The following is a 144,179-nucleotide window of genomic DNA, read 5'->3' as shown; positions in this document are numbered from 1 at the left end:
TATGGCATCAGATCAAAAGCTATTTTCATTGGTTCACAAGTTCATAGGTTACAACTCAGTAATAAACTATTTAAGGCCTTTTGAAGCATAGTCAATGCAATCCCACTTGTGGTACACAACTATTTTATCCCCTCCCCATAAATTTACAATTTCCCCGCCATTCCTCTCAGTTACATTTGAAGGTAATGAAGGACATGCTTTGTTTTACAGAAATCTTGAGTTTGTTTCAGAGGTGGCAAACTGCTTGAGAGATCCAACAAGTTGTCTTTATTTTGCAGTATAGATGTAGGTCCCTTGACCCTACATTTCTGTTACTACCAGTTTTGTGGATATGCAATAGATCAAGCACAACTGGGTTTTTAAAACCTTGTAAGTCAGACACAGGTGATCCTAGGAAAAGTCTATAGGAGTCAGAGAAAAGATCATCCTCCTTAATCTCTCATTGTCATTTGATATTGTGGACTATAGTATCTCAACCAAGTGCCTGAGATTACAGTGTGGTCTGTCTCACCAGCATGTTCCTGGAATGTTTTGCTTCTTGTCTTTCTCTCCCTTCAGACTGGGTGGTCTTCAAGAAAATTCCTCCAGAAGTCATCTTCCTGAGTGCAGAGTGACACAAGGCTTGATATTAGCATCATTGTTGTCCATGTTGTACATGTTGCCAGTGAGAGTTGTACTGCAAAGGATGAGCATTTGTTATCAGTGGTATGTGCATGATATTTACTGTAATGTAAGGGCCTTTGTTATTAGACATATGCCCATGATATTCACTGCAATCAAGGTTATTCACATGATATTTACTGTAAGGGGGTGTATTTGTTATCAGACATATGCCAATGACATTTACTGCAAAGGAGGAGTACTTGTTATGAGCAATAGACTCATGATAGTCATCATCATTAGTTTTCTTTCACTTTGGACCTACACTTGACTTAACTATTGCCTCCAGACAGTCTTCAAGATAGGCAAACTGTATATCTGAAAGATGACTGAAGCTCTGTCTGGCAAAAACTGAGGTGATGCTGGTGATTTTGTTGTGACTGTTGATGACAGTCTCATAGTTACAAACCAGATGGCTTTTTTCATCAAGATATCTTATTTCATTTGAAGAACATTGCCAAGATTTTTAACCGCATTCCTTCTTTGGACCTTGTGATGCTGATATATGCAAACCCACTGCATCGCCTTTCACTTCAGGTGACCTCCTGCACCTGTAAAGAGTGCAGAATTTCATGGCATCATTATTAATCAACACACTACTAACCTATCACATTATAACTGTGTTAAGAAATCTCAACTAGCTACCAGTCATTGCCAGGTCTGTCATTATGATTTTGATATTTGTGTCTCATGACCTACACAGTCTGGTCCTACTTATTTAACAGAGCTTATTTAAAAGAGAAGGTGGTGCCCTACTCCCTGGCTAGGGCCTCTCAGGTAATCATATTTTGTTCTTCTGTTTGTTCTTCTAAGCATTTAGGTGGAAACATCTGGTAAGTTGCATTTTTGCTTTCCTGGGACACTCCTCTTCTTGTGCCTTATTCAAAGTTGTACTTTAGTGTTTAAGTTTGCATATTTATTTTAATATACGTTTTGATCTGTTTTATCACATTCAGTTTGATATTTTTATATCTTTAATGGTGTTAACCATTTAATAAATAAAATACAGTTGCTAATTTGCTAGTAGAAAGACAACAAGATACGAGAATGATGGGAGACTACATATATGCTGCAATCAGTCAAGGAGGAGAAACGGGAAGAAATCGTAATTTATTAATCAGAACAAAATCGAAATATGTTTGAATTAAAATAACTGTATGCATGTATTGTGTATATTCTGTGTTTTTAAACCCAGCTGATGCCCATAAATATTAAGGTTCCTTTTATATATATCCTATGGCCCTTCACTGCAGGAGGTTCAAGGTATCATCACTGAAAACTCTAGCTTGGCTGGGTTTTTCTTGCAGTTTGTACTGAATGATTTGCCTTTCTGACCATTTTACCCTTTACTTACGATATTAGTTGGGATATTTTGCAGGCATCTTAATATTTATGTGCATCAGATGGTTTTAAAGACCCTATATTTCTGAAGTATAGCCAAACAATTTGCTTTTGTTATGCTGATGAGGTCAATAAAAAGGTCAAAACATGCATATCCACATCTAATGGAGTTTGGCATTATTGACCTGAATTTATCCATAAAGATTTAAAAAGTAAGAAGTCATGAACATTCAGTAGCTGTGTAGCTGAAACACTTTATGCCTTTAGGGGATCATTTGCATATATCCTATGGGCCTCCATTACAGGACGTTTAAGGTATCACACAGTAAAAACTCAAGCTTGGCTGGATTTTTCTTGTAGTTTGCACTGAATGGTTTGTCTGTGTGTAATCTTTTAACCCTTTTGTTTGGATGTTATTTGGAATATTTTGTAGACACCTTAATGTTTACAAAGATCAGCTGGTTTTAAAGACCCTGGGGGAATTTAATAAAGCTTGCACTTTTTTTACCATGTAGGTATCACGTCATTGTCAACACAAGCGCAAACAATTTTAGATTCATTAAGTGCTGCTGAGCAGTGTGCATGAGCGTGCCAACACAGAAACTACAGTGGCATGCAAATTACCTCATAAGCAGGTAAATCTCATGCAAATGAGACAGGTAGAGTGATCCAGCAAGCAGATAGGCAGCTCTGCAGAACCCATGTCAGTGCTTGTAGTTTACATGGAAAAATTCTGTATACAGGACTGTAGACAGACAAAAGGAGCTGAAAAAATGTAGGTGGATACACAAAAATGGCATAGCACACACACATATGAGCAAAACTATCCACTTCATGTTCCAAAAGTTAAGGTAAATATATTAAAATAAATATATATTTTAATAAGCATGTTTGCTTGGTGTGCTGCAGTATGCAAACATGCCTTATAAAAAAACTGAAAAAATCAAATATTAATAACATGAGACAGAAATGTGTTACAGAACCCTGAGTGTAGTATCTATAATGGTGTGCTGGTGCTGTTGCTAATGTGGAAGGGCTTGGAAGTGTGCAGTATCCAGGTTGTGAGCATGGATCCCTATGCAAATGAGGTAGAGATACTGAATAGCATAATGTGGTAACCATGTCCACATATCCCCTCTGTGTAGGCAGAGAAATTTGTTGGTGTCCAAAGAGGAGATAGCTGACATCAAGAGAGGATGTGTCTAATGACTTCTAAGCTTAGCTGCACCTGTTTGCTCGGCACACCACCATGCTGAGGGTGGAAGTCTGGAGTGTGTGTGCACTGATGTCTAAACTTTGTTTACCTATGGGGCATGTGTTTTCATGTGTTTGCACAGTGAGCCACTCTGCTGACCATGGAAGTTTAAGGGTGTGTGCACTGAATGCTAAGCAAAGTTTACCTACAGGGCTCACGTTTGCTCAGTGCACTGACGTGCTCAGAGTATTTAAAAGGCTAATGATGTATCCTTGTTTAACTTCAACTAGGGCCAGTAAATGATGTCAATGATAGGTGCACCGCATCATAGATAGCCAATCACGCAGGCAGCACCTACAATAGAGCACTATAAAGTATGCATACACCCTACAATCTGATTTTTCCCCCATACTCTGCACCATTGGAGTACAGACTTGGGAATTTTAACTGAAAGAATGCTAGGGGCTGCTGCAGGGCTGCTACTTTTGTATGTGTTAGATACTGAAGTCAATGCTGCTGCTGCTGCTGACAATAGGCCTAGGTAGAGAAAGAGGAGAGTGTTCAAGCCCAGGGTAACCTTCCAGGATCTATTTGAGCTGGAGATTGTAGAGCACTACAGCGTAGACAGGGACATACTACAAGAACTCAATGAGCTCTGCCGCCCTCAACTCAGGCCCATAGCCAACAGAGAGGAACCATCCCAGTGGAAACAAAGGTAGTTGTAGCCCTTAGGATAACAGCAACAGGTACCTTCCAAAGACCAACTGGGGACATGATGGGGGTCTCACAGGCATCAGCATCCAGGGTACTCCACCAGTTCCTGGATGGCATGCTACCACATGCCAGTGAGGACATTTATTTTCCCCTCACCGCTGAGGTGAGGGCCAGATATATGCAATTCTTCTATTGTGTAGCACACTACCCTGAGGTACTAGGAGCCATAAACTGCATTCATGTACACATCAAGGCACCACCCAGTGAGGAGAGTAAAATCTACGTCAACTGCAAGGGGTGCCACTCCATCAACTGTCAGGTCATGTGCAATGCCCAGGGCATTATCATGCATGTGTGTGCTGGCAGCCCTGGCAGCTATCATGACTCCCATATTTGGCATGCATCACAGCTGTACCAGATGTTTGCTGGGGGGACATCCCACATGGCCATTTAGTGGGAAATACTGGCTATGCACTGGAGCTGTGGATGATGACACCCATCAGAAATGCACACACACCCATGGGATAATGCCATAATGAGGCATACGCACAAACTAGGAACATCATAGAGTGTGTGTTTGGGTTGTTGAAGTCACAATTCCGATGCCTCGATATATCTGGTAAAGCCCTGCAGTACTCTTCAGACACGTGTACATATGTTCACAGTGTGTGGCATGCTACACAGTATGATCTTGTAAAAGCAGAGTCAGCCCTGAACTACAGGTTTGTCAACTGCTGCATTCACAAGGTAACTCTCTAACTTACACACTAATTGCAAGGATTACTATAATAAGGTGTCGTATGTGTGGATCTGCTGCTGCTAAGAAAGAAAATATAGTGGGCTATTTGGTCAGAGTTAACATCCACATGGGACAACTGATACCCAGTCCAATAGTATGTGTTGCTTAATATTCACTAGGCCTCAGGGTTGGAAAATTCATGACATCAGGCAAGGGAGATGTTAAACACTGGGCACACATGATATTTGGACTACTGTCTACCCAAGCTGATTATGTGCTGTTGCTCCCCCAACCCAAGTACAGGGGTGTACCCATATAACCGCTTTAACAGAAAATCAGCTATGGTATAGCATTGGACTAGGCAATCTCAGGGCTGTAACATATATAGTGCTTGCACATTGTATATCTCTCTTCATGCAGGATAACAATGTGCATATGTATGCTGTTGATTGTGTGATGGATGACTCGTCTCTGTCTAGCAAACTGTGTGGCTCAGTGGACTAGGAAAGTAAGCATGGTTGATGGTATTGATGGTTCTAATCTGGAATTACTCATTTTTGCATGTGAGGTAGTAGTATGTTAGTGTTTTCACAGAATGTCATACCTCCCACCCTCTCAGTGCAAGAAATCTGGAGAAAGAAGCAAGAAGGATTGAGGGAAGAAAGGCCCAAACATAGGGACAGAGTTTAAATATTGGCCACGTAACTCTTGCTGGAATTAAAGGTGTTGCAGTAGTACATATATTCCGATGGATATTAAGTCTGACACACAATTGTTTGTCTGTTGTGAGTATAATGTATTGATAAAATATAAAATTGTAGACACTGAAGACAAACCAGAAGAACAAAACACCTGTTCACAAATGGAACAGTCCTCAGGTCGAAGCAAGCAGTAGCACAAGCCAAAATAACGCAAGTAATGTTAATCTTCGGCAAAAATATTCAAGATAAAAAAAAATGGTGTCAAGAATGGCAGCCTCATTTCAGTGCTCTCTAGTATTCTGTTTGTTTTTGTTTATTTAGCCTGTTGTTTGGTGTTCAACTATAATTAAGTATACTCGTGAAGAATTGTTAAATATTCAGCAATTCATTTCATGCAATTTGACACTGGATTTTTCACAATTAAGAAATTTTCTGGAGATCCTAGCTGGAGGAGCAGCAGTGGTAGACACAGGCATCACAAAAGGGGGAAGCTAGCTGGTGCACTGGTTAGGCTGAGACAAAGAGGCTTTCAAACTGTACTCCCAAATTTTCAAGTTTACATCTGGCAAACCTCCACTCCCTATGGAAGAAGATGGATGAACGGTTACTTTTCAATGAAATTCACAAGGATTTTTCACTTTCTTCTGTACTATGCTTCCCAGAAACCTGGCTAAATGAATCCATTCTGGACTCTGCATTACATCTGCCTGGCTTTCAACTTTACAGAGTGGACAGAGTATTGGAGACATTAGGGAAGAGTAAAGGAGGTGGAATCTGCTTTTATATCAATGAAGGTTGGTGTTGTGACGATTGGAGAGAGATGGGCGAAGGTTGCCAGCCTAGTCAAATAGAATTTGATATCTAATTCTGGCATTTGTAAATAAATGTAAAATACGGGCATGTTTTCTTGACAATAAATGTAAAATACAGGCATGTTTCTTGAGTGTAAAGAAAACACTGTAAAATGTGAACTTCAAGATTGTTAGAACATTGCCCCCTTGCTGTAAAGAAAATCTAAGTCAAGCCTTTCCAATTTGTCTTTTGAAATTGAAATGATTTTTATGACATTCTTTGATCTTTAAAGTTGGTTCCAGTCAGGCTGAAGGACTAATTGCTAGAGTGTATATGTGAAATGCCTTTTAGTGTTATATTCTCCTGTGCAGTTGTTAGCTTGCTAAATAATGTAAATGGAGTTTCTATTAGCCTGGGAACTCAGAACAGGTGTCAAGATGATGCAGTATGAATACTGGGAAAACCTAAGTGTCAAAAATGATGTAATCTGGGGAGGACTCAGAGACATGTTTGTTAGTGATGTTTTATAAACTGTGTCTCAGAGAGAGATATAGAAGCATTTTGATCTTGGGTATCTAACCCAGCACTGCTTATGCTCGTTATGTATGTAAGTAGGATTGCAGCACTGTGTTTTCTCTAAGATTAGCTAAAGATTAGAAAGTTAGATTAAGTATTTTTCTGTGTAATCAGATCTTTCCTACGATATTATTTTAAGTTTCTGTGTGATCACTGAACTCTTAGATATCTCTGTGGTGTAGTAGTTTTGTCTTGTGTTTTAATTATTTATTATTAAATATTTTTAAAACCTTCTACCTGTGGCTGCTTTGCATAGAGATAAGCTCTAGAATACATTGCATATTTATAGAGGTTATTGTAATAGGCCACTCTAAAGTAAGCCTTGACTGTTAGTCATACTGCCATTGGATAATAATATTGCACAGTAATAATTGGACACCCTTTTAAGGGCCTTTTAGTAGCTGATAATATTAACTGGTTGGTGGCAGTAATTACTACCATATAGCATGGGTAAAGGGGCACAGCTGGAGAATCGGTGTCAGCCTTTCCCAGGAGAGTCTGTGAAGTTGTATAAATACTTATATCAAAGTGTGTGTGTGTTGTGTCAGCTACTTGGCGGGGGCATGAAGCACTAGTTGGACAGAGAGGGTACTGGAGGTTTTAGCTTGCCCAGTTAGGATGGGACCTGGACCCTATAGCTGTGCCAGTGGGGAGTCTTATTGGGGGACCTGGTGAGCAAGGGAGCAACCAGCCCCAGACTGACTGTGATCTCTGTGTGCACTTAAGGGAAATTGTACTTTACTCTGTGTATTAGTTATCCTTTCCTCTTCTATCAGACGACCTCCCTGGTGTTAGTCGTGAGGACTGAGGCTCCTTGATTGCCGGGTCAGGGCATGGTCGTCACAGGTGTAATGATGTCACAGTGTTAAGTAAAATGTGCTGCCCTGACTCAGAAATGTTTTGTGTTAATTGTAGACCTTTTTATTCACCTCAGGAGTTCTCTTCATTTAATCTGGTTAGTGTTTACATTCCACCTCAAGCTTGTGTGAGGGTGGCACTACAAAAACTGTCTGATCAAATAATGTGCTTGGAGCAGAATTATCCAAACTCCTTTCTGATTATTCTAGGGGATTTTAATAAGACAGAGTTCAGCCATGAACTTCCTAAATGTACACAGCATATAAAGTGTCCTACAAGTGACAGGAACACACTGGATCATTTCTAGACAGTGTTAAAACATGCTTATTGTGCTGTCAGCCGTGCAGCTTTGGGCTTTTCTGACCACTGTCTGATTCATTTGCTTCCTATCTATAAGATCAAATTAAAATCTGTTAAACCTGTGGTCAAGACAGTGAGAAGGTGGACTATTGAGGCAAAACTGAAGCTGCAAGCTTGCTTTGATTGTACAGATTGGAGTGTCTTTGAAGATTCTGCTGCGAACTTGCATGAACTGGCAAACAGAGTATTATCTTATGTCAACTTCTATGAAGACATGGGTGTCTCCACTAATGCCTGGTTTAAAATTTAACAACAGCAAACCCTGGTTTATTGCTAAACTTAAGCAGCTTTGTCAAGCCAAGGTAGATGCTTGTAGAAGTGGAGATAGAACACTTTTTAGACAGGCAAGGAACACACTGACAAAAGAAATCAAAGTGGCTAAAAAGAACTATTCTGAAAAGCTGAAAAAACAGTTTTTAACCAATGATCCTGCATCAGTGTGGAAAAGTCTACAAAACAATTCAAACTACAGGAAACCATTCCTCTACACTGCAGCTAATTATCAGGTGGCTGATGACTTGAATGCTTTTTACTACAGGTTTGATAAGCCTGAGGCTACAAATGTTAGCTCACTTGAAGGATATTACAGCTCCCTCATTGGACCCCCTTCAGTTTGCTTATCGAGAGAACTGGTCAGTGGACGATGCAGTTAATATAGACCTGCACTATATCTTGCAATATCTTGACAATCCAGGGACATATGTGAGGATTCTGTTTGTGGACCTCAGCTCTTCATTTAATACAATAATTCCAGAATTTCTTCACTTGAAACTCCCAGCTTTCCATTCCTGCATCCACCTGTCAGTGGACCTCCAATTTTCTAACCAATAGGGAACAGAAGGTAAAGCCGAGGAAATTTACATCTAGCTATCACATGATCAATGCAGGGGACCCCAATGATGTGTGCTCTCCCCACTGCTATTCTCCCTGTACACTAATGACTGCACCTCTAAGGACCCCTCTGTGAAACGTATTAAATACGCAGATGATACAACTATCATCAGGCTCATCAGGAATGGTGATGAGTCTGCATACAGATGGGAGGTTAAGCAGCTGACCCTTTGGTGGAGTCAAAATAATCTGGAAATGAACACTTTTAAAACTGTAGATATGACAGTGGACTTTAGGAGTGGTACTACAATATTATCCCCCCTCTTTATATTTAATACTGCTGTGTCAGTTGTGGAATCCTTCAAGTTTTTGGGATATATAATCTCCCGGGACTTGAAGTGGGAGACCAATGTAGGGTCCATCTTAAAAAAGGCACAACAGTGAATGTACTTTCTGCGACAGCTGCGGAAGTTCAACCTCCCACAGGAACTGTTAATTCAGTTCTATACAGCAGTCATTGCGTCTGTTCTCCGCTCATCCGTAACAGTGTGGTTTGGATCTCTGTCCAATCATGACAAAAATAGGTTACATCAAATAGTCAGGTCTGCCGAAAATATCATTGGTACTAGTTTGCCCTCCTTACATGACCTGTACTATTTCAGAGTAATGAAAAGGGCAGGGAAAATCATCACCAACCCTTCACATCCAGGCCACCATATTTTTGAACTATTACCATCAGCCAGATGTTATAGATTAATACGCAGCAAAACAAGCAAATATAAGAACATGTTTTTTGCACAGGCCATCAAGTTCATAAACAGTTAACTCAGTTTAATAGGTTGGGGTACTCTTTTTCCCAAGCCTCCAATGATTCTTCAGTATTGTTTACATATTATTAATACTTGTTTATTTCAGAGTTTATTACAGTATTTCTTGCACTGAGTTGCATTTTGTACCTTGTATGTATATGTATATGTATATTTACTTTTTTGTTTTGTTCTTAACAGTTGCATGTATGTTGTTTGCCTTGTTCTTAATAGTTGTATGTGTGTTGTTTATGTAATTCATATTTGGAGAGTCACTGAAACTGGAGTCAAATTCTTTGTATGTGTGCATACTTGGCCAATAAATGTGATTCTGATTCTGATTCTGAGACAAAAAAGAATAGGACAATTCAAAGTTTATTTTCACACAGACAAGAGCTTTCATTCCCCAGTGGAAACTTCATCAGATAAAAATTCACCAAATCAATGTTTCTTTTATACTAAAACACCACCTCATTGACATCATTCCAAAACCACACTCCAATTTCATTCTTAAAGAAATATTAACAAATATTTCACTCTACAACATACAAACATATATAAAAAATCTTAAATATGCATATACATAAATAAATATATAAATATATATAAACATATACACACACACACACACACACACACACACATATATATATATATATATATATATTTATATATATATATATATATATATATATATATATATATATATATATATACATATATATATACATTTTTCTATAAAAATATGTATATAATTCAGTGTGTAGAATTCAATAAAATCCAGTTTATGTAAAAACTGGGAATTAAACCCAGGACCTTCTACATATTAAGTGGATGTAATTACCAGGACCCTGGACCTTATTGTTAGAAAAAAAGAGTTTATATGGCAATTACGTTTGGATGCTATGTGTTGGCCAGGGCTAAATGAACAGGTGTTGATTAGTAGCATTTTAAAGGTGAAAGCAATGTAAAGGTAGAAGGAATTGCATACATTGTAGGTTCTGTAGTTTAGTGGTAATTACACCTGCCTAATAATTTATTTATTTTGGATTGTGCTACAGCTTGCTTCAACCTGAGGACTGTTTCATTTGTGAATGTGTGTCTTGTTATTCTAGAATGTATTGATGTCAACATTCAATAAAGCAGCAGAAGCCCACAAATGTGTGAGGAACAGGCCAAACATATGGAGCAAAACTCTGGACATTCTGTGAAAATCATGACAGTTGAGAGATATGCAGAATGTCAGTCAGTTGGTGGTGTAACATTACCAACCCCAGACACATATTTAATACACATATTTAATACAGCAGACAGCTGGGGAATGCTGTGGACATTTTGAGTGAAGTGCCCTACATTGACATGACCTATTATGTATAAATGTCTATACATACAGCCATATATGTATACATATCCATCTGTCAGTATCTCTCTCTCTCACATGCATAGTATATATATATATATATAGCATATCTATTGCTATGTAGTGTCAAATAGATATATATAGCTATATATATGAAAATGATACATAGACTTCCCCATATATACTGTACATATATACACACACACAGCTACATTTATATATACATCCCTGTTATATACAGAAATATGTGTGTGGATGTCTGCATTGTCTGACATACCCTAATAATGGCGTAAACTGCACTATCACACAGCTGCAATGTTGCTCAAAGGATCCAAACTAAGGGTGCAACAGTACATAATCCACTTACCTACAGACCCCTATGCCTACTGGATGTCACACTGTAGACATACACAGGTGAGCAGGTGGTGTAATGTATAATGGTGTTAATGCACGTATAGACAGAGCACAATGTTCATGCCTGCAGTGTTGCCTATCTAACTGCAACCAGCCACATATGGCCATACTGGTAACTGTACACAAGTAGCTAGGATAACATCAGTTATCTCACTGCTAGGATACTAGATGCAGATAACAGTGCAAACCAATATCAATCTGCAGGCCACAGATGCTCTTCAGCACAAGCCTAGTTTGTATAGTGCACAAGTACTCTGCCTGCAATCACATATACAACAGACTTAACCTGTGGTGCATGCGAGAAGTGCTGTGGTCTATAGTTTATAAGCATAGATGGCTGGGGGGGGGTCTATATTAAATCAATGAAAATCTATTACATCGAATACCAAAACAGCGACACATATTACTCGAACCGCAAAAATACCGAATGCACTAAACCGCGAAATTTAAAATATCGAACGTTCATAGTCGGCCAACCCCACCACTTGCTACATACTACCTACCCAAACAAAATAAATAAACCACATACATACACTAACCAAACCCTACTCCTAACCCTAAAGTAAAGCACCAAAACTCAATTTCTAACTCTACACTAAACCCCACATACACAACTATGTATGCACTATCCTTAACCTCTCCCTAACCCTAAGGTCCGTAACTATCGCACACTTCCCCTATGGAGATATACACAAACAAAATAAATAATACACATAAATACATTTAACAAAACCCTACTTTTAACACTACACTAAATCTTACACGCATTACCTATCTATACACTTACCTTAACCCACACCCTAACCCTAAGGTCCGTAACTATCTTGCATTTACCTTACGGAGCTATACTGCAGATGGGCCAACCAAAACACTTTGACATTTCGAATTTCGTGATTTTGCACATTCAACAATTACGTATTTTGCGCAATACGTGTCGATGATTTCGTATTTATGTAAACAGAGTTTTGACAATCTAATAGGAACCCAGCTAGGGGTTCTAATCTCAGTGCAGCCCACTTGGTGTATGTATGTGTGTGTGTGTGTGTGTGTGTGTGTGTATGTGTGTGTGTATATACTCCTGCAAAACAACCGACATGCCCTCATGGGCTATCCACCTGCAATTGTTATGCACGTTTTGGGCCTGTAACATGCTGCTGGCTTCCACACTGCCCTATTCTACAAGGCCTGCTGATGTCAGCCACCTTAAGACTACCAGCTGATAGTGTAGTAGCAAGACTTAAGCCATTGCGTGTGCAATAAATACTATGATCTATATTGTGTAATACTAGATAGGGAGGAGTTCTAATCTCACTACAGGCTACTTGGTGCACATGTACATAACCCTGCAAAACAATTGACATACACTCACAGGCTATCCATCTGCAATGGTTATGCAATTTCTGGGCCAATACCTTGCTGCTGGCTTCCACACTGCCCTATTCTACAAGGCCTGCTGATGTCAGCAACCTTAAGACTACCAGCTGACAGTGTAGTAGCAAGACTTAAGCTGTAGTATGTGTGATAATTACTATGATCAATAGTGTGTATTACTAGATAGGTAGGAGATCTAACTTCACTCCAGGCTACTTGGTGCACGTGTGTGTGTGTGTGTGTGTGTGTATACCCCTGCAAAACAATGGATATGCCCTCATGGGCTATCCACCTGCAATGGTTATGCATGTTTTGGGCCTGTAACTTGCTGCTGACTTCCACACTGCCCTATTCTACAAGGCCTGCTGATGTTGGCCACCTTAAGACTACCAGCTGACAATGTAGTAGCAAGACTTAAGCCGTGGAGCGTGTGATAAATACTATGATCTATGGTGTGTAATACTAGATAGGGAGGAGTTCTAATCTCACTCCAGGCTACTTGGTGCACATGTGTGTGCATGTATACCCCTGCAAAACAATGTACATGCCCTCATGGGCTATCCACCTGCAATGGTTATGCACTTTTGGGCCTGTAACTTGCTGCTGGCTTCCACACTGCCCTATTCTATAAGGCCTACTGATGTCAGCCACCTTAAGACTACCAGCTGACAGTGTAGTAGCAAGACTTAAACCATGGCATGTGTGATAAATACTGTGATCTATAGAATGTAATACTACATAGGTAGGGTTCTAATCCCACTCTGCCCAACATGGTGTGTGTGTATATATCCATATGGCATGCATATGGTAACCTATGTAAAGTAGACATAAGTAGGGTTTGCATAATTTTATTTGTAGTGGGTGATGTTGCCCCCCAAATGACTGACCACAACAAGGTTTGCCTATATCAACAAACATATGTTCTAAACTGATAGTACTAGCAGACATGAGTTGTGCTGTGTGCATCAGGTACTGTGATCTGTAGTGAGTACCAGTACATATGTAAGTGTTGTAATCTATATACAGCCAACTTGCAGTATGTGTGTGCCTTGGTTTGTCCTATATGCAGTGAGTGGAAGTGGTGCTAGTCTGAATGTGGCCATGTTTGTGTGTAAGGCTGTTACAGCAGTATACATCATATTACGGGGCCATAGCACATGTGAACTTAACTAGCATAATGACCATACAGCTTTCACAATCAGAGACATCTGTATACCCCTCGGTACAGGACCAGCGCATACTGCCCCAGTCCAAGAGGGACTCAGGTATATGCTGTGTGTTGAGATGACAGCTGCCCAGTCAAACAGCATGTGCTGTGGTGCACTGAGGTGCTCTGTGTATCATTAGGCAGGGTCTGTTTCAAGGGTGTGTTTATGTCTGCTAGACAAATGTCTCACACAAATATGTAGTACTAATGTCACACAGTAGATTAATGTCCTTACAGTGAGTCATCCATCTACTATGCTCCTTACAGATAGGCAGCATATGCACACCAGCAAGGTCACACCTTGCCCTGTAGCAGACTTTATCACAAATTATGAGTGCATGAGTATGCTGACCACCACAATTGCCCTTCATAGACTGTCATACAGATGTGAACCTATGGACCCATGCACATATACTGCTGTACCTGTACCTTGCTGAAGTCATATTTCTGCTGTGCTGCCATGCCATGCTGTGCTGCTTCACTGCTGCCATGTGTCCATAGGTTCTTCCCTCAGACTCCTGCAACACAAACTTACATAGGTCTGTGACATACCTATCATTGTGTAACAATACTGCCAGTACAACATCATACAACATAAGGTCCACAAAAGTATGTTACTTACACATGACATCTCAGCATATAGTATATGTTGGTGACCACTACAAGTGGCATGCAAAACAAAACCACATTACACAAGTACATGTCATGTAATATAGTCACTCTGTGCATCAGACACATAGCTTCATTCCCCTGCATCAATGGGAAGGATGACAGGGATGTGGCACAGGTATCATCACTTGCACAGGGTGTTGTGTGGGGGTGCTGGAGGCCTAGTCTGGCCCAAACAGTTGGCAGCATGTGTGTGAGTCAGGAAGGGGAGCAGGTTAGATGGGGCCTGAAGAGGTGCTGTGTGCATCTATAGGTGACCTGCATGTGACAGGGGTATGTGAGTGTGTTCATGTACACAGTCAAGCCAGTGCTAGTCCTACACATGTGTATGTCGGACAGCTGTGGACTGTACATGGTACAGTTGACAGTTCACTACTTCCAGCCCTGAACACAGGAACTGGATCCATCAGGAGTTGCACTGGCACCACCATGCCCAAAGTCAGACACAGTGCTAGTACCTAACAGTGACTGCTGTCTGCTGGGACCGTGTCCCCCATGGGACTACCCAGGACCATGTGCCCATGGCTTGCAACATCATGGTGTGGACAGCACACCCCCCTCTGTAGCACTGGATGTACTGCCACTATGGGAGTGTAACTGTGCATGGCTGCATGGACTCTCAGCAGATGCTGTTGCTGACCTACGTCCATGGGTCCAATGCCCAACTCCAACCACATGTTCCAGCACAGCCAATGTGTGGCCCAAGACAGACAATGTCTCAGCCCACTGTTTGTCCACTGCATCAGTGAACTTCTCCAGGGTGTCCCCAATGTGGTGGAGGCAGTCACGGATGTCAGACTGTGCTGCATCAGTAACCCTAAGCATACATCTAGGGTTCCATTCAGAATGTGCCTGTGCCTCCATGACAGATGGACATCAGTCCTCCTATGAGCACCCCTATCAATCTGCCTGTGTGGGACCTCTCCAGCTCTCTGGCTATGGCCAGTGTCTACACTCACTGATGACATGGTTGCCACACTGGCTTGTTCAATGTCTTGACCCTCTGACTGTCCCATATATGAGGCCTGTGGAGACTGGGTATATATGGGCATACTGATTGTGTGCGGTGACAATGGGGGCAAAAGATGGATGTCAACCTCTTGGTCAGATTCAGCCCCCGACAACCTCACCTGTGCCTCACTGTGGCCACCATCATCATCAGAGTCCAAAGAGACACTGACATCAGGTAGTGTGGTGGAGGGACCCCAACTTCCCCGGTCACCTGTGGAAACCAAGACAAAAGCAATACATTACTACCTGCACTATTACGTATAAAGTCCACAAGGAGTCATAATGATGAGAATCCATAACTGCATTACCACTCTCACATCCTCTCATCTCTGCTTTCATGGACAACAGACTTCTTCACAACATACACATTCGACTCAAGGCCTTTATAACAAGCACGTCAGGTAAATCATGTGACACTTGGCCAGTTCAATACACCTTTTAGGTATGCAATATGACACTATATCTGATAACACAGCACATAAAACCCAGTACACTTATCTTAACAAATATATATACAGGTTTCAATGCCTACAATATGTACCATCAACCATTCAGTATGTACAAGGCATGTCAGATTAATTGTGTCATGTACACCAGAAGGCTTATTTACTCTGAACTATTACTGCAAAAGTGTTTCTGCTTGTTCAACTATACTCCTGTGATTACCCACTCTAGGAAAGTTAGGAAACTGTTCCAGCATGGAACATACAAACAGTCTACTCTGGTTATACACAACATTATCTGTACATAGGGTATTATCCTGGCCCTCACCCTTAATAGCATATGTATGTTCCATAACAAAACAGTATTAAGCTTACCAGAAGCAGGTCCATGGCCTTGGACAACTCCTGACAGACCTGTAAAAAGGTGAGGGTGAGGTAATTTCAGTACCACTGCATTTTGCAGCACAACAAGGTAATACCTGCATATATCTCACATGTACAGTAGATACTGTGTTACTTTATGTATTGCTGACATTCTGAGTATGAGTGTAAAACTGAGCTACCCCCCCACAACACATAGACCTGACACCCACGTAAAGGTATGTACAGCCTGACAGAATGACTGCTACAGTATTACAATGGTGATCACTGTAAGCTTACCTGCATGCTCCTCTGCTGAAGACACTGTGGCACCCACCTCCATGATGTATGGTGTGATGGATGCCTGGGAGCTGTTGTGTGTCCCTAGGTTCACAAGAAACTCCTCAGTGGTCATGAGGGGTAGTTCCATTGCAAGCCCTCCACTGGTGATGGCATGGTCCCTGGCTACATCAGCTGCCATTCATCGTGCAGCATTCACCATGTCCATAGCGAGGTGTCAAAACTGCTCATATGCCCTGTACTGGTGGCCAGTTTCATTCACATCCCGAACAAGGTCTTCTCACAGTGCAGCCCACTGTTCCCTGTTATGCATCCCCCCTGGATAGGAGGATGTGATGATGCTGCTGTAGTCCTTGAAGTATAAGTTCATTCTCTGCATCTGAAAAGGGGGCATGGCATCTATGATACATTAGTCCTGAAACACACCAAAAGGGAAACACATTACATGATCAAATACATGGATGTCCACTATGTACAGATACAGCAAGAACAAAATGGCCAGCACTATCCACTGCCTGCTCACACATGTCATACCCCACAGTGTGGCAACACACTACATGTGTGGGTACAACCATGGTAGTAGCATTGCTGAGGCAGTTCCCTGGATGCTATGAGAAATTCTGCTGTGTGATCATACACACAACACTCCGATTCACTGTGGTGTATCTCCTAAGGCCAGTCACCCACTAATATGTCATAAGACCAGTGCCAGACAAATAGCAGTGTGCTATTATGACCACTACATTGGGAAATCCAACAACATCAGTCTGCCACAATGACAATAGACAATGCAACCCTGATATACTGTATGTTCTCTGTATGTGTAAGACAGCAGGGTATCAATTACATCATTACCACAGGTCTACGACAGACTTACTGCTGTACTCCCTATTTGCCATACCTCTATCATCCCATCTGCATCTGGTTATGCACATAGGTTCATAGGTAGGTACCAGGCTATCGGCCCTGGGGCCTATACAAGCCCAGCCAAAAATGTACCCTGGTTTTTGCCACCCAAGAAAATTATTTTCCTTTGCCACTGTTGAGCAGAGCCACAGAGGTGATCCCCGGGGTGAATTTCCTATTTCCCATCCAATCATCAAGATTTTTCTTGAAGAGTGCTAATGAGGAGCTTTGTTTCATATAGATAGGTAGTTTATTCCAGAGTATGGGAAGTCTCTGGGACAAGAATCTATCCCTCCGTCATGTTCTGTTTATTGTGGTGACAAGGTTTAGGTCCCTAGAGCATGTAGCTCGGAGGGATTGGGATTTCTTTAAGTGGAGCATGTCCAACAGCTCTGGATTTGACATAGCTTTGTATGTTAGGCAGAGATCACCTCTGAGTAGGCGATATGTGATGGAGTAAAGGCGGAGGTTTTTGAGACAGTCTGTGTAGGGCATCTGTTTGAGGCTGGTAATCCTCTTTGTGAGGTATTTCTGCTGCCTTTCCAGTTGTTGTAGATGTCTTGTGAGGTACATACCAAAAGAGGCATTGTACTCTATAATGGGTCTAATGAGTGATGAGTAGAGGGGAACAATGACCTCTTTTTTTCTGGATGAGAAACCTTTTGTGATGAGGTGTGCCATGTAGAAGGATTTCCTGACTACTGTGGCGATGTGATTATCAAAGGAGAGACTACTGTCCACCTGTGTCCCAAGGTCTCTTATCACACTTTCTGTGTTAAGTATACTACAGCCTATGTTGTAGTTCATGGGTACAGAGTTTTTACCAAAGGGGATGACAATGCACTTTTTGGCATTGAGCTTGAGGCCATGGCTTTGACACCAGGCATCTGTCTCAGTGAGGTCCTTTTGTAGGATGTCCACATCGTTAGAAGTTTCGATTATGGCTCCTAATTTGCAGTCATCTGCGAACTTCATTAGCCAAAGACCTTCTGTGTTAGCCTGTACTTCAGAGAAGTAGATACCAAACAGGAAAGGACCCAGGACTGAACCCTGTGGTACTTCACTTGTCACTGGTCTGAAGTCAGATTTGGAGTCTGCTACTTTCACAGTGTGGGTTCTGTCAGTGAGCCAGTTGGCAACCCATCTTGTGACATAGGGATTTATACCTAGTTTAGTGAGTTTATCTATAATTCCAGAGTGGGGGATGGTGTTGAAAGCCTTGGCAAGATCTAGATAGGCTGTGTGAACCACCTTACCCTTGTCTACGGCTTTGGTGACTGCTTCAAAGAAGTCTATCAGGTTTAAGAGACATGATCTGCCTTTTACAAACCCGAACTGGGTGGGATCCAGAGTTGGAGATTACCAATGTCTTTGTTTATAAGTTCCATGATGATACATTCCATGGTCTTGCAGACCAGGCTCATCAGGCTAATGGGGCGGTAGTTCCCGGGATCCGTGGTGGCTCTGATCCTATCTGCCAGGATGTTGGCAATATCAGTTGGTTCTGTATATTTAGTGCCATTGTGCTGTAGCTCAACAGATCTGAGTGTTGCCATTGAGATTCTTGACATAGCTATAGAATGCTTTGTGGTTGTCTTTAGAATCAGTGGTGATTTTGTTTTCGTAGCTAGCTTTGGAGGATTTTATCAGGGATCGCAGCTTCTTACTGAGTCTGACCAGGGAGCTCCTCCACTCGTGGGATTTTACTCTCTTTTGCAAGAGTTTCTTCCTTCTGTTGTACAGTTTGTTTATGGCAGGGAACCACCAGATTGGCTTCCTTTTTTTGGAGGATAGCTTCTTGGTTCTGTTTGGGATAGCATGATCCATGCACTCATGTAAGTACTTATAAAGTGCAATTGTGTAGGATTCAGTAGTCGTAACTGTACTGTCCATCTTCATGGGTGTCATGAAGTTCACCACTTCTGTCTTAAGAAGCATGAAGTTGGCTTTGGAGAAATTTTTTACCATGGTTTCCTTAATGGGGGGGTGGAGGCAGGATGTGGATATCTACGGTAATTAGCATATGGTCAGATCGGACCAATGAGGCATTGACTTCAGGTGTGGAACACCGGTCACTCATATTGGTAATGACTAGATCTAGGATATTGTTGCCCCTGGTGGGGGTGTGGATAAGTTGATCCAGGGCATTGGAGTTTATGAATTCCAGAAAGCGTTGAGTGAAGGAGTTGCTACATGAGTAGTTTTCCCAGTTAATGGTGGGGTAGTTGAAATCGCCCATTATTAGGGTATTTGGTTGAACCATAATATTTTCCAGTACATCAAGAAAAGAGGAGTGGGAATCCTGGGGCAAGGTGGGTGATCTGTAGCAAGTTACAATTTGGATTGCAGTTTTGCCCAGAGTTAGTTGCACTTGGATAACCTCGGCTGCATTATGCTGAGCAACTAGCCTGGAGGTGTGGATATCCTTAATGAATATGGACACACCTCCGCCTTTGGTGTTCCGGTCCAGGTTACATGGCCGAAAAGTGTGGTATGAGTTATAGCCTGGAAGTGCAGAGGTGATCTCTGGAGCCTTGAACCAAGTCTCAGTCACTGCACAGATATCAATGTTCTCCATTTTAAGGAGTGCCTCGAGTGAGTGCATTTTGAGATTTAGACTTCTAGCATTGAGTAACATCACCCTCAGTTTTTGCTTGCCTGTTCCTGTTACAGTGGTGAATTTGTCATTTGAACCTTGCCTAAAAAAGGCACTATAGGGGTGGCAAGAACCTTAGCCAGTATCCAGAATCCCAGGGGTAACAGGTGCAGACCATCTCTGGCAAAGCATTGTAGTCTGTCAACCATGTCATCCCAGGCAGACAGATACTGAATCCCTTTAGAATGGCACCAGAAGCTTAGCCAATTGTTGAAGTTGATAATTTTGTCCTTGTATTGCGGCATCATTCTGGGTGATGGCAGAATGCTACTCAGGGCTAGGGTCATACCTGCCTGGGCTACAAGATCGGAGAGCTCTTCCATGTCTCTTTTCATGTAGTCCAGGGAGGTATGTCTCAGGTCGTTCACACCAGCATGGACAATGACAGAGTCATATTTGTACTTGTTGTGGAGTGACCTGAGTGCATGGGTTATATGGCAGATCCTGGCATCCGACAGGCAGCTGACAGTAACCTTCTCTTTGTTTAGCCTGGTGAGTGGGACATCAATGTGCTTGACTATAGAGTCGGCTATGACTAGTGTGTTGGGTACGTTGTTTTGCCTTATTGACTGTGGTTGAGTGGCACACTGAGTCTGTGGGCTATGTGTCATTTGGGTTGTGTTGGGGGGTGGAGGTTGCTTACATTTATGCTTTGGAGGTCTCTGTTGCTTGAGCAGATTATTATTGAGAGCCTCCGCAAATGTTTTTGTGTTTCTATGTGTGGATTTTGGTGGTGTAGATTTAGTGAGACTATGTGATGAGTGTGGTGTTGTGCAAGTGTTTACCTTCTTCTCTTGACTGTCAAGTTCAGTCTTGGTTGGAGAGAGCTTTACCTCCAGTTTGGCTAGATAAGTGCATCTCTCACAGGTTGTAGTGTTGGGCGGTAGGAGGAGAGGGTTGTCTGTGTACATGAGGCAATTTCTACATTGCCCCAAGATACCCAGATTCATCAGATAGACAGGAGAGAACATTGGGAGCTGACCCTTGGACATGCCTGAATAAAAAAACTGTTTTCCCCTAGATAAGTGAGGAAAGTGAGTACAAGAGCTGTTTTTCTCTAAGCAAGTGAGGAAAGTAAGTACCAAAACTGTTTTCCTCTAGATAATGAGGAAGGTTGAGTGTTGTAGTAATTAGGTTATTTAGTGCTTACAAGTTCTGAACAAGTGCTGATCACGAAAAAGTAAATTCAAGTGCTAAAAGTAAGAATCTGTTTCTGGACTAAACTAGTTACAGGAAAGGGGGGAAACAAATGCAAATGTGGGCTTTTAAATCAGAAAGTTGAGAGAGATGGAAAAACTGCCCAAACGACCAATAACTACAATTTCTGGGCCAGAACCACTCCTTATGTGGTAGATAGGTTACCTAGTGCTTACCACTCCCACTGATAAGCTAGAAGGTTTTCCTCCAACACAGAAAGCTTGGGGGGGCTCAGAAGCTTACATACAGTCCTGGATACAGCAAATTTGAATCTGGACTACACTAGTTACAGGAAAGGTATTTTATATATATATATATATATATATATATATATATATATATATACAGAAAGTAGCTAAAACAGCAGTCAAAACAATTCAAATGCAGTGCAAGCTAGCACACTTGAGTATGTAGCAATGTTAGACCAAACACAAAAAACATTTACATACCTGGTGGAGCAGTACTCCTCTGCTGAAATAGGCTACTAGTACTGTTTCACAAAGGTGTCCTCTGTGTGAGGAAAGTCTCATATAGAATGTTTCAAGATAGCCAGCTGCTTGCATTTTAACATGCTTCTCATTAGCAGGAAATTGCCTCTAAACCAATCTGTGACTCTGCTATACCAACTGCAGCCAAAACAGCTGAGTTGCACTATAATTAGCCAATGACATGCAACCACTGTGCAATATATAAGGCCTTCATGTAGAACAAGGCCCCTTTCTTAGCTGTTGAGATGGACATTACTGGAGTGAGGAGACTACATCTTGGCAGAGGGTAGGTCTGTAGCAGAAACCTTTACATAGAGCTGTGTGTATCACAGGCTGCAGCTGCAGGTAATAGACATAGGCAGAGAGTGTGAACACTTAGGAGGACAACAAGCTCTAGGTGTATTTATGTTAGCTGTGTCAGCCTTGTTGTAGAGGCAGAACCAGGGTGAGGGCACCCTTTACACTTCAATTACGTCATATGTTTAAGGTACGTATGTTAGGCAGCTGTGTCAATAACAGAGTACTATGCGACATATAGTAATGCTATACAGATATGTGAAGTGTGTCCCTACGTGCAGGCCTGTGACTTCCAGCACTAAAAAGCAGCTATTTAATTTGTAATGCTTTGTGTGGATAATGAGTGCACGAGTCATTCATTAATTGCTGTCTTCACAATAATGTAACTGAAATGCAAAACAACCTTGGATTTGAACCCAGGTCTGTGTGTGGCAGTACTGTATGTGAGGCATTTATAAGACTGAGCTACTGAGTTACTGCTGCAGCAGGTGCATTTATTTGCAAGATATATGTGCACACATACAGGCTGTGACAAACATTTTCTACATCCATCAGTATCTCCATGGCTTTATATGGATGTATTTCTGCACCAGAGTCCCAAATGAATATCTATTTTGACATGAATGCCTTAGCAGGTGACTTTCTACATGTTGCTGATAAAAGGCTGCATTTACCTACTATCACAGGCCTCAGTTACATCCATTATCATGTCTTTGGCTTTCTAGTGGTGCACTATTGCACCAGAATCCAAGGTACACTCCCATTTTTTCTATTGCTTTTTATTCCAGTTTGCACCGCAGTGGTGGTGCTGCGGTAGCGTTGTCGCCTCACAGTAAGATGCTGTCCGGTTTGATTCTCAGCTAGAGCGTCTTCTGTGTGGAGACATGCGTGAATGGGCGTACCTTCATTGAAGGTTGTGCATCAGGGCTGGCAACTCGGCACGTAAAAATCTACCGCCAATCATTAATGGACCGGAGTTCCGCTGTGGCGACCCCTAACCGGGAAAAGCCGAAAGACACAACAACTGTGAGGCATGGTGAGCAGCTCTGCTTAAACATGCTTAATGACTGTAATTGGCAATTAATATGTTTTGTTTAAACCACCTGTTTTAATTAAGAGTTGTGTGGTGGGGTAATGCAGTATATTGCAAGTGTAATGGGCTTGGGTTCGAAACATGGCTGTTAGAAACATATAGTCATTATAGCTCTATTTAGCTAAGTTTAGCGAAGCTTCGCTCCTGTTCGAGTGTACTGTTTTTTATTTTATAGTGAAGAATTTGCAGTCAGCAGGGTATCTTTGGAGCTTGGTTATGGTTTTGTGTGTGTGTGTGTGTGTGTGTGTGTGTGTGTGTGTGTGTGTGTGTGTGTGTGTGTGTGTGTGTGTGTGTGTGCATAGGGATAGATAGATAGATAGATAGATAGATAGATAGATAGATAGATAGATAGATAGATAGATAGATATAAAATGTATTTATTTATTCTTTGTTGACCAGGTTAGTTCTGCTAGGCTAGAGACCTCTTTTCAAGGGAGTCCCAAGGTGGTATTTATAGTATTATGGGGAATTTGACCAGGGCATTGAAGAACTTCCCCTACTCACTGTGAAAAGTGCCATAGGATCTTTTGCATCCATCTGATACAGCAATATTTACAGATTGAGTAAGGAATACTAGTGTTGATTGTTTTATTTACAGTATGTGCACATATTTGTAAAACAAAATTTGTAGGGAGAGAGGGAATGGGTTGGACTGTGGACAGAGATGGAAGGGAAAAGTTAGGATAGGAGGGAAGAGAGAGAGAAAATGAAGAGGAACTGTATTAAGCTGGCAACAGTCATATACTTGGTAAGAGTATGTGGATAGAATACACACACACACACACACACACACACACACACACACACACACACACACACACACACACACACACACACACACACACACAGACACACACACACAGAGACACACACACACAGAGACACACACACACACACACACACACACACACACACACACACACACACACACACACACAGACACACAGACACACAGACACACACACACACACACACACACACACACACACACACACACACACACACACACAGAGACACACACACACACACACACACACACACACACACACACACACACACACACACACACACACACACACACACACACACACACACACACACACACACCTGTAGCAATAAAGTATTTAGACACATATATACATTCTCACCATGAAACTTACAGTCCTGATATCAAAGTACTAATATTACACAGAAGGCTTAGTTCTTAATTAAAAGAAAGAGTTAACAATGATTCAGACATCATTTAGTCCAAAGAGAGAGATTCTACAATCAAAAATGGGCTTAGAGAATTGCTAGCCAGTTGGTGTAGAGGGATAAAGTAGCCCTTCAGTGGAATGGGGATAACCCACAAAGTGGGGTTGTGGCTGCAGTCCACCTGGCTTGTCGATTGGTACTAGCCTTCATTATACAAGTGCACAGGAGTGTGCAGTTGCAATGGAGAAGGCATTTTGGGGCCCACAGTGGTGCAGATTGTGTCTCTCCACCCAGGGGAGAGGTTAGGTTAAAAATGAAAATATCTTCATTGTCTGGATGCTGATGAGGTCACAATCCACCTCCCTGGCTGCCTGTATGATGGCCTTCCCAAACAACTTGCCCTGTTGGACCTGCAGCTGATCACCACCACAAGAGAGTGCTACATTTATAGAAATCCCAATCCCTCCGAGCTACACGCTCTAGGGACCTAAACCTTGTCACCTCAATAAACAGGACACGCTGGAGGGATAGATTCCTGTCCCAGAGACTTCCTATACTCTGGAACAAGCTACCCATCTATGTCAAGCAAAGTTCTTCATCAGCACTCTTCAAGAAAAATCTTGATGAGTGGATGGGAAATAGGAAATACACCCCGGGGATCACTTCTGTGTCTCTGCTGGACAGTGGCACAGGAGAATAAATTTCTTGGGTGGCATAAGCTATGGAACCTTGCTGGCTAGGTTTACGTGGGCCCTTGGGCCGATAGCCTAGTACCTACCTATGAACGTATAAAACAAGTGGACTTAAATAAGGTAGCCAAAGTGCGTTATCTCACTTTATGCACTTCAGCCATACCTGAACAGATCAAAACAAGGTACTCGCAAAAAAACAAGCCACTCTGGTGGACATCTAGTATAAATAATTTATACAGCAAGAGAAAGAAACTGTTATCAAAGAGTAAGAAGGCATGGTCTCAGCAGAAGAACACCCTCCACAGCTTGAACAAGCAAGCTAGAAATCTTGTAAAGTCCTATAAAGCTAATTACAAAATTAAATTAGTATCTCTAGCTAAGGATAATCACAAGGCATTCTTTAGCTATGTCCAAAATCTAAAAGGGAAGGCCCAGCTTTGTGCCAAATTAGTAGTGGACGCAACCACTCATACTGAACCTCAGGACATTACCAACCTGCTAGCAGACAGGTTTGGTGAAAACTTCACCCCCTGTCCCCACCAATCATACCCCAAAGCATACCTGACAATAGTACTCTATCCAGTATCACCAAAGAGCAGGTCATAACCGCACTCTCCAAAGCCCAAAACACAGCCTCATGGGACTGAATAACATCCCAGGCTGCCTACTAAACAGTCTAAAACAGAAGTTAGTGGAACCACTGAGCACTGTCTTCAACCTCAGTCTAAGTAGTGGCTTTGTCCCAGCAGAGTGGAAAACGCAATTGTAACCCCCTTGCAAAAAGGGCATCTCTCAACTGAGACTGGGAACTATAGACCCATAAACCTGATCAGCCTTATTTGCAAGGCCATGGAGAGAATCATCATAGGTCTCATCAATAAGGATATAGGAGACCTTTAAACTCTTGACCTGACTCAGTTTGGCTTTGCAAAGGGCAGGTCATGCCTATTGAACCAGGAGGACTTCTTTGAGAGTGTCACCGAAGCCCTAGATGAAGGCAATACAGTACATGCTGCATATCTCAACCTGGCCAAGGCCTTTGACACAATCTCCCACTCAGGCACATTGAGAAACTCATTTAGCTGGGGATTAACCCATATGTCATTAGATGGTTTGCCAACTGACTCACTGACAAAACACATACAATCAAAGTTTGAGATTCCACATCTACCAGCAGACCTGTTACCAGTGGTGTTCCGCAAGGTTCTGTTTTGAACCCCCTAATGTTTGGAATCTATTTCTCAGAAATCCAGGAAAAAATAGATGATCTGTGGCTTACCAGATTCACTGAGGATTGCAAACTAGGTGCAATCATATAAACCTTAAACTATGTCAACATTCAACGGAATGGGGAAATTAATTGGAGATGTTTGCTTTAGGAAATAATTAGTCTAATTGATTATTTTATTGTTTAATTATTATTAAAATGTGTATTTAAACAGCAGTTGTAATTGAATTTGTATTCCATGAAGGTGTTTTACACTGAGACGCTAGAATAAATCGAATAAATCTGTGCATTTTATGTGTTTTTCGAAGATTCTTGTGAAGTTTATTCCATTAGGATTTTGTTTTTTTATCATTCTACGAAATGGGTTCACACAGATAAATGACTGGCACCAGAGCCATGGCCTTAAACTCAATGCAAAAAATGCATTATCATCCCCTTTGGCAAAGGAGAAGTCCTTGAAAATTACAATATTAATAATACACCCCACCACACACACGTTCAAACCCAATGGTGAGAGATTTGGGAATGCATGTTGATAACAACCTTAACTTTGATCAACATGTGTCTACAGTTGTAAGGAAGGCCTTCTACGTTGCACATCTCATAAGCAAGGATGTAGCATCTAAAGCTAAGGAGGATATACCTCCATTGTACTCAGCCCTCATCAGACCAATAATAGAGTACAATGCTCCCTTCTGCAAGTACCTTACCAGACACCTGCAACAGCTGGAGAGACTTCAGAGGTCCCTCACAAAAAAAAAATTCAGGGTCTAAACAACACATGACCTACATGGAAAGACTGAAGGCCCTGTCACTGTACTCAGTCTCATATAGCCTTCTTAGAGGTGACTTGTGCCTGGCCTACAGAGCAGTCTCGAACCCTGCCTTAGTGGAAATGCTGCACATCTGCAAATCAAATGGGACAAGAGTCACTCACTCCAGGGATCTCAACCTAGCCTGCAACATTAACAGGAAATGCCGGAGAGACAGATATGTCTCCCAAAGTTTGCCACTCCTCTGGAACAAACTCCCAGTTCACATAAAACAGAGCTACTCATTGACCTTATTTACATGTAACTTGGACAACAGGATGGGAAACCATAAATTTACCCCAGGGGTTTCACTTATGTCCCTCTTGGACAGGGGGACCTGGTACTGACCATAGATCTGCAACAGGTGTTGGTCTTAGATTCGCATTGCAAATATAGAGTATATATCTTGGTTTACAAGGGAATAAGGGTATAATATGGCTAAGCTTGCAAAGGCCCTAGGGCCAGTAGCCTAGTAACCTCCTATGATCCTATGATCCTATATAGATATAGATATACACATATATATATATATATATATATATATATATATATATATATATATATATATATATATATATATATATATATATATATATATAAAATAGATATAGATATATAGATACATGTGTGTGTGTGTGTGTGTGTGTGTGTGTGTGTGTGTATATATATATATATATATATATATATATATATATCATAGATCTACTATCCATTGCTGAACCTTGCAAATATTGACTTACATTGACAAGCAAACATTGATGTGCTACAGCCCATGCTCTGAGGCTTACACTTTGAACATGCAAAAGAAAAAAACTGTGTTCTTTTGCAGAGGGGCAAGCCCCCCCCCACACGCAAACTGTCAATGGTTCATATACATTAACTCTCAGATCACACAAGCCCCCATGGAAAATACATATGCCTCTACCCAGGGGACTGTCCAACTTGCACATCTGTCAATCATCTGTGTTATCGACCAACGTATGTCAACAATACAGAGCCTGATTTAATTTCCACTTGACCAGTGTTGGGGAACCTGTGTATAGATACAGATAAATGTATGCATATATACATATATATATATATATATATATATATATATATATATTTATTTATTTTACATTTGTTTATTTTACATTTGTTTACCGGGATAGTTCGACTGGATACATGTCCATTTTCAGCGGAGGCCCGGGGAGAAAAGCTCCACATAGACAAACTTACATAGATTACACAGAAGTTAGCAAACAATTATAAAAACAAAGTGATTATATACAATAGGTTAGTAGTGTTCCCTAGTAGGGACTCACAATTCTCATGAACAGACAATTAAAATTAAGAGACATCAGATTGGAAGCAGAGCATAGTGATGCAGTTACAAGTTATGATAATTGCAGAATATGCTTTTAGTTTATAACTTAATCAGGGCTGGTACATGGGCATAGCCAATTCACTTTGAGATACCGTTTGAGGTTTTTTTTGAAGAGACTTTTGGAGGATTGTACGGTTATATAGTTCGGCAACGAATTCTAGGTTTTGCCAATGAAGGTGGCAAACAGGGATGCACCAGCAGAGTTATTAGCTTTGTGGGTTTGGACCAGTAGTTTATCGGCTGACCATAGGGATCTTAGGTTGCTATATGGCTTAATAATATTTTTAAGTGAGGGGAATCCCCAGGGTGGTGCAAGATTTTGTGCGATAATAAGAGTTGATTGAACTGAATTAAACTGGGCAGTTCTAGCCACTCTAGTTGTTTAAGGTTCTGGCAGTGGTGGGTTCTATAGGTGGAGCCAGTGGCGAATCTGGCAATATGATTGTAGCTATGGGACAGCTTACCTAGTTTGGATTTGTTGAGGATTGAGAGTACAGGCGAGGCATATAAAAGAATAGAGAGTAGGTGTAATTGGGCGATTGCAGTCCTAGCCAGTGGGATTAAAAATGTCTTGTTTCTGTACAGTGATCTAAGATTCTTTTGATGGTCTGTATGGTTTTGTTAACCTGTAGGACAAATTTGAGATTATTGTCTATGATAACCCCTAGCAGTTTGGTGTGATTATCTGGGGAAATAGTGATACCATTGTTAGATGTGACAGAGAATGAAAGTGTGGTGGATCTACTAGTGGGAGAGAAGAGTAGAAGTTTAGTTTTATTGGGGTTCAGAAGTAGGCGTTGGTTGGTGAGCCAGTTCTCAATAGTGTTAAATGTATTTTGGGTTAAGATTTGCAAGTCAGATGGGGAGGTGACTAAGCAGATGAGAGTGGAATCATCTGCGTATTGAATGCAGGTGGCTTTAGGGATAGCAGTGTGGAGGTTGTTGATAAAAATAGAGAAAAGTAGTGGACCTAGTATGGACCCTTGAGGGACACCAGGTGTGAGAGGTAACTGGCTGGAGAGTTTGCCCTGCCATAGTACCGCCTGCTGTCTACCAGTCAGGTAGGACTGGAACCACTGGATAGCAGGCTTGTTGAGGGAAATAGATTTTAGTGAAGGAATGAGAAGTTCATGGTTGACCATGTCAAAGGCTTTTGATAGGTCAAGAAAGAGGGCAGAGGTTAGCCTATTGCCATTCCTGTTTTGGTTTATGGCAGTAGTAAAGGAAAGGAGGGCTGAGGTGGTGCTGTGGTATGGCCTGAAACCATGCTGGGAGTTGGATAGTAAGTTATTCTGTGAAAGGTATTGCATTAGTTGTTTGTGTACACATTTCTCCATTATTTTGGCTAGTGGGGAAAGAATGGCAATGGGTCTGTAGTTGGATATGTCTGATGAGCTACCACCTTTATGGAGTGGGATGACGTGAGATATTTTCCAGAGGGAGGGGATAGCATTTTCGGATAAGGTTCTGTTGATGGGGATAGATATGGGATATGCAATGGCATCTGCGGCTATTTGTAGGTACTCTGCAGGGAGGAGGTCAGCAGCGTGGGTGGTAAGTTTTAGTTTTTTTAGAAGTGTTTTGATAAAACTAGTGGATATTGGTTGGAAGCTAAATTCTGGGTGATTATTAGGAAGATTAGGCATGTGGTTTAAGTGAGAGAGAGTTAGTTGATTTGCTAGGGAATGGATTGTTTCAGTGAAAAAGTTATTAAAGACGCCAGCTATGGTCTCCGGGGAACTATGGGTGTAGTTAACCAGGGTTGGGGTGGTGGAGTGACCTGGACAAAGTAGTTGATTTAAGCCTGCCCAGAACTTTTAAGGGTTGTTGTGGTGTTTTTGTAGGAGATTTTGGTAGAAGCTTTTTTTATCCAATAAAATAGATTTTTTTGTATCATTCCTGAGTTGACAATATTTTAGATGGTCAAGTGGGGCTTTAGTTCTCCAGCTGGCCCAGGCTCTGTTTCTAGTTTTGATTTAAGATTTGGTATCTTTTGTGAGCCATGGTGCTGTATTTGATCTAGTTTTTATTGTACGTGCTGGAGCATGGGAATCAAGGATACTTAGGAATTTAGTGTTAAAGTGATCTATGGCCTCCTCTAATGTTAGATTTTTTAGTTTTGACCAGTCAACTGCTTTTAATTCATTTTGGAATATAGCAGCATCAAAGTTTTTCCTGTTTCTAAATGTTTTATATTTGGGCTGGTGAGGGTTTCCTGCCTTATGTTTTATGATATAAGTTAGACAATGGTCGCTGAGGTCATCAGGGAGAGTACCAGCTGTGTACAGTTGGGGTTGGTTATGAACTAGGATCCAGTCTAGGATACTTTGCTTGTTGATTGGTTTGTTTATCCTAGTGGGAGAGGTTATGGTCTGTTTAAACCCAAATAAGTTTATATGAGTGGGGGGGGGGGTCATAGGAGCAGGGGAGCCAATCGGTGTTAAAATCACCAAGAACTATGGTTTCTTGGGGATAGGTAGTGGATAACCAGTAAAGGGGATATTCCAGGGTATTTAGGTTGTTGCCTGGTGGAATGTATGCACAGATGATGTTCAAGTGTTTGTTTTGGTTAATCTGTAGCTTGGTTATGAGGAGTTCTGCGTTATTGAATTGGGGAGTTTAAATGGTGTCTCTATTAACGGTTAGAATATTTTTGTAAAGGACTGCTATCCCACCTCCTTTCCTTGTAGCATGGTCTAACTGGTGAATATTGTATCCTGGAGGTAGTATCTCATTGTCAGTAGTACTGGGTTTTAGCCAGGTTTCCATAAGACACATAATGTCTGGGGAGTGGGTTGCTAGGAGGGCATGTAGGTTGGGAATCTTATTGTTAATACTTCTAATATTTAGATGAAATGCTAGGAGGGAACTAGTGGGAGTATTCATGGGTAGCTTGACTGTGGGCGTTGTGGTAGGGGAGTGGAAGTTATTGGGTGTGAGTGGGCCAGGGCTGGGATGAATGTCTCCATGTGTTATAAGGTTATAGTGACAGGATATTCTGAGCTTTAGGAGTTTGTTTATAAGCTTTATATAGTCTTTGTCTTTAGGATTATGTTTTGTGGCTGTACAGGGGTGGTATTTTATAGAGGGTGGTATATTCGGTGTGCAGGGGAAGGTAAAGTGTTTGGTGTTATGTGTGAAGTTGTGGGTGTTCGTTTGACTATTTGGGCAGTGAATACCATGGTCAAGTGTTTGTTCGTAGGCAGTGAGATGGTAAACTAGAAACAGTATTGGCATTTGGGTAATTAGTGTTTTTTTGCTTGTTTGCATTTTGATATATATGTGTGTGTGTGTGTGTGTGTGTGTGTGTGTGTGTGTTTGTGTGTATACATACATAAACATGTGTGTATAGCTATGTATGTGTATATATATATATATATATATATATATATATATATATATATATATATATATATATACGTGTGTGTGTGTGTGTGTGTGTGTGTGTGTGTGTGTGTATATATATATATATATATATATATATATATATATATATATATACGTATATATCCACATATTTTTAATATATATATATATATATTTTTATATCAATACATATATACATATATATATATATATATATATATATATATATATATATATATATGCATATATGTGTGTGTGTATATATATATACAAACTGTTCTGTGAAGTGCTGCATTCAAAAGGGAATTAATGTGTCAAAAAATGTACATTGTCTCCTGATCCATCTAAATTAGTAAAACGATTTTTTTTTTTTTGCCAGGACCCCCACATTCTCACTTCAACTAGAAATATACTAATAAGATCACTGAATAATGCAAATATGAGGAAGTCCCCTGTATGACACTATTTCATGATCATGCTCATCTAAAACTACTACAAAAGTAACAAAAAGCACCCTAACACACATTCCAAACCCTGCGTACAATCACCCCGGAACCCCTTGAACTCCATAACAGTAGAACCATACAGTTTGATAATTCAGCACGTGTAAATTGTTGTACTGATGGGAATCCAAATATATCTTTTATAGTTTTGTGCATGTGCATGTGTGCGTGCGTGTGTGTGTGTGTGTGTGTGTGTGTGTGTGTGTGTGTGTGTGTGTGTGTGTGTGTGTGTGTGTGTGTGATTACATCCAGTCTGAATTGGATTGCATATTCCCATGGTTCCTTATTTTTCTTTTCTCTCTCTCTCTTAGCAGATCTCTCCCTGGTGTTTATATATAGGAAAATATGTCTTAAAGATGTTGTAGTGAAAATTTACTGAAGGACCTTTTGGATGTCCCAGTTATGACCAACCTGGCTTTGATGTTATATTCCTCTGATTACTTAAGCTTTGCAAGGACTACATCTCTCAGATTTTCAGACATCTCTTCATACTATCCCCCTGCCAGGATTTCTTTCCTTCTGTAAGGTAGGAAGCACTTAATTTCTTCTTTTCTAAGACTAACTCCTTCAGTCATGTGTCTTAAACTTTTGACCCAGTTGCCAAGTACCTAACCTTACTACACACTTATTAAATACCACTCATCTTCAAGCTTCCAAATACTTAAAGTCCTATCATATTCTTTCTAGACAGCAGCATGGTTTTGTTTCTGGAAAAGGTACCCATATACTATAGTCTTCTTTCTAACTGCATCACCATGTCCAGAAACAGATTAGGGTGTGATCTCTGGTACTCTGTTTACTGACCTCACTAAAACCTTTAACTCGGTATGCTACCACTTTCTGAATTACTCATTGTACTCTGCCAGCCTCCATAGTAAAGCTTCCTCATAGACTTCACTCAAGTAGCCAAGTGCTGTACAGTTTCTCCTATGTACTGGGAGCTCTGATCAATCTGGTAACTCTCATGTGTGAATCAACTGCCTTTGACCTTATTCTTACAAGCGTTTGCACTCTTGGGTATGCACAGTCTTTTATAGCTGAGTTCTATGATCATGGTTCTTGTTTTGCCATTTGTTATATCTTCACAGTGCCCATATGAAGCTACAATGTCATATCAGTAGTTCTGACAGCTGCAATCTAGTCTATTCACCTTGTTGAGGTATACAATACTGGATCAGTAGCTCTAACTGCTGCAGTCTCTTACTATGCATTGTACGCATCCACATATCCAAGTAGGTATTTTGGCATATTTCCCAGTGGTACAAATCAGTTTTTACAAAGTGATTCCTCCCTCGGGGGTGTTCCAGAAATTGCCTAGTACTGTTGTTAATAGCTTAAGAAATGAGTGGTAAAACCCTTGAACACTGCCCGATAACCAGTATAGACAAAGATATTTGCTTACCTGTGCAAGTTACATAACCATTTTCATAGTCACAAGTGCAGCAAAATGTCCGAATACCTATGTGCCCTGAAAAAATAGGAAGTTTCATCTGATCATCAAAAAGCAGTAGCAGCCCAAGTATGTCCACCTTCAACAATAGTTGCAAAGCCATTGTGAATTATGCCTTCTGTTTTTCCCTACGTTATGTTTTCATAGGCAGCATCTACCTGGTAAGGTGATTCTTTCAATGGCACACGTGTCTATTTTTCTAAAGAATCTCCAAAAGTTACCTGTCCCACTGGACCCTATTACATTTTTAAGATGCAATTTAGCTCCTGCTTACATTTACCATTTCCATTTCATTAATTTCATGTTTTGTGCTTATTCATCCTGGGGCCCCAGGAGCCATTCTTTCTTACTCATCCTGGAATGGTTAGCTGGGGTTGGGACACCTGCTGGTTTTTCACCTGTTTGTTTTTCAGTGTCCAAGAAGGCACAGTACATAACCATCAGTTGCTGTTCAACTAATGAGTAATACACTGCCATTCCTATCAATCTTATGGACCAGAAACTAACTGGCCTGTTTTGTTTGTTTGTTTGTTTGTTTGTTTCTCTAAGCCACCTGTTCCAGAAGGTAATTTTATTGCGCACAGAAACATCCATCTTGATTAGTGCTCCAGGTAACTGAAGTCTCAGGCCACGGTGTTGAAGAAGAAATTCCTTAACATGCTTGAAGGTTGGTTTATGCTCCCTGGTGACCTGTTGAGGGTCACGTTTTTACTATATATTGGATGGTTCGAAGTTGGAGAACTGTAGAGGTTCTGAAGGCCTTACAGAAGCCTTTCACTCCAACAAATGATCGGGCTTCATTCATCGATTCCAGTTCCTTCACTCCCATTAATAATTTGATGATTTTCTGAAGTATTATATTCTCACATTTATCAAAATCATTTCAAAATACATCATGCCTTTAGCAGCACCTTGTGTCTTGTCAAGGGTGATTGCCCATCCACTCTACTGTATGTGATTCACTAATTTTGACAAGTCTCCTCTCACAGCCTGTTTAGTACTTCTTGGTATCATATCATCAACATACAGAAAATTTAATCCTTCAGAAGAAAGAATTTGAGCCAAATCCTTGGCTATAAATCCACACTATATGCTAAGGGTGTGCAGATATCCTTGTGGTGACATTTGACACATTCATTGCTTGTCCTTCCATGAAAGAGAAAGTTATATGGGCTGATAGGTATCATTAAGAATACAGCTGTATGATAGATGCATACCATCCCTCTGACCTCTGGTTAATTTTTACAGCCAAAGTAATAATGTTTACTGCTGGTCTCAGACTCAGAACCTGCAAAAGCTCCTCAATAGTCTGTTCCATTTCTTTATGACCAGAGGCAAACTGTGTTGTTTGATATTAACAATCCTTTCTGGTGATGGAATTTCACATGGAGCTCAATTATCATAATCCATTATCAGTGGCTTTGTAGATCTCACAGCAAACACTTGTATTCCAGACAGAATGTTCCTTATTCACTTTGCACTGTTTGCCTTACAGAATGTCAGTTCTGGTGATAGATTTCAGAAAAATGGTTATCAAATCACTTGTCTTAATTGTTGGTTCATATCTAATTGGTACCTTCATGTTCAATGTCTCTGTCTGGGGTTGCTGACTACTATACTCGCTGATATTTACAAGAATGACATGAAAGAAACTGCAGTTCCCTTATTTTAGTGTTACCTAGGGCTGCCACCTTTTAAGTGGGTCCAACTGGGACATGGGATGTGGTCAATATGACACTGACCACACCCTTTACTATGACATCACCAGGACTGGTGAAGGAGATGCAGCTATGGAGCTATGGGTACAACTGTGTGAAGTTATTATAGCATACTGAATTGTCATAAACCATTTAAATTATGCAGTTTTAACAGTAAAAGTGCAAAAACACACATATTACAGCTAGTCTAAAATAATTACAATGTACAGTAGACCCCATGGACCTCATTTAATTCCAAACACAACAATTAACAAGAAAAAAAGAAATAATAAACCTATAGCACTAATTTACCCAGCACAATGATACAATAAAGAACAGGGCCAACAGCAGCACAGCCATAGTCATACTATACTCAAAGCAGTACATTTAAAACTTTAAGACAGCATTAAAAAATATGCACATTTCCACTTATCAAAGCAAACTATCCTGAAACAGCCACAACAACATGTACCTAGTAGAATATCAAATGTACTATGTTTACCTATGGACAGGTCCACTCAAAAATAAAGTTATACACACACAGACACACACACACAAATACACACACACACACACACACACACACACACACACACACACATTTTCACTTTTAAAATTAATTATTGCAAGTCATCACTAAACAATCACTATAAAAATACTCAAAGTAGTACATCTTAACAACTTGAAGATGGCATTAAAATTATAAATTACATACATTTTTACCCAAAAAGTGCAAAGTGCCCTGAAACATTTCCATCTGTAAATGCAAAGTACCCTGAAACAGCTACAATAACCTAAAATACACTACATTTATCTGTGAAGATTGCCTCCACCAGAAATAAAAAAAAAACTTCTATACATACATTTTAATGTTTAAAAACTACTGCTACTTTCAAAACAACCATAATAACTATAGATTAAATTTAATATATATATATATATATATATATATATATATATATATATATATATATATATATATATATATATATAGATATAGATATCTACGGTGGTGGTGCTGCGGTAGCATTGTCGCCTTACAGTATGATGCTGTCCGGTTCGACTCTCAGTTAGAGCGTCTTCTGCATGGAGACATGCGTGAATGGGTGTACCTTCGTTGAAGGTTGTGCATCAGGGCTGGCAACTCAGTACGCAAAAATCAACTGCCAATCATTAGCGGACCGGAGTTCCGCTTGTGGCGACCCCTAACCGAAAATATATATATATATATATATATATATATATATAAATAGAGAGAGAGAGAGTGGGAAATAGAGAGTGGCTGCTGGCTCTGGCTGCTAGGGAAAAAGAAGAGACATATTTTCATTCTTTTAGCATTAGTAGCTGTAAAAGTGCTAATAAAAAATGCTCAACAGCAGAAATCTTTGTAGGGCTCTTCCTGCCCTAATCCCTGCCCCTTCATGAATTGCAGCCAATTGCTATATGATTTACAACACTCTGACCTCAAAGGGAATAGCTCTGTCTGCAGGTCTGGGTTGGTGATGTAACCCAAATTGCCATGGAAAAGCTGGAAGTAATTGTGGATCTTCAACAGTGATTCAACATGACTGAAAAGCAGGATTTTTCAAGTCCCACTACTTTACATAGTGAGCACCAGGATAAGGTAGCTCAAACCATGAGTTTCTTGCTGATAACAGGACGTGTGTCGACCTTACTGTTACCTCTGCTCCATTGTCTACTAGTGCACTCACTAACATGTATATATTATCTTGTCACCTTTATGAGGTGACTAGAATACATGGGTGTCAGTCTCCTATGGACAGTTGTATTACTTCCTCACCCTTGTAAATCTTGACATCCATGCATACATATGTTTGAGTTTCTTCCAATGTGAAATATTAGGATACTAGTTCTGGTTTACAATAGGCTCATCAGCAGAAAGTATTGAGAATTTTGTATTCTCTGTAAATTTATTCTCACTTTTTAAGTACATCAGCATTTGGTTACATTATTAGTATGTTCAAACAGGACTCCTACTCTCAAACAAATTCATAAGCATGTGTTTTGCTATCTTGCTGAATAACTTACTTTTGTAGGAGCACTGTTTCTTGCCTTTTGCACAGGTTTAAAAGGTCGGTGTAACGCCATATACTTTTTATGACCCATATCTTTTAGTTTTCAAAAAATATGACATTATCTTTAACAGAGACTGCAAACAACAATTCAAATGGTTAGGTACATTCTTAATGCAAACAGATTACATGCCTGATGTAAAATTCTCAGCATGCGGTTCCCTGAACATATCACTCTCATATACTGTTACACATGCCCAGTTCGCTTAGCTGTTGAGTAGTTTTAGGAATACTTTACCACATACAGACAAATTTCTGAGGTATGGCCATACATGCCTAATAGCATTTACAGGCTACGTAACCAAAAGTGATATGTAAACAGGAGGAGACATCTTTTAACTATAGACATGATTGCTGCTGTCACAAGTAAAATAAAAAGCACATCTTTCATGGGACTAGACAACAAATCTGGGGGGTTCCTTCACAGAGTCTGACAAAGACAAACTAAATTCCTGTAAATTATGGTAAATGAACAGGGGATACACATCCCTGATAGGCTGAAGTGGTATCATTTCACAAAAGTGGGTGTTGCATCACAGCAGAACAATTTCAGATCCATCATCCTGACAAGTATTCTGTGTGTAATTATGGGGATAGTCATAATGGATCTTATCCAGAATGGCACAGGTGACTTACAGTGTTTGATATTTAACACTCTGAGTTTGTTAAGGGGAGATCTTCCCTTTTTAATTTTGTGTGAGTCTTTGAAAAGGTAAGAACAGAACTTGATGAAGCCTGGCAGTGCATACTGCTAATCTTGAGCTAGCTAAGTCATTATAGCAATAACCCACGCCTGGGTGTGGGTAATGCTGGATTTACCCACAGTTGGCATGGTTTGATCACGAGGGCGAAGCCCGAGTGGCCAAACAAAGCCAACCGTGGGTAAATCCAGCATTACCTACCAGAAGTGGTTATTGTTATAATGACATTATTTAAGAAAAAAAAATTACTTTTCTTAAATAATGGCATTGTATAATATCTCCATGCTGCCCTTCCGCAGCTGTCTGGTATTCTGCGGCAGTTCTGATGTACTGCACATGCGTATGCCTACGCAGTACATCAGAGCTGTGGGCAAAAGCAATGGAGAAAGCAAGATTTCCGTTGCTTTTTACAAACTGTTTCACTATGTTAAATGGGTTTAACATAGCGAGACAGCTTTAAAAAAAGCAACGGAGAATCTCAGTTACTTATTTTAAAGCTGTCTCACTATGTTGAACCCATTTAACATAGCGAGACAGTTTTGAAAAAAGCAACGGAGAAAGCAAGATCTCCGTTGCATTTACAAACTGTCTCGCTATGTTAAATGGGTTTAACATAGCGAGACAGCTTTAAAAAAGCAACGGAGAATGTCCGTTGCTTTTTTTAAAGCTGTCTCGCTATGTTAAACTCGTTTAACATAGCGAGACAGTGTTGCTGTAAGAGTTATAGTAATGGAGAAAGTCTGGGCGACCGGACCTTTTTCCATTACTATAACTCGGATTTACAACGTGCACGCTGACCAATCAGCATGCACGTTTTGGAATATTAATGGGGAGTCATTGTATAATCAACATTACTCCACATAAGGAAATAACTGACATGCTACACGTTGAATTTAAGTCCATATATAATTCAGTAGTAAAACACTGATTAAGCAACAGGGCACAGCAAGTTAAAATGGGGGGTTGATGGTTACCTATCTGTCCTGATAGACTTTGAACTCAGGCTACTTAGTTTTTTTTTTGGACTATTATTCTCATAAATAAAAGTAATAAATGGGCTAAGGAAAACCAGATATGCTGATGATCGTAAATTGGATAAGATAATTAATAAAAGTTATCAACATTCTCCAACACACTCTACATAAAACATGCAACATCTGCAGTAGTAATGTCTCACCTTTAATATTAGCAAATGCAATAGTGTGCGACTTCATAAATGGGATATAATTTATGATTACATAATAGAATGGTCAATTATAAAACATAGTACCATCATTAAAGACTATAAATAATTTAAAGGCTGACCAGTATGTATCTGCAAAAGTTAGAAAACCATATGCAGTAGCTCATCTCATTCTGAAGGGCATAACTAATAACTCTAGGGGAAGTAATTGAAATAGAAAATATCAATGGTAATCAATATTCTTGAAGGCATGCAAATTGTTAGCTTGACAACTGAACCTAAAAACCTATGAATGGGATTCCTGAGCATTCTGTGTCCCTGTCAGAGTCTGTCGTGTCGCCAATGGAACCTAACGGCTTAACTCAACCAACACTTAAGGTTGCTCTAAATCAACTTCATTCTACTGAAATGCACTTTCACCACTCTTTTGTCTATATTGCATACTTACTTCCACCTAGTTCCGTGTGTATAATGCCACACAACTCTGTTGTGCTCTAATGGATGTACTGACTCTTCATTAGCTTTAATCCAAATTACAGTTCTAGCATCAAGCAGTTCATCTATATTGTCGCATCATTTCCCTCATCATTGTCAGCAATTTTTAATAGTTTAATGTGGATTTTTTTCAGAAGCCCGTTCTATTTTGTTTATTACTACAGGAACCTTAAAAGTTGAATCCTCTTTCAGACATTCTCCTCATTACAATCACCATTCGCAGTTATATAAATTATTTCCCATTAATCATCCTCTGTCATATCCAACTCTACCAGGGCTTCTTTTAAGTAGCAACTTGTTCATATAGATCGCCTTTGCACTTTATTTCATGATTGTTTCAAGCATTCTGAGCATGATTAGACTGTAATCAGGAAAAAGCATTACAATGTTCTTGCTGCTTTCAGACTAAGGCAATGATCTTTGAAGTTGTACTTTTCCCCACAGTTGTACAATCACAGAGTTGGTATATATAAGTTGGGCAGAGTGGGGTCTTCCCCCCATGTTGAGGATACAGAAAGACTTGTCATTATGCTAAAAAATACTTCTTTGGTGATCACTGACAGTGGTTTTCAGCTATTTTTTTTAACCTAAGAGGCAGGTTGGAAATTCTTCCTCAGTGCACCTCTTGACAATAATGGTAACTAATACTTCTTTTAAACTGAATAAAAAAATTCCATTTCTCTTTCGAGCACATACAGTCAGCATAATAATCAGATCAAGAGACTCCAAGCAATATCTAACCAGCCACCCTGACCTGGGTACAGCCTGCAGCATGCTGTTTGAACAAATGAAACTACAAGTCCAACATCTTCATAGTTTACAGTTCTGAAATCAGTCACAGAAAAAAATGACAAACATCATCATCTCCACCAAAAGGCTCAGTACGTGTATCAGAGGAGAAACAGCATGTGAATGGGACCATCTTATCAGCAAAGAGCCATGCAAACACCTAGCAGCTAACTGGTTAAAGTTCATAAAGCTGTTGGACAAGCTGGGCTGCACATCCTTTCCACATCTCAAAAGAGTGTTGCTGGATAATCTGATACAGTAGACAATTCACTAAACAAGAATACTGCCTTCTGATGTGAGATCCCTGACTTGTCTGAAGCATACTATTAATCCCGTTTAAGCCTGCCTTTAAGCAGACATATCCTATGCCACATGCATGCCAGCCTTAGACGGAACCTATGCAATCCACTTGTTTAAGTCACTGCTCCTTAGTCAAAGCAGGATTAAGCTATGCACATTCTGTGGGTGACAGAATCCAGATCACATGTGAGTACCACGTTATAGACTGATGATCTATATAATCAGCACTATTTTCACCAAGAAACTGTTCCAGCACAACCATAAAATTATCCCCAATAACAAACCAGAGATCTCTGAACATTTCAATATCAGGAAGAGTGGTAGAAGAAAGATTCAGGCTGAATCAGATTTGAAAATAATCAGACATAAACCTGTTCTTCCATCAGTTACATTATAACCATACAAAGAAAGAATATCAAACCTTATTAAGTGTTCCAGAACTCAAGTAACAAAGGAAAGAATCTAAGCAAAGCCAAGTTTGTCCATAATCCAAAGAAACCTTTTGGCAAATTCACATGATTTACTATTGTTGCAGGCACTGAAATCACCCAAGATTATCCATTTTGAATGGTGATGCACCAATCCTAAGAAAATATCTGTGAGCGCTATCAGGATGCCCAACATCAAAAAAGTTGGTAGCTCCTCTATAAACCTTCTCCAATTCACATCTGGAATGGTAACAAATAGGCAACCCTACACAAATATTACTATATGGAGGACTCGGTTATGAATGTTAGATCCATGTAATGAAAAACAAAATATTCAGATTTGCCCTCTTAGCAGATTCAAAACCCACCACTGTGGCCTAATACAAAATATAAAGTGTCTCCCAATAACTGAAAAGGCCACCCTTCTTAGCAGTTGTTTAATCAACAAAATTTTAATCTCTGTATTGTCCATCATTCAGAATAAAATTGCTTATAAGAGAACAACTATATTCTCTAAGAAGTGGCCAAAAAAAAAAGAATTAACTCTTGTTAGGCTACAGTTCAACACTGCAGCTGGAGAGAAAACATTCTCCTGGTCTGGACCAGTAACGTGGAACCACCTACCACCAGAAATAAAAATCCCTCTCCTCACTAACTGAGTTCAAAAAGCACTACATAATCATCTAAGCAATTAAATAGTTTGCAACTGCTTTAAAGGCAATGGCTAATAAGACTTAAATTATGGTAACTTAAAATATGCTAAATTGTGATAACTTAAACTATGCTTAAATACAACATTTCAACATCATCTGGTATCACAAACTTATTGTACATAATGTAGATACCCATGCTATATGCTTACATCTTTGAGACTTATTGAGCAGTTACTATTTAAATCTATGTTTCTATACTCTTACTTGTATTTTTCTTCTGTTGCAACACAATTTAGCTACTCTGTGTTGTATATGTTTTACATTGGCTAGACATGCTTTCCTTTTAGTGAATACTGTTATAGTTTAAAAGTATGTACTTTCTGAAATAATTATTTGATGTTATGCTCTGTATTATATGCTGTTCTATCTTGTTACTTAAATGCAATTAATTATTTTTTCTGTAATCAGTTTTCAGATCGTGGTTGTAAAGAGTCAGTAGGCCAGCACACTTACCTAGTTATCAAAAAACAGTAAATAAATTAAGAAATAAACCTTTGGATTCAGAAACATTAGCCACATTGCAGTGGTGAAGTAAGTAAATGTGAGTGACAAATAGCCATTCACAGGGTTCATGAGATTCCAAGGCACACAAGGCATGAATGATGATGGTTGAGCAACAGAGATGCTCATGATATATACTAATCAATGTATAAACAAATGCTGATGAGCAACAGTATTAAAATGAGGGGTATCATGTATGCAAATTAAATACAATTAGGTAAAACAAGATGGAACAGCAATTCAAACATTTATAAAGAAAGCAATGCAGTGTTCTAATACTATCTGGTAATAGTGACTACAGCAAAGTCCTCATGTTCATGCAGAGAATTGCAGAAATATGTTAGGTATTGCTGCTGCATTAGTCAATATGTATATGCAACAGACTGTTACTGCAGATACAAGCCATGGTGGTGCACTGCTTTAATCTCAGAGGTGACATATCATCCAATCATGCTTAATATTTCATGAACTTCATAACACTGACATTGTGGATTGGTGCCATGTGGATCATGACACCATATAGGACATAGTGGACATGTTCATGCTTCATCTGCAGTCCCATGGGAGTTGCAAATTATTTATCCCAGTGGATACTAAGGCATCTGTGGCCTTACATATGCTAGTTACAGGGACCATTCAGCGACTAACTGTGGACACAGTATGGGTATCTCAGGCATTTGTCTTGGAAATAATCAGTTTCTCAATTCCATGTTGCAGCAAGTGGTGAAACATATGTGGTTGATACATACTACAGAGGAGGGAGTCAACACCATGTGGGAGGTCAGAAGCATGAAGTCACACTGCAACCAAATAAATGCAATTACTCTCAAGGGTCAAGATATTTTCTAAAAGGTCAGCCACAGTAAAAGGTAAAAATATATTTAAGCAATAACCCACGCCTGGGTGTGGGTAATGCTGGATTTACTCATGGTTGGTGTGGTTTGGTCACGAGGGTGAAGCCCGAGTGGCCAAACAAAGACAACCGTGGGTAAATCCAGCATTACCCACACCCAGAAGTGGGTTATTGCTATTATACAATGACATTATTTATGAAAAAAAAAAACTTACTTTTCTTAAATAATGGCATTGTATAATGCCTCCATGCTGCCCTTCCGCAGATGTCAGATATCCAGGAACAGTTCTGATGTACTGTGAATGCGTATGCTTACGCAGTACATCAGAGCTGTGTGTAGAGGAAGCAACGGAGAAAGGAAGATCTACGTTCCCTTTTTTAAAGCTGTCTCGCTATGTTAAACAAGTTTAACATAGACTTTAAAAAAAACAACGGAGAAAGGAAGATCTCCGCTACTTTAAGATATCTCGCTATGTTAAACTCATTTAACATAGCGAGATTACAGCAACGGTGCTCTTCCGTTCTCTGCTGCTGCCTAACACAAAAAAAAGTAAAGACTTATACTAATAGGTTCATAGGTTCATATGTAGGTACTAGGCTATTGGCCCTAGGGCCTATATAAGCCTAGCCAAATGGTACCCTGGCTTTTGCCACTCAAGAAAATTATTTTCCTGTGCCCCTGTCAAGCAGAGCCACAGAAGTGATCCCCGGGGTGAATTTCCTATCTCCCATCCAATCATCAAGATTTTTCATGAAGAGTGCTAATGAGGAGCTTTGTTTGATATAGATAGGTAGTTTGTTCCAGAGTATGGGAAGTCTCTGGGACAGGAATCTATCCCTCCAGAATGTTCTGTTTATTGTGGTGACAAGGTTTAGGTCCCTAGAGCATGTAGCTCGGAGGCATTGAGATTTCTTTATGTGGAGCATGTCCAAACAGCTCTGGGTTTGCCATAGCTTTGTATGTTAGGTAGAGATCACCTCTGAGTAGGCGATATGCGACAGAGTAAAGCTGGAGTTTTTTGAGATGGCCTGCGTAGGGCATCTGTTTGAGGCTGGTAATCCTCTTTGTGAGGTATTTCTGTGGCCTTTCCAGTTGTTGTAGATGTCTTGTGAGGTACATACCAAAAGGGGCATTGTACTCTATAATGCGTCTAATGAGTGATGAGTAGAGGGGAACAATGGCCTCTTTTTTCCTGGATGAGAAACCTTTTGTGATGAGGTGCGCCACGTAGAAGGATTTCCTGACTACTGTGGCAATGTGATTATCAAAGGAGAGACTACTGTCCACCTGTGTCCCAAGGTCTATTATCACACTTTTGGTGTTAAGTTGACTACCGCCTATGTGGTAGTTCATGGGTACAGAGTTTTTACCAAAAGGGATGACAAGGCACTTTTTGGCATTGAGCTTGAGGCCATGGCTTTGACATCAGGCATCTGTCTCAGTGTGGCCCTTTTGTAGGATGTCCACATCGTTAGGAGATTTGATTATGGCTTCTAGTTTGCAGTCATCTGCGAACTCTGTTAGCCAAAGACCTTCTGTGTTAACCTATACTTCAGAGAAGTAGATACCAAACAGGAGAGTACCTAGGAATGAACTCTGTGGTACTCCACTTGTCACTGGTCTGAAGGTGGATTTAGAGTCTGCTACTTTCACAGTGTGGGTTCGGTCAGTGAGCCAGTTGGCAACCCATCTTGTGACATAGGGATTTATACCTAGTTTAGTGAGTTTATCTATAATTCTAGAGTGGGGGATGGTGTCGAAAGCCTTGGCGAGATCTAGATAGGCTGTGTGTACCACCTTACCCTCATCTACAGCTTTGGTGACCGCTTCAAAGAAGTCTATCAGGTTTAGGAGACATGATCTGCCTTTTACAAACCCAAACTGGGTAGGGTCCAGAGTTTGGAGATTACCAATGTCATTGTTTATAAGTTCCATGATGATACGCTCCATAGCCTTGCAGACCAGGCTTGTCAGGCTAATGGGGTGGTAGTTCTCAGAGTCCATGGTGGCTTCCCCTTTGTTGAGTGGGATAACCGTTGCTGTGCGCCATTCAGTGGGCACAAAGCCTGAGCTGAGGCTATGATTGAAAATAGTACTTAGGTGGGGTGCCAGTTCATTCTGTAGTTCATGTAGAACGCAGCCTGGGATGTTGTCAGGTCCCATGGATGCTGTGTTCTTGGCTTTGGAGAGTGTGTTTTTTTACCTGTGCAGTCGTGATTACAGGTACTTTGCATTCTTCCGGTATATAGATGGGCCCTTTAGGGGATGAGAGAGGGGTAAAGTTAGCACTGAACCTATCTGCCAGGATGTTGGCAATATCAGTTGGTTCTGTATATTTAGTGCCATTGTGCTGTAACTCAGAGCAGATCTGAGTGTTGCCATTTAGAGTCTTGACATAGCTATAGAATGCTTTGTGGTTGCCTTTAGAATCAGTTGCGATTTTGTTTTCGTAACTAGCTTTGGAGGATTTTATGAGGGATCTCAGCTTCTTACTGAGGCTGACCACGGAGTTCCTCCAATCATGGGATTTTACTCTGTTTTGCAACAGTTTCTTTCTTCTGTTGTAGAGTTTGTTTATAGCAGGGGACCACCAGATTAGCTTCCTTTTTTGGAGGATAGCATCTTGGTTCTGTTAGGGATTGCACGATCCATGCACTCGTGTAAGTGCTTATAAAGTGCAATTGTATAGGATTCAGCAGTCGTATCTCTATTGTCTGTCAGCATGGGTGTCATGAAGTTTGCCACTTCTGTCTTAAGAAGCGTGAAGTTAGCTTTGGAGAAATTTTTTACGGTGGTTTCCCTAATGGGGGGTGGCGCTGGGCTGTGGATGTCTAGGGTGATTTGCTTGTGGTCAGATCTGACCAACAAGGAATTGACCTCTGGTGTGGAACACCGGTTGCCCATGTTGGTAATGACCAGGTCTATAATATTGCTGCCCCTGGTGGGGGTGTGGATAAGTTGATCCAAGGCATTGGAATTTATGAATTCCAGAAAACGTTTAGCACAAGAGTTGGTACATGAGTAGTTTTCCCAGTTAATGGTGGGGTAGTTGAAATCGCCCATTATTAGGGTGTTATGTTGTACCCTAATATTTTTCAGTGTATCAAGAGATGAGGAGTGGGAATCCTGGGGCATAGTGGGGGATCTGTAGCAAGCTACAATTTGCATTTTGGTCTTGCCCAGAGTTAGTTGCACTTGGATAATCTCAGATGCATTATGCTGAGCAACTAGCCTGGAGGTGTGGATATCCTTAATGAATATGGACACGCCTCCGCCTTAATGCTTCGGTGGCCGAAAGATGTGGTATGAATTATGGCCTGGTAATGCAGGGGTGCTCTCTGGAGCCTTGAACCAGGTCTCTGTCACTGCACAGATGTCAATGTTCAATATCCACACCACTAAATCCTAATATGTGATTATTCCACCACTGTCACCAATTAATATGTGACACCCCATCACTGGCCCAGTAATCAAGGACCCTCATTTCGCACCACTGGCAACAGTACACACTGAGAGGATCACTTCTAAGGAAGCCATTGTATGGTGAAAGCGCTTAGTTTTTGGAGGTATTGTTGTTATTGTGAATAAAGTGTTTATAAGCGGTCGAACGTTCCTTTTTTCAGATTTTCTCTTGTTCCTACAGCCAGCTACTTTAAGGCTCTTACCAGGGTACCCAATTAAAAGTAATACTTATACAAATGTTAGTGTTAACCAATCAGCAAGACTTACAGAAGCATGAAGCTACAGTGCCACCAAATAAATGCAATTACTCTCAAGAGTTAAATATTTTCTAAAAGACCAGCCACAATGAAAGGTATAAATATATTTAATAACAATAAAATAGAAAACATGAACATACCAAATATCTATTCACAATAAACACCAGAGTTTCAATTCATAGGAAATATAAAAAAATAACACAGATGGAAAGACTTAGACAGTTACAGAAAAACAGTATATTTAGCTAATCTCAGTATATTTTTCTATTGAATGAAGAATTACTGTTCCCTAGTTAAAGTTACTTGCTAAAACAAGGCAAGATGAAGTGGGTAAGTCTTGTCAGTTCCAAAGCAAATTGCTGAGTGTTACATCTCTCACTAGTATTTAAATACAATTTCAGTGCTGGCTACAAAATGACACCACACTGCCCCCTCACTAGAAACCTGAGCCAGGAGCTGGCACAGATGTGTCACAATTCACACATAGAGTTTGCCAAGGTTTATTTCACCATTTGGATATTGTAAAACAATTACAATACTTTCATCCTTCCTGCAGAGACTAACCAGCCATTCTCCTTTCCCCAGGGTAGCAATTAGTTCATCACTAAGGACAATAAGAGTAGGATCCCAGCCCAGACTTTGCGTCTCTGGCTGCATTCAGGCCTGTGAGATAAAATCTTTATGGCCTAAACCAAGTCATTTAATTTCAGGCTATTTTTCTTAAGGTTAGCTGAGCTGAACTTAACCCCTTCCTATCCAGCATCCTCTGTTAACATATACACATTTCATCAGTTATACTACAGTCTGACATATGTGTATATTTCTTTTCTGTCCAGCAGGACCCACTGTTGATGCATTTTTAATACAAGCAACTTTACAAATACATTTTAAACACAAGCGTCTGTACAAATCAGTTTGATATTCAAATGACATAAAATTCTTTACAAGCCTCCAGCAAGTTATACTGGCATATGTTACACATGCTCCTCCCTATTCTCTCTGGCATAGCTGGCAGTATCTCGCATTGTATGGCTTTACTCTCAGAGGTGCCATCATGCTTAACATTTCATGGACTTCGAAACACATTGACATTGTGGATTGATAACATGTGGTTTGGGACACCGTGCAGGACATAGTAGACAGGTTTAGGCCTCATCGGTAGTCCCATGGGAGTTGCAGATTACCTATCCCAGTGGCTACTAAGGTATCTGTAGCCTTACATATACTAGTTACAGGCACCATTCAGTGACTAACTGGGGACACAGTGGGGGTATCTCAGGCATTTCCTTTGGAAATACTTAATCAGTTTCTCAATGCCATGTTGCAGCAAGTGGTGGAAAATATGTGGTTTATACAAACTACTGAGGAAAGAGCCAATGCCATGTGGGAGGTCTATGAGATAGTCCATTTTCCTGAGGTATTGGGATCCATAGACTGCACCCACATTGAAATAAAGGCTCCACCTTGTGACCTGGGAAGAATATATGTGAACCACAAAAGTTATTACTCCTTCCGCTGCCAGGGGGTGTATAATGCACAAATAGTAGTGTCTTGTAAGCCAATCAAGCAGTTACCATGACTCCAACATATAGCACATAGGTTCATAGGTTCATAGGTGTGTACAAGGCTAATGGCCCTGGACCCTTTACAAGCCTTGCCCATAGCATTACCCTGACATCATGCCACTCGACCTTAGTTCCCAGTGCCTCTGTCGAGTAAAGCCACTGCAGTGATCCCTGGGGTGAATTTTCTATTTCCTATCCAATCATCAAGATTTCTCTTGAAGAGGGTCAGTGAGGTGCTCTGCTTGACATGTATGGAAAGTCTATTCCATAGCATGGGCAGTCTCTGGGTTATGAACCTGTCCCTTCAGCATGTTCTGTTGATTGTGGTAATGAGGTTGAGGTCTCTGGAGTGTGTGGTGTTGAGGGATTGGGATTTCTTTAGATGTAGCATTTCTAACAGAGCTGGGTCAGACATGGCTTTGTAAGTCAAGCAGAGATTGTCTCTAAGTAGGCGATATGAGACAGAGAATAGTTGGAGTTTTTTTAGTCTGTCCGTATAAGACAAATGTTTAAGGCCTAGGATTCTCTTTGCAAGGTACTTTTGCGGCCTCTCCAGTTGTTGCAGGTGTTTAGTGAGGTACATGCCAAATGGGGCATTGTACTCTATGACTGGCCTAATGAGGGAAGAGTAGAGGAAGACAATGACTTCTTTCTTCCTGGATGCAAAACCCTTAGTAATGAGATGTGCCGCATAGAAGGACTTTCTGACCATAGTGACAATGTGGTGGTCAAAAGAGAGGTTGCTGTCAACCTGTGTTCCCAGATCTCTTATAACGCCTTCTGTGTTCAGTGGACTACCATCAATGTGGTAATTCATGTCTGACCTTTGTGAGGTAGAAGTTAGAAATCTGGTACTGTGTCACCAGACCAGTTACTAAAGCCAATGCCATTCCAAAAATCAGAGATCAGTGCAGCCATCACTGCAGTGACCTGAGGAGACACCATCCAGACCTTCTTTGTTGATGGGAGGAAGAGGGTGATGAGTACTTCAGAGATTTACTGAAAGTATATATTTTTTTTTCATTACTTTTTCTTTTTTTTTCACCTACATTGCAACCAATTTAGACTACAGTATACTAATGTCTATCTTTTTCTTCTCCCATGCCTCCTGAGACCATACTGGAGAACTGCCCACAATATAAAAGGATAAAATATACCAGTTTTATATTCTACTATATAATATAGATATATATATATATATATATATATATATATATATATATATATCTATATATAGAGAGAGAGAGAAAGAGACAGGCAGATATTTGTCAAGGTCATAGCCTAATTACTTGACACACAGCTATGTTTTTTAAATATTAGGTAGTCTCATTGTAAAGACTGTAATATCACCTGTTGTTGATTAGGTAGTGCATATAAGATACTTGCAGCTGTTCACCATTCTAAGGCATTGGCAGTATATGTCATTCTTAGCTGCTTGATGTTTGGTTATAGGGCTGATGGTGGCATGTCCCAACAGGTAAAGTACTTGCTTTTCAGGATTGCTAGAAGAGAGTTATTGTGTTGTATTCCTTCAGCAGGTGTTTTCCTTCCAGCTGCATTACCTACAACACCTTATACCTTTGGGGTTAGCAGAGAAAATGCAGTCCTATGATAAAGACCTCTGTGGAGCCCAATTCTAGTGAATTGTATGTAGCTACATACTTCAGGCAGGGAAACTTGTATTCTGAAAAGAGATGCACCTAGTGTAAATATAATTCAATGTGCACACATACCTGTGTAAAGAGGACCATTCAACAAACACACACACACACACACACACACACACACACACACACACACACACACACACACACACACACACACACACACACACACAAAGCCTTTCATGTCCCAAAGTATGTAGGTTTTGGGTTTGATTTTCACAGCAGGTGCTTTTCTCCCCATTGCACCATGGGGTGACACAGGTTGACAATATTACACATCTGTTATAGTTAATAAAGTGTTTTCCTAGTGTACTGTAGATACTGCTGATGTCATATATTTTCCAGTTATCTAGTACTGTATGTAATTGTATGTTTGCATAGAATGATATAATAAACAGTGATGTAATGCAGCAAACCATATTTTTGACCATATGCATTTTGACCACCTGAACAGGACAGTTCCAGATACAGCAGCCCTAAATTAGCATCCTGCATATCATACCCACTTTAATAGAAAGGATAGCCACCTAGACAGTTGTTTATAGTTAAATAACTAAGGTTTTGTAAAACATCTGATTAATGTCTTCAGCAAGGTCATCTGTTTCTTTCAGAATATTATCTGATATTATATCACGTTAGTCTGGTATTCCATTTCCCTACTCTTCAGCATAGCAAACTTGTTTTTTTTTTTTTTGGCTAAACATTCAAATCAGTCTTTTATTTTGTACTGATGTTTTGTTAGACCCTTTTTGAATACCTAAGTGATGACTACATGGTCAGTCACAGTTTTATTTTTTTTTAAGAAATAATTTAAAGTGGTCCTGGGCCCTAGCAAATATGTCTGGCTGTTTTTATGTGAACGTTGTTTAGAATTAAGCTGTGAGGGCAAGTTAACATAAATATTCAGAAAAAGAAGTGGATGGAACTGAAGGGTAATTTATTCCTATGATATACTGGATCTCCAACTACTGAAACGTTAGCAATCCACAAAGCATCACTATGATCTTATCTCGCTTGCAACCACATGTTTAAAATGTTCTATATCTATTACCTTTGCACTCTCTCTCTCTCTCTCTTAATGCAGGCTATTGGTGAAAAAAAATGTGAACTTCACAAGGCACAGTGCATGAACTCTTTAACCCACTTATCTCTTGTTGTTAACTATTACTTGATTTATTACTGGCACATGGCATTAGGAAAGGGATTAAACTAAAGGAATGCTAATGGGTTCAAAGTCTTTCAGTGGCATTGTGCTAGGCTGGTTAACAGTGTACAGTATTGCCTAATTAGATTTTTTTTCATCTCACTTGTATTCTGTTTATAGTTATACAGTCGAGACCATTATCAAAACATAAAGAACAAAAATAACATTGAACAAAAATAGTAACAAAGTGTTCTTCTGTAACAATCATTTTGTATGTTTAAAGAAATACAAATGTGACAATAGTCTGTATACAAGAAATGCTCGAAATATACCCCTTCATAACATACGTACAAATATATCTGTGAACATAAAATTAAGTATTGCTAAAGAGCCTGTAACTTTATTCAAAGTCGTGCAAATATATAAACGTGAGGTGATACATTTTGGTAATTGTTCATAATATGAAGCTTTCCTTTCTATACCTTCAGTGTAAATGGACCCTTCTTAGATAGATATTCCCTGATAATAAGCTGAAATTCAACACAGATGGATGGATAGATAACAGACAGACAGACTGATAAATTGATAGATGATAGATGATAGATATATAGATAGATAGATAGATAGATAGATAGATAGATAGATGGATAGATAGATGATAAACAGAAAGATAGATAATAAATAGAAAAAAGCAAACCTTCATCAAAGTGAATATTCCAGTGCTATATATTCAGTGTTCCTTCACTGATATGATACATTGTGTCAGAATACAATATTACATTTTGCTTTACATGATAGAAATGTTAGGAGTTACTAAAGACCTTTGAAGGAATACATGTACTACAAGTACTGCAAGTTTCAGCCATCTTGTATACTGACCATGTTCTCTAAGATTTTTATCCACTCCGGGGTACTTGGGGGGGACTGGAGTCAGTCACAGCAATCAACTGGTGCAAGGCAGAAACTGATCCTAGATAGGATACAAGTTCATTACAGGGCATATAGGATCATATGTCCACGGTAATATGTACACCTAAGGGCAATTGGTCATCAAATATCAACCTGCCAGCAAGACTTTGAAATGTGAAAGGAAATCAAAGAATCTAGCAGAAGCCCACTTGGACATGTGAAGAACGTATAAACTCAGCACAGAAGTCTTCCCAGCCAAGAAAAGAATCAAGGTATTTAGAAATATGGAGTAGCAACAATGACCACCATAGCATCCTGCTACTATGCTGCACATTATGAACTTGTATTCCTCAAGATAAACACTTAGACTGGGATTCATAGACATGCACTGTGCCGCTTTACTGCTCAGTAGAAAATGGCCTATAAATTGGCATGGTTCACAGATGCTTAGATGTGCAGCATGGCTCGTATGATGTTGGCAATCCAAGTAAAAGGAGTGTTTAGTAAAGTTGTTGAGACATCTTACAGAGAAAAGTAGCATTAGGCAGGATCAATGTAGCAGTCTTACTAGCAAAGTAAATATGACTGGATTGTCAGACATCTCAAGAAAGGCATCCACAGAAGATGCAACAAGTTAGTAATAAATGATGCAGGTCTATATTGTACAAGTCACTGCATGTGGGCAAGAGATTTCTGCATATCTGTCCTCCAAGTACTACCAGGTATCACCTGCAATACCATGCATAAGAAAGCATGTATGTGCCCACATGCTATTCACATAGGAGGCATTTACCACTATGGCTGACAGAAGTTTTGGGTAGGCATATGTTACAGTACTGTTACAGGTATTTTGTGTTTATGCTTTCACAGGTTCTATTTGTGGAGGGTCTAGTACAATGAGACAAGAGATATCTGATTTTGTCTGGTCATTTGTAGCTAACAATAATGGCAACATACGTCAAACAACACTAACATGGCTAGGCTCACATACATTCTCAACATACAAGGCTCCTGTGTAGGACAGGTTGAATCCGCATTCTTACCAGTGTTTGGCAGGATTCCGGTAACTGTGACTCCCACCTACTCTACTCAGGAGTCTCTGTCCCACATGGCTTCTATAAGCTGCAGTACCTCTGACATGCAGGTCCACCTCATATGGGAGAGGCTGGTAGTTTATGATGCCACCATGACTACAGGTCTTGTCCCTGACATGAGTATCACACTTGGCATTAATCAGCAGATGTGTAGATCAGTGATTGTGGAGAGGGTGTGTGCTGTGTGGCCAATGTCATGACACATAATACCTGCATGACCTATAGGATGATGTCAGCTCCTGAAAAATATAGAGACAGGGAATATAGGCGCAAAGAGTATAGGAGCAGGGAGGGAGGGAGTATAGAAACAAGGAGTAGAAAGTGTTACTCAGGCCACTGGTGGGTAATACTGCATCCACAACACATATAGTAACCATTCTCAGGTCTGCCTCTGCAGGCCATGCTGTCTGCAGCTGTGGGAGCATCCAGATGTAAGGTAGCTGGTCACAGGCTAAGCATACCCAGATGACACAGACCATTCCTGAGACAGCATCACTGTCAGCTCTGACCACAGAGACCAGCATTCATGGGTATGGCCAGTATTAGTTTCCTGGTCTCTGACACTGCTCAGATTCCATACCTAGGACACCTCACAAGGCTGTATGTTCTTACAGCTGTATTTCTCCACCTTTAATATTTCCAGAAGGTAGACAGAGCTCCACACCTACTTGTAGCTGTCACCTGAACCATGGATTCATGTATCTGTTGTCTTCTTACACAGGACACCCCCTTTAAGGTGTATATGCACCCTCCTATAATTCTGCACCATTCAATTCACTGACTACATCAAGCCTCAAGATGGCAGGGTGCCACAGTGCACATCATGAATGTTTGTGACACAACAGCTTCACCCATCCACTGAAAGATGTGGTCCATGACTCCCCATAACTTCCTACCAGACTATGTGGTGACTACCATATGCAGCTGCCTACACCCTGGTCCTTATGATAATTTTTCTTTCACCTTCCACTGTGTCCCTCCAACTGTGCAAATGATGATCACCGTGCCATACCCACTCCTCAATCTGCATTGTTAAAGTAATGTCTGATGTACAGTGTGGCCACTGTATGCACGGCCACACTGCTCCTACAGCTGTCTGTGCCCTGTTGGAATATTGTTCTTTTGTTAATGTTGTTTCTGCAGTGCCATGTTAAACATATAACAGACATTTGGCTGCAGGTCTCTCAAGCATATTGCACTGGACCATCAGACAAATCAAGGCAGGAAAAGCATCCCTTCAACTAGCCAAAAATATGTTCCTGCACCTTTCATGTTTCTGACTGGGAAGTGTTATATGCCATCTCTGCTACAATCTGATGCTATACATGGGGGTCATCATCTACACCTCCATTGCATATCCAACATCATGTGCAATACAAAATGGTGACACCATTGTACATGGCCTGGCACCTGCTTGAATGGCAGTTGTGTATAATGGCTTGTGCATGTACCTCCTAACTAGATGACCCTGTTGAAAGTCCTGTTGCACAAACCATTGATGTAGATTGGATGCATGCCATATATTTGAAACTTTCTGAGTGGTACACAGAAATATTACAGATGATATCCTAGCCATTACACACCACATGGTAGCTGAAGCACTTCACATCTTACAGAACAGGTGTGGCTTTGATGGCAATGTGTGTACAATTAATGGCTCCCAGGACCTCAGGAAGATGGGCTATGCTATAACCCCCCCCCACACACACACACACACACACACACATACAGTGGTGGGTCTGTCCACTGCAATCCTTGGATACCATACATGCTCCTCCTCATACTGCAACATGATGTCAAGGGACTGCTATAGGATATGTGAAACTGATACCTGTGATATTCCTTAACTGCCCCCTGTAGGTCAATGAAAGGTTCCTGTAGCTAGTCTGGTTAAAACTACATACACCTTGGTGTCTACTGGATTGGGCATATCATGTACCTCCCCCCTCTTGATTCTGCTTGTGCATGACACAGTTCATTAAGCTCTTATATGGCCTTGCTATCCACACTGAAGTGGTCCACAATTGGTCAGTCAGGTGCTGTTAGGTAACGTGCTGATGGTACCATCTGCAATGGTGCTGAGGCTTATAGTACACCACATTGTGAGCACTGACAGCATGAGCAGCCAACTGCTGTTCAGCTACTGCTACTACAAATATTGTAGGTTGTTCTGTGTACCATAAATCCTTGGCACTCAGAATAAGTCTACGCTGCAGCACTGTATACTTATTTCATATGTCTCTTACTTGGTTTGCCATGTTGGATGCCATAATTTGCATAATCTTATACCTCATTTTCATCAAGAAGATTGTTTCCATATTATATGACACAAACACATATTCAATGTGCATGATATCCCCAATACACTCAAGTACACTCACAGATGCATTTACCTATTCACTCATTCACACAAACAAGCGCATGCGCACACCAAAACATAGACACACGTGCATGCCCACACACGCACACACACACACATACAGACACAAACTCACACACACATAATGCACATTCGCAGACATGCACACATATATATATGCATATATATATATATGTATATATAATATATATATATATGTATATATAGTGCGAGAGGGGGTGTGTTTATGCATGTCCATGTATAAGAACAGAAACAGACATGTATCCTGTTGACCTGCTATAGTTATTAACTGTAATGAAAGTCTAGCGGTACTCTTTTGCACAGTTGGTAAGTGTATTGCTTGTGAAAACAATATGTAAATGTAGTTTGAGAAGTACCTCCTCGCCACTTCCATGGCAAAAGAAATTCAGAACAAATTCAGTAATGCCTGAAACTGGTTAAACTCATAATTATTTATTATGTTATGCAAAAGAGGTAATGCATTTCATTTTTATTTATTCACGTGTGCATACTGAAGTGTTTTTAAGTGTTTCTCTAGCACCTTTTTTCACAAAATTATGTGTCAAGCCCCAGTGTGCTGTTCCTATAGAGCCTGTGTTTTACAAAAGCTTACAAAGTTTCCAAAAACAATTAATTTCTGCATTCATTTTACTTTGTATAAGATTTTTTTTATGTATTTTTCCTCATCTGCCCTACTACGATTTGTGTCTGACATGGCAGCAATTGATTACACTCATGGTTCATAGGTTCATAGGTTCATAGGTTCATACTAGGCTATCTGCCCGAGGGCATTTACAAGCCTAGCCCATCGTTTTGTGGCTTACGCCACCCCTTTAGTATGGGGAACTATACCCATTATTTTGCTGTGCCTCTGTCGAGCAGTGACACTGAGGTAATCCCTGGGGTATATCTGCGATCTCCCATCCATTGGTCAAGATTTCTCTTGAACAAGGCCAGCGAGGTGCTCTGCCTCACATATACCGGGATTTTGTTCCACAGCATAGGGAGTCTTTGGGTGATGAATCTATCCCTCCAGCACGTCCTATTAATAGCCGTGTCGAGGTTTAAGTCTCCGCCCTTGTGGCTCTGATGGATCTAGATTTTTGAGGTGAAGCATATTCATCAAATCTGGGTTTGACATGGCCTTGTATGTTAGGCAAAGGTCACCTCTGAGCAAGTGGCGACTGAATAGAGCTGGAGTTCTTTCAGTCGGGCAGCATAGGACAGATTTTGAGACCCTTTATCCTTTTGGTGAGGAACTTTGTGGCCTCTCCAGCTGCTGCAAGTGTCGGGTCAGATACATTCGAATGGGGCATTGTACTCAATCATTGGTCTGATGAGTGATGAGTAAAGGGAGACTATGACCTCCCTTGATCTAGATGAGAATCCTTCATGATAAGGTGGGCAATGTAGAAGGTCTTCCTAACTACTTTAGCTACATGGGTGTCGAATGACAGACTACTATCAACCTGGGTCCCCAGGTCCCTGATAACTTCTTCTGTGCTCAGTGGATTGCCACCTATTTGGTAGCTATGGGTAACCTTGTTTTTCCCAAGGGTATGACTATGCATTTTTGGCATTCAACTTTAGGCCGTGGCTCTGGCACCAGTTATCCGTTTCTGTGAGACCCTTCTGAAGGATATCTGTGTCAGATGTATTTTCTACTATGGCGCCCAGTTTGCAGTCATCTGCAAACTTTGTCAGCCATAACCCTCCTGTGTTTGCTTGTACTTCAGAAAAGTAGATGCCAAACAAGAGTGGGCCCAGGACTGAGCCCTGTGGGACACCACTTGTGACAGGCTTTGAGTCTGGCATGGCGCCAGCAACTCTGACCCTGTGGGTTCTGTCACTCAGCCAGTTTGCAACCCATCTTGTAATGTATGGGTTAACATTTAAGCTGATGAGTTTTTCAATGATACCCGAGTGGGGTATTGTATCAAAGGCCTTAGCCAGATCGAGGTAGGCTGTATGGACTGCCTTTCCTCATCAATGGCTTTGGTGACTGTTTCGAAAAAAGTCAACCAAGTTTAAAAGGCATGATCTGCCTTTGACAAAGCCAAACTGGGTTGGATCCAAAGTCTGCAAATTCCCTATGTCTTTATTTATGAGGTTCATTATGATCCTCTCCATGGCTTTGCAGATAAGGCTTGTCAAGCTAATGGGCCGGTAATTTCCAGGGTCGGTGGAGGCACCGCCTTTGTGAAGTGGGACCACAGTTGCAGTGCGCCACTCCCTGGGTACGTATCCAGAGGTAAGACTTTGATTAAACAGCTGTCCTAGCTGTGGGTTTAATTCCTCATTGAGTTCGTGGAGCACACAGCCGGGGACACCATCAGGTCCCATGGATGCTGTGTTTTTTGCTTTGGAGAGAGCATTTCTCACTTGGGCATTGGAGATGTTTGGGGGGCTGCAATCGTTTGGTATAGATATCTCTCCTTGTGGGGGGGAGAAGTTTGCACTGAACCTGTCAGCCAGTATGTTGGCAATGTCTGTAGGATCAGTAATCTTCACATCATTTTGAACTAGTTCTGAGCATATCTGGGAGTTTCCTCCCAGGTTTCTAACATAGCTAAAGAAGGCCTTATGATTGTCTTTGAGTCTTTAGCTATTTTTCTCTCGAAATTTGCTTTGGATGATTTTATGAGAGCTCTTAGTTTTTACTTATAGTGATCAAGGGTGTCTTACCTTTTAAGGATTTTGCTCTATCTTGTAGTAGCTTCCTCCTTTTGTTGTAGAGTTTGTTTATGGCTGGGGTCCACCAGACTGGACGCTTACCTTTGGTACAAAGAGTCTTTGTTTTGCTTGGGATTGCCTTATCCATGCAATCCTGCAGGTGCTGGTAGAAGGCATTTGTAAGTGATTCAGCGGCTTGAGTACTGTTTTCCGCCGGCTCGGGGGCCTTAAAGGAGACCACACTAGTCTTTAGAAGTGTGAAGTCGGCTTTCGAGAAGTTCTTTACTGTGGTCTTTTTTATTTCATTGTGTTTTGCCGAAGTGTTTTGCCGAAGTAGAAGTTGCACAAAATATCAATACATAAAAGATACAGCAGGCTAGAGAAAGTTTTATACTACTGTGCTACATATACTACCGGGGGGGGGGTTCAGCCAGAAGCACTTGCATATATTAAATTCAATTAGTAAATATTTAGTAGATTCTGTATAAACTTCCTTCCCCCTTGTTGCTGGAAAGCTAGCAATGATTGTATAGTAAGAATGATTTTGAGTGCTGTCAGATATACAAATCCAGTATAGACAAATGCCTGAAAACCTGCTTTGTGATCATAGATCTCTAAACTGTCCAGACAATTGCAGAATGTCCAGATTTTTGCCTCATATTTTTGGTGTGTTCCTCATAAAATTTATGTTTTTCTGGCAATTCATTGGGATGATCTGTGGAATGAAGTCACTAAATAATGACATACATTTGAGTTTCAGACTTCATATCCTTCAGAAAAATGCATGCAAACACAAATCCTGTTATTCTAACAACTTTCTAAGTTTATCAGAGCAATAGTTAACATATGTGCCTATTGTTTGGGCCCTTGACCCCCCCCCATTATGTCAGGCTTTGTCCAGATTTCTTGTGCTAAGAGGTACAGCATGTTGTGAGCCCAGTACAGATACAAAGGTGCTATTCTAATTAAATACCTGATTTATGAACTGTTACAGGGGTCTTTTGTTTCTTCAGGCTGGTCTTCGACTTCCATATGGGACCTGAGGTGTGGTCCAAATATATCAGCCTGCAGCAGTGCAAGAGTGATGATGGTGGTATAACATTTCCTGAGTATTTAATTATTAACTTACTGCTTTTCTGCAGATAACAGAAATAATTCTGTTTGTGGTAGGTGGCCCAGCATTTATCAGGTTCCATGGGTGTAGATAGTCTAGCAAATAAAGACAACTGTTTGGGACTTCAGGCTTATCTGACTGACAGCCTGTCTAGCATATCTATAGCAAACAAGCTGATTACTGCAACTGAGTATTAGGAGATTCATAAATAGGTCTGTTTTTTTTACATGAATGAACAATATGATAGAACAGAAGATTAAAAAAAAATTAAGCTCATCTTCTTGAACTATAAATGTCTGTAGAAAGTTAGTTTTAAATGGACAATGCTTTCAATCTTATATGAATCCAAGACAACTTCAGCAATATGTTCTATCATGCAGTGGGTCTAATAAACAAGTAATGGGTGTGATACCCTTTAGGTGGTACCTGCCTATCACAGGGACATATTAATAGATGTGGACTACAATCCTTCCACACTCTGTCATGTGAATTACAGTCACGTATAACCTTAACAGATGCAGTGGCTGATGGGGCCCACAAGTAGTTACCATACTAATATCAGTAAATGAGAGTTAACAAGAGTTACATACATTCTGGGTCTGTTCTGGGTCACAGAAGAGACTTTAATGCAGTAACACCAAATGGCAGCTGAAACTGTTAACAATGTATTGTAGCATTTTGTACTAACAGTCATTACTGGCATTGAGTTACAGAATGTAAGTGGTGCTACTTTAAATGACAATATTATGATGGATAATGAATTATTATTCTATTTTTTTCCTTACACACCACAATAAAACACTGCTGTGGGTTGTACTAATGACAGAAGTTACAGAGGTAGTTCCTACCAATTTTCACACAGTAGATATAATAGATGTCAGTGGGTATTAGACATGAGGCATGCTGGATAGGAACCCAATGACCACACATGGATCTGTGCTGAACATTTTACACCTGATCCTTTTGCTAACCCATGTGAGGCATTGAATCAACAGGATCTACTCCAAGATATGGACAAAGCAAGCCTTATACCTGCCCTATGATTTCTTCTTTCAAGCTTCTTACTCAGATGTGATGTTCTGCAGCTCTACATGAAAGGTACAGCACCATTACCTGCATTCTCCAATTAACGTATCATAATGTAAGGCGTGGACACAAGTTCACTCGGTGCCATGATATTTGATGTACTTTACTGCCGAGCCTATATGAAGTGAGACTACTGACAATGCTTCCAAGAGCACTGTACATCAAGTCACAGGCTGTCCACAACAGCAGAGTCATGCAAATGGTTAGTGGGCAAGCAACATTTCAGGAAAAGATGGAGATAGAAGCATCAGGCAGTGACAGCACTGTTTACATTCTAAGTCTAGAACAGCAATGTTAACAATTACTGAGCAAGAAAAAATAATGCAATGCACAAGAAAATGTCTTGCAAACACCTTCAACTGTGATTATGACATTGCAAGAATTGAAAGGACTAGCCGCGGTGGTGCAGCGGTAGCATTGTTGCCTCACAGCAAGAGGTTCTCCCTTTCGATTCTCGGCTGGAGTGTGGGGAGTGCCTTCTGTGTGGAGTCTGCATGTCCTCCCCGTGATTGGGTGGACGTTCGAAAGTCATGCGTAAATGGGCATGCCTTCGCTGAAGGTTGAACGTCGAGCTGGCACCTCGGTGTTCGTGAAAATCATTTAGTGGACCGGAGTTCCGCTGTGGCGACCCCTAACTGGGAAAAGCCAAAAGACAATAACATAAAATACTGGAATGAACTGGAAATAACTGGAAGAAACTGTAATGAGATTGGAATGAATATGTTTATCTTTTAATTTCCCAACTGTGCTGAACAGGTGCCAGTCTCGCCTTTATGCACCATATCTTCTTGTACCATTCAGAATAAAAGTCTGCATACATTGTAGTTCAGTTAGGAATGTTTTGTTATGCAGAGTGGATGTAGATGTCAACGATGTCCAATCAAATCTTACTATCTACACTAACAGTGGTGATAAACTGAAATAGACTGAATTATAATGTTCATAGCTTCTGTGCTCATTATACTCAGAATTATTTCTTTTCTCCTGAATAATATAATTAATATTCTGGAATGCTGGATCATACCTCTCAACTGTACAGATTTTCACAGAATGTACAGATTTGTGCCTCATATTTGTGGCCTGTTTTTCATAAAGTTGTGGTTTTCTAGCAAATTAATGGCAAGTCATTAAAGACTGAAGACAGAAAATAATGACAGACATTTGAGTTTCAGACTTTATATCCTTCAGAAATTACATTCTAAAGCAAAACCTGTTATTCTGTCAACTTTCTAAGTTTGTAAGAGCAATATTTAAAAATTGTCCCTATTTTTCGGCCTTTGTCCCTCCCATTATTTATGGCTTTGCCCAGATGTTTTGCTCAAAGAGGTTGAGAGATATGTGCTGGATATTTGACCTGGCTTCTGTATTCACTCTTGAGTCTCTGAACCAAACTTCTGTGGACTGCACTGCAAAGACTTTCTGCTTATCAGTCCAAATGAACTAACTGACTCACCATGGCTGAACTATCACCTAATAATACCAAAACCCTGTACATTTATACATGCCTCTTTAACCTTGGTTTCCAGTCCCGTTTGTACTTAATGTACTGCACATTCTGTTAGCACTTTATTCTTATCAGTATTCGACTGAAGGTTTCTGCAACATTTGTTCATGTCTGCTTTAATATGGCTGCTTTTCTAGACCTTTAAATGAAACCTAATGTTACAGACATTTATAAACACTTGTACCATTATCTCAGTGGTCACTGTACCACCTCATCACTGCAGTATTACCTGATGTGATGTGTCTTTGTCTGACAAGTTTCATTTCAAGGATGAACAATTCACTTGTACAGAACTGGACCTGAGGCTGGAATGGTGGTGGTGATGCCCTGTACTGCTCTCCAAGGCATACAGCAAAGTACAAGTCATAGTCAATGATAGATTTTGAAGTTAATAAAATCAAAGACATACAGCTAGCATAGAAAATGGTATTCTGATGGCAGAAAATGTCTCTTAGCATCTGAAATAACTCATGGCCCACTTATCAACACAGTTGGTATATCTTATGACTCACTTATCAACACAGTTTGTTATTTCAGATTAACGAAGTGAAGAAGTCGAATGCCATGTAATTAGAAGGCCTAGTGCAATCATTAGTATTCTTATCAATACACAAGACTGGGGTAATGAGAGTAACAATGGATCATCATTCTACATTACGTAACTACTAACTGGACACCAACCTGGATATTAACCAGTGGTTCAATGTCTGGCATCTACCCAGGAGAGTACATGATACACATAATTGTTTCATGGTATGTCAGTGTCACATGCTAGCACAGAGTGCACGTTTGATAGCCTTCATTTAGCTGACTGTCCCTGTTCTGTTGTTGATCGGAAACCATTGACAACCATTTGTACTGGTGCCCATCTAAGACCTACTTTTTCGGCATAAATGAGAATCACTCTTCAGTCATATGTGGAACCTTCATGAAACTCATAATTCACTACTGCCAGTGAGAAAATGGGGATGTTGAATACAGCGTGGGTACCACTGCACGTTGTGCCTATTCACAACTTGAAGTGGTAATGTGGATTAATATTCCATGGCACTTGGGATCATTACATCCTGTTTTGGAGGAGGAGGAAAGTGCATGACAACACAGTGAAGCAGTTTGTTGCACTAGATAATCATGTAGTGGTAGAGGCATGCATGTAGAGAGTAGATATTTATTTAATGGTGACAAGCCTGTGACAATAAGTACTAAAATGACTTTATTGTGTGTGTGTGTGTGTGTGTGTGTGTGTGTGTGTGTGTGTGTGTGTGTGTGTGTGTGTGTGTGTGTGTGTGTGTGTGTGTGTGTGTGTTGTTCAGAACTGTCAGCCTAACACCCTAATAATGGGCGATTTCAACTACCCTACCATTAACTGGGAAAACTACTCATGTACCAACTCTTGTGCTCAACGTTTTCTGGAATTCATAAATTCCAATGCCATGGATCAACTTATCCACACCCCCACCAGGGGCAGCAATATCCTAGACCTGGTTATTACCAACATGGGCAACCGGTGCTCCACACCAGAGGTCAATTCCTCTGTTGGTCAGATCCAACCACAAGCTAATCAACCTAGACATCCACATCCCTCCCCCACCCCCCATTAGGGAAACCACAGTAAAAAATTTCTCCAAAGCCAACTTCACGCTTCTTAAGACAGAAGTGGCAAACTTCACGACACCCGTGCTGATGGACAATAGAGGTATGACTGCTGAATCCTACACAAATGCACTTTATAAGCACTTACATGAGTGCATGGATCGTGCAATCCCTAACAGAACCAAGATGCTATCCTCCAAAAAAAGGAAGCCAATCTGGTGGTCCCCTGCAATAAACAAACTCTATAACAGAAGAAAGAAACTGTTGCAAAAAAGAGTAAAATCCCATGATTGGAGAAACTCCCTGGTCATCCTCAGTAAGAAGCTGAGATCCCTCATAAAATCCTCCAAAGCTAGTTATGAAAACAAAATCGCCAATGACTCTAAAGACAACCACAAAGCATTCTATAGCTATGTCAAGAATCTCAATGGCAACACTCAGATCTGCTCTGAGTTACAGCACAATGGCACTAAATATACAGAACCAACTGATATTGCCAACATCCTGGCAGATAGGTTCAGTGCTAACTTTACCCCTCTGTCATCCCCTAAAGGGCCCATCTCTATACCAGAAAAATGCAAAGTTCCTGTAATCACGGCTGGCCAGGTAAAAAACACACTATCCAAAGCCAAGAACACAGCATCCATGGGACCTGACGACATCCCAGGCTGTGTTCTGCATGAACTACAGAACGAACTGGCACCCCACCTAAGTACCATGTTCAATCATAGCCTCACCTCAGGCTATGTGCCCACTGAATGGCGCACAGCAACAGTTATCCCACTCCACAAAGAGGGAGCCACCACAGACCCCGGAAACTACCGCCCCATTAGCCTAATGAGCCTGGTCTGCAAGGCTATGGAGCATATCATCATGGAACTTATAAACAATGACATTGGTAATCTCCAAACTCAGGACCCCAACCAGTTCAGGTTTGTAAAAGGCAGATCATGTCTCCTAAACCTGGTAGACTTCTTTGAAGCAATCAACAAAGCCGTAGATGACGGTAAGGTGGTTCACACAACCTATCTAGATCTCGCCAAGGCTTTCGACACCATCCCCCACTCTGGAATTATAGATAAACTCACTAAACTAGGTATAAATTCCTATGTCACAAGACGGGCTGCCAACTGGCTCACTGACAGAACCCACACTGTGAAAGTAGCAGACTCCAAATCCAACTTCAGACCAGTGACAAGTGGAGTACCACAGGGTTCAGTCCTGGGTCCTCTCCTGTTTGGTATCTACTTCTCTGAAGTACAGGCCAACACAGAAGGTCTTTGGCTAATGAAGTTCACAGATGACTGCAAACTAGGAGCCATAATCAAAACTTCAAAAGATGTGGACATCCTACAAAAGGGCCACGCTGAGACAGATGCCTGGTGTCAAAGCCATGGCCTCAAGCTCAATGCCAAAAAGTGCATTGTCATCCCTTTTGGTAAAAACTCAGCACCCATGAACTACCACAAAGGTGGTAGTCTACTTAATACCAAAAGTGTGATAAGAGACCTTGGGACACAGGTGGACAGTAGTCTCTCCTTTGATAATCACATCGCCACAGTAGTCAGGAAATCCTTCTATGTGGCACACCTCATCACAAAAGGTTTCTCATCCAGGAAAAAAGAGGTCATTGTTCCCCTCTACTCGTCACTCATTAGACCCATTATAGAGTACAATGCCCCTTTTGGTATGTACCTCACAAGACATCTACAACAACTGGAAAGGCCACAGAAATACCTCACAAAGAGGATTACCGGCCTCAAAGAGATGCCCTATGCAGACCATCTCAAAAAACTGCAGCTTTGCTACGTTGCATATCACCTACTCAGAGGTGATCTCTGCCTAACACACAAAGCTATGTCAAACCCAGAGCTTTTAGACATGCTCCACTTAAAGAAATCCCAATCCCTACGAGCTACACGCTCTAGGGACCTAAACCTCATCACCACAATAAACAGAACATGCTGGAGGGATAGATTCCTGTCCCAGAGACTTCCCATACTCTGGAACAAACTACCTATCTATATCAAACAAAGCTCCTCATTAGCACTCTTCAAGAAAAATCTTGATGATTGGATGGGAGATAGGAAATTCACCCTGGGATCACTTCTGTGGCTCTGCTCGACAGTGGCACAGGAAAATAATTTTCTTGGGTGGCAAAAGCCAGAGTATATTTGGCTAGGCTTATATAGGCCCTACGGCCAATAGCCTAGTACCTACCTATGAACCTATGAACCTATGAGCCAACAGTATTATTATGCCTATGGGTGGAGACAGGGTTTTTGCAGCTTAATATGTGGAATGTTTACACATTTCTTTAATGCCCTTCTCTAATTGTGATGGTGTAATGTTTTAATGTTACAGTCAAAATTATGTAACAATCAGGTGAACAGTGTGCTTTTGTTTTAATTACATGTTATCAAGTCTGCAAGGAGTTGGAATCCACTGTTTGTGATATCATCCATGTTTCACTAGCACAGCAGGCAGTGGGCCTGTGGGCATTCCATAGGGTTATGGCACTTTTTGTGGCAAAAAAAGTGAGCTTTTACTACATGAGTATGCTTACAAGGCAAGTTCTGTGGTGTCAACAGAAATGTTTTGATTGTCATGCTGTGAACAAGTATTTCAGCAAGTTAACAACATTTCTTGTTCACAGGCCACTACTTTACACTACAATGAAAATCCTGATCAAAAATAGTGACAAACAGCTTCAGGCAAACTTTGTTGGGTGGATTCATACTCCAAGTGTCATTGTGCAGAACATGTCGTGAAGCTGATAAAATCATCTCTTTTATATAGTGAGCAGCTCATTACATGTCTGAAAATGTGCAATACACACAATGCATTTAATGCCTTCCTGTACTGCTGTAACTGTCTAATAACAAAATATATAAGTGATACTGATGGTGGTAAGTATTCCTTAGGTTAACAAAAATACAATTTAGTGGTGTTTTACAGGTATGGTGTTTCTAACTAGTGTACTAACGGTCATAAAAAGTCAGTGAAGGTAGCCATCTTGACGTGAGCCACATGACTGCAAACATATGACTTACATGACTGGGTATGAATCCTGGTCAGAGAAATCAAAAATTGTGTCCTTTGGTCACAAAGGTCATAAATAGTAGTGGCATGCTTAAAATCTGACTTTGTAAAGAAAAATTGTTTTGCAAATTTGTTGCCATATGCAGATCATAGTGCCTCAGTCATAACTGTACATGTTATTTACCTACTTGGTATCTAAGTAAACCCACTGGACATAATTGTCCTTCTTCAGGAACACTGTCTGGTTAAGTGACTTGTTCAGAATTGCACAAATGCAAATGGAAGTGTAGGGAATCAAAGCTTGTACCCTAGGCACTGGAAGGAGAGCTTTAAGAGTGCAGAGATTTAGTCTTCTTCACTAAATGCCAAACAGCTTCACTCTTGTCAGATTATATCACCACCCTCACCATCCTCACATGCTGCTCATTATTTACAATGTTTAAATTTGTGTCACAACATCGAAAATGTCACTGTGCTTCTCCACCCTTGGCCATGGAGTTGTTACCATGGTTTTGCCGAAGGTATGTCATGACATGCAAGGAGTATGGACATATGAAGAGACCAAGAATTTTAAACACTGGGGGATGCATACACATTCATAGTGACCTAATAAAATAACCATCTTTCTTAACCAGAATTGCTGACTGCTGTAAAGATTGTGGTACTGTGCCACAGCGATGGAATGTATACTTGATACATGTAAAGTAAGGAATGCTGATAGTGCAACACATGTAGAAATTTTAAACCCAAGAAATGGCACACAGACTTACTGTAAACATGCGTGACCACTGAAGTGCCTTAATTTGCATTGCACCTTCTGTACCTTCTGGGATAATGGGACAACTTCTTATTTATTCAGCAAACCGTGTTATGACATTATATTCACAAAAATGGGATGCGCAATGACATCATCAGTTCATGATATCCTGTACACTATGAAATAGGAAATACCATAGTAATATCTGTCAATGTGCAGATAAGTGACATGTTACTGTCAGAGGAGCTATACAACAGACAGCTGCATTCTCATAGGAAGAAAATTAGAAGTGCAAGATTTGTTTTGCAGCCAAGGTGGAAACTTGTCAATTCCAAGTATGTATACAGATTAAGGACTCACCTGAAAGAAAGTAGGGTAACACACCAAGTATGTAAACACATTAAGGAGTCACCTGAAAGAAAGTAGGGTAACACACCAAGTATGTATACACATTAAGGACTAACCTGAAAGAAAGTAGGGCAACACACCAGTATGTATACACATTAAGGAGCCACCTGAAAGAAAGTAGGGGTAACATAGATTGTACATTGTGTAAAAATCAATCATGCAATGTGGTCCACTGTTAACATTCAAATATATAAAGGAGGAACAAAATACAAACTACACCTGCCAAGAATATCACCACAAACATATGAGTGCTGAACTTTGTTCGGTAGTACTGGCTGATAACAGCTGAAGAAGCAATCCTGAAGCTAGAGTCAACAAGAATAATGTGAGGTACGTACTCTGCAATTGTGCATAGAACCAGGGTGGCCATGGTGCCATTACTGAGACCCCACATGTAATGTCATTATCACTGCTTGTAAGTTGTATATCATGATCATACCTACTATAAGGCTGTTATGGGCAATGCTTTGCAGTGGTAGGTGATGCATATATAAAATTATTGTAGTGTAACCTCACCTTGTAAAAGGGCATAAAAAGGACTGCATGCATGTAAGTCATGTTTTAGTAAGTCTAGAAAAACTTCACCTTATATCCGTACTTCATGCATGTGAGCAATATTTTAATGTGTAGAAATAGTTTTTATTCCCTGACATCTCTTTGTTAAGTATTAGCATTGTCACCTTGTGCTTGCCATGTTCTCTAATGACAATCCCACAATTCCCACCTTATTATAATGTATGCAGTAGAGGACTAAAAAAGCTAGGTGAGAAGAAAATGCATATATGTGCAAGAGTTAGCATGCAAGTTAAAAATAATTCATATGTATTAAATATCTTTTCTTTTTAGCATTATGCAGATGTTTTTAATGGGAACACAGTGCAAAGATTTCATTATATATGGAGAATGGAGCAAAGTTCATGCATGGGTCACTCAGTATGCAAAGTGGTAAAACAAATGACCTCATCTATGGTGGTACAACATATATACTTCAAAATGCAGGACCTGGATCATAAGTCACTTAAGTTCAAGGTGCAACACAGTATTTTAAAGGGCATAAAATTAATTGGGGCTTCATTGTATATACACAAATGGTCACCTAACCGCAGGTATTAAATACAATGGAATTGTGAGTGGACATGAAAATGCTGTAATAATTATGAGTCCAGTAATTTAACACAAACACCTTATTACAGATACTAAGATGGCATTTGTATTCACTAGTGGTGATTGTATATTCATAAGATATACAGGATTTAGGGGAGTTTTAAGGTTATCCAGTCTTGCGACCATCAAAGCCTTTCCAATACCCACCATCAGGCTCTATTTCCTTCTCAAAATGGGCTTGGCCAGTTAGTCCCAGGGTAAATGTGAGGGTTCCCCTCCAGTCATCAGTCATGCAGGTTTTGTTTGAAGGATGATAATGTGCTGCATTTTGTAACCTGCAGGGCAGCTTATTCCAGAGAAGGGAAGGTTGCAGCATAATGCACCTATCATTCCATCACCTTCTGTTTATCTGCTAGTGAAGATTTAGGCTTTTGGGTTGCTAAGCTACTAGATTTGTATGGGTAAATGAGATCAAGGTCAACGGGGTTGCTAATGCCATGTAGGTGAGGCACAGATCACCCTCAAGAGCTTGTAAGATAAAGGGATAGTGTTCATAGCCTTTCTTGGTAATTCAGAGTCTTTAAGCCTGAAATCTTCTTAGTAACAAATCTCTTGGGTTTCTCCTGTTGTTTGACACGTTGAGTGAGGTACATATTGAAGGGGACTTTCTACTCTATAATTGGCCTAATCAGTGTTAAATACAAGGAAACAATTAAATCTTTAGATCTGTATGACGTACTCTTGTTGATTAATTGTGCTTAATGGAATGCTCTTCTTATGAGAGTTGCCCGACGATGATTGAAAAAGAGCGAACTGTAAACCCAGATGTCCAGCTCCCTGACTACATTTTCATTTAGTAGTGGAGTATTCTCTATATTATGTGTTGATGGTTGAGGCTGTTTGCCAACAAAGTGATGCTGCACTTTTCACATTTAATTTAAGCCCGTTTTCGGTACACAAAGTATTAACTAGCATAAATTCTTTCTGTAGAGTGCAAGAGTGGGTCTTGACAATAACACTCAGTTTGCAGTCATCTGCAAACTTAGCTAACCAGAAGTCCTGAATCTTAGTTTGGAGGTCAGGGAAGCAAATGCGAAAGGGAAGAGTCCTAGTGCACAGCCCTGGGGCAATCTGCTGGTTACCTTCATATCTTCAGATGAGGCACCTTCCCATGAGCTATGTGGATTACGTCTTTTACCCAGTTTAGTATCCATCTTACCATTTAAGGATCTGCAGTTAAAGCATTTAGCTTATTTATGTATTTATTTATTGGCATTTGTTTACAGGGAAAGTCTGACTCGGTCCAGAGTACCCATTTTCAGTGGTGGAAAAAGTTCCAAGTACATTAAAATTTATAGTCAATTTACAGTGATATACAGTTTTATAAAATGCATTTACAATTTTGAGAAGAGCAGTACTCCAGATACAAAAACTAGACAAGTATTGTTATGGATATGAAAGTGTGAAGCAGGTGAGAACAAAAGATAAAGAGATAGCTATATGAGCAAGTATTTCAAGAGATAAATCAGATGGATAGCAGCTGAAAATATGAGAGGGCTATTGAGGTAAAGGTTGTGTAAGAGGAGGAAAAGAAAAGGAAGTATGGAGGTGGAGTGAGAAGTGAAAAAGAAAAGAAAAGAGAGTGGAGGTTAGGAATAAGTGAGAGGGAGAAGGAAAGTTGTTTAGTTAGAAAGTTAACTGGGAAAGAGAAAAATAGTATGGAATATAGAGGTATAGCTTAAGCAGATAGAAGTAATGAAATGCTAAAATTATAGGGACATGTTAAGAGGGTAAAGGAGCTAATGATTAGGAAGGGCAAGTTTGCTTACAATGCACTACTGTATGCTTTGTCAGGTCAGGGTACACAGTCTGAACAGCATGACCACTGTCAGCAGCCTGTGTGGCCATCTGAAAGAAGTGAAATGGATTTAATAGACAGAATCTCTGTTTGACAAAGTCAAACCACTGAACACATAGCCTAATGAGATTTTGGATATCATAATTAAATTAAAAAGAATTAAATCCAACCCAGCACCATGGCTGACCAAGCAAATAACACAGCTAATGAAGGTGCAGGATAAAGCTTGGTGTGTCTGGGAAAAGAATAAAACCAATAAAGACCTACAAGAGTTTAAAGAACTTATAAATATTGCAAAACTTTAAACAAAACATGAAAAGGAAATTTACTATATGAACTTTCAAAGTACCAACCTAGAAATTCCAAAACAGTTCTGGTCATCTATCAGTTACCTCTTGTATCCTGGTCATGTCACACAACCCTATCCCTCCACAAATGTGAATCAGACTACATTGCCTTTTAAATCAACACCCTTTATATATTGACCTACAAATAACAAAACTCTCTGTTTATCCTTCTCCTTTAATCTAGTTTGTACCTCTACCATCAAAAAGACACTCAGTCAATTGAAAATCACCACACTAGCCCCTGATAATTTACCCTCAGCATACTTAACACTTACTGCAGAGTTAATAGCCTACCCATTCTCCATATTAATAAATCGCTCCATAAAAGAAAAATGTTCTTATGCTGTGGAAGAAATCTTATATCTTACGACTTCATAAAGGATGTAACTCAACTGACCTTCCCAGCTACAGACCAATAGTCACTATATCCCTACTTTGAAAAGTACTTGAAAAATTTATATAATTGCAATTCTCAGCTTCATAGTACACAGCAGTCTCTTAGCCCCTACACAGCACAGCTTCCAGCCTTGTTATAGTACCACCTCTGCTCTTCTCAGTTTTATCTCAACCATAAATCAAATAGAAATGAAGTTAACCTTGTCTCAGCTGTTTTCCTTGACCTGCCAAAAGCTTTTGATACTGTTTCTCATATATTTCTGATCCAATGACTTTCCGCTCTTGGATTCAATGCCCCATCCCTCTGCTGATTTAAAATTTACCTCACTGACTACAAATAGAAAGCTAGTCCTCCTTTCTCCCTGTCACAGTCAGCATCCTACAGGGATCCATACTTGTACCACTACTTTTCAGCATATTTATAAATGACCTCCACAATGCAACCAAACATGCTACCATTATGCAGTATGAATATGACACTACTCTCATATGCTCTAAATAAACTTCATCTGATCACCTAACAATTTCTCCTCTCAATTGAATCCTGGATCTACAAATCCCAATTACTTCTAAACCGAAAAAAATGCCAGACTAATCCTATTCACCACAAAACTGTGAGCATAAATCTTACTTTGTGGTGACCTCCTTTAATCTAATCAGGACAGAGCATGTGTCTCACATTACATTTTTAGGAGTAACTATTGACAAAAACCTGAAGTCTGATCTCCACATAGAAGAAGTAATTAAAAAAAAACAGCAAAAACATACAGGATTAAACCTTTCCTCAGTGTTAAAAAACACCTGGCCTCCTCCTTACTGCTCTCAACCCCTATCTATGTTACTCCTATGCTGATCAACTTACAAAGTACCCTAGTCTCTCTACTAGAACAATGCTGTAATACTGTAGCAAAATTTGCAGCTAATTGTCTGAAACTAAAGAAACTTATTTATTTAGGTATTATTTTAAGTAATTTTAAATAAATACAATATATAATATACATTTGCAATACATTATAGGTGATAGTACATAGGGTAGTACAGTTAATAATAACACTAAATCATAGTTTCAAGTGTTTTTAACAATGTGTACACTATATGATATATATTTATACATCATATTCCTACATTATATAATTTTTTCATCAATATATTTGTTTTATTTATTTATTTATTTAACACATAGTATTATCATCCTTCTAATATCAATAAATAATTATATAAGTAGATATATATATTAGTACATTGACAACACATATTAATTGTCATTTGTTATTAATTATTGTACTACATTATGAAAATTTTAATTGCATTTGCAAGTGTTGTTTTGTGTTTTTAAATAATGAGTTTATAAAATATCTGATAGATTAATTGTTTATTGATTTAATGATTGATTGCTTAATTGTGTAATTGATACTTATGGGTACTATATAAGTGGCTTAGTACATTTTTTCATGTTATCTGATGAAGTCTGTAGAGACGGACGAAACCTAGGTCATTTCCTTGGTGTTTTATTCAATAAACGGTGGTTCCAGCACAAGAACGTTTTCGGAGCACTTTTTTATGAAGTAAACAGACTGTGGATTTATCATTTTTTCATTTTTTCACGTTTACTTTACTTCTTGGGATTGTGTTGGGAATTTGCCTGCATTCCCATCACTTTGGCAGTGTTTCCAGTTCCATCGGAGGTTATTTGAGGTTCGTTTTATTGTGTATTATTGGTTTGCGGCAGTTCTGAATGGAAAGCGAGGGAGGCACCATCGACATGGGGGATATGCTGAGGCAAATTAACGAACAACTCAAGGTACACACTGCTCTTATCTATAGATTGATGGAAGCTGATATACGCAATACGGGGAGTTCGGGGAGTTTGGGGTTGCCACTTACCCAAATTACCCCTCCCTCTAACAATTCAGTCAATGGAACGCAAGGTGTTACTGCTAGAAACACTACAACAGTTAATGATGCTCGTTGTGCATCCTTTAATTGTGATCTTTGGAAAACCAACTGTTTTTCCTTTAATGCAGACAGGACTGCTAAAGTTAACAGTGAAGTGACTATCCCTAAAACTATGAAAGAAATGCTTAAGGAGTTTGAAATGAAACTTTTCAAACTCAAACGAACACAAATGGAAAGCAGTTATTTAAGAAAAAACATTGAACTGGGTATGGTTCCTAAGGGGTTGAGGCTATGGAGATACCCCAATGGTTGTGATACTGAACAAGATATGCTAAATGAATTGCACGATTTATTCAACAAAATGGGGTTGGAGCTCATGGAAATTATGATAAAATATAATTCCAAGAAGATAGAGACTTTATTAAGTGAACTTGAAATTCTTAACCAATGCATAAGTAAAGATTTGTTATTTGAACAATACTACACAAATTATATAAACATTATTAAAGATATAGATTATAGCTGTGACATCATTTATCAAAAGAAAAATAAGAAGATTCAAAGGGACAGAAAAATTTATGACACTGGGCACGTATATCCCAAATCAAAAAGAGTCAGTCCTAACCATGGTAACGCGAACCAACGATCTACGGGTGGAAACCTTGACGAATTGGATGACATCATTTCCGGCAACGATTACGAAGATTTTGGGCGCGAAAACCCGGTTGAAGTATTTGGCGATGAAGGACTGAGATGCTCAGAAAGGATTAGAAATCAATATCCATCCTGTGACGAGGAGGATTTTGGTTCTATGGGTGCACGTCCCAAGAAAGGATCAGATAATAGAAGACAATATCAGTTTAAAAAAAACGGATGGAGGACGAACAAGTAGCCGTTGGTGTCCGATACCCTATGGTGGCAGAATATTTTCGGACAACTGATATAGTAGGTAACATTAATCCTATAACTCATAACATTTCAATAACATTTCCAACATCACCTAATAATATGACAGTTAATCGGGATAAGTTTTTTGACAATTCTAGTACATTTGACAGCCATTTCAATGTACTGTCAAATTTATCTTCGTCTACTTGTGATGACAACGTGATGGTTCTTTTGAAGCACCACGACACTATGGATGACACGACATTGAATGGTTTTTCCAATGATTGTATCTGTATATTTAACTCAAGTTCAATGCAATTAAATACTGCCATTGTTGACGACCAGACATCAGGTGATTTAAGCATTTATAGTATTCCTTTAGAGATTAATGTTCCTTTAGACGAAAGTTTGTCCATGGTTCAAACACAAGATATTAATGTGAACAATATTAATGTGCCGTCAGACTTGGTATTAGACGAGAACATTAGGGCTAAAATATCATTTGGTCATACATTTTTTGACAACAAAGCTGAAGGGGAACATGCATTGGCAAACAATTATAGTAATGTGGTCTTTAAGAATCCTACCGTTACCACTAATAGCAAAGGGGATTTTAGGTTATACAACTATACTCACATTGTTTTTGATACTGACACAGTGAATTTGTTTTCTAAAGGGTTTAATTTCATCCCCTGTAAGAGAGGCAACTTGGCTAATTCACTACTGGATTTAAAATTGTTTATAGGCAAGTTAAATTTAAAAATTTTATTTCAAGATAACAATACTGATAGTAACATTAACACTAAAGGGAACATTTTAATAAAACCTAGCGTTTATAATCCACCTATGAATGACAGAGTAGCAGTATTTGAAAAAATTAGTGAAACAGAAATTAGACAGTTTTATATGAACTATAAACAACCCATGTACACTAATTTGACCAATCAGGAACAGGTCATTCTTAATAAGATTCTTAACACAAACAACATTAGAATTATGAAACCCGATAAGGGTAGTGGCGTGGTAGTTGTTGACAAAAATGACTATATCTTATACATGACTACCATGTTATTAGGGGAATCTTATTAGGTTAGTTTAAATGAAATTAATATTGCGTACAAAAAGATTGATTTGACACTTAAAGACATGTTATATCAAGGTGAAATTTCAGAGGTTGAATGGAATTTCTTAAGTAATGAATATCCAGTAGTGAGTGGTATTTTTGGAATACCTAAAATACATAAGGGGCTTGAAAATCTACAATTTAGACCTATAGTAGACGGAAAAAGAAACAAAACCTATTTCATTAGTCAGTTTTTGGATTACTATTTTAAGTTGGGGATGGCTAAGTATACCTACATTGTCAAGGATTCATGGGATTTTTTAGGGAAATTGAGCTCCTTTGAATACAATCAGGGTTACATTTCTGTGACGGACGTTAATAATTTATTTACTGCGATACCACATGACACTGGTCTGGTTTGGTTGGAGGAGCAACTTTTTGAGACCAATTTATATGACCAGGACAGAATTAATGTGTTAAGTAAGCTTATGGACATGGTATTAAGATATAATTTTTTATATTATGAAGGCAATTATTACCGGCAAGTTAATGGAGTAGCCATGGGGGCGGCATGTGCCCCCATGTTTGCTAATTTTATCATGACCTACTGGGAACTACACTACTTGTTCAACACTGATTTTTATAAACATGTAAAATTTTATTCGAGGTTTTTAGATGATTTGTTTTTTATTTGGGAAGGTGACCAAGTTCTGCTGGAGGCATTTATTGATTATATTAACAATAGCATTTGGTTTTTGAAATTCACATATGAGATGAACAAAGACACAATTACGTATTTAGATGTTAGGCTATCTGTGGACCAAAGTAACAGTACATTAAAATCAAATATTTTTAGAAAGTCTACTTTTTCAAATTCTTACTTGCATTACGCAAGTTGGCACCCTGACCACCAGAAAAAGGCCATTGTTAAGGGCCAAATGGTCAGGGCTGCAAGAATGGTCAGTAATGAATCTGATTTTCATGATGAATTAAGATTTATGATGTCCTTATTTATTAATCGTGGTTATCCAGAAGAATTATGTATTAAGGTTTTACAGGAGGTAACACACAAGAGAAGAACAGGAATATATAAAGCTATTTTAAGCTTTAATAATAATTTAGTTAATAATTTTAAGGATAATGACAATAATTTAAATGTGAATTTTAATTCTAATTCTATCCCATTTTATATAGCTAACTTTAATGACATTTCTTACGTTATTAAGAGCATTATTAATAAAAATTGGAATTTAATGGCAACTGACAATTATTTAGGAAGATTTTTTCAGGGCAAAATCCCATACATATTTAGAAAGGATTTATCATTTAAGGATTTATTTGAAAGAGCTTTATATAACAAGAATGTTGCCCTTAATAAACGTATAGGTAATTTTAAGTGTGGCAGGTGCTCTGTGTGCACTTATATTCTAAATACAGGTAAGAGTATTAAGATCAACCATTACAATATTAAGATAGGTAGTCATTTTAATTGCTATTCTACCAATGTGATATATATTGCTTTGTGCCAACTATGTGATGCCTTTTATGTTGGCAAGACTAGCAGACACATGAGGGATAGAATTAAGGAACACTTAAACGATATTAAAAAAGTCTAAGAGTACTAATGCCTTAGCAAGACATGTTGCACAATGCACTAGTCACCATTTTAAGTTCTTTGGGGTATCACAAATTAAGAAAGATCCACAAGGCAGAATGACAGCCTATGATTTAGATGCACAAGAGTTAAGAATGCAAATTATGTTGAATGCTTATAACCGTCCAGGTTTAAATGAATATTGTAGTATCAAACCCATTCTAAGACTTAACAATATCAAGGGAAGATGATATATAATTTGCAAATTAAAGTAAATTTAAGTGAGATACATATATAACAGTTTTATTATTGTAGATTTATTTAGGTATTATTTTAAGTAATTTTAAATAAATACAATATATAATATACATTTGCAATACATTATAGGTGATAGGACATAGGATAGTACATTTAATAATAACACTAAATCATAGTTTCAAGTGTTTTTAACAATGTGTACACTATATGATATATATTTATACGTCATATTCCTATATTATATAATTTTTTCATCGATATATTTGTTTTATTTATTTATTTAACACATAGTATTATCATCCTTCTAATATCAATGAATAATTATATAAGTAGATATATATATTTAGTACATTGACAACACATATTAATTGTCATTTGTTATTAATTATTGTACTACATTATGAAAATTTTAATTGCATTTGCAAGTGTTGTTTTGTGTTTTTAAATAATGAGTTTTTAAAATATTTGATAGATTAATTGTTTATTGATTTAATGATTGATTGATTAATTGTGTAATTGATACTTATGGGTACTATATAAGTGGCTTAGTACATTGTTTCATGTTATCTGATGAAGTCTGTGGAGACGGACGAAACCTAGGTCATTTCCTTGGTGTTTTATTCAATAAATGGTGGTTCCAGCACAAGAACATTTTCGGAGCACTTTTTTATGAAGTAAACAGACTGTGGATTTATCATTTTTTCACGTTTACTTTACTTCTTGGGGTTGTGTTGGGAATTTGCCTGCATTCCCATCAGTTTGGTAGTGTTTCCAGTTCCATCGGAGGTTATTTGAGAAACTAAAGAAACTAACATGACTAGAAGTAACTATCTATCACATACAAAGCTACCAACTGCCCACAAATGTCTGTACAGGCTTAAGCAATATACTTCAGCAGTATCAACCAAACAGAATTCTGAGGTCTACAGATACACTTGTCCTCCAAACAACTAAATTTAATAAGTTTGCAGATGATTTGTTATATTCCTGCTACATCAACAAACTATGGAACTCTTTGTTTTTGGCCCTCAAACAAATCACTAACCATAAGTCTTTTAAAATACAACTTAAAGACCATCTCTTGGACTCCTGGCATTGCTGTTGCAGCACATCTGACTGAGCGATCTACTGCCTTTGTTCCAAACCAGCTTCTTTCTCATGCCATCTATAAAACCTCTGCTGATCCTTTACACCCCTCAAAGTGCTTCTGTCTCATTAACTCTCTAAATATACCTCTGTGACTGCCTCTTTCACCATTTGACTAATCTAGCTCATTTATTTCTGCATATACATGCCAGCACTCACTTCCCCTCAAACTCATATTGCTTTGACTATTCTGCATTGTTAGTTGAAAATTTAACTTACCAATTTTTTCATACAATATATGTATCTTGTTATATTCTATGATTTTGTTCTGTAACTATGCATGTGATATTGTATCCTTGTACTTTATAATCCCCAAATAAATCTTTAATTAACGTTCTTCATTAGCTTTTTTTCCCTGGGTCTCCTTTGAAAGGGTCTTCTTTTATGTTCCCGGTCGGATTATCTCAGCAATCAAATGCTAATTAGTACATAATAAAAATCATTGATGACATCTGTTGGGATACATTCCATTTCTTTGTAGATTAGGTCTATAAGGCCAATGAGTCTATAATTGCTGGAACCATGGAGGAACTACCATTGTGGAGGGGCATCACTAGTGAAGTGTGCCATAATTCAGGAACAAATCATGTGACTAAGCTTAAGTTAAACAGTATGAGGATGGGTTTGGCATTCTTCAATAAACATCCAGTACATTGTCAGGTCACACAGAGGAAGTATTTCTGGTCTTTAATAGCACCTTTAGGACATGTTCCTTGATGATAATAAAGGGAGTAAGAGGTTTGGGGGGGGTTGTGGAGTTTGGATAGATGGTTCATGGGTAAAGTTTGCACTAAACTTGTTTGCTAGTATATTGCCAATGTTAATTAAATAAGAGTGTGTGGTCTTATTTTAGGTATATTCTATGCATTGTTAGGTATTATTCCTTAGTTTCCAGATATAGCTTCCGAAGCTAGTCTAGATTTACGGGCTGCTTTACTAGTCCAAAGAGCATGTTTCAGTTCCCTTGTAATACTTTTATACTATCCTTGTTATGAGAAGTTTTGGATCTGCAGTATAATTTAAGCAGTTTCATCTTTCCTCTTGCTGTAAAGTTTATTTAAGTTGTTGAACCTATATTGTTGTGGTTAGGAATGCTAATTCTATGCATTTGTCTAACTGGACATAGAGCTCTGTTGTGAAGCTGAATGTTGTGTCAGTAACTGAGATGGTGTTGTCATAAGTTAATTTTGAGATTTCATCATGTAGTTGCATGAGGTTTGCCCAACTCAATAATTAAATTCAGAGATGTTGTTTCACAGGGTTTGGAGATTCTTTTAGTTAAATGACACAAGTTTATGATACGATTTAACTGGTGAAGGAGAGGCCAGGGCAATAGTACAACTAGAAGCTCTATTGATAAGAAACAAATGTAGAATATTATGTTCTTTGATGTGTTTTATTAATTATATGTTCTAGAGAATTTTGTTAATTAAGTGAAAGAGATTCTGGCCATACCCTACATTAGGTGATCCAATTATTTGTGGGGTATTTAATGTCACCCAAAAATAACAAAGTTATAGTTAATAAGAAGATATTCTAATACTTTCAGGAATTTAGTTTGATCATCTCAGAACATGGAATGTGTCCTGCAGTAAGCAATGAGCTAGTAGCTTATCTTATTTATGGTGACCTGGAGTTCTATAACTTCTGTTCCTGGGTCACTGGAAATCTTTCTGGAGATGATATGAATCATGACAAATATGGAGACACCACTGCAGTCACCATCAGGCCTGAAGGCTTGATAGTTACAAACACAGGTATGGAGGAGTGTTTTCTTTACATTTAAACCAAGCTCAGTAATTACACAAACGGGGATATGTTCCAGATGGAGAAGAGCTTCAAGATGGGGAGACATGTGTTGTAGAGACTTCTGATGTTAAGAAGACACACCACAATATTATCTATACTGGGATTTAATGAATTTGTTATATTGGATAACTGGACTGTGCCTAAAATGACAGTGGGAGACAGCAAGTACTTTAGCCAGCTTGCAGAAGCCTTTAAATGACAGGTGCAGGCCATCTGTTTTTAAACATGCTAGACTATGAATCATTTCACTAGACAAACACATACTGGATCCTTCACCCCCAGAGTGACACCAACTCTTCAGCCAATTGTTGAAGTCAATTAGCTGTTATTTGTACCTAGGTATCATTCTTGGTGAAGAAAGGATTCCACACAGAAGTCATACCTGCATGTGTCACATGCATGGAATCTGCTGACATGTCTGTCTGCATGTCCCTCTGGTTTTGCATCCCAGGTCATTTATTTCCACATGAACCACCATATGTCATAGTCTATTCTGAAAAAAAGTCCTTAGGGTCCTTGTAACATCAGAGATTCTGGTGCCAGAAAGGAAACAACATGTAGCCTTAGCCTTGCCCAACCTTGTAAGTGGGGAATCTATAACACTAACAAGTGAGTCATCAATCACTAAGACATATTTGTTAGCAGTGTGTGTTTAGAAGGACAAGACTGGGAGCAGTCTAACTCTTAGTAACTTAATGCTGTAGGAGTCTTTGGAAGAGAAAAGTTGGAGAGTTTCCATTGAGACCTATTCTTATTAGTTCTGGGAGGCTTTGGTAGAGATTTTTGATGGCCTCAGCATACGAAATGTTAATGTAATTTTGTTGACAATATTTTAGTGGTGAGGGTAAGGATGTGAGTTTACATCTCACTCCACGTGGTTTTAGGGGAGTGTGATGTCCCTAAATTAGTTAAACGTTTGCATCTCTCACATATAGTTGTTTCTATTAAGTAAGAGTTTATTATCAGTATGAAGGCATTTCCAATACTTCCTGAGCACACTTAGTGCTAGGAGCCTGACAACACAAGGGAGATGTCTTGGCTGACTTCCCATAACTTCCACAGTTTCAAGTATTAGACAGAAAAATACACAGGTAAGGTAAATGTGAATATGTATCTTAATTTAATTTCAATTTTAAAGAAGAACACAAGACAAATTATTTATATGGAATAAGTAGGTTACTTCTAGTTTATGGAGCAGAGCACAAACTAAGTTGGTTGAAGGAATATATGTTTTTGTGGGGGAAGTACACTGGAATGTGTATTTGTATTTAGAAAGTGAAAGAACAGAGCAACTGCAGGGGCTTGAGAGCCAGACACCACAGGTGATCACTTTAATAAAAACAGCTATCCATGTCTCAGCACTGTCTCATGCAAATGACCAACACTTATCAGTAAATAGAGCAGTGACATGGTTTCATAAACAGAGGGGAATGGCTAGTCTGAAATCATGTGCCCATTCACAGATACAGAGGACAAACTCAAAATGTTTTCCATAATGGTATACATACAAGGCAAGCAGTCAGAACAAATCACCTGCGTCCATAAAGTGCACCTTGCAACCCCAGTGCATGAACAAATTTAAAACATCTATCAATGATTCAAAGAAAAGCTCTCATAACATAACAGCCAATAACAATTACATTTATAAAGTGCCTCCAAGCAATCAAACTCTTGAACTAGCCTAGCTCTTCCACCTCTCACCAGAAAAAAATATGATTTAATTCTAACAGCTAGACCACTTAAACAGCAAAAATTCCTGTACAGCAATTAACTGAAATTTCTCAAAATCAAAGCTAAAAATGCATTAACTACTAAACCCAGTTATTATAAAGTCTGAATAAGGACAATGATAAACAAAATAACTTAAATTTATAAAATAAAATAGCTTAAACTTAAAAAAATAAATTAACTTGATAATAGAAATAACTTGAATCAGAGAACTGCTAAAATATCTTTAAAATAATTAAAAGCAAAGAAAGCCACTTATTCATAGGTTCATATGTTCATAGGTGTGTTCTAGGCTAATGGCCCTGGAGCCTTTACAAGCCTAGCCCAAAAAAGCTGCCCAGGCACCATGCCACCTGGTGTTAGTTCACAGTGCCCCTATCCAGTAGGGCAACTGGAATGATCCCTGGAGTGAACTTTCTGTTACCCTGTGATGCCTGTGCCCTGGCCCAGTAATCAAGAAGCCTCAATCCTCACCACTAACACCAGTAAGGGACGTCTCATATAGAAGGAAAGGATAGCTAATACACACAGTAAAGTTCAATTTCCCTTAAGAGCACACAGAGATCACAGTCAGTCTGGGGCTGGTTGCTCCCTTGCTCTCCAGGTCCCCAATAAGACTCCCCACTGGCACATCTATAGCATCCAGATCTCAGCCTAGTGGGAAAGCTAAAACCTCCAGCACCCTCTCTGTCCAACCAGTGCTTCGTATCCCTGCCCAAGTAGCTCTCACACACACACACACACACACACACACACACACACACACACACACACACACGTACACACACGCACACACACACGTACACATACACACACACACACTTTGAGAAGAGTTTATACAACCACACAGACACTCCTGGGGAAGGCTGGCACAGGTTCTTCTGCTGTGCCCCTTTTTCCCAGACTATATGGTAGTACCAGCTGCCACCACCCACTAGTATTTATAAGCCACTCAAAGGCCCTTAAAAGGGTGTCCAATTATTACTGTGCAATATTATTATCCAATTGGTAATATAGCCCAGGGCTAAAGCTATTGGAGTGGCTTTGTACAATTTTACCAAAGGCATGCAAGTACTCTAAAGAGCTTAACTTATTTCTACAAAAATAGCCACAGTTGGAAGGGTTTAAAAATATTTAATAACAAATAGTCAAAACACAAGACAATACTTTTTACTACACTGTGCTAGTCAAGAGTTCAGAGATCACAGAGAAATACTTAAAATAATTCAGTAGTACAGTTCTAACATCACAGAAAAACACTTAGCCTAATCTTTCTAGTTTCTAGCTATTTCTAAGAGAAAACACAAGTCTAAGATAAACTTGCATATAGAGCAAGACAGTGCTGGTGAGTTGGATGGTCAAGACAAAAATGCTTAATGGTCTCTGATTCTCTCTGTTTTTAAAATCACATTCCTGGTTCACATTACATCATTCTTCACACTTCCATGGGTTCCAAGGCTAACAGAAACTACATTTACATTCTTCAGCTCTGGGCAGAAACCAGAGCAATAAAGGACATTTATGCATGCAAATTCTGGCCATTAACTCTGGCTTTAAAACAATAGGCAGGATGCCTCACTCTAGACTTACTGGCTCTGAGTTTTAACATCAAAGTGTCACAACATGCTTTACTTGGTCAGTAGAGTGCATTGTTGTTACATTTTTTTCAGTTCCACATGTAACACTATTTTTACCATTTAAGACAACAAGCCTGTGGTTTACATTGATATTTACAGATTACAGAATTATCCCCAAATTTCTATTTGGCTAGGCTGGCAGCCTTCGCCTATCTTCACCCAATCTTCACATATCTTCCCCCCTTGGAGAACTCAAGCTAGTTTTTCAAGTGACCCCTTGAGAAACGCTGCTTGAGGGAGTTAGGTCTGTCTGAGTATACTTTACCCCATTCCCTGTCTTGAGTGCTGCATGGACATATCATATGCTTGCAACCCCAGGCTCCATCTTAGCAACTTGGCATTTTGCTGGCTGGCTCTGTTTAACCATGTTAGGGGGTTATGATCTGTCATAACAGTGAATTTTCTTTCATACAGATAAGGCTGTTGTTTCTGCCATGCCCACACTATGGCTAGACATTCCTTTTCTACAGCTACATAGCATTTCTCCCTGGGTTGGAGCCTATGACTGAGATAAACCACTGGGTGCTTTTCCCCCTCTGAAGAAATCTGGCTATGTATAGCCCCCACCCCATGGTTTGAAGCATCTGCCTGCACAACACATTTTTTGCTGTAATCAGGGCTGGCTGACACAGGGGGTCCTCCCAAAGCTTCTTTAAGCTTTTAGAATGCCTGCTTACATGCTGGGTTCACAGTACCATATCTGGCCTGTTTTTCCTTGTCAGGTCTGTGAGGGGAGCAGCTATGGTACTATAACTGGGGACGAACCTTCTGTAGCACCCTGCTGTCCCTAAAAATGCCTTCACTTGCTTTTTGGTGACATGTGAAGGCCATGGCTGACTGACTTCCACTTTGGCAGGTTCTGGCCTTATCTTACCACTCCCCACTCTATGTCCTAGGTAGGAGACCTCTGCCATACCCACCTGACATTTGCTCGGCTTAATGGTCAACCCTGCCCTCTGTAGTCTGCCCAGCACCTCCCTGACATGTTGAAGATGCTCTTGCCAGGAATGGCTGTATTTGGCAATATCATCTAGGTAAGCAAGAGCAAACCCTCTTGCTCCTGCTAAGATATGATCTACCAACCTCTGGAAAGTTGCTGGGGCATTCTTCATCCCAAAGGGCATCTTTGTGAACTCATACAAGCCAAAAGGAGTCACAAAGGCTGACTTCTCTCTAGCACTGGGAGTCAAGGGCACCTGCCAGTAACCCTTGGTAAGATCAATGGTTGTAAGATACTTAGCCCCACCCAGCTGCTCTAGGGCCTTATCTGTCCTAGGCATGGGGTAAGCATCTGACTCTGTGTGACTATTTAATTTCTTGTAGTCCACACAGAACCTGGTGCTGCCATCCTTCTTTGGCACCAGCACCACTGATGGGGCCCAAGAACTGTTGGACTCTTGAATCACCCCTAGTTCCAACATCTCCTGTACCTTCTCCCTCACAGTCTGTTTGACTCTCTCAGGCACTCTATAAGGGGCCTGCCTAATAGGCCTTTGGGGTCCTGTATACACCTGGTGCTGACCCAGGTGGGTGCACCCTGGTTTCCCAGTGAACATATCCCCAAATTCCTACAACACTGCTCAGATTTCTCGAACCTGGGTAGGAGATAGCTGCTGGGACATTGGTACCCCTTCCACTGAGGTGTCAGCCCGAGCCTCACTGAGGAGATCAGTCACCAGATCTCCCTCAGACTCCTCCTGGAATCCACTGCAAATGCTCAGCACAAGGGCCTCCCTATCATGGTAATGTTGCATCATGTTAACATGGTACAATTTGTACCCCTACCTTCTGCCTAGCAGCTCCACCACATAGTCTACATCACTTACCTTTCTTACCATCTTGTAGAGTCCCTCCCAAGCTGTTTGCAGCTTGTTGTGTCTGACAGGAATGAAAACCATTACATGCTGCCCCACAACATACTCTCTAGCTCAAGCATTTCTGTCATACCACACCTTTTTCTGTTGTTGGGCTTTCGCCAGGTTCTCCTGGGCCAAGCCCATGAGTTCCCTAAGCCTTGTCCTGAGGTTTAGGACATATGCCACAAGACACTCCTTGTGAGACTCGCACTCACCTTCCCACTCATCTTGAATTAAATCTAGAGGTCCACTCACCCTATGCCCATACATCAACTCAAAGGGTGAAAAAACTGTGGATTCCTGGGGAACCTCTCTGTAAGCAAACAGATGGGGCAAATATTTGTCCCGCTCTCTCTTAAACTGATCTGCAAATGCCCATAGCATGGAATTGATTGTAGAGTTTAACCTCTCAACAAGACCATTAGTCTGGGGATAGTAGGGGGTGGTCTTCATGTGCTTCACCTGACAGGACTTCCACAGACAAGCCAGCAGGTCTGACATGAAATTGGCACCTCTGCCAGTCAGTATTTCTTTTGGGAAACCTACCCTGCTGAAAATCTCTGACAAAGCATCTCTGCCTCAATGGAGGACAAAGCCACTGCCTCAGGGTATCCTGTAGCATAATCTACTACCACTAGGATATACTTTTACCTGTGGAACTTGGGGTACTCAGAGGACCCACAATATCCATAGCTACCTGCTGAAATGGCTCCACAATCACAGGCAAAAGCATCAAAGGAGCTCTCACCTTGTCTCCTGCCTTGCCTACATTTTGGCACTACTCAAAGGTCCTGCAGTACCCTGTTACATTTCTGGAAATTCCAGGCCAATAGAAGTTCTGCATAATATGCCTCTTTGTACATTTTATGCCCATATGACCTGCAAAGGGAATATCATGGGCTATGGCTAGAAGCGCCAGATGGTAGGCTCTAGGCACAACCAACTGCTGTACTCTCTCACATTCTACCCCTCCCTCAGGGGTCTACTCTCTGTACAGTAACCCTTTGTCCCAGTATACAGATTCCCCCTTTATTTGAGAATCAGGTGCCTCCCTAGCTACCTGCCTCAGGCCATGCAATGTAGGGTCTGAGAGATGAGCCTGTCTCAACTCTCTCCTTATAACCCTTCCCAGCTCCCCTTCCACAGGAAGTCTGGCATCCTCTGACAGTGGTGCCTCACTGTCAGCCTGGGTACTACTACTCACCTCTACCTTTACAGTCACTCTGTCCAAGGGACCATCAGTACCCCCAAGCAGCTGTGGCTCACCTTCAGTCTCACTGCTATGGGGTAGCAGCCTCCCTGAAGTAGCCACCTCACAAGTCCTGGCTGCAAGTATGGAGTCTGTCTGGGTCTCCCCCAGGCTACCAGACCCACATGCTTGTCTCCTAGCCTGACTGCATGTAACTGCATAAGCATATGGTACTGCCTCATCGAAATCCTTCCTTATCAGGACATCTGCAGGATGGTAGTTTGGTACACTTGTTGTCTCAAGACAACCTACTATTGACATTTTGTCTTTCCCACTTACTGGCTCCCTCACCTTTTGTTCCCCACCTTGCCTCTGTGGACACCTGTATGCCACATGGCCCCACTGGTTGCATTCAAAACATTTAACCCTAGCTTCTGGACTTGTACCTGGACTAGTGGCTTCCCCTGCTACTGGCAGGTTCTGTTGGGGCAGTCTGTGCTGCCCACCATGGGTTCCTTTAGTCCCATGAGCAGTACTGGGGGTCCCTTTCCTGTGCAGGTCTGCCCTGCTTGACAGGTATAGGTCTCCCTTCTTCCCCAACTCATTACCACATTGATGGGAACCGAGTGTTTTCCAAAGGGGATGATAACGCAGTTTTTGGCATTACGCTTCAGGCCATGGCTCTGACACCAGTCATTGGTCTCAGAGAGGCCCTTTTGTAAGATGTCCGCATCACTTGGGGAGTTGATAATGACTCTAGCTTGTAGTCATCAGCGAACTTGGTCAGCCAAAGTCCTTCTGTGTTGGCCTACACTTCTGAGGAGTAGATGCCAAGCAGGAGAGGGCCCTGGACCGAGCCCTGTGGGACTCCACTCATGACTGGTCGATAGTCTGACTTGGAATCTGCAACTTTCACTCTGTGGGTCCTGTCTGTGAGCCAATTTGCAACCCACCTAGTGATGTAAGGATTGATGCCTAGTTTGGTGAGTTTATCCAGGATACCTGAGTGGGAAATAGTATCAAAAGCCTTGGCCAGGTTAAGGTAGGCTGTATGCACTGCCTTACCCTCATCCACAGCCTTGGTGACTGCCTCGAAGAAGTCAACCAGGTTCAGCAGGCAGGATCTCCCCTTGACAAAGCCAAACTGTGTGGGGTCTAGAGTTTGGAGATTGCCTACATCTTTGTTAAGCAGGTCCATGATGATGCACTCCATAGCTTTGCATACCAGACTCATCAGGCTAATGGGGTGATAGTTCCCAAGGTCTGTAGTTGCTCCCCCTTTATGGAGTTGGATGACTGTAGCAGTCTGCCATTCATTAGGGACATAGCCTGAGGTAAGGCTGTGATTGAACAGGGAACACAGATGTGGAGCCAGTTCATTTTATAGCTCATGTAGGACACAGCCAGGGATATTATCAGTTTCCATGGATGCTGTATTCTTGGCGTTGGACAATGCAGCTTTTACCCTTGCCGCAGAAATGGTGGGTATCAGGCTTTCTTCTGGTATTGTGATAGGGTCCTTGGGGAAGGAGGGGTAAAGTTGGCACTGAATCTGTCGGCCAGTATGTTGAATATATCTGTTGGCTCAGTATAGGAGGTGCCATTGTGCAATAACTCAGAGCAAGTCTGGGTATTGCCTTTGAGGTTTTTGATATAACTATAGAAAGCTTTGTTGTTGTTTTTGGTGTCAGCCATAATTCTGCCTTCATAGCTGGCTTTAGAGGATTGGATAAGGGATATCAGCTTTTTGTTGAGACTGATAAGGGAGGTTTTCCAGTCTTGTGACTTCATTTATTTCTGCAACAGATTCCTCCTTCTATTGTATAGTTTACTGATGGCTGGACACCACCAGATTGGCTTCCATTTTTTGGAGGAGAGTGTCTTAGTTCTATTTGGTATGGCAAAGTCCATGCATTTGTGTACATGTTCGTACAGTGCATTGGTGTATGATTAGGCAGTCATGCAGATATTTTCCATTGGTGTGGGTGCTGAGAAGTTAGCCACCTCTGTTTTTAGGAGCCCAAAGTCAGCTTTAGAGACATTTTTCAGGGTGGTCACCTTAGCAGGGGTTGTAGATGAGATGGAGATTTCCATGGTGATCAATTTGTGGTCAGATTTAACCAGGGAGGAACTGACTATAGGCATGGAGCAACGGTCTCCCATGTTGATGATAACCAGGTCGAAGTTGTTGCTTCCTCTAGTGGGGGTCAGAATGAGCTGGTCCAGGGTATTGGAATTGAGAAATTCCGAAAAGTGTTGGGCCTGTACATTGGTACTTGAATAGTTTTCCCAGTTGATGGAAGGGTAGTTGACGTCACCCAGTATGAGAGTATTAGGTTGGACCTTGACAGATTCCAGGGTGCTTAGGAACTTGGATTGAGAGTCTAGGGACATGTTTGGGGTTCTGTAGCAGGCTATGACTTATATCGCCATCTTACCCAGTGTTAGTTGCACTCAGTTGCATTCAGTTGCATTCAGATGCTGCAAGTCCTGAAAACCAGCACCAGCAGATTGGCTGAAAAGCCTGGAAGACAGAAGTAGATGGATTTAAAACAAGTGCAAGGATTCTAATAAAGCTCTCCGAATTCAACACCCAGTAGCAATTGTACTTATAAACTGCATGTAAACATTCAAAACTATTGGTCTAGACTGGATTTCTATTCTCTCACTAGAAAAAAAAATATTCAACTTTAACTTTAGACAAAAATGACTGAACACATGCATGTGAAAGCAGACTGTTTCTAATAATTATACAGCAATAGGTTGACAACAGGTTTTGCAGATATAATAAAATTCAGGAAACTCTAGTACTGGCAATTATTATAACTGGCCTAATCCAATGTGCTGTTTCCACTTATTCTTGTTTATTAATGCCAATGACATTACTGAAACAGGATGAAAAAACGAGCCTATTTTTATTTTCTGCAAAGTTTATCATTAATATAAAGTGAAATAGTGATACAAAGGAGGATCCAAAAAGCCACCGATGAGCAGCAAAAGTAAAGAGCTCAGTGGGAATTCCACAATTGAATAGGAAAGTGACCTGAAGCCAGGGAAGAAAAGAAAATAGTTTTCCTCCTGAAATGGATTTGAAGGCTATATGAGCAAATTCTGAATAATTAAAAAAAAAGCATTTTCCAAAAACAAAATTTCTTCTGTACCTTGTCTTAGACTGTAATAACAAATGAGTTCTATAAAGCCTTCTTATGGTGACATATCACTAAAAAGACTTTCAATGGTTGCTAATTTCTCTCCAGGAACTTACTTTGAAAATTAATCATTTTCAAATTAAACTGGACAATTTCAGAAAAAAAACAATATCCTTAAAAAGACAGAAATGCTGAAATCTAGTATTTGAAAAACAAAGTATTCAAATTCAAGGCATGGAAAATGCTCTAAACGTTACTGATGGAAGAGTGATAGAAGAGGAAACTTACACAGAATGTTTACTGAAACAAAGTGCTCAGCTACTCAACAAAGTTGAAGATTCACAGAATAGGGAGAGAAGAACAGATATGAGAATATTTGCAGTAACAGAAATCTGAGGGACATGATATAATTTCCTTTTTAACCACTTCAATCCCACAAATCCTAAATTAGCAAGAACTACTTCCTTATGGAATATAAAGATTTCATAGAGAAACTGGAAAACTAGTTTCATCAAATCCATCACCTGTTTCAAAAAATTATATTGGTCACATGGCTCTTCTTCTTTGATAAAGAACTGTTTTAAACAATATTCAGTCAAACTTTCCAATGAAATCTGGACGAAATGTGATACAACTTGATAATGATTATGCTGAAATACCCTTAAAAAGAAGAAGATACTAACCTTTGACAGAATTCCTCAAATCAGATAATTTCAAGGTATATTGACTTTATCTAGCAATAATGATTGTCTTATCAACAGGACCACCAGTTTTAACTTCCTAAAGGAAACCACATTTATAAATTACAATAATATTATTCCTGCATCTGATGGCATGAACTTTCCTAATGCATCCATAAAAAGTTCCTTATAGAAGAACAACGGAGGGGTCAGATTGGAGAGATGATAAATCAGCAAGCAAAGGAGAGTAGTATTGCTGAAACTGTATTCATCAGCAAGTCTTATTGAGTACCTTCAAAGGTAGACCCTCTTTTTCACAAAATCTCACCAAGACAACACTGATATATATAGACTATGGGGTTGAAATTGAGAGATGATAAGTCAGCAAATAAAGGAGAGTAGTATTGCTGAAATTGAATTTGTCCTCAAATCTTGGTGAGTACCTTCATGAGGTGGGCTCTATTCTTCACAAAAATCACACCAAGATGACACTGATATATAGACTATATTTATATAGCATTTATCATGGGCAGAAGTAGGTCAAAAAGCTGGGTGCAGAAGACCCAGGATAAAAAAGTGCCCAATCCTTGTCGGTGCACTGGTGCCAGGACTGGAAAAAATGACAGTGTAGAATCCTCAAAATATGGAAACATTCCTACAATGGGGTCAGGCCCAGGTGGAGGGATGCCCCCCCCCCATTATAGCAGGAAGTAGCAGTCCACATAAATCACAAAAACTGATAGGAAAGAAGAACATAAAAATGACAGAGTGGACTATTGATGATAAGAAAGAAATTATGTTTTGTTACTATTACGCAAAAAGCTCAGAATTTCCAGACACAAGATATACAAAAAGATTGAGAGAGAAATTAGAGGAAAGAAAAATACTTCCACAAGAAAAACTGCTAGAAGCTTTGAATAAAAATGTGTGCTCATTAATACAACAGATTTGTGAAAAACAGTATATAGACCAAGAAACTTTGATCTGTTTGGAAAAAGAAGCATCTGAAGAAGTACAAAAATGTAAACAACAAAACTTAGAGATTTCTGAAAAATATAAAAAAGAAATATGGACATGGGAAAGAAAGAGAGATTTGATATGGTGCAATATCTATGCAAAGGAGAAAGCCAAATTAATAAATATAAAGAAGGCAGTCCCAAAAATATTCAAAGAGAAATACAGGCAAAGGTATCCAGATATGGTAAATTTCACAATTAAAAATAATATCACAAAGATGGAATGTAGAAAAGAAGATTAGTAAAGCAGAAGTTAAAAATAGAAGTTGAAGTTATGGATTGCCTGTGAAGTGAAGGATTTGGTGTAGAAGGTCTAACACAGGTTACATCACAGCATGATGAAACAAGTCCCCAAAGTAAGGAGAAACAGGAAGATCAGGAGACTTCTGAAGAAGGAATACGCTATGGAAAAAAAAGAGATTTAACATGGTGTAATATCTACGCAAAGCAGAAAGCAAAACTAATCAATACAAAAAGAGCAGCACCAAAGATATTTGAAGAGCAATACAGCCAAAGTAATCCAGACATGGAAAACTTTACAATACAAAAAATAAGAAGACAAAGAGGAAAAGTAGAAAAGGAGTTTAGTAATGGAGTAGTTAAAGAAATAGAAACTGTGGTTATGGAGTATCTGCAAAATGAAGGATTCAGTGTAAAAAATCTAATTCAGAAAGCACCACCACAGGATACAGCAAAGAACATCCAAATTAAGGGGAAACCACGGGAATGGGAAGCAGTTGACCAGGTGCCATATGAAGATATTTTGCAACCTTCCACAGGAAACCAGTATAAATGTTCACTTGAAGCTGGACAGCAAGAGAAGAAACAAGAAACTGTGTGAATGTTGAAGAGTGATAGGCCAGTGAGTTCCCATATGACAGGACAATGGATGGCACAGGATGAAGTTGAAGAGAAGGTGCCACAGGAAGATGTTATAGAACTTTCTATAGAATGCCTGCAAGAAATGGAAAACAAAAAATGTGTCTTCAGTTTAGAAGCAACTGAGTTAAGAGAAGTGTTGTTTGATTTAATACAGATAGATAAATATATTAAGATCAATGAAAGAAATAAACTGCAGAAGATCAAAAAAACCCCCAAGAAAGTCAGAAGTTTGTTAAAACAAATGAGCACAATAATTAGGACTGTCCATAGTGATGCATGCAATATAACAGAAGTAAACAGGATATATTATTGTGCAGCAAAATTAATAACTGATAAAAGTTCTACTACAAGAACACACGGTAGTGAGAAAAAAGAAGGGGAGAAATGGAATACCATCATGGAAGTATCGAATAGAGAAAACTATAAAGCAATTAAGGCAAGAAGTGTCACTATTAGAAGAGTATAGAAGAGGGAACAGATCAACAAAAATACTTAAAAAGATAGACATGATAAAACCAATGCACAGTAGTGCAACAGATCAGGATTTATCATGCACTATCGCAAACAAACTAAAAGTCTCAGCACATGCAGAAAAACATAAAAGATATGTAGATAAATATAAAGGAAAAGTGCAAAATAAGCAATTTATTGATGACCCAAAAATGTCACAATGAATTGGGAAACAAGGTAAAAGGAATTGAAAGCTCACCAAAAAACGAAGAAATAGATACATTTTGGAGAAATATTTATGAAGATCCTGTGGAACATAACAAAGATGCTAAATGGACAGAAGAAGTAAAAGAAATAAGTTTAAAGGTATAGGATATGGAATGGGATGAAGTAACAGCCAGAGAGATTGAAACAAAGTTAATAAAAGCCTCTAATTGAAAAACCTTAGGCCCAGATGTAAAAGTATTAACATCTTTGCATGAAGATGTAGCCACGAGTAAGAACTATTTATATGCGTAGCCCGAACAGACACCTACCTGGCTAACAAGAGGAAAAACAATACTCCTGGTTAAGGGTGAACCTGCAAACTAACCTAAAAATTACAGACTAATAACTTGCCTTCCGACAAAGTAGAAACTATACACTGGAATTGATGCTGACAGAGTTTATAGTCATTTAGAAGAAAACTCAATTATGGCAGTAGAACAAAAGGGCAATAAAAGAAAGTCACATGGAACAAAGGATCATTTATTGTTAAAGTCATAGTGGATAGCTATAAAAAAGGGAAGAACTTAAGTATGGCATAGATTAACTATAAAAAAAAGCATTTGATAGTATCCCCCATTCATGGATAAAAGAGTGCTTAAACATGTATAAGATACACCCTACAGTGATTGACTACATTACAGTGGCCATGAAACAGTGGCAAAGCACTTTGCAATTAAGCTATGCTAAGGGACAAATTATTATTTCAGGGGTAAAAATTGAATGGGGAATATTCCAGGGTGACTGTCACTGCTGCTATTCTGTCTTGCCCTTAACCAATTAAGCTGTCTATGTAACAGCTCAGGTCACGGCTACAATTTGGTTCCTAAAAAACAACAAAGTATAAAGACTTCTCATTTTCTCTTTGTCAATGATTTAAAACTGTATAGCTCATCAGATGAGGAATTGAAAGCACAACTGCAAGTTGTCAAAACTTTTTCAGATGATATAATAATGTCATTTGGTCTTGATAAATTGATAAATGTCCAAAAGCATCCTTTAAAAGTTTAAAAGTTAAAAGGAAAACTGCAACACCAAAAAAAATATCAGTTTGGGACAAAAATGTTATATAAAAGAACTTGAGCAAGAGGGAGTGTATAAATATTTGGGAATTGATGAAGGATCAACAATAAAATATGAACAAATGTGAATAAAACATAGTAAGGAATACTTAAAAAGACTTAAATTAATCCTGAAAACAGCGTTGACATCTAGGAACAAAATTAAATCTATAAACCAATTTGTTCTTCCTGTCCTAACTTACAGTTTTGGAGTGACTGACTTGGTGTCAGAATCAGGATTCCAGAGACCCCAACAGTAACATACACACACACACACACACACACACACACACACACACACACACACACACACACACACACACACACACACAAACAGACTGTCCTGTCAAGTACTGAACATGACAGGGAACTTTCCTGGATGGGATACAAGTCCATCATAAGAAAATAACTCATACTCATATGTGCACATCACATGTGCATCTAACAACAATTTGGAGCATTGCTAGTTCATTACTTACTGGCTTTGGAACTTGGGAGGAAATTAATGATATTTTTCTAACAGAAGTGCCACAAGAAGAGGGGGATTTCATTATGAATATACATTACAATACAGAAGTTTGGTTCAATGAGTGAATACAACTTATTAATTCACAGAAGTTAAAAATGGATAAAATAATTATGTTTTGATTTGAGGGCAAATTTCTATCAACACCAAACTGTTCAACAGACACATCATTCCTCAGCTCCATAACAATTCCACCACAAAATCTACTTGATCCTTGTTATTTTCATGAGTGACAAATGAAAATAAGGCACTCAGTAATGTGCTTCTTGATTATAGAACTTCTCAGCCAGCTTTTATGTTTCCATCTTCATAATTTAAATGTATACAACTTCCAAACAGCACAAGTGCGACTTGGCCTAGAAGAAACCTCACACCGTGAGCTTCAGCCTTCATTTCGACCTGCTGCATATTGAATGGTACGTTCCGTTTGTCATCATTTCAGACACAGCTGTTATCAGACAACCTTACAGCTGTGTAGAGTGAACCAATCAGATCGTGTGACTGATTGTCATTATAGGAGAGCAGAAGCCCTTACCCTCCTTCATTTTTTTTATTGCATTTGATATAAGCCTTATAAGCATAGCTCTCAACGTCTTAGCACAAAAAACCTGGACAAAGGCGAAAATAATGGGGGAACAAAGCCTCAAAAACAGGGATACATTTTAAATATGGCTCTTATAAAGTTATAAAGTTGCTAGAATAAAAGGCATTGTGTTGTTATGCATTTTCTGAGAGATATGAAGTCTGAAACTCAAAAGCATTTCATTATTTAGTGAATTCAGTCCTCACTGATTTGCCACAAAAATCGTGAAAACCACAATTTTTATGAGGAACAGACCAAAAAAAAATGAGGCAAAACTCTGGACATTCTGTGAAAATCTGGACAGCTGAGAGGTCTGACTCATAAGGCTGTACTATTGGAGTTGTTGCCATGTCATCCTGTAGTTGCTAGCACTGTCTCAGTTTTTTCAGGTTCTTTTTTGGCTAGTCATCACTGACCATTACATGCCACCATCTCTTCTCCCTGTTCACTGAGTGTACAAGACTAACCTAAGCCTCTCCTTGGCTCTGCCTGACCATCTGACCCATGTTCGATGCCAGTGAGGAGATCAAGGACTCTGCTACTATGTACTATTGCTTTCAGGGAGTGTTTTATTTTGTCTTAACTTTCCCTGTCCCTTTTCAATGCACTTAAATAAGCAGGACTGGTTATGCAATGAGCACATGCTGATGTATTACCCCACTTCTGCAGTGACTCAGCCAATATTCTCAGCTATTCTTTCATAGATATATTAGTGCTGTAGGCTAACCCATGCAAAATTTTTTTAAGGCCACAACAAAAACCCCCCTGTGAGATTCAAACCCTGTTCCTTGTGTTTGTAAGGCAAACACCTTAACCATTAGGCCATCCTCCCAACCCCAAATAGCACCTCATCTCTCCCATGTGTCCCCACACTCACCAGGGATCAACCATGAGATGCATGCAAGTGCATGTCCCTTCCAGGATGGCCAATCTTCCCTGAGAGCCTCTCAGGCACCTGAGGCACTAAACAAACGCAAGGTGCCTGGACAGTAGTTATGGCTTTATTCCTCTGTGCCATGGCTGTGCTAGCTAGCGCTGTCTCTTGCACTTTTAATGCTGCTCTGCTAAGGCTTAATTTCCTGCATGCATAAAATTCATTTTCCTTTCTTCCTGTTATCATCACATCCTTCCTTTCTAGAAATATTTTTGATATCCTGGACTCTTCCTCCTACTTAAAAGAACTGCAAATTCAGGATCTGTCTCATCACAAATGTTTGACATTTTCATTCCCCATTTCCTGTTAAAATTATGTGCTTACTTTTCCAGATCATTTTATTATGACTTAGATCTATTTCTTTTTCATTTTTATAATATTTTTTGTCATTGTTCCATCATTTAATGATTACAATATGGGAGCAGAACCTTCCTACTCCCATATTTTAGGTGATTTAGGTGTATGCTTCAAAACGTTTTTTCCACAATAGTGATATGATAACACTGCAATGTATTCGATGGAGCAACTCCTGCCTTTGCTAACCCAGATGAGGAACCGAGTTTATAGTTGACTTTTTGTAGAACATAGCAAGTGCAGTATTAAATCTATCCCTTTTACTTCATCACCGTTTTTTTAGGAAGTAATTCATTTTCACCCACTAACCTTGGTGAAAAGAAATGAACACTTGCATTTGATTACTCAGATGCAGAGTTAAGTTAACGAAGTTATTTTTAAGTGGCCTTCAAACAGAATGCAGTGCATAAACCATGCAGTTTCCTGATCTGGTATGTGAAGGGTTTGCATTCATCCACTGCATTTGAAGGTGGAACGAGCATTACCACTAATCACTCAAATGAGGGATATCGTTTGCAAAACTCTTTTGCAGATCACAGCAAGACCAGTACTTTGGTGTAAGTTATTCACTCACCTTTACTCACTGCATTTGAGTTGGAGGTGAATATGACCTTCCTCTCCCTGACTTCAGATCAGATTAGTTTACAGAAACTGCAGATCCAAGTAAATACAGAAGTGACTTTGCTCTTGTTCTCATTCTCTCTCTCTCTCTTTCAGTCACGTACACGCACACACACACGCACACACGCACACACAGGACACACACACACACACACACACACACACACACACACACACACACGCACACACACACGCACACATGCACACACACACAAACACACACACGCACGCACACACACTGCAGTTTATTTCTTCAGTCTTTTTTTGCTCCTTGTAAATATTCTATTTAGCTAACTGACTGTTTCACAAAAGCATACCCTCAGTAGATTTTATAAAACATTTCTTTCTTTTCTTCAGTTTTGCTCTTTATTTCTTGCTATTCTTTTTCATATTATTGTTTTTTCCTCATGTGCACAACTATATAGAGCAAACTTATGTGCAAATGTATTTTACATCTGTCTTTACAGCATGCTTTTCCAGCCTGCCTCCATCCTCTGCTCTAGTTCTTGAGTGATATCTACAAAAATAGGCACAACTATCAAGCATCAGAGCCTTGTACTAACTAATAAAATTCAGGCTTTCAGCCATCCTGTTTGCTTTTTGTTTGTATGTTCTCTCTTTTACAACCTTGTCAAATGAAATGGTCTTTCCCAGACCCTTTTCAGTCATGATTTGAGCTACAAGGGCAAGGCTAACTATAATTTATATGGTTTATTGTATCCAATGTAGCCAGTCAAACAGAATGCTGTTGGGAGATGGACAGAAACCAGAGTAGCCATTACCTGCTTAATCTAATTCAGGGCTGCAGGAACACATTTTTTGATAGATATCAGCAGTGCATTCTTTGAGGAAGGCATTGGAAATCTCAATGCACTTGTACTGGCTTTATACTAGTGCTACTATAGTCATCCAAAACGCCATGGTTTCTTAACTGAATTTCTCATGCAAAGTTTTGTAACACTAGTTCCAAGTCTACCACACCTTATACTGATCAGCTGATCATCTACATGTTACTCAAGAACATAACATAACCTAAACTTGGACAGAAAATCATATAGTAATTTTTTCATTGTTTTACTTCTGTTTCACTCCTATAGGAAACTAAATAATGTTACGGTGAAGGAACTAAGCTGTTCTAAATTTCTTTTTACGAGGATAACTAAAAGTCAAACCATGTAAGTGACTGCATGAAACAGAAGGATGATGCACCTGCTAATTTAAAAATTCAAAGATATTTTAATAAAAAATTATAAAAACTACATATAATTTTAGTTTAATTAAATTTTTTTTAAAATGTACTTACCAGGTAGGTCAACTGGTCAGATGACCCTTTTCAGCCACAACTTGGGTCAGTGTCATACAATATAAATGTTCCACATTTGCTATTACATATTTACAAGTGTTACTAGTTGCTTAAACTATAATGCAAGAAATACATATGTTTTGATTTACAATTATGCATGTTTAACATAGGCTGACCATATTGTATACAGCTTGGTATTTACATATTGTTTATAGTACAGTCATTAAACGTGATAGCATGTCTAATAAAACGTTTTACATTGAAACACGGTGCAATGAAGGGATGCATATTGTAAGGAGAAGTGTTCAGGGCAGGACACTGAACTCACTGGACCTATTTCAGGCTTAACTCAGTGATGGAAAGATGATAGAGGATTGAACATCATAGTACAGCTGAAAACTATAAAACATACAATGTAAGCAACAATTACTTATGTTTCATATATATATATATATATATATATATATATGGGTCTACTTCAAATAAACGAAAACCTACTTACTCGGAAACAAGAAGACCGAAACGACAACACCGAGTCTTCCTTTAAATGATAATTAGTTAGGGAGGGTGGGGGTTGCAGCCTCCCACATTGGGGCGGTGGGGTGAGTATGGAATGCTTCTGTATGTTTTTTTGTGTGTGTTGGCAGACTGCTTCCTTTTCCTGGGTAAATTGCCAGTTATGTGAGGAGTCATTTAAGTGAGGATTCAGTGTTGTCATCTTGGTTATTTACAATTTGAGTAAGTGGGTTTTCATTTCTATGAAGTAGACTCATATATATATATATATATATATATATATATATATATATATATATATATATATATATATTAGATTGCCACCCAGCAGTGCGAACATTTGTTCTAGATCCTTGTGGGTGTGATGTGACACCCCAATCCCAACCTCATATGCAAAACTGGGAAAAAAGGGTTGTCGGTGGATGGAATGGATATATATATATATATATATATATATATATATATATATATATATATATATATATATATGTATATATATATATATATATATATATATATATATATATATATATATATATATATATATATATATGTGCACGTATACAGTCACAAACTTAGATGAAGTGTGGGTGGTTAGTAAGCATAACTAGCTAATATAAAATTGTGAGAGTAAGCTATTTACAAAATATACAATATACACAACACATATTTACATATTTATTGGCATTTGATTACCGGGAAAGTCCACTGGGCCAGTGAAAGCCCATTTTCAGTGGAGGCCTGGGAAGAAAAGCTCCAAGTTATACAGAAGCAGGCATAACAGATTTTTTAAACGACAGTTTACAAGACTTACACAAAATAAAGTTCCTTGAAAATTATACAAAAAATAATCAAATCGATGCATAAGGATCATAAATACAAGTGAATAGGTATAGTATTTACAACAATGAAGTATTGGTTTGAGCACCATCCAGCAGGCATTAAACAAATACAAGGGATACATGGAATATGAAGTGAATACAGGCTGAATATTAGTGATGAGTTATACTACTAAAAAATGTGTAGAGGTAGAATGCAAGTTAGAGAGAGCAAAGCTAAGTAAATGGTGCTAGTGGTCTAGGAGAGGTGGGAGGATTGTAATTAGTGGTAGGTTTTGAGAAGAAATGTGGCATCAGATAGGCTGTACTAGTGCAGCAGTCAAGAAATATTATCAGGGAATAGAGGAGGAGTGGCCAGGTTCAGTTGACAAATTAAGTAATGGTGGAGGAGGAAACAGAGCAGTTACATATCCAACTGGAGAGGAAGTGGTTATGAAGAGCAGTTTTAAAGTTGCTAGGATTATGCTGAAGGCAGATGGATGTAGGCAAGGAATTCCATTTTTGGGCCATGGTCCATGAGTATAATAACTGACCTGCTGGTAATCTGGGTTTATGTTGTTCAGATCGCAGCGGCCTAGTGGGGTTATAGGGGGTGAGTAGTGAATTAAGTGCAGGGCACGGTTGTGATTTATAAATAAGTTTGTGGGTAATTGTGAGCTGGAGGAATAACAAGCAATGGGGAAGTCTGGGCCAATGTAACTTTTTTAGGGCAATACAGTGGTGAGTTGAGTGGTGGGTGTTTGTAGAGAATTTAGCAATCTTGTAACAGATTTCAAATTTTGATTGCAGGGAAGACTGCAGATTGGTTAACAATGGTGCACCATAGGTTAGAGAGGCACAAGGTATGCTTGTGCTAAAGTTAGTTTAGATGGGAGGAAGAGGAACTTACTATGTCTGTACAGCAACCCTAGCTTCTTACGGGTCTTAGATATACTATTTTGAATATGCAAATCAAATTTGAGGTTTTCATCAATTATTATGCCTAGCAATTTGGTGTGTGCCACTAACTCAAGTTTATTACAGTTGAGTGAATAAATGTTGAGGTCGGGTTTATTTATATGGGTTTGTCTGTTGGGTGTGAAAATCATGAGTTTAGTTTTTTTGGGTTAAGAGAAAAATGATTAATATGAAGCCATGTCTCCACAGAGGAAAAAGTTGCCTGTGTATTTTACTGAAGTATTTTTGCATTGGGTGCAGAGCAGACTATGGTCGAGTCATCTGTGTATTGGACAAGGGAGCCCTGTGGGATAGTCAAGTGGAGATTATTGATAAAAATATTAAATAGCAGAGGGCCTAAGATAGAACCTTGGGGGATGCCTGTGAGGATGAGAAAATAGGGAGAAATTGAATTGTGCCACTTGACAGCATGCTATCTGTTGGAAAGATAGCTTTGAAACCAGTTGATTGCCTGGGGAGATAATCCTATGTTTGATAGCTGAGATAAAAGGATAGAATGAGAGATGGTGTTAAATGCTTTTGACAGATCTAAGAAACGGGCTGACACAATGTGTCCTGAATCCTAGCTTTGTTGACTATTTATAGAAATAAAATCAATGCAGTGGATGTGCTGTGACCTGGTCAGAAGCCATGCTGTGTTGAGGAGAGAATCTTGTTCATAAGGAGATAGTCTAGGAGTTGTTTTTGCACACATTTTTCAAGAATTTTAGAGATAGGGGAGAGTATAGCGATGTTCATTCTGAACCAAATTATACAGAAAGTAGGATGGGGAGTATTTTTGCCAAATCACATTATACTTGTTAAGGTTTCCCTTTCTGCCCATTTAAAGTTGAAATTACACTTTCATAAAAATATTTTATCCATTTAATAAATACTGATTGCACACCAAAGGATTCTAGCAATGTACATAATAAATTACAGGAACAATTATGTTTTTTTTTCTCATTCAGTTCTAATAATTCCATGCCAGTTTAAAGGCAAGCAGTAGCTGATTCCATGGCATAGAAGGATAAAGCCATGACTATGCCTCGGCTGTCCTATTCCTGATTAAAACCTTAGTACGGGGTGGGGAATGAGTGTATGATGTTTGCTTGTCTATCCTATGGGATAGGGCATATCGAGGTTTCACTATGCAAATTCTACTTGTCCAGTTGCGGAAGGACAGGTAAATTAGCAGCTCACTAGTTGAACTGCACAGTCACCTATCAAAAAGTACTTGCACTATAGCCTGGCTATGTGGAAGCAAACACCTGAGCCACAGTTGTAATCCCCCTGCTTCAACCAGATGCTGGAAGGGAAAAAAAAGGTTGGACAATATTCTGTCTCTGTTGCCCTTTTATTGTTCTTACCCTCATCACCACTTATAAATAAATGCAGGACATCATAAGGAAAATCAGGATGAATTTTTGGTCATACTTTGGCTATTTCTACCCTTTTGATAGACTGCTGTTTCCTTTCTTCTTCTAGAATAATTCCTTATAACACATTAATTCTGATTCTTTTTTCAGTTATAATGATGCAGGCTAATACAGTCTATGCTTGCATGCTGCTAGCCAAAGGTGGGAATTTGATCTATTCCCCCTACCCACCTCATGAATTTTCATCTTTATAGTCATATATGGCCACTTTAATACACTAAAATGCACATTAAATTACTGAAAGCATTTAATCACCACAGAAACTTAAAAATCATTCAACAGTAAGCCTGGACATTATCATTACTTTAATATTTTTACACAAACATATTACATTTTAACTATAATTTCTTTTAGCCTCCGTATTGCTAGATTTCCCTGTTAAACAATATTGTACTGCAATATTTTACTATCTTACTGCTACTCAGCTCAGTATACAACCATAATCAGTTATACTATAAATCATACTTTCTCTTTACATGCAAGCAGATATATTTCTAAATATTTTACCCAAATAATCTACACATAATCACTTATAGCTTGTTCACATGCATCTTAATAGCACTGCATATATATTTTTTTCTTTTATCGCATGATTAGCAAGGAGGAAGTAAGGACAGCTATGAAGAGGATGAAGAATGGAAAGGCTGTTGGTCCAGATGACCTACCAGTGGAAGCATGGAGGTGCTTAGGAGAAATGGCAGTGGAATTTTTAACCAGATTATTTAATGAAATTTTGGAAAGTCAGAGGATGCCTGAGGAGTGAAGAATAGTGTTTTGGTACCTATCTTTAAGAATAAGGGTGATGTGTAGAGCTGCAGTAACTACAGAGGGATAAAATTGATCAGTCACAGCTTGAAGTTATAGGAAAGACTAGTGGAAGCTAGGTTAAGAAGGGACATGATGATTAGTGATCAGCAGTATGGTTTCATGCCAGGAAAGAGAACTACAGATGCAATATTTGCTCTGAGAGTGTTGTTGGAGAAATACAGAGAAGGTCTGAAGGAGTTGCATTGTGTCATTGTGGACTTAGAGAAAGCATATGACAGGGTGCCCAGAGAGGAGTTGAGGTATTGTATGAGGAAGTTGGGAGTGGCAGAGAAGTATGTAAGAGTGGTACAGGATATGTACGAGGGTAGTATTGGTGAGGACTGCGATGGGAGTGACAGATACATTTAAGGTGGAGGTGGGATTACATCAAGAATCAGCTCTGAGTCCTTTCTTATTTGCAGTGATGATGGACAGGTTGACAGATGAGATCAGACAGGAGGCCCCATGGACTATGATGTTTGCAGATGACATTGTGATATGTAGTGAGATTAGGGACCAGGTTGAGGAGACCCTGGAGAGGTGGAGATATGCTTTAGAGTGGAGAGGAATGAAGGTCAGCAGGGCTAAAACAGAATATATGTGTGTAAATGAGAGGGAGGGTAGAGGAATGCTGAGGATGCAGGGAGTAGAGTTGGTAAAGCTGGATGAGTTTAAGTACTTGGGATCAACAGTTCAGAGTAATGGTGAGTGTGGAAGAGAGGTGAAGAAGAGAGTACAGGCAGGGTGGAATGGGTGGAGAAGAGTGTCAGGAGTGATTTGTGACAGACAGGTACCAGTAAGAGTGAAAGGGAAGGTCTACAAGAGGGTAGTGAGACCAGCTATGTTATATGGGTTGGAGATGGTAGCATTGACGAAAAGGCAGGAGTCAGAGCTGGATGTGGCAGAGTTAAAGATGTTAAGATTTGCACTGGGTGTGACTAGGATAGACAGGATTAGAAATCAGTATATTAGATGGTCAGCTCAGGTTGGACAGTTTGGAGACAAAGCAAGAGATGCGAGATTGTGCTGGTTTGGACATGTGCTGAGGAGGGATGCTGGGTATACTGGGAAAAGGATGCTAAGGATGGAGCTGCCAGGTAAGAGGAAAAGAGGAAAGCCTAAGATAAGGTTTATGGATGTGGTGAGAGAGGGCATGCAGGTGGTTGGTGTGAAAGAGCATGATGCAGAGGACAGGAAGAAATGCAAACAGATGATCCGCTGTGGTGACCCCTAACGGTAACAGCCAAAAGAAGATGATGATGATGAGAATATATATTGCATCCAGCTGGTCATTGTAAGAATGCAGAAAGGTACAAAAGCATGTACACATCACAGATTTTACTGCACACTCAGGGCTGTTGTGAGGCATGCCTTCAAAGAATGATTACCTTACAGTCCCTGGATGTGTGGTAATATCTGTGAATTTATACTCCTGGCTGCAACACTGCACTTGTAAAATGTGTATCTGTGTTTTATTTGCTTATTTATTGGAGCCTTTGAATTTATCTTAATAGATCATGTATGATGTATGATAAGTGTGGGGTGGCCACGGTGGCACAGCAATTAGCATTGCCACCTCACAGCAAGAGGTTCTCTGGTTCGATCCTTGGGTGGGGTGCCTTCTGTGCGGAGTCTGCATGTCCTCCCTGTGGTCACGTGCATTTCCACTGGGTACTCCGGTTTCCTCCCACATCCCAAAGACATGCTGTAGGTGGATTGGACACTCTAAATTGGCCCTAGGCAAGAGTGTGTGCCTTCTGTGAAAGTTTGGGCGCTGGGCTGGCTACTCGACATTGTAAAACTCCACTGCTAATCATGAGTAGACAGGTGATCTGCTGTGGCAACCCCTAACCAGGAAAAGCCAGAAGAAGATCATGTATGATAATTGTATGTTTTGCAGTCTGTCTTAATGTAAAATAGTTCTTCCACCCATGTTTATTGACTGTTTAATTTTTGAAGAGGGTTATAAATTTATAAGCATGTGCAATTTTGTTATGAAATTTTCAGGGTCATCATGTAAGGGATCCTTTGGGCAAACTGATATGTGCCATTGTACCATTCCATTTGTAATTGTTATCTTACAGTTGCTTTTGTAAGTCACATTTTGGATCTGAGTTGCATAAATTCAGTCAGTTCAGATCATGGTGAATTTAAGTTTGAAATGTTAAGTTATTGAAAACCTACAGACATTTGTTGAAAATAATGTTTAAAAAAGTACACTGTCTTTGAGTGTTTTAAGGGGTCATAAGTTTTAAATAATGTTGAATTTTTATATGAAATGTTTAGGATAGTCTCTTTATGGACCCTTCTGTCTATCTTGCTGTGTGTTTGAAGATACTGTTTCACAGACATTTTCACAAATCTGCTTTTTAAAGCCAAGTTGTACTAAATCTGTGTTTTAGCTCAGGTGGTACTTCATAGATGGTGTGCTGAAACTTTGAGTCAGAATGATAAGTTTTAGCGAAGCTGTTGGCACTGGTTAAAAACAATGTTTAAAAAGTATATTGTTCATTCTAAGTCTGTTTTGCAGGACTGTAACCTTTTAACTAAAATGCATTTTGGTGTGAAATGTTCGGGAAAATCATTTAAGGGGAATTTCTATCTAGCCACTGTGTACCATTGTGTAGTTTCTTTTGTAACTGTAATTTTGCTGTCACTTTCTCAAATCCCATTTTAGATTTGATGTGTTCTAATAAAATACCATTGGGGATATTTGCTCATAGGCAGTATCTTGAACATTTGAGCTCAAAATGTTAAGTTAGCTAATGTTATGGGCATTTGCTTAAACTAATGAAAAAATATATTTTACCAGGTTTGAAAAAGAGCCCTCTTGCTTGCCATAGGTTTGTACTAGGCTAAATGCTCTTGTGGACCATTTTAAGCCTAGCCAATTACCTCTCTTGAGAATCAAACCCTGCAGCTTGTTTCTATAAGGCAAATACCTTAACCATTATGCCGGCTCCCAGCCCCATTTTAATATTTTTTTTAATTTCTAGACTCTCTCTCTCTTTTGTAGATCTTATGAAAGTATTATCTCTCTCTCTCTCTCTCTCTCTATATATATATATATATATATATATATATATATGTTAAAATGTGGGAAAATTGACTACAGTCTTCTTCCATTGCAAGGCAGAGATATTGCTAAGAGAAAAATATGATTCTCAGCAAGAGTTTGGAGACAATGAGAGAAAAGGGATCTGTAGCAGAATGTGAGGTCTGGCGCTCCTGTCCTAGACTTCTCCTATATGTGGAACACATTTGATGCACAGGTAGCTTTCAATATGATAGGTCATTTTCTTTTCCCATTTTATAAGATGTAAATAGTGCTTAAGTTTTAAATATGTTTTTCTACCTCAGTGAATAGGCTACTACTTAATGTAATGTATTTCTACATTGCTAAGACAAAATCTGCAATCTGCACTGGTATTGTATTTTTACTAATACATGCATCTCTTAGATTCATATATAAATGCTTCACACCTGCTTAGGGCTAAATATCAAACATCCCTTAGAGAAACATGACAGTAGGTGCTCAGATATGTATTAAGGCCTGCAAGAGTGACAGTACTCTGAGTAAAGGAGTACACAGTGCAGAAGTGCAACCATGTTACTAGGACAAGTATTAGTGCAACCATGTTACTAGGACAAGTATTTATGTATGTATGTATGTATACATGTATGTATGTATCAATTTGTTTGTTATTTTTTTTACAGGGAAAGTCAAACATGGACTGAGTTCTTGTTTTCAGTGGTGGCGTTTGGAGAAAAGCTTTAAAAACATAGTAGTAAAGTAAAAGCAAAGTGCAAATATATAGAAAATTACATACATTGACAATCAAATGAAGTATAGGGTGTATAATATTTTTTGCAAGGTTGAAAGTAAGCACCTCTATGTTGTCGCAAACAAATATTATACATACACTTTTTTTCTCTACTTAGGGCTAGTGCATGACTTGATGTTAAAGAAAGGAGACAGTATTAGAAATGTAAGTGATTCAGTTTGCTAGTGAGAAAGGATGGAGAGTAATCAGTATTAAGGGAATTAAGAGTTGGAGATAGAAAGAATAGAGAAAAATAAAGATCAGGGAAACAACAAGAGGAAGCAAGAGTAGCAGCAAAGGAAGGACTGAGACGAGAGAGGGTATGGCGGTGCAGTCATTACCCAACCAGGTGACTAGTCCAGCTCTTGAGGTCCCCACTCAGATAACCTCCTTCAACATTTCTCCTTCCAACCAGTTCCCATAGATACCATCGAAAATACCCCCAAAAATGAAAGTCTGCTGCAACTATTCCTGATAATCTATCTGGTGAAAATCACAAAATAGCAGCTGTGGCTAATGCATATTCAGTTTCAGTTCTGATAAAACTGATCCATATCTGAAAAAAAAAAATCATTCCATATTCCACTGCACAAGGATGGAATAAATATAGATCTTTCAAATTATAGGCCAATTGCCATTTTATCTCCACTATCAAAAATATTAGAAAAACAATGTATTCATATGGACCTTCTCAACTATTGGATAAATAGCTTCTGTCTTCTACCCATAGTGGCTTCCATCTTTATCACAGCACAACTACTGCTTGCTGATTTTTGTTAACATTGTCAACATCAATAGAAATTCAACCTGCATGTATCACACACGGCTAAAACAAAATCAGCAAAAACTAAGCCTACCACACTGACATAGCCAGAAGACTTATGCCCTTTACTTTCTTACTGCCATCTCCCCTCTGTGCTGCCAAATCTTTACTAAAACTTTAAATCTCGCAACTGTCCAAACGTGGGCAATATTATGATAAAATAGTCAAATCTGCAGAAAGCTATAGCAATATAGCAGGGTCTATATCAGAACATTGAAGTATTAAAACTTTGAATGTTCTGATATCGAACACTAGTCAGTGAACGCTAAGAATAGCAAAGCTGCAGAACAGCGAATTCTTTCCTTGGGAAAGAATTCGGTTGGCTGTTTCTGTGGATTCACTATTCTTAACGCTGTGGTGTAAAGTTACAGGTTGACTCTATATATTCAAATAGTGCAGATAAACAATGGAATCACATCCTACTACTACTGAAATCCATTCAGAATACAAACTCATTTAAATCACAGAAATTTCACCTATCAAATCAATGTATTCCTCCTGTATATCTCCAGAATAAATGCCTCTGTAATCTTCAGCTTGTCATGTCATCAAACCATTTCTCTTCATTCAGAATCCTATGTCCCACCACCAGTCTTCACCAATGCCTGAATAGTTTGAAGAGCATCTCCTAGCCATATACATAGTTTTGTGACACTGCTAACCCCCATCTATACAATTCTAATATTATCCTTATGACAGCCATATATATAATTATCTATGCATCTACTTTATACCCCACCACGTAACTGCAATCTTAACATTTTCTGCCCTACCTAGTTCATTTCCTCACCTCCATTTCTTTGGATTTCTAAGCAAAAACCACATGATGTATTATTTATTTATTAAATCCACTAATGCACCTCTTTAAATGTTCAATATCTATTAATGCATAAGTATCTTTTATACCGTAACAGATGCCTTTACTTCATATGAATTTAATCTAATTAGCAAATGTATGTGCAATTGGTCATGTATGTTACTTAATGGTTGTTCATGTATATTGCTGAATATCTGCTTTAAAATGTTTCAGTATGTTGAAGCTTTTCACCCTGGACCTCTGCTGAAAACATATTTTTGACTAATCCCAGTCATACAAACCTGATAAATAAAAGCAAAATAAAATAAATTGTTGGTGGAAAGTGGGAGAGAAGGGGAAGGAAGTTCATTGCTAGGGCAATTGTGATAGCGGCCTATATTACTATGGGGATGGTGAAAGGTGGGAAGACAACCTGGGGGTGAGCTGCAGTTGCATACCTTGTTGTTTCAGTGTAGTTTTTAAAGTGTTGTGTGTTAGTCAAGAGTCTGATAGAGCTTGAAAGACTGTTCCAAATTTTAGAAATGCTAACTGAGAATAATGAGTCATCATATGACTTTTTAGATTTTTGTGTCTCGACTACATTAAAACCTTTGGAGCATTGATTTCTATTAGGCACGTGGCACATGGCAATGGATGAGGTTAGACAAAGAAGGAATATTGAATAGATGGTGTGATATATTAAATGGGTGGTATGGTATATTGTGTGCCATGCGTAATTAGGTAAAAGAGGTATGATGAGCCAGCTGATGAGGAGTGGTGAATGTGCTTTGGGAGCTTACATGCCTTACCATGTTTTCCATAACATTGTTCACGTTTATGCTTAGTGGTAGAATGGAGCTCTGTAAATATTGTTTAGGCATATAGGAGGTTGGGGGAGAAGGGAAGTAACTGCTATTTTCCCACTATAGTCATTTAAAATGTTTTTTTTTTTTAATTCTCCAAGTCTTTTGGGTTTCTAATACCATGGTGGGAATGGACCCCATTCCTAAGTCAAAGTATGATTCAAGTTCATGAAATTAGTATTGTTTCAATCTTTGATGTCAGTCAAAAGTGCTCTTCACAGCACCAGTAATGTGCCCAGTAATGACTCCTTCTTCAGTTTGTATGGAGTTACATGTATCGGTAACATGTCTAAGTATGATTGTACATTCTTTTTTATAAGACCTATTGCTCCTACTACTACTGGAACTGTCTGGGTATCCTTCTTCCACACTAACCTCATTTCTGCCTGCAAATCCTGGTATTATATGACTTTGTGTCTCTCTGTATATAAGACACTGTAGTCAAGTGGGTGTAGCAATTTCAATGATCGATGCTACTTTTGTCTTCTTTTCATGGATTACTATATCTGTTTTTCTCTCATCCATTTTTTTGAACTATTGGTAATGGATGATCCCATGTAATATAAACTTCATACTTTTCTATGATGCTTTAAGGCTCATGTTTCCAAGGTTTTTACTTCAGTATTATAATGTTTACACAATCCCTAATGCAACAGTTTTGCCACATTATTATGACTTTTAGTATACATTCCTTCTTCCATTAGTATATCACAGCCAGTAACAAGGTGTCCAACTGTTTCCAGTACTGTTTTACAAAATCTACATTTGTCTGTTTCTCCCACATTTTCAATGGATTTTGTAAACCAACGTGTATGTAGTCCACTATCTTGGGACGCCAATATAACCTTTTGTCTTTTCATTTACATTCATCTCTCTTTAACCATTCCTGTGTTCAGTCCTCATCAACATGAGGTTCTTCCAAGAGTTTTCTATACATGCAACTGTATTTACACATTTTCCACAATTCTTGCCTTCTCTTCTGATCCTTCACCTTATATTCTTTCTTTTGTTTTCTGGCACATTCAGTTGCTACTTGATTTTTATTTACTTCTGGTTTGATTTCCACTCCTACTTAACACCAATATGCTTCTACTAAACTTAGCAGGGAAGTCATCTTAGACTTATTCTCCTCATGTTTTAAAACTGTCACTACATTTGGGTCTTGTGAGGTCAGAAGATTGTATGGAATCCCACGACTGCAGATCTATACATGTAATCCATTTCAAGGAGGCCCATATCGCCTTCAGAATGTAGCAATATATAGTCCTGCAATACACTGATTTTTAAAAATCATTTGATGATTGTAGATCAGTGTGTGTGTATGTATCTTTAAGAAGCTATCTGAGGGCTTGCACAAGTGTATAAATACTGAGCACATGTGAGCCTTAAAGCCATTTTGTAGTAAGCTGTTGAGATGTAAGCATGTATGTCTGTAATCAGTTTGTTTATATTTTATGATGCTGCTATCCATCCTGATGTATTTCTTTTTAATAAAGCATCTAAACAAACTACCCCTGCCTGTTCATCTTCTATGTTAGAGAAGGACGAGTGACATGGTGTCAGAAGTGACATGTCTAAAAGGACATAGTGTCTGAAAAGGCATGGCTAAAATGATTTGTTACCAGAAAGAGTTCCAGTTTCTCCAATTTAAGTCCAAGAAGCATCCGGATGGTATTGGAGGAATATATAAGAGTGAATCATCCCTACTGCAAGTATAATTTGCAAAACAGATCAGAAATGAATTTCAGATATTAAAACTTGCTCAAATAATTTCTTATTCACAAAATATGAAATGAAGCATGCTGAATGCTCTAGACGATATTTAAATAAATCAGTGTGTCTGATATTGATAAAAAATATTTAAATTACTATGCAAAATGTTTGAAATAAAGTCCAAATTGCATAAAACAAATAAAATAAAGGGAAATAACTGAATATTTCGCTAAACACACATTTTTCGTATGAATTAATGATATCCGAATTATCAGAAGAGTATGAAGCGTTTGCATGTTTGTGCAGTATTACAGTAAAGTTATTTCACAAGATACAGCCATTACAGAGCATATTTCACAAAGTAAAGCATTTCAAAGAGTTTATTGTGCATTTAAATGTTAGTACAACCACATATAAAAAGCTTGTTCACACATAATTACAGGGGCCATATTTTTCACTGTGTTTGTGCATATTTTGTTGGCATGGCAGACAGATTTCAAAAACCCAGTATACTTGTGTTTGACAATAATATTGCATTAGCAGGGTCTGAAGCCATTGAAAAGGGATGTTCATTTGTGTATGCACCTGCTGTCTTTGCAGGACAGGGGGAAAACCGTCATATTGTTGTATCGGCTGAGTCAAGGGAGGACCCTGAGTGCTTAAAATGTAAACTCAGAGAAATGTGCAACTCTAGACAAATATTGCAATGGAAAGGCACTTCACACAAGTGATCAAAAAGCCTGGTGAAACTTTTGCAGCATATATAACAGACTTGAGAAACAAGACTAAACCATGCAGATTTGGTGTTCTAAGGGATGAGCTGATAAAAGACAGACTTGTGTGTGGTATTAAAAATGATACTGTGAGAAAGATTTTGCTTTGTGACAGTGATTTAACTTTGAATAAGACCATTGAGATTTGTCAAGTATTTGAGCTCACAAAAGGCACATAAATATGCTTACAGATGAGAAATGCATGCTTCCTGTAACTTCTAGAGCTTATGTTGATAGTATGCAGCACGTGGTTAAAAGAAACAGGTCCAAGCACATGGATGTAACTGTAACCTCTGCAACACTCACTGGTAAACCCCAGACCTTTCCAGCAAGTTCCCTAGTTCTCACAGTCTAAGTGAAGCATAAGAGTGAGTCAGCAAACTCAAAGGATGGGCCCCAACCTAGTTTCATTTCCAACTGTCGTAATTGTGGGGGAAATCATGAATCTAAAACAGAAAAATGATTAGCTTTTGGTCAGCAATGCCAAAAATGCAATAAGTGGAATCATTTCAAAAGTTTTTGTAAATCAAAAGGCACACATTATTTTATTAAAAGGGAATATTCAAAAAAACGAGTTGATCCGTTAGAAAGTTGCAACCCTACTTTTTATGTAGATGGTGTGTCAGTGCTTCAAGAAACAGTCAATGCAGTAGGTTTAAGGGCAAAGAATGAAGTATTTTGTACTATTTGGATAAATGGAATACCCACAGAGCTCAAAGTTGACACAGGTTCCAAGTGCAATGTTGTGTCAGCAGAAACATTTGCTAGAGTATGTGCTGGTGCCTGGTGAAAGGCTTGATTTGGCAAAGTGTGCGAAGCTTGTTGGAAGTCATTCAAACTGAAGGCTCAGTAGTGTTTTCATGTTACTCTGCTGGGAGAAGTTATGACTTTTATTTTATGTGGTCAAAAGGCATATCCAGTCATTATTAGGGCTCAGAGACAGTTTGAAAATGGGACAGCTTTCATTTAATAAGGAAGTCCATCATGTTAGCTTGAAAGACCAACTAATCTAATTTTGCTAAACATATTTTTCCTACATATGCTGATCTTTACAAAGACAAACTGGGCAAGCTTCCATTTGAGTACTCCATGCAGTTAGACACAGATGTCAGTCCAGAGTCAAAGCTGAGCTAGATAAAATGGTACAAGGTGTGATTTGTTCAGTAGATGAACCAACTGAGTGGGTATCATCCATGGTGGTAGCTTATAAGAAAGGTTCAGATGACATTAGAATATGTATTGGTCCACAAGATTTGAACAAAGCATTAAAAAGATATCATCATCTAATGCATACAGTCGAAGAAGTTGCTGCTCTTATGCCAAATGACACTGCTTTTGCTGTTTTAGATGCAAATAGTTCATTTTGGCAAATTTTGCTTGACAAGAAATCCTCATTGCTAACTACTTTCAGTACTCCATTTGGCAGGTACAGATTTTTGAGAATACCATTTGGGATAAATTCTGAAAGTGAAGTCTTTCAACATGCAATAGAGCAAATTTTTTCTGGGTATCCTTGTGCTATTATAGTAGAATACATACTAGTAGGAGGTAAGGGTGAAGCTGAGCATGACAGAAACCTCAGAAAAGTTCTGGAAAGAGCATGTCAAGTGAATCTTAAGCTCAATCCACAAAAATGCAAATTCAGGCTACGTGAAGTTTCTTATGTTGGTCATTTATTTACCACTTCAGGCCTACGACCAGACCCTTCCAAACAAACAGCTATTCTTGAGATGCCAGCTCCAGACAATGTTCAAGCCCTGCAACATTTTCTTGACATGGTTAACTACCTAGGCAAGTGCATTGCAAACTTGTGTCAAATATCAGCACCACTCAGAGAGCTGACACATAAAGATGTAGCATGGTCTTGGTTAGAACAGCACCAAAGACCTTTTGATGTCCTGAAACACAGAATTGCCAGTCCACCAACTCTCAGATACTGTGATGTTCACAAAGCAGTTACTCTTTCATGTGATGCTTTGAAATTTGGTTTAGGTGCAGTCATTCTACAAGGGGATCAACCTGTTGCCTATGCATCGAGATCTTTCACCCAAACTGAAATGCAGTATGCTCAGATCGAGAAAGAGCTTTTGGCAATTGTGTTTGCATGTTCAAAGTTCCATGATTATGTTTATGGTAGACCTATCCAGATCAAACAGACCAACCTCTAGTCGCTATTTTGAGAAAGCCTATGCATACATCTCCAGCCAGATTGCAACGTATGATGTTGAGATTGCAAAAGTATAATTTCATTTTTGTCTACAAGAAAGACAAAATTCTTTATCTTGCTGATAAATTGTCCAGATCACCCAGAAACACTGCTGAACAGCATAAGAATGAGAACCTTGATTTTGAAGTCATGGAAGTGAGAAATTTTTCTTCCACACGTCTTGATGAGCTGAGAGATCTTACAGCCATAGATCCAGTTTTACAGAGGCTCAACGACTTTATTCAACAAGGATGGCCATCAAAGCAATCTAGTTTACCTCAAGAAGTGCAACCTTATTTTCCATACAGAGATAAGATTTTGTCTGACAATGGTATCCTTATGAAAGGTCCAGAAGCAATTGTTCTAAAGTTCTTGCAACAAGAGTACATTACTATCTTGCATCATGGTCACCCAGGAGCAGACTCTACCAATAGAAGGCCGAGAGGTCTAGTATTTTGGTCTTCTATGTCACTATATATATATTGAGAGAGTGCTGTCATCTTCTTCTATGTGCAATATTACTAAGTCACATCAACAGAAAAAACTACTTCAGCAAACCCAGATTCCTGAACTACCTTGGTCGACAGTAGCTACTGACATTTTCAAGCAGAATAGTCAACATTACTTGGTGTTAGTACACTCTTATTCAGATTGGTTTGAGATTGACCTGCTTCCTAATCTAGCATCCAATACTGTCATTACTAAGATGAAGCACTATTTTGCAGTCCATGGTAGTCCACACAAAGTTATTTCTGGCAATGGCACATAGTTTACAAGCCAACAGTTCAAAAGATTTGCTGACGAGTGGGACTTTACTCATGTTACAAGTAGCCCAGAGTATCCCTAGTCAAATAGTTTGGCAGAATGTGCAGTTCAAAGAGCAAAACAGTTACTAGAGAAGTAGAAACAAGACAATAGTGATGTTTTCCTGAATCTCTTAAATCTCAGAAAAAGTCCTCGTGATAAATATCTTGGTTCCCCTGCCCAGAAACTTCTGGTGAGACAAACCAGAACCCATTACCAATCAGTAGGCAGTTGTTGGCTCCATGTGTCAAGAACAACAGGTCAGTGAAAACTAATCTGTTGAAGAAGCATTTAACCCAGAAGTCCTACTATGATAAGACCAGCAAACCACTCAATCCATTATGGGAAGGAAAACTGGTAAGGATGCAGATATCCAAAGGTTATAATCAGATTGGAGTCATGAAGAATATTTGCTCAGAGCCGAGACTGTACATTGTGGAATCACAAGAAGTAGAGTTTAAGTGGAATCAGAAATATTTGATGCCGGTGTCCAAGCACATAGCCTGTGAGAAAGACTCTTTATCTCAGAGTGAGTTGTTCAATGTTTCAATTCCAGAGGAAGTTCCAGAGAATATTCTCATTCCTATGATGAATCCAAAAGTTCCTGATAAGAATTGTTCACCCAAGACTCCCCCTGTTGCTAAACCCAGTCCAGATCGTTATGTTACAAGATCCAATCGCATCTTCAGACCACGTTATAAATACATGGCAAGTTGGACATGAACATTGTGTTTGTTTCTAATGTCTATAGTAATGCATGTCTAACTCCAATGTTATTTTCAACTAAGGGCAATCTTTTTAAGAGGAAGGATGCAGATCAATGTGTGTCTACATATCTTTAAGAGGATCAACTTCATAGTGTCGAAATTTTAAAATGTTGAAAACCATATGGCCGACACCATATGGCCGACATTCAAAATCGCGACATTATGAATAAATCCACAAAAAAGGAAATAAAATTTCCTTTAAAGCGATAGCAGGAGGGCTATGCCTCCCTGCACCCCCCCATAACTTTAATATACCAACTCCGAGATCACACTACAGTGCAGAAATGGAAGTCTTTCCATTCTGCACTATAGTGAGATGCCGGTTTCCCATTGTCAGCAATCCGAATGTCAATGATATGGTGTCGGCCATATGGTTGTTGACATTCTGGACTGTCGGCAATGTCAGGTAGACCCCTTTAAGAAGCTATCTGAGGGTTTGCACAAGTATATAAATACTGAGCACATGCGAACCTGACTGCCATTTTGTAATAAGCTACTGAGATGTAAGCACATATGTCTGTAAGGTCTTCTGTTAATCAGTTTGTTTATATTTTTTGATGCTGGTGTCCATCCTGATGTGTTTCTATGTAATAAAGCATCTAAATGATCTACCCCACCTGTTCATCTTCTATGTTAGAGAAGGACGAGCAACAATGAGCATGAAGCATCCTTCTTGTTTTCCTGTCCAATGTATCCAACACATTTTGGGGTCAGTCAATCACTCCAAAACTGTAAGTTAGGACAGGAACAGCAAATTGGTTTATAGCTTGAACTTTGTTCCTAGATGTTAACACTGTTTTCAGTATTAATTTTAGTCTTCTAAAATATTCCTTACTAAGTTTTATTCCCATTTGTTCATGTTTTATTGTTGATCCTTCATCAATTCTCAAATATTTATACACTCCATCTTGCTCAAGTTCTTTTATATCACATTCCTGTCCCAAACTGTTTTCTAGGTGCTACAGCTTTCCTGCTTTAAAGGTTGCTTTTGCACATTTATCAAGACCAAATGACTTTCTTATATTATCTGAAAATGACCTGACCACTTGAAGTTGTGCTTTCAGTTCCTCGTCTGATGAACAATGCAGTTTTAAATCATCTACACAAAGAAGATTAGAAGTCTTTACACTTTGCTGTTTTCTGGGAGCCAAATTGTAGGCATAATGTAGTCTGTTAAGTAGACAGCTTAATGGGTTAAGGGTAAGACAAAAGAGCAACAGTGACAGAGAGTCACCCTGGAATATCCCCTTTGAATTTTTATCACTGGTATAATAATTTGTCCTTCATCTTGGCTTAACTGCAGAGTGGTTTGCCACTGTTTCAAGGTCGCTAAATGTAATCGATTGGTGTAGGGTGTATCTCATACATTTTAAGCACTTGTTTATCCAGGAATGTGAGATACTGTCAAATGCTTTTTTGTAGACTATCCATGCCATACTTAGATTCTTCCCCTTTATTCAGTTCTCCATTATGACTTTATTTAACAACCAATAATCCTTGTTCCATATGACTTTCTTTTGTTACCTTTTGTTTTATTGCTATGATTGAGCTTTCTTCTAAATGACTATAAACTCTGTCAGCATCAATCGTCAGAAGGCAAGTTATTGATATATAGTTTTTAGGATAGCTTACAGGTTCAATCTTAAGTAGAAGTATTATTTTTCCTGTTGTTAACCAGGCTAGTGTTTGTTTGTGGTGTGCATATAAATAGTTCTTGCTCATGGCTAAATCTTCATGTAAAGATGTTAATACTTTTAAACAGAAGTTAGGTACTGCATCTAGGCCTAGGGTTTTCCATTTAGAAGCATTTTTGTAACTTTGTCTCAATCTCTCTGGCCGTTACTTCATCCCATTTCATATCCTGTAGATTTGATCTTCATATTCTTTCTTTTACTTCTTCTATCCATTTAGCATCTTTGTTATGTTCCACAGGATCATTTATTTTATTTATTTATTTAACATTTGTGTATTGGGAAAGTCCGACTAGGACAGGGCCTATTTTCAGTGGAGATTAGGGGAGAAAGGCTCCAGATGCATGTCTTTGTAACATGGGAGGAAACTGGAACACCAGGAGGAAACCCACATGAACACAGGGAGGACATGCAAACTCCACAAAGAAGGCACTCCAGCTGAGAATTGAATTTGAAAACCTTTTGCTGTGAGGTGAGAATGCTAACAGCTACACCACAATCTTCATAGATGTTTCTCCAAAATGTATCTATTTCCTCTTTTTTTTTTGTTGGTGTTTCAATTTCTTTTGCCTTGTTTCCCAATTCTGTATAAAACTTTTTTGAATCATCAATAAATTGTCATTTTGTACTTTTCCTTTATATTTATCTGTAAATCTTGTATGTTTTTCTGCCTGTACTGATATTTTTCGTTTATTATTTGTAATAGTGCACAATAGATCCTTGTCTCTACTGATACTGCACATTGCTTTTATCATATTGATCTGTTCCTTCTTCTATACACTTCTAACAGTGACACTTCTTGCCTTAATTTCTTTATAGATTTCTCTGTTTGATACTTCCATGATGTCATTTGATATCTGTTAAGAGAAAAAGTTTTAAAAACATACTGTTATTTGTCTTTTTCCTGTTCTTGCAAAGTGAACATGTTATTTGTTGGGATATGCCTATCAAAGATGGGCCTCATCTGTGAACAAAATGCAGCATTGCTTATGAACCTGAATGATATCTGTTTTCTGCATTTCAGAATAAAGAGATTTGGTTATAGCTCAGTGAAGCCTGGGATAAGGACGCACGGCCGAGTAAGAGTTAATTTACTGGGGCAGGCTGTGTGTCCTGGAAATTTTGAGCTACCGTTGTTGAATTGAACATTCTGTACTAGCTGTGGGTTTGAGGTAATTTGTGATAAACATGTTTTTCCTATATGTTTTTCATAGCCAACTGTCAATGGTCAGAAATGTAACAAAAAGTTGTTTTGCTTGTAGTATAAAAGTTGATGTCAGTAAACAAGTTGATCAGATCAGAGGAGATCAGATCAGTCCAGACCGGACATCTTGGCCAACATGCTGTGTAATCTGGTTAGCTGCTAATAAAGGAAAATTCATCACCTGAGGCAGATGCGACTCGTTTGAATTTTTTCTTCTGACAATATCTCCCCTTCCTTTCCCTTACTACCCTGTGTTTTTTGTGGTAAGACTTTATCTGTTATTAATTTAGCTGCACAGTAATATATCCTATTTACTTTTGTTATAGCGCATGAATCTCACATGAATCTCTATGAACAGCCCTAATTACTGTGTTCATTTGTTTTATCAGACTTCTAACTTTTTGAGTTTTGACTTTCTGTAGTCTATTTCTTTCACTGATCTTATTATATCAGTCCATCTCTATTAAATGAAACAAATTTTCTCTTATAGGTTCATAGGTTCATAGATTGGTACTAGGCTATCAGCCCTAGGGCCTATACAAGCCTAGCCATTACAATTCCCTGGCTATTTCTTCCCACACTATTCACTTCCCTGGACCCCTGTCTAGCAGGGCGACTGACGTGATCCCCGGGGTGAATTTCCTTTCTCCCATCCAATTGTCAAGGTTCCTTTTGAAGAGGACCAAAGAGGCACTCTGCTTGACATGTATGGGCAATCTATTCCAGAGTCTGGGGAGTCTCTGGGTCAGGAACCTATCCCTCCAGCATGTTTTGTTTATTGTGATGACAAGGTTTAGATCCCTGGAGCATGTGGCTCTGAGGGATTGGGATTTCTTTAAGTGTAGCATGTCCAACAGCTCTGGGTTTGACATGGCCTTGTATGTTAAGCAAAGATCGCCTCTGAGTAGACGATATGCGACAGAGTATAGCTGGAGTTTTTTAAGGCAGTCAGTGTAGGGCATCTGCTTTAGGCCTGTGATTCTTTTAGTGAGTCTGTGGTCTTTCCAGTTGTTGCAGATGTCTTGAGAGGTACATACCAAACGGGGCATTGTATTCTATAATGGGTCTAATGAGGGATGAGTACAGTGGGACAATGACCTCCTTTTTTCTGGATGAAAAGCCCTTAGTGATGAGGTGTGCCACATAGAAGGATTTCCTGACTGTTGTGGCGATGTGGTTATTGAAAGTGAGACCACTGTCCACCTGTGTCCCTAAGTCTCTTATCAAACTTTCGGTGTTTAGTGTACTGCCACCTATATGGTAATTCACGGATACATGTTTTTTCCCAAAGGGGATAACTATACATTTCTTGGCATTGAGCTTGAGCCCATGGCTCTGGCACCAAGCATCTGTTTCTGTAAACTGAGGGCAGATTCTTTGTTCTCCGTTTCCTGCAGGCATACTATAGAAAGTTCCAGAGCATCTTCCTGTGCCACATTCACTTCAGTTTCACCCTGTGTCATACATTGCTCTTTAATATGGGAACTCATTGACCTATCACTCCACAACAATGACTGTGTCAGAGTCGCCACAGTTTCCTGTTTCTTCCCTTGCTGTGCAACTCCAACTGAATGTTTGTACTGGCTTTCTGTGAAAGGCTCCAAAGTATATTTTCTACACAAAATCCTTCACTTCACAGGTGCTCCATAACCTCAGTTTCTATTTCTGTAACTTCTCCATTACTAACCCTCCTTTCTCCTTTTCCTCTTTGTTTTCTTATTTTTTTCTATTGTAAAATTTTCTGTGTCTTTGCCTGTATTTCTCTTTAAATATCTTTGGTGCTGCTTTTTTTGCATTGATTAGTTTTGCTTTCTCCTTTGCATGCATATTACACCATATTAAATCTTTTTTTCTTTCTTCTTCAGATGTCTCCTGCCCCTCCTTCTTTTCCTTATTTGGGAGACTCGGTTTTCCATCGTGCTGTGATTTAACCTGTGTTAGACTTTCAACACTAAATCCTTCACTTCACATGTATTCCATAACTTCAACTTCTATTTTTTTTTTTTACTTCTACTTTGCTAATCTTCTGTTCTACGTTCCCTTTTTGTGACATTATTTTTTGTATGAAATTTTCCATATATAGATGCCTTTGCCTGTATTTCTCTTCAAATATCTTTGTGGTTGCCTTTTTTGTATTGATTAATTTGGCTTTCTCAGTTTGCATAAGTATTGCACCATATCAAATCTCTCTTTCTTTCCCATGCCCATATTTCTTTTTTATACCTTTAAAAAGTGTCTAGATTTTGTTCTTTATATTTTCAGACTTCCTCAGTCACTTCTTTTGGCCCAAGGTTTCTTGGTCTATGTAATATTGTTTCATAAATCTCTTGTATTAATGAACACATTTTTTTATTTGAAGCTTCTGACAGTTTTTCTTATGGAAGTATTTTTCTTTCCTCTAATTTTTGCCTTAATCTTTTTGTACATTTTTTGTTTGGAAATTCTGGGCTTCTTGCATAATAGTAACAATACATAATATCTTTCTTATCCTCAATAGTCCACTCTATCATCTTTAGGGGTCTTTTTTGCCCTATCAGTTTTTGTGATTATTGTGGGCTACTACTTCCTTCTACAACAGGGGGACCATCCTCCTCCTAGGCCTGACCTAGCCCTATTGCAGGAATATTTCCGTGTCTTGAGGATTCTATACTGTCATTTTTTCCAGTTCACACACCACTATGCCTAACAGCATTGGGCACTTTTTTATCCTGGAAACTATGCACTCAGCTATCTTTTTTATTTTTAACCTACTTCTGCCCATGATATATGCTATATAAAACACAGTGTATATATATATATATATATATATATATATATATATATATATATATATATATCAGTGTCGTCTTAGTGAGATTTTATGAAAAACAGGGTCCACCTTTGAGTTGAGGATGAATTCAGTTCCATCAATACTACTTTCCTTTGCTTGCTAATTTATCATGTCTCCATTCAGATCCTTTATCTCTCCATTTGGACCCATTCTCTATAGAGAATCTAGTTTGATGTGAGTTTCTTGACTGCAAATTCTATGTAAAGATCAAAATTTAGCCTGTTGTCAATGATGCTATTTAGTAGTTTGCTATTGTGGCAAGTTTGATATTTGTCTTGTTTTTGGAAAGAATATTGAGATCAGTGCTATTTTGATTTATATATTTGGGATTTTCTTAACCAGTTTTTGACACAGGTAAAAGCATACTGTATAATAGTTTGTAGGGTGGCTAGGCTGGACACTGAGCAAACTAGTGACATGTGCTTCTGGAACAAAGGTAATGTTTATATTGTTTATCAGGACCAGGTGATACAGAGTGTACTGGTAATATCAAAGCTGCTTGTGTGCATAATACAAGATTACTAGACATTGCCAAGGGCATGTTCACCACAAGAAGTAGACTACCAAAACAGAAGTATCTCGCAGAGGGGGAATAGATTTTGGTGTCCCTGTCTAGGGATGGAAAGTAGATTCTTAAACCAGGTGGGGGTCTGAACGTGGGAACTGGACTAGTGACAATTACTGGAGTGTCTGCACAGGATGCAATAGTTTAGTATCAGCTTTTATATTTTCATATTGTGCAGTGCTTTGCATGTAAGGAAATACTTATTCAGTAAGGAACTTCTGCATATCCATCTTCCAGGTATCACTGATATGCAGCCACAACACCCCCTTTACAACAAGGCATGTGTAGTTCATATGTTGTTCCCAGATTGTGTCAAATATTACATACTTACTACTGGAGAAAGCACATTTGTTTTATTGTTACCACAGGTATCTAGCCTTTATGATTTTACAGGTTCTGCTAGTGGAGAGTCCAGCACAATATGGCAGTGCATGCCTGGAGGAAGCAGGTCATCCATGGATAATGATGATGGAAATATGCACATGGCGCAGTCTGCTGAAGGGGTAGCACTGTCAGTGGCATTACCACTGAAGGGTTTACATATATCTGCCACATATGAGGAGCTGGTGGAGGAACAGGCTAAGCTTCCAGCCTCACCAAAGTTTAGTGACCATTATGTAATTGTCAACCTTGTAGGTTAAAGTATGATTTTTTATCAATGTTATTTCAGTAGTGACTTTTTTTCCCTTTTTTAGAAAATGTTTTTTTATCAATGTAATCATGGTTTATTGCAATGTTTATTTATATCCTAGTGTGACATCATTAAAGGAAGGAAAGAGACAGGATAATGTTCATTATATGTAGTGATGTTGTATCCCTTTAAAGGTGAATTAAGGGCAGTGATGTCATGGATATAAGAGTTTAAAGGTCAAGGTGGCCATTTTGTAACTTGGTGTAGATACATTTAACTATTTCTGAAGAAGTTGGTCTTGGGACTGACGAAAAGCTATATTTTTAAGGCTTAAACAAATTGGTGGCTTTTTACAGAGACTTTTATTTGACTTCGACTATTTGGATTATTATCTGGCTGACAGACTTGCTGCATTGTATTTTGGTTCATTTCTAGGATTCCTTTTGGGGGCTTCCAGGCCGTCTGTTTCTTTTTGTGTGGTTTAGAAGTTTGTTTGAGTTTCCATTTTCCTTGAGTTTGAGATGGAAACACCGGCTGGCGCTTCTTTGGGTATCCAAAATACGGCGGAGGCTGGAAATTTGACGGCACTTATAAGTCTTTTGACTGATAAAGTAGAGAATCTTTCGCAACACGTGGATTTTGTGCTGGGAGCATCGCAATCATTAACTGATACCCACCACAAGCCTGGATTACATGAACCTATTAATTCCCAACCACTTTTTGGCTCGGGTTTAGCCTTCGACAGTATTCCACCAGGCCAAGCCGGTAGGTCTTTTTCGTCATCTATTATGAATTTGTCAGATGGGAAAGTGAATGTGAATGCAGATGTATTATGTGATGGTGATGCGCAGTCGAGTTACATGTTTTCTCAGTGGTTGGATCATCCTTTTTCATTTTCAAACTGTGACTTGGGGTCAGTTGAAATTATTACACCTTCGGTGCCTTTGGGGGAGAGATTATCAGTGTTCGACCAGAAATTATTTAAATTAAGGAAGCTTCAACTTGAGGTTGCATATTTCAAAGAGTGTGAACATGCTAAGGTGGTACCAAAGGGGCTGAAGTCCTGGCAGTCCCCGATAGGACTGGTAGAGGGATCACAGTTCCATAAAGACTTGATTGAACTGTTTGATAAACATGGGTTTGAATTAATGAATTTGATTTGCTCCCATTATAAAGCCATCATAGACATTTTAATAAAGGACTTGAATTTATTAAATACATCAATCACGAAGGATTTAGAATTTCCCAATTTTAAGTTTGATTACGAGCGGACATTTAAAAGTATAGATCAGCATATGACCAAGATCAATATGTTGAAAACACAGAAATTGCATAGAGATATGAAGGCATATAAAGAAGGGGTAGCATACCCCACACCACCTAAATCTCAAGGAAATTCGTTGATCCCAGACACGTATACAGCTGTGACCCGACCTTTGATATGTGATCGGGAAGGGGGGCCGAATATTAATAAGAAACCGAAGATGACATCCCAAGCGGTTATGACCGAATCTTGGATAGAAAGAATTAATTCGGAAGACCAGCCCATCATGATTAATACTGAGGAAGATGATGCAATTTTTCAAGGGGCTGCCTCGACCCAAGGGGCATCACCAGAGAAGAAACAACTGAAAAACAAAACCCATACGAAGAAGAACTAGACATTTCCCTGGCTGAATATGAACAGCCACAAATCCTATTGAATTCTAAGAAGGATTTTAAAATATACAATTTTTCTTCTTTTCATTTTTAGATGGAGTTAGTGGATCTGTTAGCCAAAGGCATGTCCTTTGTTCCCAGTAAAAGGGCAGATCTGGCAGAGTTATTATTGGATTTAAAGTTGTTCATTAGGAAATGTAATTTGAATTTGATGTTGGGGAATATAGGAGTCACTGCAACCCCTTTTCAAATACCCAGCACATTTAACCCCCCTATACACCCATCTTTGTTACTCTTTGAGAGAATGTGCGAACTGGAAATCTGTCGCTCCATTGAGATGAGGGCAACCACCAATTATAATATCACGAAGGAAGAGTGGGAGTCATTGAATCTCCTAAGAAGCTCTTCAGTTCGGGTGATGCAGCCAGACAAAGGAGGTGGGTTAGTAGTGATGGAGTTGGCAGATTACAATGAGAGAATGGAGACAATCTTGTCTTCGGAAAGTTATGCGACTATTTCCTTGAATGAATTGAATGGGCATTTGGCAAGGATCCGTATGTATTTTGAAGATATGTTCATGAATGGGTCTATAGACAAGAGTATTTTTAATTATATAGCAATGGCATCCCCTAGGATACCTGTGCTTTTTGGTAACCCCAAGATTCACAAGGATGTCCATCACCCTCCAATGAGACAGCTGGTAAGTGCAAAGGGGAGCATAACTTATGCAGCAGCCATAGTAGTCGATACTTTATTAAAAAAATATGTTAAACTTGAACAGCATATATCGAGGGATTCCGGGTCCTTTTTGACAAAGGTGAATTCTTTAACCCTTAAACCAGGTGATGTTTTCCTCACCATAGATGTGGTCGATTTGTATTCTTCAATACCCCAAGATATTGCGGTAGATTGGGTAGAGGAAAGGTTATTAGCAAGGGGTGCCCCCAAAGAGGAGATCTCAATGGTGAGAGAGCTTTTGGACATAATCCTTACCTGTAATTTTGTGACTTTCAATCAAAAATATTATCATCAGACAAAAGGTGTCCCGATGGGGTCACCATGTGGGGGGAGTGTAGCCAATTTGGTTTTGGCATCATGGGAAAGCAACTTTGTGTTCAAGCATCCAGTTATATCAGAGAGGGTACATCTGTATACAAGGTTTTGGATGATATTTTCATAGTCATGGAAGGAAATAGAGAGGTAGCTGATAGCTTAGTGAATGATTTGAATATTTCAACTGATTTTTTGAAATTTACCTGGGACTACCAGGAAAATAAGGTCACTTACTTGGATGTCGAGTTAATTAAATCATCTGAAAATGGATACACGGTGGACAAGATTTATCGTAAACCTACGTGGTCCAATAGCTACCTACATTTTGACAGCAATCATCCTTACTATCAAAAACGTGTGATCGTGAAAGGACAATTAGTCTGAGCGGCTAGGATGGTTACCTTGTATGCTGATTTTTTGTTGGAAATGAAAAGAATTAAAGAATTGTTTTCCAATAGAGGCTACCCGACCCCCATGTTGGTAGAGTTGATAATGGAGGTAAAACATAAGAGAAGATCTGGTGTTTACCAACCGCTTTTGGAGTCACATCAGGGGGTATTGAATGGACATAATGAGTCAGAAAATAATTCTCAGTTTATCAATCAGTCCATGAGGTTTGTAATGACCTATAGTTTGGATGCTCCAGGAATAAGTTCCATCATTAAAAGATTTTGGGCTGTTGCAATCAGTGAGTTTGATGGGTTACAGCAGTTAGGTCAACAGGTAAAATTTACCTATAGAAAAGGCCCAGGCTTAAAGAATATCTTAGAAGGCTATTCGGGAGTATCAAACACAAGATCTGGAATGTTCACATGTAATTCATGTAGATATTACAGATTTGTTAAAACGGGGCTCAAGCTCCCTATACGTAATAGCATTTATACAGTAAAAGGAAGATACAATTGTAAAAGTTCCCATGTTATATATGTAGCAGTATGTAATTCCTGTCTGAGTTTTTATGTGGGGAAAATGGACAGGAAATTATGCCAACGTATATACGAACATTCTTATGCTATAAAGAAGAATAAGGAAGAAAATGCCCTGGCTAAACATATTCATGAGCACCCTGAGCATGGTTTTAATTTCATGGCAATTGACCATATTAACCTTAAGCATGGAAGGGGGATGGATTCACTTTTGTTAGAAAGGAAGGAATTGCTTTGGCAGCTGAGACTCAGAGCATTTGTACCTCTGGGTCTAAATAGCATGCTGTCAATAGCATGTATATTAAAGTTAAAGAGCCTGGAGAGGTAGTCTCATTGACTGTCTGACACCCCTTATTATAGTCTAAAATGTCGCTTATGTGAAATTTTATGTATATCCATGCATTTTATGTCACTATATTTATTTTAGAAATTGTAGTCAATTGTAGGTTAAAGTATGATTGATTTTTTATCAATGTTATTTCAGTAGTGACTTTTTTTCCCTTTTTTTAGAAAATGTTTTTTATCAATGTAATCATGGTTTATTGCAATGTTTATTTATATCCTAGTGTGACATCATTAAAGGAAGGAAAGAGACAGGATAATGTTCATTATATGTAGTGATGTTGTATCCCTTTAAAGGTGAATTAAGGGAAGTGATGTCATGGATGTAAGAGTTTAAAGGTCAAGGTGGCCATTTTGTAACTTGGTGTAGATACATTTAACTATTTCTGAAGACGTTGGTCTTGGGACTGACGAAAAGCTATATTTTTAAGGCTTAAATAAATTGGTGGCTTTTTACAGAGACTTTTATTTGACTTCGACTATTTGGATTATTATCTGGCTGACAGACTTGCTGCATTGTATTTTGGTTCATTTCTAGGATTCCTTTTGGGAGCTTCCAGGCTGTCTGTTTCTTTTTGTGTAGTCCAGCACAATATGGCAGTGCATGCCTGGAGGAAGCAGGTCATCCATGGATAATGATGATGGAAATATGCACATGGCACAGTCTGCTGAAGGGGTAGCACTGTCAGTGGCATTACCACTGAAGGGTTTACATATATCTGCCACATATGAGGAGCTGGTGGAGGAACAGGCTAAGCTTCCAGCCTCACCAAAGTTTAGTGGCCATCATGTAATTGTCAACCTTGCCCAGGGTGCACACAACCCCACTCCATCCCAAGAAACATGTGTGGACCACATTGCCTCTGATGTGCATGTGCACCCTGTAGGGGAGAAGCACCTGCCTCTCAACCTCTTAATGCAAGAATACCACACAAGCATACCTCTCAACCTGGAAACATCAAAAATCTGGACAAAGGTCCATGAAAAATAGGTACAAATATGTATGCTGGTTAACATACAATTTGCGTATGTAATTATCTACCCCCACCCACTCCACTGGAATTGTGGGATACCAGCTTTCAAACACAAACTGAAGAACAGACAACCAAAATATGGCCCCAGAACCTGTAGTGAATGGCAACCATTTTTATTTTTGAAATGTTTAGCAATTATGTTCACTGAGAAGGGAGAAGATGATGAACCTTAGGATTTTGTTTTGGTGGCTTGCAGTATGTGTGGTTTGTGGTAAAAGTAGGGCATTTAATGGTAGACAATATTCAAATCTTAGCAAAAAAATATTATAGTTTGCTAGGACCTCCAAAAGTAATTCTCCATAGCCTACTGATTAGTGGCGTAGCTAAAGTTTGTGCCACCTGGGGCTGTCTTTGAGTTTGCTGCCCTTCCACCTGTCACAAAATCATGGTCAAATGGGCCCCCCCCATACACAGTCCTCCCCCCTGCTGCCATTATAATGTCCCATTACTTGGCTATTTCATCCCATTTACCATAAACACTGTAATGTGCATACTGCTTTACTTCTACAATAATTATTTGGATTTCATTTAAAACTTTTATTTTACATTTTATAGCACTAACACTAATAGACATCTGCTAAACAAAGCAATACAGTCTCACAATGAAATTAGACTTAGCATTAAAATTTCTCTACCCTTGAAACTCACATTCATTGAAACAGCATTGAAACCCACGTTAAAAAAATGCATCTGGACAGTGGCGGATAAAGATTACCTTTGGGTCGTTTTCAAATCACAGGCCCCTTTCACATGAAACATACATGTGTTCTTTGATACACCTTCCTGATTATATTAAATTATATTCCTTGTATAATACAGCACACTTGTTAGAATGCGTTTTAAATTTATTGTTTTGAACATTTTTCCAGTAAGCAATGAAAGAAAATGCATGAGCTAATAATGACAAAACTGCCCAATTCAGAACATTTCCATCACAAATGTTTACTCAAACTTCTACAGTCCACCAGTATCAGTAAATATGCACAATCTCTGCAGAAGTAAAAGTAATCTAAATAATTCCACATTAAACAGATCTGTAACTAATGAAGAGGTTGCTGCTAGAAAACAACTTTATATTTCATTGTTTCGTCTACAAATAAAGTGCCTGTTTCCCTTGAGTAATAAATTGCCTATTGTTACATTAAAAAATGATAAGCCAGTAGTATTGCAATAGGGAATGGATGGTAAACTGATAACAGGGGCATAGTTACTAGGTATCTCTGCCAAAGAGGACATTCTCAGGACTGCAACATCCACCCCCTTTAAAAGTACAATACAGTACAGAACCAGTACTACTTTTAAAGGGAGCAACTAACTGGTATCTACCACAGAAATCAAAGCTCTGTCACAAAAGAATGGCACTTTACCTAAACATATACCCCAAACATGTTCTCAACTGTTCGCAATTTTGGCTCAACCACCATTCGTTCCACACTCCTAAAAATCTGACTTTATTTTTGGTGAAAAAAGTAGTGGACTATAATCAGCAAATAGTCACTACAGTTACAGACTTTTTGTTTCAGAAAACACATGCTAATTTGCTCTCAGTTAATGGTACCAGCATTTAAAAAAAAATCAGCTACTTGGGTGGCCCATCCCTTAAGCATATGCTTTTCTCAAACTATGGATGTAAAGGGGTAAGATCATTCTATAACAAAGAGAAATGCAACAAAAAGTACTACAAACCAAAAGAAACCACTTAACAAGTGGTTAACAAGTAGTGAAGTTTCCTAACTTCAGAAATAATTACGGCACCAAACAAAGTACGCTTGACTACTTTACATCATGGGATCGGGAGGGTGATAACAATACAGTGGCTATTGGTGGCAATTATATAAACAGTATATGCTCAGTAAAGCAAGAGAACATGTCAAGTCTCAGCCATGCACAGGTCCTCATTCACACGATGTGCAAAACTACTCAAGTGACGTCGTGATTTGCTTGTTACAAAGACGATATGCTGTTACCAGTGCACACATCTCAACTGTAAAACCTTACTGTACACAGGCACAGTAGAGTACAATAGCACATAAAGGTTGATACTTGGAAATAATGCATAAATTCTACACTATGTGATTAAACGGTTTTGGAGCAAGAAGGACAAAGAATAGGGATGTAAGCCCACCAAACCATAAGGAAAAGACAGCTAGCTAGAGTTACTATCTATGCTTGACAGATCTACCACAGCACAAGAGACAAAATATGCCCAGCGCTTCTAACTTTTCTGCCAGCAAGTCTTCCACATTCAGTTAAAACATACAAATGGCAGATGCATTGTCATGCACGAAGCTCACCAGAAACATTTTGCTAATGAAATCCATTCTAAATTCCCAGCTTTCCACCTAAAGGCATGTTGTCTCAAAAATGTCAGGAAGGCAAGCAAAACAAGATTACAGAAGCTTAACTTTACCTCAGGTTTCCATGTTCACTACCCCATTATCTATGTCATTTCTTTAGCCAACTTTCAAAGCAAAACAAAGTATCTCAACTCCTATAGTTGGCTGGAATAAAATCTCCATTAAGCAAAACTCCTTTTATCCAACATTCTGATTTGTGTTTTCCACGAAAAAAAATGTTTGAAATTCCTTGTGCACCCAGCGGGGAAAAAAAAAGACGCACTTGTTTGCTTAAGCAAGTTGTTTTTTCTCATTGGTTAAGACTGCAAGCATTGTTCACCAAGGTTGTCACATCACTGACTTGATAATCACATCAATCAATGCTGACCCACCCACCACCTTAAAAAAAATTAGACGGGAAAAATGGAGATAGTGGTTTTAATATATTGTAAAGAGAAATATGGGCATCACCGTCCATTGGATTGGTAGAGGCAAAACTTAAAAAAAGGGTAAGGCCCATCTTCACACAAAATGATTGGCTGAAAAACTAAGTTCAAGTTATGTAAAGATGCGCCATTAGTGAAGTGTGTTAAGGCATGTTCTAATAAAACACTGTTTGCTGTAATACCTTTAACTTAAAATATTTTATTGGAAAATGCTAAGCTAGCACAGTACTGGCTTTTATAACTCTATTTTCTTTCAGATCCTTGTCTCTTGATGGGAGATGGTGAATTAGAGTACTACCAATCTAAGACACATTTCAGTCTCCCAGAAATCATTGCTGTTGCCTTGTTAAAATATAACTGTAGTTTTGACTTTTCATTCTCTTGTTTAGCAAACATTTTAATATACCCTGTTAGTGCTTGCTAAGATGGATTAAATGTGTGGCAACTCATGCAATTTAAAGCAAACACACACCCACACACACACACACACACACACACACACACACACACACACACACACACACACACACACACACACACACACAGCAATCAAACCAATTTTGTTTACTATACTAGTGTAATTGATGCATGTATTTTTTACAAGCATTTAGATGCACTCAGAGAATGTGTGCAAGTTCCGATGCACCCTTTGCAAATGAAGTTACCAACTGTTAAACATATTTCTTATTTCTTTGAAACCCCTGCCTATCTCATTCTTGTTTTCCTTGCCTAGGTGAACTATGCAGCAGTAGTTCCTATTGATTTTAAGCTATTAGAACTAGCAAATAAGAAAAAATAATACACAATAAAGAAGTAAAATAAAGGCTGTTTTTCTGCTGTGAGCAGTCTGTGCTGTTTCAGCTACAGACAGATCAGAACCTCACTGCCATGTGAAGTGTGGTATTCAAAAAAAAAATAAAAAGATGTGACTTTGAAGACTGCTCCTGTGTGCAAAGAAAGAACTACCAGCAACTTAATTCTGGTAGTCCTCCGTTAGTTATGTGATGCAGGTGTCTAATTCAGTTTTATTGCGGTGGTGGTGCTGCGGTAGCGTTGTCGCCTCACAGTAAGATGTTGTCCTGTTCGATTCTTAGCTAGAGCGTCTTCTGTGTGGAGACATGCGTGAATGGGCGTACCTTCGTTGAAGGTTGTGTGCCAGGGCCAGCAACTCGGCATGTAAAAATCTACTGCCAATCATTAGCAGATTGGAGTTCTGCTGTGGCAACCCCTAACCGGGAAAAGCCGAAAGACACAACAACAACAACAGCAACATTGTGGAACATATGCCTTAACTTAAAAAATGAAAGGAAAAAAGAAAAAAATCGGGATTTAAAGGGGGCCACTTGGAAATTCGTGGCACTCTATTATTTCACATCTCAAAATGGGAAATATCAAGGAATTTGGTATGTTTGAGAGGTATGCACACAAGGGCAAAAATAATGGGTGGGACAAAGGCCCAAAATCAGGGACAAATATTAAATAACTTGGAAAGAATAACAGATTTTGAATTAGCAAGCATTTTATGAAGGATATGGCATCTGAAATTCAAAACAAAATGTCTGTTGTTATTTCGTGATCTCATTCCTCAATGCATTGGCAGAAAAAAACACAAATTTTGTGAAGAATCTCAACATTCTTTAAAATTCTAGACAGTTGAGAGGTATGGAAAGGTATGGTGGTCTGCAGCACCGCCATGATACTGGCTATCACACTGACTGTTGTGCAACATTTGGCATTAATTAGCAGATGTACAGGTCAGTGGTCCAGGCACAAACAGATGCTGTCCATAGCACTGTGGAGACTGTGGGTGTGTTGCATGGTCTGCAGTATCATGTGCAGTATCTGTATACCTTCAGGGATGACATCTAATGCCTGAACAGTGACATGAAGTAAGCGACAGGAACAGGTAGTGCTGCTCAGGTCACTGACAGTTAGCACTGCATTCATTAGTGCACCCATGAAGCAGATGGTAACAACTCTTAAGTCTGCTTCTGGAGACCCTGCTGTCCGTGGCTGTGAAATGGGCTGGAAGTGAAGTGAGATGGCACAGACCATTCCTGATTCAACATCACTATCAGCTCTGACAGCAGAAGCCACCACACCTGATCATGGCAGTCTCACATACAGGGCCAAAATTCCTCCTCAGCCTCCAACCCTGCTGGTATACATCACCAGGCAATACACTTGGTCTCTAAGAGTTCTACACCATCAATATCTCTTGTGTAAAGAGGAAGGTCTGTTTTTAATCATGGCCATCATCTAATTTGTGAACAGCATACATCTGTTGGCTCCTGACATGGGAGATAACAGATGTAAGCTGGCTCCTGTTATAGAGCACACCATCAGGAGACATGCACACACTCCCTTAGTTCTATGCCATTACTGTCTCAGACCACATTTAACCCCAAATTTGCAAACCACCAAAAATACACATCTCCAACACTTGTGACACAGCAACTCCACCCCTCCACTGGAGCATATGATCCTTGACTCCCAACAACTGCAGCCAGACTAAATGTCTACCGCATCTATCTGCAATGACCCCAGCCCATATGATAGTCATATGATGGTATTACTGTCACCTCTCACTGTGTCCCCACCATGTATGCAAATTATGATGAGTGTGCCTTGTCCACCACCAACTTGTGTGGGTATGGTGATGCCTGATGCTCAGCATGGACAGTCAGGGCACTGTTCTACACAGTCTGTATGTGATAATGTATACAATGTATATGTCACTTTATTTTGTCTAGTCTGTGTCATGGCCCATAGTTGTGAACCAGACACCACCTCTTTACCAGTACTGCAATGTACTGCACCTACCTCTGCCTCTCATGGGGTCTTGTTGCTGCAGGTTCCTTCTTTGACTGACTACCCTGCTGCTCATTCACTGCTCCAATAGGTATGGTGGTATGATAGCCCTGCTGTAATGTGGCCCTGTTCCTGTTTCCACACTTCAAAGTTATGAAACATGGCACACATAGCCAGCTGCAGTGGAAGCATAACTTCAGTTGGCCAAAAGCATTTTGTGTTACAGTCCACTTCCCTGCATGCATAATATTATATTCCATCTTTGCCTAAGCCTTGAAATTTTGCAAAGTGGGCATCAGTCATGATTCCAAGGCTTATCCAGCATCCTCTGCAGCACACAGCAGTGGCACCATTATATGTGGCTTGCTACTTGTTTGAATGGTAACTATGTTTGTATACTGCTGTCTATACGTACATATCTGTACTTTCCAAGTAGATGACCCTATGGAATAGCATACCACAGGAACCATTGATATTGTTTGGGCAAGTGCCAGGCATGAGAATCAAACAACTGCCTGCATATGACACATAGAAATTTTATAGATGATACACTGAACAATGCACACCCCCTGGCAGTTGAGAGACTGAAAGTCCTTTCTTGTTCGATATCCAATACCCTGCAGACCAGGTGGGACCTTAATGCCAATGTGTTGTTGTCAGTGGTTCCCAGACCACAGAGAGCCTCCATCTGTCCTGCAGTCCTTAAGATCCATAGATGCTCCAACACATGCTGTGCAGGATGTTGAGGAAATGAATTAGGAAACGTAAGGCTGACACCGGTGATATTTCCATAAGTTGCAGAAAGGTCCCTCTAGTTAAGGTTGTTAAAGTTACTCATGTGGTATGGCCAGCTGGGATTGGCAATGATTCCAAATTTTGGCCAGAGAATTCAACAAGCTCCAGTATGGTTTCTCTCTCTACACAGACGTGGTCCATGACCTTCTGGTCAGTCTAGTAGTGGCACTGATAGCACCATCTGTGTTGGCACGGAGGACTGCAGCATGCTATGTCATGGGGATTGGTTCCAATAGTGGGCACTAGCAGATGTAGCTCTGATAATAGCTACTCCTATCACAAACCGGCAATTTTTGATGTTCAGAATGAGTGAACACCATGGCACAGCACACCTGTTTTATACATCTCTGAAACCCTCTGCAAAGATTGATGGCATCCTTTGCAAGGTTGTTGTTCCCCATTTGATTATGGAACTTCATTTCCATATTGTTATGATGAGGTAATTTGTATATTTTGCCTTTCTTTCATAACATGCTATTTTTACCCTAATAGGGCTACAGCTCTTGCGTCTCTGAATCGCCTCATCCCTGCATGTCACTACTTTCCACACCAAATTTTGTTCAGTGCGATGTATTAATTGTCTATGAATATTGGTCTTCAAGTTATTTATTTATTTATTTGCTTTTGTTTACTGGAAAAGTCTGTCTGGGAAATGAAATGCCCATTTTCAGTGGATGCCCAGGGAGAAAAGCACCAAAGATAGAAATACATTTTTTACGTTCAAAAGAAAAACAGTCGACAAACATTATTCACAAAGTATTTCCTAACAAATGGTCAACATGATTTAGACAATACATGTTTTCAAGATATTGCGAGTAAAATCAAAAACGTTATATTAATAAACTTGTATAGTATCCATAGTGGGCACAGTTAGGATTGCATACTTCAAACCATAGTTATCGTACAGCTGCAAAGTTTATTAGTTGCCAGGCAATATTTTAGGGCAGATTTGAATTGTTGCAGGTTATTTAAAAGCCTGATATGGTTTGGAGGTTTGTCCCATGCTTTGGAGATGGTGACCAAGAATAGTGATTCACAGTTGAGTTATTAACAACAGTAAGTTTAAGTTATGAGGATCTCAAGGTTCTTTTTGGTACATGCTTTTGGATGAGATTTAACAGACAGGTTTTTTTTTTAACCGGATGGGGAAGTATTTTGTGTGTGCTGTGAGAAGCTGGGAGAGGGTAATGTGTTGAGGAAGATCAACACAGTTGAGGGTTTTGAGTGCATTCAGTGGTGAGAGTGATTTGGAAGGCTGCAGGTGAATTTGCTAATTTTGATGTTTTCTAGTTTGATGGAAGAGTTGACATTTGTGAATATTGTTGAGGCATATAGGAGGGAAGGAAGAAGAAGGGAGGTGGCAGCTATTTTTACATGATCACTTAGCAGGTGCTTTGCTCTGTAAAGAGAACCTAATTTGCAGTCTTAATAGGCAGATTAAATTGTAACTTGTTATTAATGATAACTCCTGGTAATTTTGTGTTAGGGACATTTTCAACTTTCAGGAGATGATATTAAGATCAGTGTTGTTTTGATTTATGTTTTTGGGAAAGAATATGATTAATTTGGTTTTGTTGGGGTTTAAGACCAATTGAGGTGTACTTAACCAGTTTTGCATAGAGATGAAAGCTTCCAATGTGATGGTTTATAGGGTGAGAAAGTTTGGGGTTGAGCAAACTAAAGATTAGTCATCGATTAACTTTAGTAAGGTAGCATAAGCTATACTAATATAGAATGATAGTGCATAGCATCATTCTGCTTTTAATGAAACTGCAGTGTATGAAACACCATCATTACGTGTCAAAGTCAGAAAAGACAAACCTGTAAACTGCTTCTGTAGTGCGAGACCCTACTGTAGCAGCTCTTCCAGAGGTGTGTAACAATTATTACGCACCTCTTAAGTGCTGTTATGGTCGGGACTCACACAAGGGATGTTCCTTCACTCTCAGCAGTCCCTGAATACCTTGCCTAATACTTTTGTTCTTAAGAAAATTATAGCAATATTTAAAAATTGTCCCTGACTTTCCTTCAGTTATACTTAAATGCAATCTGTGTGACAGCACTCTCTCCTACTGGCTGTAAAGCTGGTAAAACACTTCACACTTTTTTTCTGTAACTGATGGTAGCACATGGAGGAGATAAACATCCATGCACTGCAAAGAGTTTTGATCTGGTCTCACTGATCCTAATGAATTATTATGCATTTTTTAATATGGCTGCCATGAGTCATCTCTTGAACGTCACTCTCATGGTGTATTTCTTGGTATCCATGTATCAAACATATAGAAATATGGTCATGATCAGAGACCCAATCATAACCCGCTATCTTATTAGCTGTTTTCACTGTAAGAGCAGATAATCATAAACCTGTTTGTAGAAACACTTATGCAAAAGCATATAAGACTTCATCTGATCAAAGATTATCTTATGAAGGCAAAGAAATAAGTTTCAGAAGACATACTGCTATTGTTAAGTAAGGGGAAAAAATATATATATATATATATATATATATATATATATATGGTTCTAGGTTATAACATCGACAGCTGCTTTCACCGACAACACAAACATCGACACCACATAATCGACAAACCATAAACACGAAACCTCACATGCCCGACAAACAAATAAACGACGGTCCACAAACACGAAACCTCATGCTGCACACACCACAATAACAACAATCAACTAACAAAACACATCCCTGTCCAAAACCACACACAGAACACAAGCACACCAAAATCCTCACAAACCCACACTAAACCTCACATACACAACTATCTACAACCCTAACCCAAACCCTTACCCTAAGGTCCGTCACTATCGCACACTCAGCTAACCCGCGCCTAACCTAACTCACTTAACCCACCTAACCCAAAATATACTACTACACACTTACCTAACCCGCGTTCTAACCTAACTCACTTGACCCTAACCCAAAAATACTACTACACACTTACCTAACCAGCTAACCCTAACTCACTTAACCCACTAACCCAAAATACTACTACGCACCTACCTAACCGCACTGACCTAAATCACTAAACCCACCCCTATCCCCACAGACCGTCAATATCCACACTTACCTTACTCGCACCCTAACGTCCGTTACCACCGCATACTCAAACAGCCTTTTTCCAAGTCACTATCCTTGGCGTCGGCGTTTTGATCCGTAGCGTCGGTCTTCCGTGTGTTGATCTTCTGGCACCCGCTAATCCATTGTTGGTGATGTAGGCTGTCGATGTTATAACCTAGAACCATATATATATATATATATATATATATATATATATATATATATATATATATTCACTTTGAAACATCGAATGTTCAGAACATCGACGTTCTGATCATTGAGACCAGAACGTCGATGTTCAGAACATTGAAGTTTCAAAATGAACCACACAAACACCAAATAAATTACAAAAACTATGTTATGCAGGGGGGCTTTGCCGCCACACCCCCTTACTTTAATATTCCAACTCTGAGATAACACTACAGTGGGGTAAGGGAAATCTCCCTTTTACCGCTATATGTGGTAGCGCTAAATGGGAGATTTCCCGTACCCTACCTGCAATGCCAACACTCAGATGGCCCACACACACACAACATGCAGGGCACCTTGCTGCCCTGCATGCACACCCACAGTTCTATAGTTTCACTTACCTGGCACTTCCACTTTAAACCTTCGATGTTCTGAACATCGATGTTCTGGTCTCGATGATCAGAACGTCGATGTTCTGAACATTCAATGATTTAAAGTGGATAAATATATATATAAATATATATATATATATATAAATATATATATATATATATAGGTTCATAGGTTAGTATACTCTGTTTCTCTGAAATGACAACTTCATTATAGATTCTAAGACACATAACTGAAACATATGAAGCTGCTTAGGGCTTGAAATACAAACTAAGCAATTCCAAGTTCAGAAAAGAAGCAGATGCTAATGTGGGATGGAGATGAAGCCCACATACAGCAGTGCAAAGAGCATCTAATTTCTTCATTTTAATACTACAAGTCTTTCCAATAAAATTCCCTCACATCTGTCATTGTTGTCATGTAAATATTGGCTAAAACCATACATCCACATTAATGAACTTTGACATTACGAAACTCTATATCTAGAATGGATTGATTATATACGAGAATAGGGGCTGCAATATTTGTTCACAATTCCTTCACTTGCATTGAGGATCTTCGAGCTCTAGATGTTAAGGGGAGGAAAATAATACCAGTTACCATTCACATTAAATATGGAAAACTATCACTGTAAAATGCATACACCCGAAGCCCAACAAAGCAACTGCATTGTTATATAGTTTACCTGCAGGATTTGTGGAGCACTGTAGTAATTAAGCATTTTTGTCTTATGTGACTTCAGCAATTGTGGAAAGTGATTTTCATTATGTATATATTATCTCCATTATAGTACTAGGCTTTACACAGCCATTAATTAGGCTTCCAGATTACACATCATAATGGAGTACAAGGATATACTGAGCTGTATTTTACCAATGTACTGGGATGAATTTTAACAAAGTCTTCTAATAACCACTGGCACCTTTGCCAATCACCTAAATGATCATCATCCTACATTTTTAATAGGACACTGGAGCCACCCAAAACATTTCAAATTAAAAAAGGCAGGAACCTGAAGAGAATATCACTTGGGTAAGAAGAGAAACTGTTGTGCTATTAAATTCAACTCATAGAATATCTTGCCAAGAAGAATCTGTGCACGTGTTTAATAATATAATTTTAAATCTCCTGGACAAATATGTATCTCAAACAATTTATGTAATATTGGAGTGAATAATTGTTAAAAAGAAAGAAAACATAAATGGAATGTGTACTGCATGACTATGACATGTTAATATTGCTTGTTTTCTTTTTTTTGAATGCATGTGTGACTATACTAAAATCCATGGCTTAATAATGTGTTAAAGTCATGAAAGAAATCGACCTGGCATGGAGAAAATATCAAATTACTGGTGGTGAAGAGAAACTCAGGAATGAATATTGCTCAATACAGAGCGGGATTAATGATCTAATTTGAACAGATGAGCAGATGTACCACGCAAATGAACATCCTAAAAAATCCATCTACATTTTTAGGAATCAGTGAAATACATGCATAGCAAAAGCTTCAACACTGACATTAATTGTTCCACACTTAATATTCATATGAAAAACACATTCAAGGAAAGTTTATCTGCTGTCAGTAACAGTAAAAACCTCCCTGCCCACTCAAATGTATAGAATATATTTGCCACTAAAAGCATTATGAAATGTAATATTCAACCTATAACTTGTATATAGTTAACTGACTTTTGCAGCAAGTCAAATTTTATGCCATTGCTTGAGTCAGTAATCACTTCACTAGCCTTCATGCATATGAATTCTCCTTTCATTACCTCTCCTCTAACAATTTTTCTGAACAAGAATGCACAGGAACGTCTAGTGCCTGAAATATAGAATAGAAGCAAAATAATTGCAATTCATAAGGAGCTCTATTATGTAAAGTGAACATCTACAGAACTATTCAAATATTAACCCCACTTGAAAAAAGTACTAGAAAAAATTGTACAGTAACAAGTTTAATACCACACATACTACATAACGTCTTATCTTAGACATGCACTATGATTGTAAAATACTTTATATCACAAACTTAACTATTTTGAAAATAACTAATTGCATCTCAAGCTATACAGACAACAGCCTGCATGTTACGCCAATGTTCTTGAAATGTTTAAAACTATTTGATATGCTTGATCATCCACTGCTTTTACAAAGACCTGCTTTCACTAGCTTTAGCATAACTGAATTGTTTGAAAGTTACATGTCTACCCATACTGAATCCATAGACTACCAGGGTGCTCTCTCACTGACTTTTGAAAATAATGTAATGCTTATTTCATTTATTTATTTTTTATTTATTTATCTTTGGCTAACCAGGTTAATCCCACTTGGCTAGTAGCCTCTTTTTAATGGAGACCTAAGGTGGTATTTATACTAGTAGGGGAAATTTGGGCAAGGCATCAGGGAACTTCTACTCATCGTTGTTGTGAGTAGGATCCATTTTGTAGGAACACTTCCTGTTTTCATTCCAGGCACAGATGTGGCCTAGCGAAACAGGTAGGCAGATGGAGAGAGAGAAGGAGATAATGGACTGGTGAGAGAAGTGGAGGAGTAAGCAAATATCGAGACAGGAAAATGTGTGCAGGAGGGTTCCTATTAGAACCACAAATGCTTGAATATTTGAATGGCATATAGTCCAAACCATATGATCAAAATTTCAAGTGTTCGAAGGTTAAACGTAATGGCGTCATTCAGTGCAAAATGGGAGAATTTCCCTTTTCTGCACTAAAATGCGATCTCAGAGTTGGTATATTTAAGTAGGGGGGTGTACCCCCCTGCCTGCACCATTAAGGTAAGTTTTTTTTTTATTATATATTTGAACTTTTAAACTTTGATCATATGTTGTTGAACATATGGGATTTGAAGGTTCGAAAGTTCAAATATATAATATAGACCAATGCAGGAATCTGAGGAGAGGTTTCAAAGAAATTTATTTGATGGAGATGAATCAGCAAATGATGGAAATATAATTACAATTCTCCAGTCAGGTGGGTTGTGGGATGATTTACTTAAAGAAATGGTGATGCAGAGTGAGCCAAAAATGAAGGAGATGTTTCCTGGTGGGATATTATGGAAAAAATACAAAAGGAGGATGCAGAGACAATCCTGAAAAATAGTGGTGAGATGGAAAAGAAAACATATGTAAAGAAAAAGAAGGAAAAATAGGAGTAATAAAATAAGAAAGCAGAAGAAAATGAAAGAAAATGGAAGTACATGGTAAGGATTCAAAGTAAAGAAGACAAAGAAATGGACAGGTATGAAATGTGAGACAAATGAATAGCTCCTTTGGATATAAAAACACATTAGGTAAGAACATTTATTCTTATTAACAGAGATATTTTGTGATATTGTATTTGATAGCGTTTTTTTTTTCAATGGAAAATTTTCTTGGAGAATGTGAAAAAAGAAAGACTAACCAATGGAATCTTTATGTGATAAAAGTATTTAACAGGGAAACAGAAAAGAAAATTCATGTACAATTTCAAGCAGAGGTAAAAAGAGAGACTTTGAAAGCACATTTAAAAACTTTATGTAATGAAGTACTAAACATTGCAAATATTTATGACAAAATGGGTTTATGGACTGGTGGATTGGATTGTAATACTGTTTTAAAAACAGAAAGAGAAAAAAAAAAAATATATATATATATATATATATATATATATATGTATATATATATATACCAAGCATAATAAATGTGGAGGGAAATAGAGGTGTAATAAAATACTGGGGACAACACAAAACATGTTTTGTTTTGTTTTTTTTGTGGAAAAGAAAGACATTTGATAAGTAACTTTGACAAAAGGAAATGTTATATTTATGGGGAAATGGGGTATGATGCAAAAAAGTGAACTGAAATGTTATAAATGTAAAAAAAATGGACATTTATGGATGGATTACAAAATGAAGATGAGTAAGGAAAAAGAAAAAGAAGAAAATGAAAAAAGAGAAAAACAATTAGAAGTAGTATTTATTTATTTATTTATTTAATGGGAAAAGTCCAACTGGACACAGGTCCTTTTTCAGCGGAGGCCCGGAGAGAAAAGCTCCATGAGTAACAGTAAATTTTAATGCACACATTACAATAATCAATAAAGTAAACAAAATGTAGTATACATAAGAAAATACAAATCTGTTACATCTTGACAACAAAACCTAGGCTTTGAGCATAGCTGTTACTACTTGTAAAGTATGACTGATATCAAGACATAAGGTTAAGACAGCTCGGTAGGAATAAACGATTAAACACTGGGGAAGATGTTGGATATGGTTGGGGTATACTGTGATGTATCAGAGCATTCATGAGGGGTTACTTCAGGAGCATAGTCACTTATTTTTTAGATAAGCTTTAAGTGATGGCTTAAAGTGGTTAGTGGATGAGATTGAGAGAATGGATTTAGGAAGGGAGTTCCATATACAAGATATATAGTTGGAAAATAAAGATTCTACTGCAGTGTTGTTGGCCTTGGAGATGGTGAGTAAGTTCTTATTGTTAGAGCAAAGTGGTCTGCTGGAACTGTAAGGAAGGATGAGATTTTGTAGTGCAGGGGTTCTTGTTGGTTGTGTTACAATTTTGTGAGTTAGAGAGAGCTGGTTGTAAAGAATAATGTTGGGAAGCTCAAGCCAGTCTAGTATCCTTAAAGCTGTACAATGTTGTGCTCTATATGGGCAGTCAGATGCAAACTTAGCAATTTTATTATAACATGCTTCTAGCTTAGATAAGTCAGTTTTCCTTAGATTAGTTAAAATTGGAGAGGCTTATAGTAGAGTGGAGAGTAGATGGGTTTGTGCTAATGTAATTGTGGCCATTGTGGTCAGGAACCTTTTATGCCTATATAGACTTCCAAGTTTCTTATGGACTTTTTTATTGTTAAGGAGACATACAAGTCAAATTTTAGGTTATTGTCTATTTCCACTCCAAGAAGCTTTGTATGGGTTGTTGGGGAGATGACAGTATTGTCTTTGGCTATTATGTTAAATGTTGGGATGAGATACATGTCTTGTTAGGCTGGAAGAGTAATAATTTAGTTTTGTTTGGGTTCAGAATTAGATGGGCATTGGCTAACCATGTTTCAACAGAAGTTAAAGATTCCTGTGTCTGAGAATGAAGAGCTGATAGAGAAGTGGCAGCACAGATAAGCGGTGAATCATCTGCATACTGCATTATAGAACCATGTGGAGTAGCTGTGTGCAGATTATTAGTAAAGAGGGAGAAAAGACAGGGCCCAAGATAGATCCTTGGGGGACACCAATGGATAAAGGAAGGCGTGGAGATAGGTCACCCTGCCATAGAACAGATTGTTGATAGCCAGATAAATAGTTATGAAACCATGCTGTGGCAGATGGTGAGAAGGATAGTTCAGGTAGTACATCTATTAGTTTGGAGTGGGAGACCAAAAGCTTTTGATAGGTCTAGAAAGATGGCAGATACAAAGTTGTTATTCCTGTGAAGATTTAAGGTATTAGTGAAGGATGAAAGAGCTGCAGTGGTACTATGTGATGGGCAAAACCCATGCTGAGTGTTTGAGAGAAGGTTATTTGTTAGTAAGAATTTCATGACCTGGAGATGAATACACCTTTCGAGTAGCTTAGAAAGAGGTGAAAGAATAGCGATTGGCCGATAGTTTGTCAGCTCTATGGAAGGTCCCCCTTTATGAAGTGGGATTGCATGCGAAATTTTCCACAGTTGAGGGACCTTGTTTTCAAGAATGGATCTATTTATAAAAACTGATACGGGGAAGGCTATAGAGTCAGTTGCAATTTTAAGGTATTCACTGGGTAAGTTATCTATGGCAAGTGTAGTAGGTTTAGGTTTCTGGAGTAGTTTTTTTTATAGTGGTTGTAGAAACTGGGGAGAAAATGAATACGGCATTACTGGCTGTAGACTTGGCTGGTTTGTTATCAGGAGTAGGGGTTTGCTGCTTGGAAAGAGCAATTATAGATTTTGTAAAATGTTTGTTAAAATGGTAGCTATGCTATTCTAATTGTTGTGGATGTTTGGGGTTGGTGTAGTAGATTTTCCAGGGTGAAGGATTGAGTTTATAGCTAGCCAGAGTTTTTGAGGGTTTTTTGATATGTGCTTTGAATGTTATGATAGAAATTTATTTTATCCTGTTTTATTTGTTTTTTGCCTTATTT

Source organism: Protopterus annectens, chromosome 1.part0 (assembly GCF_019279795.1).
Source record: "Protopterus annectens isolate FY-2018-M chromosome 1.part0, PAN1.0, whole genome shotgun sequence".
Classification (NCBI taxonomy): Eukaryota; Metazoa; Chordata; order Ceratodontiformes; family Protopteridae; genus Protopterus; species Protopterus annectens.
Note: the sequence above shows the minus strand (reverse complement) of the source record.